The 121,896-nt window shown below is 42.8% G+C and overlaps 1 protein-coding gene and 1 long non-coding RNA gene across 3 annotated transcripts; one reads left to right on the top strand and one right to left on the bottom strand.

The window, feature by feature from the left end:
• Nucleotides 1-729: 729 nt before the first annotated feature.
• TAPT1 (transmembrane anterior posterior transformation 1) lies at nucleotides 730-69,615 on the bottom strand. 2 transcript variants are annotated; one of them, XM_053901665.1, is made up of 14 exons: nucleotides 68,106-69,608; nucleotides 56,505-56,635; nucleotides 41,799-41,917; nucleotides 30,590-30,752; nucleotides 28,026-28,161; nucleotides 26,625-26,722; nucleotides 26,376-26,445; nucleotides 25,043-25,123; nucleotides 16,559-16,668; nucleotides 15,122-15,181; nucleotides 14,680-14,748; nucleotides 9,454-9,530; nucleotides 5,819-5,979; nucleotides 730-2,872 (listed from the first exon to the last, which is right to left on the bottom strand). In XM_053901665.1, exons 1-14 carry the CDS (start codon nucleotides 68,962-68,964, stop codon nucleotides 2,655-2,657), a joined length of 2,352 nt encoding a protein of 783 aa, XP_053757640.1. In that variant the 5' UTR covers nucleotides 68,965-69,608; the 3' UTR covers nucleotides 730-2,654. The 2 variants fall into 2 exon arrangements, 1 of the variants encoding a protein (XP_053757640.1); XR_008421831.1 differs by lacking the exons at nucleotides 730-2,872; nucleotides 5,819-5,979 and adding an exon at nucleotides 13,735-13,840 and having other exon boundaries at nucleotides 9,464-9,530; nucleotides 68,106-69,615.
• An 11,918-nt stretch (nucleotides 69,616-81,533) lies between these two features.
• Nucleotides 81,534-89,596, top strand: LOC109269627 (uncharacterized). Its single transcript, XR_002081176.2, has 3 exons — nucleotides 81,534-81,624; nucleotides 82,118-82,255; nucleotides 88,923-89,596. It is a non-coding gene; the product is annotated as an uncharacterized LOC109269627 (long non-coding RNA).
• Nucleotides 89,597-121,896: the final 32,300 nt, after the last annotated feature.

Below are 121,896 nucleotides of genomic sequence, written 5' to 3'. Positions count from 1 at the left end.
CGTTATCCCGCTGACGCGTTTGCTCTCACCCTTTCCCAGAAGAGCAAGAGCTTTGCTCAGGGCTGATCCCAGCATCTAGAACAGTCCCTGATACATAGAAGGTGTGGATAAATCTCTGTTGAAAGAATAGATAAATGAACCTGAAACATATCAAAATGTTGCCATTTTAAATTATTTTGTGAATCTATAGCCTCCTCTGCTGAGTTACCAGGGGTGCCAGAAACATTTTGGAGGATCTAATGAGAAGACATTTCTTCCAAGTACATGGATAATGGGTATGAGGTCTAAATGCTAGCCAAAGGACAGAGGTGCAAGGCACAAAGAAAATTTGGACAAGCTCCTGAATGTCCCTTGGTTGTTCCACTTCTGTTCTAAAGGTAAAGCTCATTAGAGTGACCTATGTTGTGTCTTAATTAAAAAAAAAAAAAAAAAAGTACTGTCTTGAACTTTACTCCCAGATGTGAAAAACACATTGTGTGACATTCAAAACACCTGCAAAATGCAAGTATCTCCATCGGCTGAGAGATATTAAACAATCTATGATCCAGTACCAGCCTTTTTTTTTTTTTCAGCATAAAAATCAAACATTTTGCCACCATTAAGACCAAAAGAAGAATTCAAATTAGACAGTCCTGTCACTTGTCAATTAGAAGTAAATTCTTATTAGAGTGGGAAATTTATGCCAGCAAATATAGCAACAAACCTCATTAAAAAATAAATTCAGTGACCTTTTTAAAAAAGATTACAAAATTGAATTTATTGAGTTTCACACAAGATGCACTTATAAAATTAGTATTGAATGCCATTTTAGCAGAAGAAATGAACATCATTCCCAACTCCCAATATATCCTGCAAAGGAAATGAAATCTTCCGAAAATGACAGCACAATAATAACAGGCTAATTCAAGCTGAGTGGAAGGATATACCCAAATCATATTCTTGCACGGATCAGGGCTACATTTGGCAAAGTTCCCCCCCAAACTATTCCATTCACATGGACACTGTTCCTTTTGGTGGCGAAGAGGGGATAGAAAAAAAGTATAATTCTAAAATGGGGCTTCACTGAAACATAATACAAAAGTCTTTTCATTTTTAACTTAAAATACTTCCTGGTTTCACCGAAGTATTTCAGTAGGACTTTCTTTTCTACCCTATGTGAACATTAACCTTCAGATTTCCTTAGCTGATGCAAGACATTAAAATCCACTTCCATATTTCTCATGAAGAAGCCAAACGTTAAAGCTTGCTTTATATTTCACCCAGGAAATAGAGAAATCCCCTAAAATTACTTTCTGCAGGTCACATGCCTGAAATATCAGCACAACAGCTGAACTTCAAAATGAAAACGTCAAAGGAAATGATAGTGAACGGTAGAACATGTGGACATTTTGAAATGAGACGCTGTAAAATTTTTATAAAAATGCAGAAAGGTTCCTCGAGCTAAAACTGGTGGGGAATAACTTGTCCTCTGCTGTAGGCCACAAACCGGCAGCTAAACAGAAATGGAATCTTGATCTCAAACAAAACCAAGAAGCACCTTTGGCTGCTGTTCCCAGCGTCCAGACACAAAGGTCTCCCCACACAGACAGTGGCCCACAGGCCCCGAGCCCATGGGCACCCCCAGCTCGGGCACCCCCACGGACACTCCAGTCAGAAAGACTGACGCGTTTTTTAAGCCCAAGCAAGATGCTGCCCAAACCGCTTAGAATGTTTACTTTAAAACTGTCACTTTAAAAACTCAGTTCAAGTGGACACCTTAAAAACCTTCGGGTTTTATACAATGACAGTCCTGCAGCCCACTCGACATCCGATCCTTTTAACTGTAACAATTTGTGAAGCAATTAGTTTTAAAGCGAAACCGGTTAACTATACACGAAAGTTAACACTGCTCTGCTTTTTCAGTATAAAAAGTGCCTTTTCGTAAGGGTATTTCTATTCTCTCCATTGCAATTGAACAACACACAGCTCACATTTTGCTTTAAAGAGTAAACTGAAAAATCATGAAACGTTTTCTCTGTGATGCATAACTTTCATTAATGAATATTTTGTAAATAAACAAACTGGCTTAGGGTTTCTTCCTATAAAATGCTACTATTCACCATGAATTATTTTAGGTAGCCTTTTATTCTGATTAATTCAGATACATCTTCAAGGATTATTCTGGTGGTAAGAACATTTATCTTGACTTAAGTTTTAATCTTTTTTTTTTTTTTTTTAATGCTTTGGCAGATGAAGTCAAGTCTGAAACCTGTTTGTGAAAACAGTATGAGCTGGAAAGGTAATGTCATGGTAGAAGCTTCACAGTTTTCCAGGTGTATCCTTGTATGGAAGAGGCCTCGAGGGAGAATTCGAGGTTCTGGAAGCGTGGACGGATACGGCGAAGTGATTGGGAGGTGGCCCCCGTGAGGCCCAGAAGTGACTGCCCTCTGCCAAGCCGGGGGCTCCTCCTCACCCGTCAGGTTCCAGAGTCCAGGCTGGAGGTCGCTGCTGTTCTGTGACCTGACCTTCAGCCAGACCACGTCACCGGAAGAAAGATATTAAGATTCGCTTTCCATTAATAATTTAAGTTTTTAAATAAATATTTAAGTGCCAGTTTTCGCATCTGTCCATCCCAGTAGCAGAGCGTCTCCCGCCCCAGGACTTGGCCGCAGAGCTCAGTCGATTCGGTTTCCACAGATTGTGAACCTGTCTACCTCCAGCAAATCTTTCTTTGACGATCTGTGCTTTAATTCCGAGCTTTCCTGCGTTATGTCTTTCTCATCACCATCTGGAGTCGTCAGAAACTGATCAGAACTGCTTGTGACAAGTAAGGGTATGACGTTTTCTTTCGGATGAACAGGCTGGCTGGTGACCGAAGCAGACAAGTTTTCTTCTGTGGAAAAACAGATGCCGTTGGTTAGAAAAGGATTTCCCCTCAATTTATAATAAATACAAGCATACCAACAGAGCGGCAATGAGAAAAGGTGGCCCCGTTCATCTTCTAGGTAGAGCGAGTGACAACCGAATAGCACGTGGCATGTCAGCGGCCGTGGTTCATTACGAAACTCAGCGGCTATGCCATTTCTGTCTGCTCAATAAAATTCTACAGAAGGGCTATTATGTGGATCCTGAGAAACTCAACAGAAGACTAGCGGGGAGGAGAAGAGGGGGAAAAAAAGTTACAGAGAGGGAAGGAGGCAAACCCTAAGAGACTCTTAAATACTGAGAATAAACTGAGGGTTGATGGAGGGGTGGGGGGAGGGAAAGTGGGTGAGGGGCACTGAGGAGGGCACCTGTTGGGAGGAGCACTGGGTGTTGTATGGAAATCAATTTGACAATAAGTTCCCTATTAAAAAAAAATTCCACAGAGGGACATTATGTGGATAGCATCACACAAATAATACCACCACCTGACTTTGGTATCAGAGCTCCTCTCTGACAAACTCCCTCCTGCATAACCAGGTCCTAATATGATTGTTGCCTCAACAGTTACCACTGGCTCCTACGCTCAAGACGTCAAGGAGAAGCAGACTCTAACACATCCTACCTCTCCTGGGTACCGGCACCAGCCCCTTTTTTGTCCCCCCTGCCCAGGACAAAGATCAAACATTTTGCCACCATTAAGACCCAAAGAAGAATTCAAATTAGTCCTGTCACTTGTCAATTAGAAGTCAGTTCTTATTACAGAGTGGGCAATTTGCGGAATGAGGCGCTGTAAAATTTCGCTCGACTCAGCAGTCCACCTGCGGGAAGTCCAAAACAGGGAGAAACAGACCGACCGACAAGACCCAAATGTGTACTCTGGGTCACGGGAGTCCTGGAACCCGGCTTGTGGGACGGCTCGGTCAGGGCCTGCAGCCACCGATCTCTGCGTCACACATTCAGTCCTTAGGAGAGCAGCTTCATCAAGGTAAGAATGACAGCACGTGAGCTGAACATACTTAAGATGAATAATCTGATGGGTGTGGACACACGCATACACCTGTAGAAACCACCGCCACGATCGACCGTGAACACGGAGTCTATTTTCTTGCCCTCCCTGCCGCCCCCACCCCCACTGCTGTCCTTTGCTTCTTTAAGAACATGACGAACACGACGCTTGTTTCGAGAGCTGCCCCTCTTTTCATCCTTGAATTGAACCTGAGCCACCTGACTTACAACACCTTCCTCAACAGTGTCTGTCTGGCCTGTGGTCTCCTGACCTCCAAAAACACCCTACATGGACACTCACACTCTCGTCCCAAATGCACTTCTTAGTACGTGGCTCTGGAGCCAATGGCCTCGAACTGAGGTGTGCACTTAAAGGTTTCACCTCCTGCGTCCCCCATCAGACTGGAGTCCCGACTGCATGACCGACACTCATCTGTCAATGTGCGGAAGGTGCCTAGCAGGCACTGACCCGGTCGAAACACACGCAATCCCATGTTACTAAGAGTATTTACATGCTCTCTGTTATGACGAACATTATTTTCCGGTTGTTGGACAAGATTTCACTTTCCTCCTGGCTCCCTAGAAAGCACGCATGAGCACGGCACTCCGTTCAGCCTGGACTTGGCCCCTTCCCACAGCAAACGTCGCACCCGGAACACTGAGCTGCTAGTTCCTGGCTGCTTTTCAGGCCTCTAGACTCGGCTCAGGCCGGTAGGTTTCTGAAGTGCCCTCTCCACCCATCTTCGCCTGGGCCCACTTCTCATCCTTCGAAACTCAGCCCAGGCTTCACCACCTCCAGGAAGGGACCCCGTCCTGTCCCTTCCACACCTGTCTCCGACCCGCTCACGTGTCTGGATTATCCACTCTTACCATCTCCTCTGTCTGTGAGGCCCTGCGGCACGATTTATTTACCTGTGTATCTCCAGGATCCCATATCACCCGCACACAGTGGCTCCGTATATTTAAAGGTAAGTCAATGAACGCAAAGTCCTATGAACAGGTACCACGAGAACCGGGAACTGCCATCTAACAACAAATCTGACGGCAGGGCCCCGCTTCTTCCTCCAAACATTCCAGGCCAGCAGCCCTGCAATCCTCCACTTCTCTCCCACACTGTAAAACTCATCAGCAAATCCTGTGCTCTTCCAGACCTTTCCAGAATCTGGCCAGCTTTCCTGGCTCACACCACTCACCCCAGCTCTGAGCCAAGCAGTCTCCCTGCTGACCTCCGCCTCTGGGCTCACTCTTCCCGAGTCTACTTTCCACAAAGCTCACAGCTGGATCACGTCCCTCCTCTGCTCCAAACCCTGGAACGGCCCCTTCCCCACAGTAAAAGCCACGCTCTTCACAACAGGCAGCAGGGTGGCCTCTCTGATGCCTTCTCCAGTCCCTCACTCATGGCAGGGGTCCACTCCAGCCACCTGGCCTTTGCTGTCCCTCCACACGCCCGGCAGGTTCCTGCCCGGGGCCCTCACACGCACCGGCTGCTGGCACTGAGCCCGGGAAGGCTCTGTCTCCTTGGCTGGGGGAGCTCCTGACTCCCGCTCACACTCCCCTCGGTGGACCCGCTGGAGTTTTCTCTGTAGCACTACCGCCCCTTGGCTCTCTCTGTCTCCCGGTCAGAACCAGTTCTGTCTTCCCCACCAATGTATCCCCTGAGCCTGTCATGTACCAGGTGCTCAAAAATCATCTACCGAATGATGAACACATGGAAAAACAGAGCACGGCATGGGGGTGTATCCGCGACGAGATCTAAAATAGAAGCATTGAAGACAACTCAGCAAAGTGAAATCAAATCTTGAAAGCAATGTCAAACATCAACTGAATAGGGATTTCTTCACTAGGGAGAATTCAGACCATTAACTCTGTAGAAAACGATTCACACAGTGATGAAAGGAACAGAACGTACCTTGAGAGGGTTTACATTTGTTCTGTGACTTATGGGGTGGTTTGCCTGATGTGCTGGCCGGAGGAGGATTGAACAACTTTTCTTCCATTTTGGCCTCCTTCACATACTGACATGACTTCCCCAACAGCACGATGCTATTAAGGACTTTCAGGGAGATCAACCTAGAACCAGAAAGAAAGAAACAACCACAGCTGGAATTCATCTCAATGACCACAAACGCCATATCCCGCCACAGCTGCCGAGGAGGTGTGGGGCCTGGGTAGGAGCGTGGCCTGGGGGTCGGAGGCTCACATCTGGGGTGGACGAGGTTCCCGTGAAAGCCCGAATTCCTGAGGCTGTTTTCCCATAAGGGAAAACACTTGGTGAATTCCTTAGTCCTCAGTACAAGAGAAAAACTGTACCACTTACAAGTTTTACCTGGTCCCGAGTTATTTAGCATTTACTCTCTTATGCAAAACCAGTACGTGTAGTAAATACAGATGAACCAAAAAGAACTTAGAATCCCATGCCCCAGGGCTACTCACTGGGACATTTGGTATATTATGTCCTGGTAGCGTTTGCTATGACTTTATACTAATTTTACCTTCCCACTGTTCAGAAATTGGGGCTATTTTACAAGGCAGAAGCAGATGGAGTTGGAGGCTGAGCTGATTCTGGGCATCAAGCGCTTGAGTTCAAACCTGATGCGCTGCTTAGAACCCGTGTGGACCTGAGTGAGTTTCTTACCCAGTAGTAAGAGATGATTCTAGTTAAGTGCTCAGAACAGTACTTGGCACACCGAAATGTCAACCAATGTTATTTCATTAGATGCTGGTGTTGTTTTACATAACAATATTCTTAGTATTATTATGAATATTTTCCCTACCAGTTAATGTTCCTCAGTGACATTATTTTAATGGCCTTAAAATATCACTGTTTAGGTTATCGTGTAACAAAGCCCCCAAAAGCCCTTAACTTTTGGATATTTGGATTATTTCCAATATTTTGTTTCTATTTAAAAGTTTCTAATTAGGAAAACTTAGGTGAAATCTGTATTTCCTTAAGATAAATTCCTAGATAGCTATAATTATTGAAGCGGAATTTCTGGGCCAAAAAACGTACATGGCACTTTCAGGTACTTGATACAAATCTGACAAAAAAAATCTGAAAACCTGCTCTTCGCGCTGATATGTGCTCACGTGACGTTCTTCAAATGACAAAGAAGCACAGATGTCACTGCCAGCGAGTGAAGAGGCAGCTGCTGTCTCTTATGGCTGAGGGGAGGTCGTGGCAATGACAGGAAGTGGCGAGTCAGTGGGGGTGACGCCAAGAAGGGGCCTGGCAGGGGGTCAGAGCAAGGGGCAGACAGGTTTCCTTCTCCGTCCGCAGCCTCTCCAGTCCAGGAGCTCAGAATGCCACCACGAGGGAGGGCCTCACACAGATCCTTGGCCCCGAGGACTTACACGTGCGGAACACTCCCCAGCTCAGCCCCAGGCCCAACTTTGTCAGGAACTCCTTACTCCTACCTTCCCTGACACTGCCTTGGGGAAGTCTAACCGGATTCCAAACTTACTAAAGCCAAGCCAGAATTCTTGATTCCGATCCAACCCTCCAAAAAAACAAAGGAAAACAAAACAAAATCACACCCCCGTGTATCTCTTACAGGCTCCCTCGTCACGGTAATTCTACTACCCTGACTGCTGGGCCCCAAACTCTGGAATCACATCGGATTCCTTTTATTCCCTTACACCTCACGTCCCATTACCGCTCAGCAAGTTCTGTCTGGCTCCACCGTCAAAACAAACACACGCCAGCGGACAAATCGTTACCACTCCGCCGCGACCACCTCAGTGGCAGCAGCCACGGTCACCTTGGGCCTAAGGTCTGCCTCTCCTGCCACGCACGCTCCAGCCCATTCCCCACGTGGCAGCCGGATCTGGCACGCTCTTCTGCTTGGCAGCCTTCGGGGTCCCTCCCTCCCTCAGCTGGAAGCCCGGTGGGGCTGCCGGGTCCGCCGCTCAGTGCCCTGTCGGGACCGCCACACTCCCGGCCGCTGCTGTCAGACTTGTCCCGCGTCCCCTCTGTGAGTCTGCCATCCTCCCGGGCATCTGCACGGCTCTTTCCCTCACTCCGGCTCTCTCTCCCTCTGTCTGGTCTCCACTGAAAAACACCAGCTCACCCCCCGCCTGCTCGTAGGCAGCCGTGTCCCTCATTCCGCATCTCCTCACGCTGCTCTTTCGTACTTCCTGATGCTGACCACCAACTGTCGTCTTACGGTGGTTTGCTTTTCTGGGTGCTATTTTTCCACTAGAGTTTCAGTGCCATGAAGGCAGGGCACCGGTCCCACCCCAGGACCAGTACCTGGTGCCTAGAGGGCTCTGACTGAGGCGTGCTGCCCAGATGAGGAGGGCAGAGGCTGCGAGCCTTCCCTCTGCAGCTTGGCCATAGCAAGCCTGGAGGGAAAGAGGCTGAAACTGAGGGGGTGGGGGTGGGGACACAGCACCGTGTGCCAGGAGGGTCAACTGAATTCTGACTGGTCTGTGCTCAAGGGAGAGTCCTGGGCTTGGTGGAGTTAAGGAATAAAGAAGGCTTCACGGACAAGGTGGTTTGGGAAAGACTTTGGAGGAGGAGAGGGTCATCCGGGCACTACCCTGATCCAAGGCGAATCAGGACACATCAGTCGAGGGGAAAGATCAGTGAGCAGGTATGCCTCTCTGGGCTATCGGGGGGAACAGTGACAAGACGGGGGAGAAACATGGGGGAAGGTCGTCACTTTTCAGTCATGTGGATTGAAGCGCGTCCACTTTGGTGAATTACGCACACACAACAGTCACTAAACGAAGGCTTTTAGGTGTAGTGTACACATGCTTCACTTCCTGGGTTGTGTCACAAGAAAAATACAAGAATATTCTGTTAAACAAACATGGGAGCAATGACAGCAACACCACTCGAGGAACGAGGCACAATGCCAAGAACTCTGGAGGGCTGCGTGAGCATCTGGACCAGAGGAGGAGCTCAGGGTTTTAATGTCAAAAAACTGAGAGAGGGGTGTGGTCCCCTGAGCTTCAGACTCTGGGAGTCAGTCCCTGCAGTATGAAGAAGGGGCAGGACCTGAGGGGAAATCCAGACCCCGGACCCCTTGCCTCAACGCAGTTTCTTACGTGCCTCGTGTCAGAGCAAAGCCACGAATCAAGGTGCTGACGATATGGCTTGGGACAATGCGGGGACAGAGGCCTGACAACCACGCGGAGGCGTCCGCCTCCTAGAACCTGAGCAAAGCCACGGTGCGGGGAGCCCCAGGGATTAACGGAGTTAAAGATGTTTTAACACAGGAGAATGTCTGACTGTGATGGCAGATTTTATCGTAAGAGGAAATACGTGTACAACTGAAATCCTAAGCAGAAAGAGCTTTAACAGACTCCTTTCGCTAAAGATTAAAATAAAATCTAAAGTGCTGTTCATACTAGCACCAAATAGCAGCGCATTTAACTGAGTCTCACTCAGCAAGTCACAGACACACCTGGAGGCAGGTGCTGCTAAGGGGACCCCGGGACAGTGAGAATGGCTACAGTGTGAGGTGGTTGATACTACTGTCCATTACATCCTGTATTTGTACTTTATAACCAAAAAACATGTTCCAGAACAGTTAATCTTACCCAAAATAGAAGAGTATGACGCAGGCATACGACAGGATTCCTTGCACTTTAATGGAGCTTGTGACGACTCTGATGAGCTAGTGAGAAACAAACCGAAACAACACACACACACACACACACACACACACACACAAAACACACAATCACAGAGTTATTAGTTAATATTTAAAGACCTGTTCACGCTGATTTTAACACTTTAGGTGCACCCCTGTGGCCCCTGTCTGAACCCAAGTATGTCGTTCCAGCTTTGACAATTCCTATACAATCTGGCTGCCTGTGACAACTCCTGCAGCTGATTTGGGTCTGTTCAGGCAAACCTAAGGTGCCACGTTCAGCCGCTGGTGAGTGCCAAGTCGGGCACTACGTCCAGGTTCATGAGTGACACATTTAGTTGTACCTCACAGAGATGCAAATCAGGTGATCTTTAAATGAAAAATCACTCTGGGAAATGCAAATGGGTTCATCCTACTGCATGTATCCCCCCGACCAGAGCTAGAACCACTTGGTGGGCATTTCCCTTGTTCTTGCTTTGTCTCTCATGGACTCTTTTTAGGAACCCAAAGGGACCTACAGGGAGGAGAGAGAAAAGGGAGCCTTAGGAGTTTTGTACTGTTACCAAAAAAACTGAATAGTATTACAAAATTAATTATAAAGGATGGACATTTTCTGTCTCTTTTGGATAGTTATGGTTAAACACATGTTTTCTTCCTTATCTCAGAGAAATACGGGCTAAACAGCACTGTCCTTGGAAACGTGTAGAATAAATCTGGTGGGATCTGTCACCAAAAAATATTTACACATTCCAGGTCAGGCTTCATAATGTACCCACATATCAGGGTCTAGGGGGACTGCTACGTGGAAATGGAAAAGTCAGGGAAAATAACTGATATCCGCAATGTGAAGTTATCATCAAGTCTACTAGAGCGTCTTAAACAAGTATCCTAAGACACAGTTTAAACACTATTTACAAATGCTTTCAGTAAAAGAACAGCTGGGTGCAGACAGAAGGGACTGTAGTATGCCCACTGAAGGTCCCTTAGGAGAAAACAGATATGGAAGTCTCCATCTCTCACACAGGCTGTGACGGGGAGACAACCCCTGGACACACACTTGGGATGGAAGTTAAGATGGCTCTAGGATTTGACTCATGAATACGGAAGGCAAGCCATCTGCCCCATTCAAGGCTTAAGTAATTTCATTTTTATTTAATATATTCTTAGGTAATTTTAAGATACATAGGTCTTACGTTTAATTTCCATAAGACCTTAATATAATATTACTTTGTCTATTTGGGGTCTTTTGTGGTTCCATACAAATTTTAGGATTGCTTGTTCTAGCTTCGAGAAGAATGCTGGTGCAATTGTGATTGGGATTGCATTGAATGTGTAGATAGCTTCGGGCAGTATTGACATTTGAACAATATTTATTCTTCCAGTCCATGAGCATGGGATGTTTTTCTGTTTCTTCACATCTTTTTCAATTTCCTTCATAAGCTTTCTATAGTTTCAGCATACAGATCTTTTACATGTTTGGTTAGGTTTATTCCTAGGTATTTTATGCTTCTTGGTGCAATTGTGAATGGGATCAGTTTCTTTGCCTTTCTGTTGCTTCATTATTAGTGTATAAGAATGCAACTGATTTCTGTACATTGATTTTGTATCCTGCGACTTTGCTGAATTCACATAACAGTTCTAGCAGACTTTTGGTGTGGAGTATCGGGTTTTCCACGTATGTCATCTGCAAAAAGTGAAAGCTTGACTTCATCTTTGCCAATTTTGATGCCTTTGATTTCCTTTTGTTGTCTGATTTCTGATGCTAGAACTTCCAACACTATGTTAAACAACAGTGGTGAGAGTGGACATCCCTGTCATGTTCCTGATCTCAGGGGGAAAGCTCTCAGTTTTTCCCCACTGTGATATTATCACAATCCCAGACTTTAGCCTCTACTACAAAGCTGTAATCATCAAGACAGAATGGTATTGGCACAAAACAGACACATAGACCAATGGAATAGAATAGAGACTCCAGAACCGGACCCACAAAAGTATGGCCAACTAATCTTTGACAAAGCAGGAAAGAATATCCAATGGAAAAAAGACAGGCTCTTTAACAAATGGTGCTGGGAGAACTGGACAGCAACATGCAGAAGGATGAAACTAGACCACTTTCTTACACCATTCACAAAAAAAACCCCTCAAAATGGAAAAAGGACCTGAATGTGAAACAGGAAACCATCAAAACCCTAGAGGAGAAAGCAGGAAAAAACCTCTCTGACCTCAGCCTCAGCAATTTCTTACTTGACACATCCCAAAGGCAAGGGAATTAAAAGCAAAAGTGAACTATTGGGACCTCATGAAGATAAACAGCTTCTGCACAGCAAAGGGAACAATCAACAACACTAAAAGGCCACCAACGGAATGGGAAAAGATATTTGCAAATGACATATCGGACAAAGGGCTAGTATCCAAAATCTATAAAGAGCTCACCAAACTCCACACCCGAAAAACAAATAACCCAGTGAAGAAATGGGCAGAAAACATGAATAGATACTTCTCTAAAGAAGACATCCAGATGGCCAACAGGCACATGAAAAGATGCTCAACGTCGCTCCTCATCAGGGACATACAAATCAAAACCACACTCAGATACCACCTCACGCCAGTCAGAGTGGCCAAAATGAACAAATCAGGAGACTATAGATGCTGGCGGGGATGCGGAGAAATGGGAACCCTCTTGCACTGTTGGTGGGAATGCAGACTGGTGCAGCTGCTCTGGAAAACACTGTGGAAGTTCCTCAAAAAATTAAGGATAGATCTACCCGATGACCCAGCAGTAGCACTGCTAGGAATTTACCCAAGGGATACCGGAGTGCTAATGCATAGCGGCACTCGTACCCCAATGTTTATAGCAGCACTTTCAACAATAGCCAAATTAGGGAAAGAGCCTCAATGTCCATCAGCTGATGAATGGATAAAGAAATTGTGGTTCATATACACAATGGAATACTACGTGGCAATGAGAAAGAATGAAGTATGGCCTTTTGTAGCAACGTGGATGGAACTGGAGGGTGTTATGCTAAGTGAAATAAGTCATACAGAGAAAGATACCATATGTTTTCACTCTTATGTGGATCCTGAGAAACTTAACAGAAACCCATGGGGGAGGGGAAGGGAAAAAAAAAGGGAGGAAGGCAAACCATAAGAGACTCTTAAAAACTGAGAACAAGCTGAGGGTTGATGGGGCGTGGGAGGGAGGGGAGGGTGGGTGATGGGCATGGAGGAGGGCACCTGTTGGGATGAGCACTGGGTGTTGTGTGGAAACCAATTTGACAATAAATTTCATATTAAAAAAAAATAATATGCACGAAGCCACACAGTGCCTAAATGAGACTTCAAAAGCAGTTACTATAAATAAAGAAATTTACTTGCAAAAAAAAAAAAGACGTTAATAAATAATTTCTTTTACTTCTCCTGGACACAAATGCATTTTAGGACATAAGGTAGCATTTAGAGAGAAATTTTGTCACTCGTGGGCCTCAGTTAAAGAATGTGTGGGATTGCTGAGGCCCTGGAATATTCCTCAAGGCTCCTAGCTATCTGCCAAAGCTACTGGCTCACTCTGGAGCTCTGTGAGAAAAGCGCTGGAGGAGAAAACCCTCTGGATTCCTGCATAACAGCATAACCCCGTCTGAAAATACCCCCCCCAAGCATTTCGTTGATCAATTATTAGTTAAACTTAAATCTTTTGGTATAACAACCATAAAAACTCATTTAAGGAATAAAATAAAGGCTGGAGAAAAATTTAAAAATACTAAATTAAAAAAATCTATATTAATTATGAATAGAGTTTTCTGGCAAATAAGTTACTAGATAGTCAATTATTATTTACAAAGAAGGGCCACATTTAAATCCAATCACTTAACCAATCCTTAAAAGAAACAAAAAAATCAGGCAACCTAGGTTTACCCTTATACTACATGTATCATGATTCCAGTTGTAGGAAATAAATGTAGAAAAATTTAGTATTTTATCAATCTCTTATACTTTAAAGAATTTTACTCTTTAAAATATCCTGTTTTTCCAAAATTCTAGGAGTTTCTCTTCCCAAACAAAATAAAGCTATATTATTATATAATAAACAAGTTACTAACAGAATTGAAAACATTTAGGATGTGGCTGTCTGGATAGTTACAATGAAATATACATAACATTAAATTTATCAGTCTCCCGTCCTCTAAAAAAAGGTCAGGCAAACTGGTCTAAAATAGTTGGTATCACTTACAATTGCTTTTTACATCTCTTAGCTGACTTCCATGACACTTTGCATCTACAGGAGAATTCTAGATGTCCTTTGGCAAAAAGATGGCTGCATTTGTTTTGATGTGAGACTAGGTAGCCAACAAGGAATATAATCAAATACAGGTGCAGCCAGCAAATCTTCTTAATTAATATTATTACAGCCCGATGTGGCTAGTAACTTTCTACAAGGCTGTTCTGAGCAATTCATTAAATTATTCAAGGTTGGTGACGTTATCTTGGATTGATCTAATACATTTCAGTGCTATTACTTAAAAAAAAAAGAAGAATTATATATATATATATATATATATGATATTTTCTGGGTATAACAGTAAAAATTTTCATTGTAAAAACTTTGGAAAAATTTTAAAAAGTAATGACTATAATGGATAAAGACTACTTCTTCATTTGAGCATACCATAATTTATTTAACCTATTTCATTTCTTTCCAAAATTTTACTACTATAAATGCCACTGCAATGCATAATCTTGCCTATAAACCATCATGTGCCTTTTATAACTACTTTCTTAGGATAGATTCCTAGAACTGGAATTGCTGCATCAAAGCATTATACTGTTAAACTGCCTTTTAGAAATGTTGGATCGACTTCTTATACTTCCGCTAATACGTGCTACAGTGGCCATGCCAATGCCTACCACTAGGCATCTCCATTCAAAACGAAAAATCTTTGCCAAATGAGTAAGTGAAAATGAGTACTCCCATTGCTAGCAAAGCCATTACATAAAATGGTTTGTTAAAATTATCTACTGGACAGTTCAAAATCCAAAAACATAATGCCACAACTTAAAATTTCCTTCCCATTTTATATCATGTCCTTCTGAAATAAACCTAGTGATAATCCACTTATTAGTATCCTGTAATGGTGGCTCTCTCATCCTAAAAAAAGGGAAAAAAGTATGAACTTACTAAAACAGCTAGTGGGAGAGGAATGAACCCCATCCTCCGTGCCACAGAGTCACTGTAATCAGTATACGCCTGGACAGAGAAAACAGAGAAGGATTATGGCATTTAAAAAGTTCGCTTCCACTCATCAACAGCAAATGTTCTCAACGGGCAAGACTATGCACAAAAACAGAAGCCGGCACCTATTATTGAGTAATTGAGTAAAATACTATGAACATTATCTAAATGTTCATAAGAAGTTTTAAATCCAAAGTTGTATAACGATTACAATACTACAGAAATCTTACCCTGCTTAATATTAAGGACTATTATTATTTTACTAAACACGGTGTAGAGAACAGAGATTAAGAGGAAGTTGAAATTTATGGACCTTTCCCTTAACCAATATTCCATGCTAAATTAAACCACTGTTAATTTCAGACTATGTCTCTGTTATAATGCTCACATTTTTCTGTCGGCTGCTAACAAGGTCAAAAGCAAGGCTGGCTCTATATTCACTGTAGACCTAAAGACAAATAAAAGTGATATATTAAGTAATATAGTGCAAATATACAATGTGCACAGATTCAGACTTTGTAGATGAAAATGTTTAATAATTAACCGGGAAAAAGGTACTGATCACCAAGCAGACATCTGGGTAGTGTTTCTCTATCTTCCTAGAGTAAGGGTAAAATAGTCCTAATTCCCCCATCTGTTATGTTTACGAGCCTTTCAAAGATTTCCCTTCAAAGAGCAATAGTCAATGATTATGACACTGAGAGTTTAGAATTGGGGGAAGAGGGCTATTTTAAGTAGTATAATACATATATATAAAATTTGACATTTTAAATGAAAAGTTTAAAAAATTATTGACTGTCTATATATATATATATATACACACATACATAGACTGTCTGTATATAACGATAATGATGCCTTCTTCAAAAAATGGATGCTCTGCAAGATATAAAACTGAGAGAACACAGAAGTTATGAAGGGACTGTAAACTGTCATTTCACTAAAAACTGCACTGAATCAAGTTTATTAATTTTGACCTCAGATGCTGAGAAGATGATTCCATTCTGTACTGAGGAAGCCAAGAGAGTAAACAGTGAAATGACTCGATCACTGCTTTACAAAAGAATACAAAATCTTATTTAAATATATATCAAATCATCACACAGTAGCAGTTGCAACCACATTAGATTTCTGAAATAGTACCTTCTGAGACAGTACTATAACAAGACAAAGTATAAACCAAATAAAATGTAGGAAACTGATGAAATTAATGTTTATTTTGGGCCTGAGGCAGGAATGGGGAAGATGCTAGGAACTCCCATGGTTTTGTACCCTGAGCCTACAGCACATGTCTATTTCTGGAAACTCCACAGAACAGCTGGCTGAAACACAAAACAAATCTCTCGAATGCTTTCACCAAAAAGTATAAGGCTCTTGTTTTCTAGAACTTTTCAGAAATCCATAATCACAGAAAAAAAATCTATTTTTAAATATAAAATACTTAAAAAAAAACCTAGCCAGAGGGAACAGTTTTGATAGTCTAATGCTTAAATAGAAACAATGGGATTTGTATAAGTTTAAGTAAACAAATTATGATGCTATTAACAGTTTATAATGATTCTGAGTCAGTGACACTCTACTCTGACCTGAACTATTGGCCGAACTATAGTCCCACCCAAAAGTATGGAACAGGACTGTTCAACATTGAAATAGTATACTTTCTGTACTATAATTTTTAGAAATTGAAAATTGTAATTCTAAATTTAAAGTAGTAGTACTCTTATCTTTATAAACACAGTAAACCTGGACTCGTCATTTTACAACTTCATAATATTAAGCAGCAGCAGTCAACATTAAACACTGAATTGCTTATTAAAATACATACATCTGCAGTAATGTCATTGAACTTGGTGATAAAAGCATGTTTTACAATATCCACAGCAGTTTCTGATGCAATCACCATACAGACATCTGGAAACAACACCCAGAGGTGATCTAGAAAGTGCAGGGAAAGAGACAGTTGAATGTCTTCATAGGAAAGGGGTATCATGTACCATAATAGTATCACACAGGCAGCTACAGAAATCTGCAATCTCCACATGGCTCAACTATAATGCTGCCAATAAATGACAACCGAGGCAAAACTAGCATTCAATTAATTATCAAAAAACCTCTATTTTATCAAGTTAAAGGATAATACACTCAATAGATAACCTATTTTGTATTTTCTCTGTGCCAAGCCCTTGACGGGCAGGTCACAGAGGTGAGTGGAGCCCTTGAATTCCTTCACACAGCTAACACACTGGAAGGACGACTAATTGAGCAGGCTTGTTATAAAACCCTTTAATTCTATAGCTGCTTAGTATGCTAGTAAATAGCTAGTTGGGACATGTGCTGGAGTCAATGGAACGATCTTCCTCTCTTTGCTCCCTAAGATGCAAAGATTTTGATCATTTATTTCAGTATCCCACAGATGCAGTCTGTCAAGTTTGCGCACCTTTACCATTATTTGTTAAGATGTCAATTCAGTACCAAGCACCTGATAAAAAAAAAATGCAAACAAATAACCTCCTAAGACCCTGAAGAAGGATGTGAGAGTGTGACAGAGCAAGAAAAAGGTTAGAAATGTCAACAAGGTCCTAGGCCGTTTGGGATCTGGGCACTGGAGGGCAGGGTGGAGAGAATACAGCTCAGGCCATCCGAGCTGACGGTTTTAGTGGGTCTGGCATTGCGTTGAGGTTTTGGGAATCAGGAAACTTTTTTCCACGTCAAATTCTGCCACTAACTAGCTACATGACTTTTGGCAAGTTTCTTCATGACCTAAGTTTCAGTTTCCTAATCCACAAAATAAAAAGCATCTGTATTTCACCACTATGAGAATAAAGACGGACAGCGCAAAGTGCCTGGCACACAAAACAGCTAGCATTACTCTTATGTTATTCGTGATCTTGCAGGCTTACAGGAAGCTTCCGTAAATGGCATTTTTTAAGAAAAGAAATTAAAAAAAAGAAACTAAAGAGAGTGAAGGAATGATGACTCACCAACATTAAGTGCTCCTTTCATCACACCGCCATAGCAGTAATAAAGAAGACCCAAGCAATTTGCTGAAAGTCCCAGGACAAATGAGAATAGGACTTCAAACCTCCAGCTGTCAGCAGGCTTAGGACTACTGTCCTTTGGCACAACAGCTTGCCTCAAGACTTCTGATCCCATGTGGGCTCCGCTGAGACCAGCCACAGATGCCCTCTACCCAGCCTCATGCAGACACCATATTAGCTGCCGTAGCTGTAAACCAAGAACGCAGCTACACAGAGAAAATCCCAGTGTGTGGAGCACGGCTTTGCTGCCACAACTCAGGCAGACTTTGGATCTATTCAGACAGGAACGCAAGCCACTGTAAGATATATTTCATCTTATGCTTTCCACAAGAAAATTACTTCTGGAAATGTATTTCCAAGATCATATATCTCACTTAACATCTGTTTCTGGTTTCTCACAGGTACCCAAAGACTAGACTAGCAATGAATCAAAATAAATTAACAAGAAGTTATTAAAAGCCTGGAAAGTGTATCGCATTGAAGGTAATGAATAAAATGCAAAAAATAAGCTTGTTCCTTAAGAACAAGGTTGTATAAAAATGTCAGAAATAAAAAAAACAAAAAACTCTTAATTACTTGAGACACCTGAGCACATGATCCTTTCCCCACCAAGCTCACTTCAGCATTACCAGACTGTGTTTAACTACCTATTTTCACTATTAGCCTGAGAGTCCTACACATATCTCAGTACTGTCTATGCGGGCCACAGTGCCCAGCCTTATGTAAATGTCTGCTTTATGAATGGATGATGAAAATCCATAGAATCTTATTTTATTTTAGAGAGACAGAGGGTGCATGTTAGTGGGGGGAAAGGAGCAGAGGGAGAGAGTGAGGGAGAATTTTTTTAATTTATTTTTTTAAATTTACATCCAGGATAGTTAGCATATAGTGCAACAACGATTTCAGGAATAGATTCCTTAATGCCCGTTACCCATTTAGCCCATCGCCTCTCCCACAACGCCTCTAGTAATGCTCTATTTGTTCTCCATATTTAAGAGTCTCTTATGTTTTGTCCCCCTCCCTGTTTTTTATATTATTTTTGCTTCCCTTCCCTTATGTTCATCTGTTTTGTATCCTAAAGTCCTCGTATGAGTGAAGTCATATATTTGTCTTTCTCTAACTTCACTTAGCATGATACCCTCCAGTTCCACCCACGTAGTTGCAAATGGCAAGATTTCATTCTTTTTGATTGCTAATACTTCACTGTATATGTATACCACATCTTCTTTATCCATTCATCCATCGATGGACATTTGAGCTCTTTCCATACTTTGGCTATTGTTGATAGTGCTGCTATAAACATGGGGGTGCATGTGTCCCTTCGAAACAGCACACCTGTACCCCTTGGATGAATTACCTAGTAGTGCAATTGCTGGGTCGTAGGGTAGTTCTATTTTTCATTTTTTGAGGGACCTCCACACAGTTTTCCAGAGTGGCTGCAACAGTTTGCATTCCCACCAACAAGGGAAAAGAGATCCTCTTTCTCCACATCCTCGCCAACATCTGTTGTTGCCTGAGTTGTAAATGTTAGCCATTCTGACAGGTGTGAGGTGGTATCTCACTGTGGTTTTGATTTGTTTTTCCCTGATGATGAGTGATGTAGAGCATTTTTTCATGTGTCGGTTGGCCATCTGGATGTCTTCTTTGGAGAAGTGTCTATTCATGTCTTTTACCTATTTCTTGACTGGATTATTTGTTTTTTGGATGTTGAGTTTGATAAGTTCTTTAAAGAGTCTGGATACTAGCCCTTTATCTGATATGTCGTTTGCAAATATCTTCTCCCACTTCGTCGGTTGCCTTTTATTTTTCCTGATTATTTCCTTCGCTGTGCAGAAGCTTTTTATTTTGAGGAGGTCCCAATAGTTCATTTTTGCTTTTGTTTCCCTTGCCTCTGGAGATGTGTTGAGGAAGAAATTGCTGCGGCCAAGATCAAAGAGGTTTTTGCCTGCTTTCTCCTCGAGGATCTTGATGGCTTCCTGTCTTACATTGAGGTCTTTCATCCATTTTGAGTTTATTTTTGGGTATGGTGTAAGAAAGTGGTCCAGGTTCATTCTTCTGCATGTCGCTGTCCAGTTTTCCCAGAACCACTTGCTGAAGACACTGTCTTTATTCCATTGGATATTCTTTCCTGCTTTGTCAAAGACTAGTTGGCCATATGTTTGTGGGTCCATTTCTGGTTCTCTATTCTGTTCCATTGATCTGAGTGTCTGTTCTTGTGCCAGTACCATACTGTCTTGATGATTACAACTTTGTAGTACAGCTTGAAGTCCGGGTTGTGATGCCTCCTGCTCTGGTTTTCTTTTCCAAGCTTGCTTTGGCTATTTGGGGTCTTTTCTGGTTCCATACAAATTTTAGGATTGTTTGTTCTAGTTCTGTGAAGAATGCTGGTGTTATTTTGATAGGGATTGCATTGAATATGTAGATTGCTTTGGGTGGTATTGACATTTTCACAATATTTGTTCTTTCTATCCAGGAGCATGGAATATTTTTCCTGTGTGTGTGTGTGTGTGTGCGCGCGCGCGTGTGTGAGTGTGTGACTTATTTCTTTCATAAGCTTTCTATAATTTCAGAATAGATTTTTCACCTCTTTGGTTAGATTTATTCCTAGGTATTTTATAGTTTTTGGTGCAATTGTAAATGGGATCGATTCCTTGATTTCTCTTTCTGTTGCTTCATTATTGGTATATAGGAATGCAACTGACTTCTGTGCATTGATTTTATATCCTGCAACTTTGCTGAATTCATGGATCAGTTCTAGCAGGTTTTTGGTGGAATCTTTTGGGTTTTCCATATAGAGTATCACGTCATCTGCGAAGAGTGAAAGTTTGACCTCCTCCTGGCCGATTTGAATGCCTTTTATTTCTTTGTGTTGTCTGATCGCAGAGGCTAAGACTTCCAATACTATGTTGAATAACAGTGGCAAGAGTGGACATCCCTGTCTTGTTCCTGATCTTAGCGGGAAAGCTCACAGTTTTTCCCCATTGAGGATGATTTTAGCATTAGGTCATTCATATATGGCTTTTATGATCTCGAGGTATGATTCTTCTATCCCTACTTTCTTGAGGGTATTTATCAAGAAAGGATGCTGTGTTTTGTCAAATGCTTTCTCTGCATCTATTGAGAGTATCATGTGGTTCTTGTCCTTTCTTTTATTGATGTGATGAATCATGTTAATTGTTTTGTGGATATTGAACCAGCCCTGTATCCCAGGTATAAATCCCACTTGCTGGTGGTGAATAATTTTTTAATGCATTGTTGGATCCGGTTGGCTAATATCTTGTTGAGGATTTTTGCATCTATGTTCATCCCGCAAATTGGTCTGTAGTTCTCCTTTTTAGTGTGGTCTCTGTCTGGTTTTGAAATCAAGGTAATGCTGGCTTCATAGTAAGAGTTTGGATGTTTTCCTTCCATTTCTATTTTTTGGAACAGTTTCAAGAGAATAGGTGCTAACTCTTGCTAAAATGTTTGGTAGAATTCCCCTGGAAAACCATGTGGCCCTGGACTCTTGTCTTTTGGGAGATTTTTGATTACTGATTTGATTTCTTTACTGGTTGTGGGTCTGTTCAAATTTTCTATTTCTTCCTGTTTCAGTTTTGATAGTGTATATGTTTCTACGAATTTGTCCATTTCTTCCAGATTGCCCATTTTATTGGCATATAATTGTTCATAATATTCTATTATTGTTTGTATTTTTGCTGTGTTGGTTGTGATCCCTCCTCTTTCATTCTTGATTTTATTTATTTGGGTCCTTTCCTTTTTCTTTTTGATAAAACTGGCTAGGGGTTTATCAATTTTGTTAACTCTTTCCAAGAACCAGATTCTGGTTTCCTTGATCTGTTCTACTGTTTGTTTGGTTTCGATAGTACTGATTTCTGCTCTAATCTTTATTATTTCCTGTCTTCTGCTGGTTTCAGGTTTTAATTGCTGTTCCTTTTCCAGTTCTTTAAGGTGTAAGGTAAGGTTGTGTATCTGAGATCTTTCTTCCTTCTTTAGGAAGGCCTGGATTGCATATACTTCCCTCTTATGACCTCTTATGCTGTGTCTCCGAGGTTTTGGGCTGTGGTGTTATCATTTTCATTGGCGTCCATGTACTTTTCAATTTCCTCTTCACTTCTTGGTTAGCCCATTCATTCTTCAGTAGGATGTTTTTTAGTCTACAAATATTTGTTATCTTTCCAAATTTTTTCTTGTGGTTGATTTTGAGTTTCATAGCATTGTGGTCTAAAACTATGCACGGTATGATCTTGATCTTTTTGTACTTGTTGAAGGCTGATTTGTGCCCCAGAATGTGACCTACTCTGGAGAATGTTCCAAGTGCACTGGAGAAGAATGTGAATTCTGCTGCTTTAGGATGAAATGTTCTCAATATATCTTGTTAAGTCCATCTGGTCCAGTGTGCCATTCAAAGCCATTGATTTCTTGTTGATTTTCTTTCCAGATGATCTGTCCATTACTGTGAGTGGGGTGTTGAAGTCCCCTACTATTATGGTATTACTATTGATGAGTTTCTTTATGTTTGTGATTAACTGATTTATATATTTGGGTGCTCTCACATTTGAAGCATAAGTGCTTACAATTGTTAGGTCTTCTTGGTGGATAGACCTCTTAGTTATGATATAATGCCCTTCATCTCTTGATACAGTCTTTATTTTAAAGCCTGGATTGTCTCATATAACTATGGCTACTCCGGCTTTCTTTCATTGACCATTAGCATGATGGCTCTCCATCCCCTTATTATCAATCTGAAGGTGTATTTAGGTCTAAAGTGGGTCTCTTGTAAACAGCATATTGATGGATCTTGTTTTCTTATCCATTCTGTTACCCTATGTCTTTTGATTGGAGCATTTAGTCTACTGATGTTTAGAGTGAGTACCGAAAGATATGAATTTACTGCCATAATGTTGCCTGTAGAACGGAGTTTCTGGTAGAGTTCATTGGTCCTTTCTAGTCTTTGTTGCTTTTGGTCTTTTTTCTTTCTCTCTTTTTTTCGTCTCTTCTCCTCTCAGAGAGTCCCCCTTAAAATTTCTGGTAGGGCGGTTCAGTGGTAACAAACTCCTTTAATTTTTGTTTGTCTGGGAAACTTTTTATCTCTCCTTCTATTTTGAAAGACAGCCTTGCTGGATAAAGAATTCTTGGCCGATTTTTCTGATTCAGCACATTGAATATATCCTGCCACTCCTTTCTGGCCTGCCAAGTTTCTGTGGATAGGTCTGCTGCAAACCTGATCTGTCTTCCCTTGCATGATAAGGACTTTTTTTCCCTTGCTGCTTTCATGATTCTCTCCCTGCCTGAGTATTTTGTGAATTTGACTATGGTACGCCTTATTGATGGTCAGTTTTTGTTGAATCTAATGGGAGTCCTCTGTGCTTCCTGAGTTTTGATGTCTGTGTCTTTCCCCAGGTTAGGAAAGTTTTCCGCTATGATTTGCTCACATAACCGTTCTGCCCCTATTGCTCTCTCTTCCTCTTCTGGGACCCCTATGATTCTGATGTTGTTCCTTTTTAATGAGTCACTGATTTCTCTAATTCTTAAATTGTGCTCTTTTGCCTTAGTCTCCCTCTTTTTTTCTGCTTCATTTTTGTCCATAAATTTGTCCTCTATATTGCTGAGTCTCTGCTCTGCTTCATCCATCCTTGCCGCCACGGAATCCATTCAAGATTGCCGCTCATTACAACATTTTTTATTTCATCCTGACTAGGTTTTACTTCTTTTATCTCCTCAGGAAGGGATTCTTATCTATTTTCAACCCCAGCTAGTATTCTTATTATCGTGATTCTAAATTCTGGTTCAGACATCTTGCTTATATCTGTGTTGATTAAGTCCCTGGTGGTCATTTCTTCCTGCTATTTCTTTCAGGGTGAATTCCTTCATTTTGTCATTTTGGAGAAAGAAAAGGAATTAAGAAGGTAAAAAAAATTAAAATAAAAAAATTTAAAACAACCACAAAAAATCAAATAAATGATGCTAGATCCTAGGTGTGTTTTGGTCTGGTTGTTGAAAAGAGCTTGATAGATTAAAGAAAAAAGGTAACAAAAAAAAAAAAAAAAAGAAAGAAAAAAGGAAAACGTTTGAAAATTTGAAAAATGCATACAGTGAAACAGAATAAAATGAAATGATGGAAGTAAAATAGAATTTGAAAAATTTATAAATAATAAAAAATATAGAAAAAATTAAAAATATTTTAAAAACTTGAAAATAAATTTTTTCTCTCTGTATTCAAGAAGCAACAAAAAAGAAAAAAAGTAAATTGAATACTAGTGAACAGACTGCAATACGACTGAAATTACAACATTTTCCCCTAGAAGTCAAACTCTGAAGCACTTTATAGTCCATAAACTAAGCAGGTGGAGAGACTAATGGTGTTCCTGAAGAGCAAGGGTGGCTCAGTTGGGTGGGGCTTAGTGTAACGGCGCTGTAGATGGCGCTGCTTAGCCTACTGAGGTGGATGTCGTGGCACTTGTAGGTGTGTATGCGCATGTGCAGATGGGGTGAAAATGGCGTCACCCAGCTACCCAGTCTCTAGTATCGAAAGTCTGTTCTCCCCAATCAGCAATCGCGCACCACTCCTCTGTCTCTGGCTTCTATCCACTCCCCGCTGAGAGTGAGAATTTTAGGCAGGCTCCACACCCAGTGCAGAGCCTGACATGAGGCTCCATCCACAACCCTGGGATCACGACCTGAGCCGAAATCAAGAGTCGGATGCTCAACCGACCGAGATACGCAGGTACCCCCCAAATTCATAGAATTTTCACAACTTCCTGTTAACCCTAATTTAAGGTGTGTAAGTAACCAAATTTACTGCCTTACATTATATTTCTTCAATTTATCCTTATTCAAAATGCCGATTAATAGGCAGTGAACGAGTAAGAGACAAATGTTAATAAAGAACAAAAGTTTTTCTGGTGAACCCTGTAAATGGAAAAGAGCTATGTTTAGATAACGCCAGCACGTTAAATAAATAAACAAAGAGGCTGCAGTGCCCAGCAGGGTCCGCCCAGCAGGGTCTGCTCACCACCGAGTCCACCGCTCTAGAGACGCCGTGAGATTCACAGGGAATGCCGGCCGAAGACTGCTTCCCATGACGCGGCATCCTGGCACACCTCAGAGAACATACTCAATCCCTCCTATTGAAACAGGTATTTTCAATACCCGAGGAGTTGAACGGCTGATGTTTTTGAAGCTCTCTGCAATATTCATCTTATTTCACGTAAAAGAATGATTTTTGGTTCAAGAGTAAAATTCGAAGGCACTATATTTGTTGAGTTACATACCTGGATTCCAAGAAAACTGCTCCATGTTTCTTAGACACACAATTAGCAAAAGCACATAATTCGTGAATCGTTCCTTAATATCTGAAAAAAATTAACATAAATACTGCACTGCATATAAATAATAGTAATATAGTGCATGTATAATTTTCTTTTAGTTGGAACATAATCAAAGTATTATTATGTACAAATGTCTGCAAAATAAATACACTATTTTATATATAGGATGATGCTACATTGGTAAGGCATTTACATCTTTCACTGACTTAATTCTAGTATGGAAATTCCAGTTTTGTATATGGTTGAACAGATCAGTGGCTTTTTTTCTTTTTAATACCTGAGGAAGGTTTCACAGAATGGCTCAACTACCGTTTGTTTATCTGCTTTCTTGCTGATGGACATTTGGGTTGTTTCCAGTCTCTGGCTGCTATGAATAAAGCTGCCATATTTCTGGTACAAGTCTTTTGTGAAAATGTGTTCTCACTGCTGAGTTGCACGACAGGCAAATACTTCAACGTGTCAGAAACTGCCAGAAGTTTTTGCAGAGCAATTGTAACGTCTTCTACTCACACTACCAAATCCTGAGAATGCCCATCACTCCATGTCCTGCCGACATTTGGCACTGTCACACCACAGGAGCAGCCACTCTGGGGTGTGTGCAGTGGCATCTCCTTAGGGCTTTTTCAACTCCATTTTTTACCACAGTGAAAATGTCAATGTGGTGAGAGATAAATCATATGTTCATATTTTGACGAGACAGTCTCGACTTGTGAACTCTCTTCCAGGGTCTCAGGAATACCCCTCCAGGGTTCCCTGGGCTATACTTTCATATCCAAGCCACTATGCTCCTTTGATTTTCATAACTATGAAAGATAATTCCAGGGATAGATGTTGTGCCTTCAGGCTTCTCAAGGCAGTAAGGAGGCAGTAAGGCATAACTGAAAAAGCTGAGAACAGAGAGACAATCTGAGGGCTACGTCGTAACTCTGCTCTTAGCGTCCGTGTGGGTGACCTTGGGGAAGTCAAATTACTTTCTGTGTTAGTTTCCACATCTATAAAAGGGAATATCATCTGTTACAAAGAAATTTCTGGATGAAGAGGAAACTCTGAAAGTATGGTAAGGTGCTATGCCATTCTTTACCCTTTATCATGTTAAATATCTTCAGATTACAATAACCTAGAAAATAGAAAACTCGGTGCAGATGTTGAGGGAGTAAGAGAAAGCAGAGCTTAAGTATAGGAAACCGTAACCTGGAGGCAATGTGACACCCCAGTTTCAGAATGAATTGCGAAACAATACTGCATACAGCTGCCTGTAGAAGCCAAGAGTACGTACCGCTATTAGACATTTGAAAAAGATTGTTCTTTTCAAACTTCTTGAAAACACTTCCTTTAATTTCAACAAACTGCAATAGTAAACAAAAACATGACTTTTATCATGATAATAGATGAAAAAATGGACATGCTACATATAAAACTTCCTGGAGAGTAGATAACGTGAAAAAAAATAACTTTGTCCCACCCAGAATATTACCACTAAAGTGCCGTATGACCTCAAAAATGTAAAATGAAACCTCATACTTACATTATTAGACATCATGATGGTGAGCAGTGACTTGTTGTGTGAGTTAAAAGCCACGTTGAGAGTGGTTGCTTGAACCATGATGAGAATTGCATGCAAAACTAGTGGGCAGTGACATCAAGGAAAAAGCCCGTTTTCATATCGTATCAATAGATACAACTATACAGTTTTGAAAGTGAACAATGTGGGAGGGGCGCATGGTTATGCTTTCTAAACCCAGTCTTGCGTTCATGCTTTGTTTTCTTATTAGCTATAGGTGATACGAATTTGACAGGTAAGACGTACGGGACCCATGTGAAACGAAAGCAGAAATGAGCCTCTGCGCATCCATTCACTTGGACCGTTGAGTCCTGGAAGATGGTTGTCTGGTTCTTTCTGGATTTCTGGTATTTGGCACAAGGCCTGGCAAACAGGCCTTGAGAACAGTTTGTTAAATATATGGAATAAATTATGATACATACTGAGAAAAGAGACTTAGCTAATTTGCCTTCTAAACAGAAAAGCACACAAAGTAAAAGTCTGGAAGCAACTCACCTCTGTAGTTCTGCAGGGGATGGGGACTGTAAGATAATAAGAAATGTCTAATAATGAAGTTTCTTTACATGTCATTTTTGAAAACATCCACAAGTTGCAGGCATGATATCTGTATGACACTTGGACTAGTTCGTTTACATGAAAAGAGGAGCTGTTTGACTTCCTATACTTGGAACAAACTTTTATGCTTACAGAAATCTTCCCACTTAGTCCCTACATTTTCCAAGTGTTAATCCAATCCTTTCAAGTCTCACTCTTTCAGAGACAGTACAACTCCCGCGAAGGAGCCCTGACCCCACGTGGAACTGAAGTGCAGCTGCTCACGAGTGTGTACAAATGTACGTATGGGTAAACACGCACGCGCACACAAAGTTTATCTAGTAAAGCCTTTGCTCCTCAAAAGAAAAGCTTTAAGATGGGGTGTGGGGAACAGAGGAGATAAAACCTCCAAAATTCCTCTCAACCAATTTCAAATTCTACCTCTAGATGAGCCGTATACATTTTAAGCCCTAGGATTTAACAAAGAATTCACAGGCTTAAAGATAACTTCCACACAATTCCAGTGTGGGTATGAAAGTTATACAGATCACATAAAGTATGTATAAATATAAACCCTTCATTCTCAAGTTCTTCCATATAATCAGTTACACTGAGACGAGAGCTGCTTTTTCCCAGTTATAGGGAGCAAGCATACACAAGTCTCTTTAATTTATAATCACTACTACAGCCAATTTACCAAAAGAAAGCAGACATTTCACACTAATCTTCAGGATACACACTCCTCCCCCTTTAAATGTGAGAAGCAGCTAACCAAATAAAATGATGTACAATATGCACTGACTTGAAATTCCCAGTAAGTTTAAAGGATACAGACATAGAGAACGGCCATGAAAAAGTGAGGAATCACTCCGATATGGGCTCTTTTTCTTTCTTTAGGCTCTGTTGCTGTCCAGTAGAGAGCATCTAATATATCTTGTCCAAATGATGAAAACAGACGATCTGCTACCTGAGGAGAAAAATTATTGGCAAGGCGTTTCCTTTCCTTTTTTTTTTTTTTTCCCTGCAACGTGTTTCTTAATATTCCACCGAAGTATGTTACCACAACTCAGATGCAACTCAATCCCAACTGAGTTGGGATTTTTAAATACCGCTGGAAGGCAAGCTATAAAAGAACAGAGATCTTTGTTTACTTATGCAGGGGTGTTTCTTTATTCTCTCACATACAGTGAGTGCTCAAATTCTTGTACACTTAGACTCATTATATTTATAACAAGGAGTGTCTTACATGGGGGCAAAGATAAAAGGGAGAGGCACATGAAAATCATGGGTCCTCCAGTTTTAATTCTCTAAGTTCGGATTCAGGGTCTGAACTTAAATCCTTTAGGCCAAATATATAATTTGACAAATATAATATTTGTAAACAATGGTAGCTGTAATTTGTTTTGGATTAATTACATAGTTTATAATATGCAGATTTACTTCCTAAAAACATTTTCAGGGACTGATCTCCATGAATATAGTATGATAAATAACCGGAAGCACGCTGAAATTAAAAACAAAAGAAACAAAAAAAGGAGGGCATAGGTCATTCAGGCTTCAGCTATCATGTGCATCCACACCCAGATCATCAGCCTTGGGCTCCCACAGTCTCTAACCCATCACTCTGTTCTTTTTCACCATGGTATTTATCATTTCCTAATATCTTCTTGTTTATGGTCTTTTTTCCACCTGCAGAATATAAGCTCCATGAGAACAGGCTTTGCTCACCTCTGGATTTTTAGAGTCTAAAGGCAGTGCCTGGCATGCAGAAATTGTTGATTAAATATTTGCTAAAGGAAGACATAAGAGCTACCCACCGTTCGGGGAGCCTCAACGCACGTGTGGCACCGTGCTAAGCCCTACGTACTGCCTCACTGAACGTTCCTAATTCCGCTAGCACCCGCGGTTCACTGGTGAGACAGTAAGAGTTACAGACACTCGGCAACCTGCAGCCAAGTTCAGGACAGCAAGGCAGTAAGTGAAGAAGCAGGGTTCGGTCAGAGACGGTTTATCTCTAGATGAGAGTCTGGACTCCTGTCCACTGTGCTGAAGCCACATCGTCAACCGTAGTCTGCAAAGCGAGTATGTGTTTCAGCCGTTCCGATCAGCAATTTACGGACCCTTTTCCTTAAGGCCCATTCGCGAATAATAGTACTGAGGCCACCCCGTAGAGGGCTTCGTATACTAGGGGGCGCATTGCGTTTGGGGGTAGGTAGAAGCCCTCGGCACCTACAATCCCCTATGAGGGAAGGCAGGGAAGGGAACTAGTAGGCTACTGGCAGGAAGAGCCACTCACGCGGCAGAAGGAAGGAGATGAGCCCGCGCTTTTCTGTAGGTGAGAGGGAGGGGAGAGTGGGGCGGCTACTCTGCCTCAAAAACCCACTCCCACCATCTGCATCCTGCTTGGTGGGGCCGAAACGAGAGCACAGGCAACGAGCCTAGAATCAGGAAGCTGGGTGTGGTTTTAAGTCATGTTGGTCAATGAACTGAGGAGTAACCAGGACCGGCCAGAGTTCCATGGCTTCCGTGACGATACGGAGAACCCTCCTCCACCACAGCAATGCAGTCTCAGAGCAGACAGGCCGGCAGTCCCCACACCACTCCACTGCCCCACTCAGTAGGGAAAGTCCTTTCTTGGCTCATTTAAAAGGTAACGAGACTTTACTTGTGTCCCTGAAAAGTAGTATAGGAAAATGCATTTGAACCTCAAAAGTTTTACTGTATCACCTAGGGTAGCTTACTTACTATTTTAAGAATTTATGAAAGCAAAGCCTTTTTTTTTTTTTTTGCTTTGTGTAGCTGCTTATTTTTGTACGAAAGCAGATTTTCATATGTTGACTGCTTTAAAGTGAAATATATTGTATTACAAATATTAAGTACTTGGAGGAATTGGGAGACTTCTGTTTGCTTGCTCTATGAAAAACTTCCAAAGCACTTTAAAATATACATCTATTATAGCAAACACATATAATCCTATCATTTTTCCATAATTTTTAAAGGTCCAGTGAAAAGTATACGTGGGTTTCCAATGAATTTGCAAACAAATTTCCCTAACAACTGACAACCTATATTCTCCCGGGGGTTCTGACTAAACTCCAGGCAGCAGGCACCCTTCTCTCCCACCTGAGGACAATACACGCCCTGGGGACCCAGGACCAGCAGTGGGCACCATCTCGCCAGGATGAGATTCTCCAGCCTCAGACCAGAACCACTTAATCAGAATCTGTATTTTTAACAAGGTCTCTAAGTGACTCCATAAACATCAAGGCCAACAACAGTCCTAATACTAGAGTCGGCGGGCAAGTATTCCATATCAGAAGGCCCCAAGTCTGTGCATCAGCCAAGCGTGTCACGGTCTGGGAAGCTAGACCGACCGTGCGAGTGCCCTAACTCACCTCGAGCATATTGTAGATGATGTACAGCTTGATGACTGACTGCCCCCTTATCAGGTGATACATCATGGAGTAGTCAACGTAGTGCATCATGAAATAGCAGATTACCAAAATGACACCCTTCAGGATGTCACACACCTGAGCAGGCTGAAGCAAACGTCTGTCCCTGAAATGCAGAAGAAGTAATAAAAACAGGAGTTTTATTTTATGTGTTCTCGAAATGATCTTTACCGAACATGCACTGGCATACAAAAATAAAAATGAGAATTACGTTGGTATTTTAAGAACTAACGAATTCTACTGACTATTCAGCAGTGTGAAGTTTTCTGTCGAGTACAAAATATAAAGATGTGAAACCAGAATTACTATTAGAAGTGGGCCCTCTTAACAAGCAAACGCAGAGGGCGGGCATCTGCTGATAAAGGACTTTGAAGCAATGGATTTCCATGATTTCGACACAAGACTTTCACCTCAAAGCCCTGCGGCCCGCTGGCTCAGCCCCTGCGGTACAACGGTAGCCCTCGGCACTTTTTATTTATAGCATAGAAGGTTTCTCCTTGTCTCTTCACAAGGAGTTCATACTTCCATGATGGCGTCCTGGTCCACTGTGTGGATGTGCCGTAATTTACCGGACACCACTGGCAAATGTCCAGTCTTCTGCAACCACAAACCGTGACGCCATGTACATGTCACGTCTCATATATTAACGTATATCTGCAGGATAAATTCCTAAAATTGGACTTGAAGGGCATGTTGCCTGGACAGAAGCAGCAGAACTGCCCTCTCTGATGGCTGTACCAATTTTCATATCCACTAGTGGCTTATGAGGAAGCCTGTAGCCCAAGCGCATCAATCCAGATATAGATCAACTTCCGGATCTCTGCCAATCCCACTGCTGAAAAATGGCATCTAGCGTAGTGGCCATTGATTTTTCCCAATGGAAAAGTGCATTTCTTTATATATTTATTTACATTTCTGTGAATTCTCCGCTCGTATCTTTTTCTTACTCGCTTGACCCAAGTTGCAAATTGTTTTACTGATTAATATGGGCGGAATCATTGTTTACTTCAGATGGGGTTCAAGGCAATCCACCCCCAAGTATGCCAATGTGGCATATTATTTTGAATTAAAGTGACTGAGGAAACAGCTGATACAAGGACACTCTGACCTCTTCTGTCCCCTTGAAAACAGGAGATAAATTCCCCCATGAATGGCACCCTCCCTGCACCCGGAGTGACGTAGAAGGCATCCTGATCACCAGACATAAGAAATCCAGTGCTGAGAAGGCTGTATAAGCAACCCTTGTCACTTCTTCATTAACTTGCTACCCCAAGCCCGAACACCTGGATCTTGTTAATTCTTCACAAATTTACTCTTTCTTTGTCTTAAAGGCATAAAAGCTTCCTGCTTGGTCACTTCTTTGAGTCTCAAATATTTTTATAAGCTCCTGTACATATGAAATCAAATTTTTCTCCTGTTAGTCTGTTTTATGGCAGGTTAATTATTGGATCAGCCAAAGAGTCTAGAAAGGAAAAAAGAAAAAGTTTCCTCCCCTACACTTCTGAGATCACAGCATAAAGAGCTAAACCTAAATTGTGCATGGAATCATCTCACTAAATCACAAGGGAAAACACACACACATGCACACACACGCACATGCACACGCACACACACACACACACACACATACAGAAAAGAGGAAATTTAAGATTTCTTTCAGTGGCTATGAAATTCCCGTGACAGGAACGGAAGCGGCTCTGTGTCCACAGGCAAATTCCTCACGACAGGAAATGCTCCCCCTCCCGTTCGCACAGCTGTTCTGCCCAGTGTCATCAACAAAAGCCCTGAGTACTTTCTTCAGGAGTTACAGAATCTCTTCATTTCCGCCCCAGTGACAACATTCTAGCACCAGCCTAAGGGGTCGGCTCCTTTTCCAGCTGGCCCTCGACCTTCTAAGGTCTCCGTATATTCGGTGTTGTCTGCTGACCTATTCTGAGGCTCTTTCCCAACCACTGTCCCCACTCGGATCAGGGGCTCTTTTCTTTCACAGTCTTGCAGAGATCAGCAAGGAATCTGCAAGCCTTCCCAACTGTTACCCGAAACGCTGTTTTACACAAACAGCGAAACATCATTTTACAAACGAGGTTTGCGGTATCAGCTCCACGAGCAGTTGATACAGGACCTCATTCTTATTTCCTATAATGCACACCACACGTGTTTTCAGCCAGATATGAATTCGATCTGTTCATAGAACACAGGATACTGCAAAAGTCCTGAAAAGAGGCAAATTCTATGAGAACTAGGTCTACAAAGGTTTCCAAGTAGATGGGAAGACACCAAACTGAAGCAGGGAGTCTAACTGGGGAGACAGGTCAGAATGTGTCTGTGTCAGACCGTAGGTCTTGAGACCAGCGCTACCAACTGACACGCCAAGGGAAATTATTCTTAGCAGCTGAAGTTTGGGGCAAAATTGCTTCAAGGACAAAGCTGATGAAGATCTATCATTATTTCCCTCTCCCCCTGACTCTTTTCTCCAGTGCCGTTCCTCTCTCCCACGTGGAGTCTGGCTGTTTCTCACCGCGGCCCATCTCCCAAGCACCCAGCCCAGAACACAGGTCTCTGTCAAGGCCTATTCGATTATCAAGGCAATTCCCTGCCCCTACTTCCACAAGATTAAAAACAGAAGAGGCATTACATTTGTTGAGAGGTGGCACTAAACATATTTTTAATTCAAGCAATGAGAAGAGGAGAGTTTGAACAGGTGGCCTATGTGTGACTGCCTCCCCTGCGACAGCCAGGGGACAAACCGGCAATGGTACGGAGTTCACTTCCCAACGCTTCCCCAGAAGCGCAGGTGCAGCTCTGCATACGCTATCACAAATCGCCAAGAGCCGTGGGTCTCTGTATTTAGAAACTACAGGTCATGTTTTATGAATTAAAGAAAATGATAGATACCAAAAGTAGGGTAGTATTAATTAATTTGCATTAATTACCAAGGTGATTTTGATTACTAATTAAACGAAGAAAACTATACTTAGAGCTTTCGGTAATAGATTGACATCTACTTAGTTAAGTGATCTCAGCCAAAGTAATTTTAAGAGACAAAGGGCTTTTACACACACACACACACACACACACACACACACACACACACACACACCCAATTATGTGTCTTCATAAACATTTACAACAAAGGACCAATGTGTTGCTATATCTATGAAGGAATACTATCACTAATTACAAGTCATTGTCGGGAATCAGAGCTACCAAACATGGGAAAAATATATCCCAAAATAACACAATATGACACATTTTGAACAAAGATGATAATAACTCACAATTAAGCATAAACAACTTTAATTTAGCTTTATCTTGCCTAGGATTAAACCAGGTTGTAAAAACGACAGAAAAGTTGTAGAAACACCTTATATGACAGTTCCGTTACTATGCGCCAGGCACTGCTCTAGGCACTTGGAATATACTCATTCTCGTGTTCACAATAATCCTATGGGCAACGTACTATCACCATCTCAGTCTTACAAATGAGGCAAAGTACAGTCGAGAATGTGCCCACAGCTGGACAGTTACTACTAGTCAAGCAATGGAGGAGCAGGGATTTGAACCTTGGCAGTCTGGCTCCAGAAGGCGTGTTCTTTACTACCATGGTAGTCTCTATTACCATTCCAGACTTTTCTTTAAAAGAACTTATAAATCAACAAAATGGTACCCTTTCTCTTTCAGCATAATAATTTAATTCCATATTACTTGTCACTGTACTGACATCTCATTTGGAAAAATTTTGTGCTAAATAGCAAATATAGCCATCATTTTTGTTATTTCTAAAAAGAGAAAAAAAACAGGACCATATTTTCCCGGACCCACTGCTTTCTGTGTGCTCTCTGCTCTGGTGAAAACATCCACTGCTAATATCATAAGTGGTTGCTCCAGAGAGAACTTTGATTTTCAAAATGAAGGAGTATCATTTAAATAAAGAATAAAAGTAACAGACCTCCTAAGAAACAGACTCTTATTTTCAGATAAATAATCCCTGTTAGTAAAAAAGGAAAGTTGCAAAAATTAAAATTATTTCTAAGGTGGCATCTTAAAAGGTATCTTTATCTATCACAGCATCTCTGAGTAAGCAAAGACCTAACCTCAAAATAAGTTCACAGTATTAAAAGAACTTGAACCAGTCCCAATATAGGTTTCCTTCTCCATCAAGATATTTTTAGATGACTATCTGATAAGCATTTCCAACTCCAAAAGCAGCTTATCCATAGCCTTGCCAATCAACTTGGAATGGGCTTTCAAACAATACTTTCAGGTTCATGTTCTCCCTTATAAATGTCTGTGAAGTGGTAGTTACTGGCAATTCATTTGGCAAATGCTAAAAATCCTACACGGACACATAAATAAGCGGAGGAAGCTGCTGGACAAAGTGAAAAACCCACTAAAGTCTAGGCTTGGTTGTGAGTTACTGCAAGACGGGTAACATTAAACAACATACTCAACAGAACTTAAAATATTTTTAAAATTTTCATGTGAAGCCACTCATACAGAAACCACATTTTCTCATTTCTAAATTTCACCTTTTACTCATTCAGACGCTTCCCCTGGACATGCGCAATTGTCTATGGAAGCACTGCCGTTGTTTCAAAGGGCTCAGAGATTCATGGGAACCCAACAAGGTAGTGGACAAAGATGCTCTAGGCAGGCTTCTTCCTTCCGCTCCATGGCAGAAGGGAACGTGCTGAGACTAAAGTAAAAACTGGTAGCATACAGAAAGATCAAGAAAAAAGAAAAGGTAACACAAATGAGCAAGAAAAATGGGATAATCCCTGCCTGGTTGATTTTCAAATTGGTGTAGAAAGGTGTCGAGCTATCAGCACGAGATATTTCATTATAAAATACATAGACTGAATCTTTCTTTCTTTCTCTCTGAACGCTTTAACTGTTTGTAGTATAACTAAAAGAATGCAAAATTTTTAAAAAATGTAAAATGTTATATGGTTCCCATTTTTAAAAAAGAAGTCCCTTTATAATTTAGAAGTAAATTCAAACAAAGTATTGCGATTAAGATATTTTCCTTGGGGCGCCTGGGTGGCTCAGTTGGTTAAGCCTCCGACTTTGGTTCAGGTCATGATCTTGCAGTTCGTGGGTTCAAGCCTCACTTCGGGCTCTGTGCTGACAGCTCAGAGCCTGGAGCCTGCTTCGGATTCTGTGTTTCCCTCTCTCTCTCTCTCTGCCCCTCCCCTGCTCGCGTTCCGTGTCTCTCTCTCAAAAATAAATAAATATTAAAAAATTTTCTTGTATTTAAAAAAGATATTTTCCTTAATTAGGAAACAGTATTTTAAATCTTAAGTTCTGTTGACATACAGTAGGAAAATAATGACTAAATGCTGAAATTGAATGATTATAAGTCTTTCCTTGGGTTTCAAAATACTTTTTCAAACTCCCCTAGGAGAAAACCCAACTCGTTTAATAAAGCTATGCTCACTATCTGGAATAACGCAAAATAAAAACTGTTTGGATGGCAGTGGCTAAGCAGCTCAGCTGACTCTGCTGTGGCATCGAGGAGAAAGTATTGCTGTCAAGTCTGAACAAGTGTAATTAAAGATCATTTTACTGGTGATTTTTCTATGTTGGCTGAGATCATGGTCAAAGCCTGCAAAAACGTGGACAGAGCTTTAGGACCAACAAAGGACAGGGAACCATGTTTTCTTCAGGTGGCCATCTTCAAACGTTTACGTCTGCCTATGCCGTTTTTGTCGTTTCCGTTATAATTAATATTCGTTTGCACTGATGTCAATTTGGCCAAGAGTAGAGAAGGAAAAATCAGGGTTTACTCACCACAAGGAGTCCCTGTGACACCACATTCCATTCTATAAAGGAAGTGAAAGTGCTCCTCCCTTGGGTCTGATTTACGAGAGAGAAAGAGAGAGAGAAGGTTGTCATGTCGCTACACTACTCAGAGTGCCATGGTGAGGAGACGGGACAACAAACCCGATTTAAGAGGACTCTCTAATTAAACAAGTACACTGCTCTCGACACATCAGCCACGCAGCTCAACCCTGATAAGAGGAAATCACAAACATACTTGTTTCCCCAGACAGAGCTACCAAGAGCTCTCCCTCCATGTGCTGTAGGGGGTAGATTAACCATTCAGGGCAAAATGGAGGCTCAGGCCTAAGAAGAGAAAAGTCGTGTGTGTGTGTGTGTGTGTGTGTGTGTGTGTGTGTGTGCAGTGAATTTGGGGTGAATTATCTTGAAGGAGGTAAGGCTTATAGAGGAAACCCAACAGCTGAAGAAACCCTCAAGCATTTGATATTCGTAATTCTTCTGAGAGACGAATGCCTTCCTAGGGGATAAACTTTCCGAGGAAAAAGACACTATTGCCTCTTAAAAACAAAAAGGTCCATGAAACCTCAAGTAAGAGTTCTGTCTAAAACCGAGGTGAGGCCGGGAAATTTGCTTGCACATATTTTATTAGCTCTGATAATACAAGAAAAACACTCTGGCATTTATCACCTAAGCCTACTCTATACTTACTGCCGTCTAAAATGGTTCAGCAAAGTTTTCAAAAATACCAATCAGTTCTTGGCACCAGAGAGCATGGTTTTTCTCTATCATCTCCCTCAACTTTAGCTCAAGTGTTATGGAGAATTCTAAAACACAAAATGAAGTCACAAGTTTGAGAAGGAAAGAGCATTCACAAAAATGTCAGGTAAATTAAAAACACTCCCACAATTGGTTATTCTATATTTACTCTAGAAGTAAATTTGGAAAAATGACGTCTGATACCTCTTTCGCACAATATAGAGCAGTCCACTTTTCTAAAAAATGAAATACTTCCATTCTTCCAAGAAACACAGATAGTTCACATAATCAATCAAAAGGGAAGAAACCTAGGAATCTGCTTTTAAATAATCTGGATGTCTGGGGCACCTGGGTGGCTCAGTCGGTTAACCTTCTGCCTCTGGCTCAGGTCACGATCTCATGCACGATTCAGGAGTTTGAGCCCCGCGTCGGGCTCTGTGCTGACAGCTCAGAGCCTGGAGCCTGCTTGGGATTCTGTGTCTCCCTCTCTCTCTGCCCCTCCCCAGCTTGTGCTCTTTCTCTCTCGCTCAAAAATAAATAAACATTAAAAAAATTTTTAAAAATAATCTAGATGTCTTTCTTTTATTTTAGTCTCCAACAAAACATTTGGGGGCAAAAAATTTTCAAGACTGTTAATTCATTAGCAAAAAGTTGTCAAGTAAGTATTCCTGAGATCACTATACTTTTTATGGAAGCAGTGCCTCCTTTGTAGGCAACACAAACACACCCACCACGTCAAGATAATTACCCTGCCAACTTCTCAAAATGAACAATGTTTAAACAGGGTCAAAAGCTGGCAAAATGCCAGCCAGTGGGGCCATCGCAATGAAGGCTGGGTTTTCTTGAGGGCGTGGAGAATGGCCTTGGCCCTCAGCCGGAGTGAAGGGCAGAGTCCTCGTGTACTGAGATGTCAGTAGAGGCAAAAAGCAAACCCAAACCAAAAACCATGGGAGGTTTACAGAATATTTAGGACTCGGTTCAAAGAATAAATTTCTAAAGCAGAAAATCCGGGAGGCTGTCAGCTTTCAAAAGCATCTCACAAACGCTGCCGGAGATAAGCTCTGCAAGCGGAGGAGGCAAACACACTGATCTCCAATATGGAAAGAAGGCAACAACGTTACACAACTACTGACGTGATCTGGAAACAGTACTGGAGACCACAAAGTCACTGTGTTCATGTCAGCATCCTGATTACCCTGACAAATATCCTTCTCCCCGCTTTGTGGGGGAAGAATTCAACAGAACTAAGAGACTAGGAAGACAGCAACTTTCTTAGAGAAAAGAGACTGACATATAGGAATATAAGAATAAGGGAACAGAAAAAAAACCCCACAATCGAATTCTTTATTGGTCTTTTGAATTTCCTTTTATCCCTTTGAAAAATAAAGTCAGACTGAAGGAAAGAGCACTTTTTGCTTGCTGAAAAAGTTGGAACATAACACAGCTACTGGTGAAGACAAATCAACCTTTAATGGAAGTAGAGAATGTTGGAAGAAAAGGTATGAGAAGGCAGAATTTGGCTATTTCTAAATCGTAATTCTGTAAAAACAAATGTGTTTTTCTATTCTTCAAAAATTAAAGAGGTCTTAGGCATAATATTAACAATAGCTTTGTTAATATACTTTTCTTATCCTAGTTCAAGTTTTAAACACTTCAACTTTGGTGCTTTTAAAAATAATGCCCCAAAAGACACTGTTTTCTAAATTGTTCCAAGAAAATATAAATTGGAATGCATGCTAATGGAAGTACAAACTACTCAATTTGGATATGGCATACTTAAGGTACTAAGACAAAGTAAGGCAGTATTTTCATATTCTGTGTAATCTGGCCTACATTCACACAGAACACTGAAAGTTGCTGAAGTTCTATTACACAATTTTAACTGCATTTCACATTAGATACATATATATGTATACATGTATATAATATTTATTAGAGAGAGCATAAAATGTAATTTTTTAGTTGGTCCACATTGCAGAAATGGCAAGGGTTTGCGCTGGGAAACTTAACGGAGTCCTGCATGTAGGGTAACGCGCTGCCCTCTAGTGTCATTTTAGCTCTAAAACCTTGAAAACAGAACACTTTTTATTTGATTTTGAAATGTTACTCAAATTAATTTACACTGAAAGTATGTTAAAGTAATATACAAAAGCAATCATCTCTACTTTATGTGCTAAGAAAAATCTTCAAATATCTTGTAAAGGTCGGCTCCAGGGACCATCAGCCACTCACAACAAAGCCAACGGGAGGAGAGGAACGAAAATGTGCCGGCTCTCTGCAACACCTCTTTTAGTTTTCAGAACACACACTGAAAGACTACTCTCATGCTATTTTGGTGTCCTGCTTCCCCCAAGTGACAAGAAACACTAGAAATGACACAGTTCTAGATGCCCGCACAATAACAAGATGGGTCTTCAAACAGAACCTAAAAAAGGCCTTCGGGAAAACACTGACCAATCTCCACTGCCACTCATTCTGTGAGCCTCCACTGTGTGCTAACATACCCGAGGAAGGACCCACTCTAGAAGGAAGAGAGTTTTTAAGTTGTATTTCCCTCTACTGTTTTATCTCATCACATGCCAACAGCCACACGGAACACACTATGTCTTTGAAAGCCATTCACTTAAAGATGGCTGGAACACGAACTTCCCTCACATTGCTGATCAGAGAAAAACTAAAAGGCTAATTCAGCTCACAGTGTAGACGTGAACATCTCTACACGGCATTAGTTATTTTATGTCAGGTAGCTTCACCTGGCTCTATCTGAATTTCTATGTGTCCATCCTGGCTATGCGGTCCATATGAAGACTTATATTCAGTAATGTTTCATTAGATACTTTTTTCTGGTCTTCTGAAAACTAAAATAACCATAATTTTACTGAGCCCCCAATAGTGATAAAAGGAAAAAAGCTATATGAGATTAGGCTTTGCTGATGTTAAAATACCATGCTATAAATGTCTTCAAAAAGGTTTGCTAATAAGAACGAAGCATTAAAAGTTCTCCCAAAGGTGTAAAGAATGAACCTGAATTCTGAAAGCTGATGATCAAATTTCTAAAAAGAATCTTCCATTTGTAACACAATTCTCTCGTTCTGGTAGGTAGGGTTACAGAATGTCAAGCATCACATATAACAGTGATGCGATCTTAATTTTTATCATTGTTTTACTCCATGTAATGTGGCAAAGAATTTTTACTCTTTCCACAACATGGTCATCATGACCAATAAATTCTTCCCATTTGTACTGGAATGATTTCTTCCTTATTGAAACTGACTAAGGTTCATTTCTAAACGGACTACATGTGTTATTCAGTGCTTACTAAGTATGAAGTATATGCCCATTTACTACTTTAAAAGAGAATCTTCCATGACTTTAGACATTAAAAAAAAAAAAAATCAACACGTAATTCTGTATATTGACCATTAATTTTGTACCTCAGCTTCCATGGTTAAGTTGCTGATAATTTTATTAATCATATTTTTATATATCATGGAATCACTACCTAATTTATAGTTAAATGAAGTTTATTATTATTGTCCATTTCAGTGTCTTAAAACTTTTTCAGAATGAAATGTGTTTAGAAAAGGGATCCATGTGAGAAACGTCACTTGGGCAACTCTACTAAGAACCGTAAAATGATGTCATAGAGAATGACTCCATAGAGTGGAGACATGTTGGTGTATCTGTACAAAAAGAGAAACCTGTAAAACCCAAACATCTAACCTCAATAAAGCATTAAGATCCATGTAAGCTTAACGTTTTCATCTGACTGTTCCTAGTTTTGGTAAAGAAGAAAGGAAGGAAACTAGTATTTGTTCTGATCTACTATGAACCAGGCATCGTGCTGGGTATTCTCTGTATGCCTCCCAATCTTTGTGGTAAAAGATGCTGGGCTCTCAACATCCCCTTTCTACCGTGATGTGGAAACAGGCTTAGAGAACAGAGAAGTTAGTTCCCCACATCTCACCAATTAATCAACGTTGGGCTGGGCTGCGCTTTCCCACTAGGACAATGCTCTCCGAGAGTTCCCCCCTCTCACAAATTGGAGGGAGAATCAACAGGAGTCAGTAACTAAGGCTCCACAGCCACTAAGACAGTGATCCTTAAACGAGAGGATGAGGAACCCCTGAAGTAAGAGCTCCTGAGGAGATCCTGGTAACTGCCAGCCCAGAACCCAGTTCTCACCCTACAAATGATGCCCAGGAGGTCAAGGGACTTCAAGAACCCAAAGGTACTGGGCAAGGTGGCAACAGTGGCCACAAGGTCCTTGGCTCTCAGCCCCCAGGCCTTCCCACTCTCCTACGTAGCCGTCTGCATTATTATTACTGCACGAGCCGAAGCAAACGTCTAGTTCAAAACCATTTGGAAAAAAAGCGTGCACGAAAAAAGTACAAATATTATATAAACACATTATATAATATTCATTAATAAGACAAACAGAATTAGTTAATGCATTAAGGGCCCAAGTATAAATGAAAACTGTATGAATTATCCCTATTCTGCAAAATCTATCCAAGTGATTATTTACTTTAACAACTACAAGTAGTAAAATACCACTTTTATAAGTAGCAAAAATAATTTAAACATTTAAAATAGCTCACAATCTTAAACTTACCTTAAGCCATAGCAAGGCAGAGTGAAGAGCCTGAATAGTGCCAGGAAAACTCTTAAAGGAAGCAGGGTGAACACATACAGAAATGCATCCAGGCACAGAAAGATTCCAAAAACCATGAGCTGGATTTTAAAAGGAGAGAAGAAAACAAAACAAAACAAAAAAAACAAAAAACAAAAACAAAACATAAATATTCTCTAAACAACTGTAGATGAAAATTTCAAATGAGGACTTTCTAAACTTGGTCGGAGATTCGGTACTCATAACTCAGCTACGCGAATAACAAGTTAATCATTGTACATGTGCCACATTTAATGATGAATCCCTTTTCAAAGTGCAGGTTTGTCGTTCTCCCCACAGAACCTTTGGTGTACCACCTGGAGAAGTCAATTACTCAAAAGACAATCTGCTCCGACCATGACTATGAAACACCTGATGTGCACCTCCTCACACTTTAAAGATACTGTTGAAAAGCTTTCAGATAAAGTCTTTAACTTTACTCTTTCTGATTTTGCTGTCTCCTGTTTATCAGAGTGCTTCGTGGACAGGGAAAGACTAGGACATATACTGGGCTCAAACACTGTCCTTTTTTTTTTTTAATGTTTATTTTTGAGGGAGATTGAGTGCAAGTGGGAGCAGGGCAGAGAGAGGGTGGGGACACAGGATCCGAGGTGGGCTCCATGCTGACAGCTCAAACTCACGGACTGTGAGATTATGACCTGAGCCGAAGTAGGACACTTCACCAACTGAGCCACCCAGGTGCCCCTAAAATACTGTCCTTACGTCACAAATGTGTAAAGGGATTACTAATTCTAACACAATTTCACATGCACTCAAACTTGTTGTACTTAGAAGGCATTATATTTTTAAGTTTTTTTAATTTATTTTGAGAGAGAGGGACTAACAGCACAAGAGGGGGAGGGGCACAGAGGTGGGGAGACAAAATCCCAAGCAGGCACCTCGATGCCAGCATAGAGCCCCACGTGGGGCTCGATCCCATGAACTGTAAGATCATGCCCTGAGCCTAGATCAAGAGTCAGATGCTTAACTGACTGAGCCACCACGTGTCCCAGAAGGCACTATTCTTTTTTTTTTTTTTTTTAACATTTATTTATTTTGAGAGACAGAGATAGAGCACGAGTGGGGGGAGGGGCAGAGAGAGAGAGGGAGACACAGAATCCGAAGCAGACTCCAGGCTCCGAGCTGTCAGCACGGAGCCCGACACAGGGCTCGAATTCACGAACCACAAGATCACGACCTGAGCCGAAGTTGGACACAACTGACTGAACCACCCAGGCGCCCTAGAAGGCATTATTCTTAACTGGAGGAGTAGCTGCTAACCTTTGCACCTCTTCCTCTTTCTTGTTCTCTTGCCACATCCTTCCTATTTTTTAGTAATGTTATGCATTTGTCCTGTTAAATGCATGACATATTTTGTAGGAAGGTGGAGTTTTTTGATGGCTTGGAGAAGTAGCCACACCTAGGAGACCAAACTCTGCTCTTGTAGGAGCGGTGACTTTCTGGGTCTGACACACAAGCACGGTGAGATCCCAGTGTCCTCACACGTTAACACTCCATGAAACCTGAGGTAATGAACTATCCTACGTAAATACATTAAGTAGTTTAAAATTCACAATGTTATGGGCAGAACTGTGTCCTCCCCAAATGCCTATGTTGAACCCCTAACGCCCAGGACCTCAGAGGGTGACCATGTTTGGAGGCAGGTTCTTTATATTTAAAGAGGTAATTCAGTTAACATAAAGTCATTACAGTGAGTCCTGATCCAGTATGACTGGTGTCCTTATTAGATGCGGAAATGTGGACACAGACACAGACAGAGGAAAGATGATACAAATATACAGGGAGAAGACATCATCTTGTAAGCCAAGGACAGAGGCCTCAGAAGAAATGAGGCCTCAGGAGAAATGCACCCTGCGGACACACACCCTGATCTCGACTTCTAGCTTCTAGAATTGTGGGGAAATAAAATTCCTGTTGTTTAAGCTCCGCCCCCCCCCCCCGCCCCACCCCGGTCTGTGGTGCTCTCGTAAAGAAGCCCTAGCAAACCTTTAAAAGAAGAAAGGATACATTAATGTTTTGCAAAATGTCTCAAAAGAATATATACATATACGGACGAGGTTTCTTAATCAGAATACAGACACCCTAACAGCTGTTCTGTTTTTTTAAAACAACGTAGGCTCACTACGAACACCAAGGGGAGGACCGAGTCATGTGCTGCGAACCACGTTCCAGGGTTCCCTCCGTGGCAGCTGGTCAGTCAGGTGTCCTGTCTGCCAGCACAGACCTGCATCTGCTTCCTTGTTTCGCGTGCAAAGGAGTGTTGTAGGAGACTGAGCATGGTCCACGTAAAGCTCGTGGCCCTAATATTTACTGCTCTCTCGTCGCCGAGAAGCCTTCCTCTGTTTCCTGGTGGACCGTTGGTTGCCCTCCAAAGGCAGAAACTACTAGAAGCCTGCATATCCCAGAAGGTAATTTCGGTGTGCATGCCAACTCAGGAGACGGCACACTGGGCAGGAGACTAAGTGGTCGTCTTTCTCGTGACCTTAAACTGGGGAGGAGCACGTTACTCATTCATCCAACACCCCCTAAGCTGTGAATATGGGCCACCTAACGAGCTCAGCCCGCCAGGCGTGACACCAGGATACGATTTCTGCCCTCACTACACTTATTCAATTTTAGCACGCAGACACCCACAGAGACTGCTGCTACAACAGAACCAAGTTTACTAGGAACAGGGGAGCCCTGGAGAGAGAATGGCGGAACCAACTTGGGGAGATGTAGGAAACACTCCAGGGGAGACCCTTAAAGATGTGTGAGAAGATGAGGGCTACTGCCACACGGAGAGGATACACTGGGCAGAAGTCAGGGAGGGGAGGGGAGGGAAAGAAGTTTCCACAGGGAGGAAGCAGAGCAAGGGCACAGAGGAGGAAAGAAATTATGAAGACTGTAACTTTCTCTTAAAGAATAAAAGTGCAGTCACCTAGGGGCGCCTGGGTGGCTCAGTCGGCTGAGTGACCGACTTCAGCTCAGGTCTTGATCTCACAGTCTGTGAGTTCGGGCCCCACCTCGGGCTCTGTGCTGCCAGCTCAGGGCCTGGAGCCTGCTTCGGATTCTGTGTCTCCCTCTCTCTCTGCCCCTCCCCCACATGCGCTCTCTCTCCCTCAGCGTCTCAAAAATAAAGAAAACTAATAAAAAAAAATTAAAAAATAAAAAAAGTGCAGCCACCTATCTCTGGCTTAGAGGAATTAGTATTCGTAATCGTTCACGGTGAACAAGAGTAACAGATGTCTACTGGCCTTTCTCTTTGGACTTTATTTTGTTTTGTTTGTTTATATATTTTAATGTTTATTTATTTTTGAGAGAGAGAGCACGAGCAGAAGAGGGGCAGACAGAGAGGGAACACAGCATGTGAAGCAGGGTCCAGGCTCTGAGCTGTCAGCACAGAGCCTGACGTGGGGCTTGAACCCAGGAACTGCGAGATCGTGACCTGAGCTGAAGTCGGACCTTTAACCGGCTGAGCCACCCAGGTGCCCCTCTCTTTGCATTTTAAACCAGCCCAGCAAACCAAGCGGGCAAGCAATAATCTCACACAGTATGCTAACCGTGGACTGTCCAGAGCTGCCGACATAAACAGACTGCAACAGAAAAATGGAAGGAGGGCAAGTGGCTGCAGTCTAAGGAAATTTCAGCTGGGTGGGGAGAAAGCACTCATGTGGTGAGAACACACAATGCACAAGAAAAACAACACAAATGCCTTTCAGGGTTTGGAAATGTGGGAGAGGGGACTCAACTACTGTCCCTGCTGTTTGGAGGTTGCACTTTCTCAGAGAGCAAAGGTTCTTTTAAATTCCTTACGAGAAAACTTCCTAATAAACAGGATGTGATCCTAAAACCATTCATCCTCGAAGGAGGTAAAGCCAGCATGCGAGGCGCAGCGTGAGCCTGGAGCCCCGCGGGACACTCACCGCGTGGGTATTTCTCAGCTAATTCGCGCGGCCACTCCGGAGTTTGGGGGGGCTGGACAGCAACGTCACCCGTGCTCACACCGGCCAGCCACAGTGGTAAGAGCCTGCTACTTCATCCTCCTGACAGCTCTTTGAGGTAGTTATTACCATCCCTACTGGACACTTGAGGAAACCCCAGTTCTGGAAGCTGAATGCTCGCCCACGGCTGCGGGTCAGAGTAAAGGAACTGGCGTTCAAGCCCGAGTCGTCCTGACCCAAGGCCCTACACGCTCGGTTCGAAGCAGTTTGAGCAGAGCCAAAAGAACTTCCGCCCTGTTTTTACTAGACCTACGGATTAACACGGTTTTCTCTGTGCTAACTTTTCTTCTGCTAATTTACCTAGTGTCATTAAAAAATGCAAATAAGACATTTAATGAATCGAACTTATAAAAGGCAAATAAATTTCACATATTGAGATTTATAGCTAACTTTGAAAACACGTTACTAAGAATTAAAAGCTGTGGGTGTGGTATATATTAGGAAGGGAATGATGTGTACTTTCACACCTTCAGTTACTTTGCATGGCATCTTGGTAAAATAGGCCCTTACGATTTCCTTTCTCTTTGGACCCAGAGTGATCAAGCAGTCTGAAGCAACGCCTAACGAAAATCCCTCCGAAATATCCAAGGTATGACTGTAATGGAATCGGTGTCATATACCACGCTCTGTTTCCCTTTTGAGAAACACAAAAGCCTCCTGCCCTCCTTTAAATGCCACTTGCAGACTCAAAACAAAACAAAACAAAACAAAACAAAACAAAACAAAACAAAACAAAAAAACCCCCACTAGGTTCTAACTGAAATTAAACAGCACAAGGCTTTCTGACTGTGCCTCTTTTTACAGCCCGGGTGCAAATCTGTCTCATCAGCTAGCAGTCATGCCTTGTGCACTGGACCCTCGCTGGGCTCACCCATTTCTCCATCGTCCTCACCCGCTGCAGCACCGCCATCCCAGGCTCAGCACGCTTTACGTTCTTGTGGATTTGGATCTCATTTCATACCCATCTCACCTTTACAGGCCAGCCCTTAGAATGAATACATCACCTCTTCACGCTGACCACCACATAAATAACAAAGAGCAGAAAATGAAAATACGGCAAAGAACCAAAGCATGATGAAAATATTCCGAGAAGAAATCAGACACTGGAATTTTTTTTTTTTTTTTTTTTTTTTTTGGCTTTTGCTTTTCCATTCTGTGCATTTGCCCAGGGAAAGAAGACAAAACGCTATACACGGTCTTGTGTGAAACATTCTCAGGGCTAACATTCTTTGAGTTATTCCTCCTTTCCTCTTAATCAAACAAATATTGAACAGCTCTCATGTGGCAGAGACTGTGATAGCTGAATCAAATATATGACCACTATTTTAAGGTCGGTCTTAAAAAAAAAGTCAAGTCTTGGGGCGCCTGGGTGGCTCAGTCGGTTGGGCGTCCGACTTCGGCTCAGGTCATGATCTCACGGTCCGTGGGTTTGAGCCCCGCGTCGGGCTCTGTGTTGACAACTCAGAGCCTGGAGCCTGCTTCCGATTCTGTGTCTCCCTCCCTCTCTGGCCCTCTCCCATTCATGCTCTGTCTCTCTCTGTCTCAAAAATAAATAAACATTATAGAAAAAAAAAAAGTCAAGTCTTGTAAAGGAGCAAATTGCCCAAAGAAGAGCAATCAAACTCTGACCAGGATCCACCAATAGAAACACTGTTATGATTCACTACACACATATTCATATAACGCAAAAACCCAAAAGAAAAGTTTTGCCAAAGTAAGATTCACTTTTATTCCATAAGATACAGGTTGATATCTTCTACTTCCCTTTTATAATGCAGTACTGGTCTCCCTGAATTCCCAACCCGCTGAAGGATGGTAATGCACTCTCTGAAACACAGGTACCTACAGGGATAGGCTGGTTGGAACTCAGTTCCCTTCATGGACAGACACAGGGGCAGTGAAGACAGTTCAAAGTGGCTACAGGTAGTTTGGCAGAGAGTTTCGGGGTAAGCTGGGAAGCTCTTTGTACAAAAATGAATGAAAAGCACTGAGACAAATTGCAGATATTCACTTTGAAAAGATCTTTTTTTTAAAAAGCTTACTTATTTGAGAGAGGCAGACAGAGCAAGCAGGGGAAGGACAGAGAGAGAGAAGGAGAGAATCCCAAGCAGGCTCCGTGCTGTCAGCACGGAGCCTAACGTGGGGCTAGCACTCACAAACCGTGAGATCATGACCTGAGCGGAAACCAAGAGTCAGACACTGAACCGACTGAGCCACCCAGGTGCCCCAATTTGAAAATGTCTCTTAAAATTCATTCTCAAAGTAGAGACTTATTAAAATTTACATGGAAATAGATTTTGAAATAATCTGCTTGATTATTTCAACCTACTACTATTGCCCTTCGTCGTTTGAAAAATACTCACCTCAAAAGAAGTAAATAGAAGTGCCAATCTCCATGGAGAATGCAGCACGGTTTCTTAACCTTTTTAGAATCTGTCCCCTTTTGACAAAAATCTCCTGCCTTCCTTTTTAAATTGCAAAGTAAATAAACTTCTATGGCTAAAACTAAAATAGCACATTCTGGAATACGCCTCTCTGAATGACACAAACCACCCTGTGGCAATTCGGAACACCATCTCCTCCACCACAACCACCGCTCGGCACCCGCAGGTGGAGGGTGGCTGGCCTGGAGTGTTAGCTGGAAAGGAGGAAAATGGGAAGCGGTGTTTCCCTTTTCTTCCCTGGTCTCACAATTTATAGAGCTCTGGGTCTCCTCCTGTAAGAGCGGAGACCGTATCTGGCTCAATTCTACACTGGGGATAGAAGGTCATTAGGAAGGACACGTTCCTCAGGGAATTCACAATCGAGTGAGCCGGACGCAGGCCAGGTAGTAAGTGCTGGTGAATGATGTGCTCTGGGAACACTGCAAAGAGATTAGGTCTGTGCAGGGTGGGCACGTGTGGGAGTGGCGCTGGGGAATGTACACCCAGGGGAGGGAGGAACAGAGTCAGCAAGGATCTCCCACAGGGGAGACACGATGGGCACTAGATTTTGGCAGGCACGGCAGGAAGGAACAGAATTTTGGAGAAAGAGAAGGGCACGCCCGGGTGCAGTGTGAGTAGGAGCCTGCATGGCCAGGATGTAATCACTCTACAAGAGGGACAGAACTCATCTCCAGTAATCACTAAGGAACACATACCTTTATCCTACATTCCAGAAGTTCTCAACGAACCCACATGCAGGGATCCATTATGAGAAGAGTGGATTATCATTCTTATGAGAATGAGTTGTCAATTGAAAAAGTTTACAAATGACTGACTTTGAAAGCAATTACTGCTCCAAGGTCATCCCTATAATAACTTTTATTCACCTGAATTAAAAAATTCACACCCCCCGGGAAGTCTGCACTCCAGGGGAAGGCCGACAATGGGATTACCACCATGAACCTGGGACCTTCATGTGAAGCAGCATTACATATACATATGTAACCATGGACAAAGTAATTTTGATGAAAGCCTTCATAATAATCAGAATCTACACCTGACATATATTTTAACACGAGGAATACATTTCTTAAGAGGTAAATGAACTGAAGGTTTTCATTTGTAAAAAGACTCTCTACGTGGAAAGGGTCTTGGATTTTCTTGCCTCTCTTTAAGTCACGTTGAATATTGTTACATTCTAAGCCCTCGACCCACATTAACTTGTTTACTCCTCGCAACAGCCCTTGAGGCGGGGACCATGACTTGGCATCTGCAAAAACAAACAAGGCTGCAACGCACAAGGGAGAGTCATGGTAAGGAAAGGTCTTAGCAGCTGCTGCCGGCTGGTGGTAACACCGTACCACTTCCTGGCTCCAATCTACTTTCTTAGGGAGGGATCGGCAGCGTTGCCGCAGGCTGAGAGAAGCCGAGGGGACAGGTAAGGAGAATAACAGTCTCAATGAGAGATCACAAGGCGTGATAAAACCCAATGGAAAGAGACAGGAAGGGAGAGATTTCAAATTGTTTCCAGAAATAAGTTACTGATTCGAAAAGATCAACAGAGCCCCGCGGTGCCAACTTCACAAGTTGTCTTTTAACTACATCAGTGAACAGGGCAGAAGCGTGAAGTCTTTGGCTGGTTATCTAGAACTCTCGGATGCGTCCCCTATGCCCAATAGGTAGCAGGGCCTGAGAGGCCCTGGATGCCCGGTGCTCCCCCGCCTCCGAGCCCCACTTCTGGAGGGGCTGCTGGCTGTCCTCAAAGAGAGTCAAAAAAGGTAAGACCGTTGCAGAAGGAGTGAGGGACTGCCGTCACCACCACCCCAATCAGGGGCAACAAGCCTCAGAATGAACCAGAGGGGCACCAGCCTAGGCTGCTGAGGTGCTGGATTCTGACAACTGTGGATCCCGCGGCTTTCCTGCTTCTTAGCAGTCTCGTGGTGGGGCGTCTGAGTCAGGTCGTGTCACAAACGAGAGCTGCATCACGAGAAGAACTTAACTTAGCGGGGTGATTCCCCAAACACACTTCCATGAAATTAGAAACTGAGCAGGACGTCCAAGAAATCGCTGCCATAAACATGGGTCTGGGTAAGTACTCTCTATTCGTTTCACCATGAAACCCCAGGACTGTTCTGTTGACATAAAGGTGACACAAATGGCTGTGACATTTTCTTAATGTTTCTGAACACTCACACTGAGAAACAACGAAAAGGTTTTATGTGATATTTTGAGTAAGTTCGTAGTTTTGAAAACAACGTGTTAAATTATTTTTTCTAAATGTTACACCCCTGGACCCTCCAAAAAGCAGAACTAAGTTCCTCCATTAGATTAGTAAAATTTCCTTTTCTGCGAATCTTTCCATTCGCTCCTGTTTCCTCTGTTCCTCATATGCAAACCCATTCAGAGTCACGGACTCTCGGGACGCCCTAGTCCAACCCCCTGATCTTTGACAAAGAAAGTCAAAGTCAAAGGAGGTTCAACACCTTGATCAGGCCACTCGGCTGTCACCTGCAGATCTGAGAAGAAAAGTTAACATTACTGAATTCTGACCCCAAATTATCCCGTGTGACACTACTTTTTCTCACTTTCAATCACAGCAATAGCCTATGTGGAAAAACAACAATATTCTGTACCCACAGCTGACAAATTTAAAGCCTAGAAGAATTTACTAGATTCTTAAGACAACTAAGTAGTTCCATTCAAGACCAAGCAGTTGAGTTCTATTTTTTTTTAAAAAATGTTATTAAATAACTGTAACGTACAAAGGATGGTAACAATGAAATAAAGGACTGCCAAAAAGCATAGAATGGTCAAAAATACACTTTTATTTTAGTTCTACTTTTCATGACAGGCAAAGTCGCATAAACATACGTAGCCACAGGAGGAAGTAATTTTGGTAAAAGACTTTGTAATCATCACAACCTACACCTGAGGTGTATTCAACACAAGGACTACACTCCTTAAGAGGGAACACAAATAAATCAATCTATTTGGCTCTGAAGTAAGATGATGTACGTGGATCTTGGGCTCCTTTCGCTTCTCTCATTGCCAATCCACGTTGAACACCGCTCTCCGGTTTTCAGCCGCAGAGCTCTGGCCGGTGGCCACCCCAACCGCCATTCTCCATCCGCCTCTCCCTTCCTTGGAAGACTGTCGCCCCCCTCTCCTTTCGGAGGGTAATACAGAGGCAACGCCTGAGGCTGCGCTGCCATCTTTCTATTAAAAGGCAACAAGCACGAGGACCAGAAGCCAATTTGCCAACGATGGCAGAATGGAGACAGAGAAAGGACCCGGGCTGGCTTCATTAGTCGGCTGGAGCCATTGAGATCTCTTTCCTCCAGACTCCTCAAAAGTTTTTTTAAAATGTGTCCAAGCCTCTGTTAGGTGGTCTACCACACATATAGGTAAAAGTATTCCTGGGAAACCCTCCCAAAGCTAGCTTCCACTGCTGAGTCTGACCACTCACAGTTTCCCGGGTCCGGCCTACCCTCCCACTGTCCCTCCTGTCCCTAATGACTTCCCACCTCTGGATCTTCCTACATACCCACCCATACCCCCCAGCCCTAAAACGCAGGTGCGAAATCCACCTCCTTTTCTCATCACCTTGCCATTACCTTCACAGGTCTGGGGTGGAGGGCTGTGCTTCTGCCGTCCGTGTGCCCCAACACAGCACTCAAAACACACTGAGAAAACCGATAAATCAGTGAACAAGTGACCTGTATCTCTTTAAATTAGCATTTAAATACTATTAAGGAATCTTAAAGAATACTTTCGTGAGCATTTCCTTATTCCTGCAGTTTGGGATTCACACAGATGAATCCTTGTCCCAGGGCTAATTTTGTATGTGGTACAGGATAAATTGTTCCCAGGGGGTCCAAGTGCAGCACAGACACCAGCAAGATCGTCATGTCAGGGCACACGAAGAAAATGGGACTTTATGAGAACATGTATCAAATGTGGCTGTGGGGGAGATTTAATGCTAATTCACTTAAAGTGCCTAGGACAGTACCTGGCACCCAATTCTTATTTGATAACCACTATCTGCTTTATTATTTTAATTTTTTTTTAACGTTTATTTATTTTTGAGACAGAGAGAGACAGAGCATGAACAGGGGAGGGGCAGAGAGAGAGGGAGACACAGAATCTGAAACAGGCTCCAGGCTCTGAGCTGTCAGCACAGAGCCCGACGCGGGGCTCGAACTCACGGACAGCGAGATCATGACCTGAGCCGAAGTCGGACGCCTAACCGACCGAGCCACCCAGGCGCCCCTATCTGCTTTATTATTAACACAGAAACAGCTGCCAGAGGTGGGATGTAAGTGGCCAAGTCAAGGGGGGCTATGGAGCAGTGAGCACTTACCCACTAGGAATTTTCTAAGAAACTGGTGACGCTGCCCTGATTTCACAAGGCTTCTGGTTAAAGCGGTGTGGTCCGACCTAACCATAAACTCTAGTCATGTGCCTGCTGAGGCCAGACTCTAGAGGGCCTGACAGAAAATGTCAGGGTGATGGGATGTGTTACCTCTTTTGGCCATCAGCTAAATCCCTCATGAAAAAGACATGCTTTACTCTAAGACAGCCTGGTTACAAAGACAGAGGGAAGGAAACAGTTCTCTCCCACAGGCTCCTTCTGCCTGTGGTCAGCAATCCAAGAAGGCAGAGAGTCAGAAAATCATGCCTTTGCTGGGTCAGAAAAGTCAAATTTAGCAGCAAATGAAGTAGGAAGATTAAAAGTATCATATAAGATCAGAGTGGGACATGGGGAAACCATGGACACCAGACATCTCCCGGTATCTATATATACCCTACTGTACAGGGGGCCCCAAGTAGACAGCTACCCCTACTATGAGGCAACATCCATTGGAATGCAACCTGAAGACAAGAAAACTTTCAAAATGTCTCTTGTTCTCCTAAGGCAGGGCATTCCCCAACTTGCTGAAGTGAGGGCTGTAAACCAGTTTAAAACACTTACATAGGGGATACCACACAATTAATATACAGATGAGAAAACGGAGGCAAATGGACAGAAGTAAATTGGCCTCACAGCTAATAAATGGTGGAGTCAAGATGCAAATCCAGGCAGGCTGGCTTTAGAGTTCATGCCCTTGACCACTGCACTATCCTGCCTCTCAGTTCAGAACGCAGACGAAGTGTAGTTCAGTGTCCCCCACTGTAGAAAGAGAAAAACGCAGCCCCCACACAGACGTGCCTGTGGTAACAAAACCAGGACAAGAACCCAAGGGGTGTGTGGGCACAGGGGGAAGGAGTTTGTGGCAGAAAAAAAAAGAAACACTCCCCAAAGCCAACGAAACACTCTAAAATTTTATCCCCTTACATCAGAATGAGAAGTTCAAATGTGAAAAAAGTGCCAACCACTAGAAATACGATTTTACATATATAAGCGATTCACCTTTTCTGAATATCAAGTGTAACGGGTTTATCCACTGATAAGATTACACAAAAATTCTGGGATTTTTTTTTTTTTATATTAAGTAAAAAGGTTCAGTAAGAGATATTGAGTTGACCTTTCTCTTGACTTGAAAGTATAAACATTAATTAAGTGTTTTATAGCATGTGCAACCCTTGTAGAAGCAAAATGCTCTTTAATTATCAAGTTTCTCATCCTGAAAAGGTTGGTGAAAATATCACAGCATTTACCAGAAAACAAGAAAAAAAAATGTATAAAGTGTTAACTATCAGAAGTGTTCTATATCAGGGAAAGGTATTACATATTAGGTAGCACATATCAGACAATGAATTTATTGACATGAATGTCTAGAAAGCCCCCCCCCCCAACTCTTGTAATAAAAGCCTGAAGTGAAACCCTACCTATAAAATAAAGGCCTCTGAGACACCAGAGGGAACTCGCACTGTTACGAGAGATATTTATGCCGATGATTAAACTGAAATCGAATTCTGCTTCCCTCTACATTTCACTTACTCTGAGATGTTAAGAAACTTCTCTAAACCGAAAAACGCACATCCTTTTGTACATCTGAGGCAATAAAGCTTCTGAAGTGTTGTTCTAAGAGACTAAATCAAATTTTCCTAAATAGACCTCAAGCAAAAGTCTCTGTGATGGGAAACGGCTAGAAAATTTCTACAGTCGTGCATGAGCAGTGTTAATTCAACTTTCCAGGCGTTACACATCCTACGTGCACACAAATAAAACCAAAGTTTCATGAGAAAACTCCTATAGGCAACACACACTGATGCTTTTCTATCTTTTCTTTAGAAACAAGTCCTAATTGATTGCAACCTACCACGTGGGTTAGCCAACCTGTCAGTGGTCCCTTCATGCACCATGGTGTGAAAAACACTGGTTTATACTGAAGTCCTACCAAGACCTGCGGGCATTTGCCCCGGAAGACAATAGTCACAATAACAAACGTGAAATGCTTGCAAGTTTCTGCGAGAAATCTACTGAGAAACTGCTTGGCATTTCAACAGAGCTGGTAAAGGAGAGAGAAGGACGTGTGCATTGAACCTGCCTCTGATGAGCTAATAATCATGAGGGCTGTTACTGCTGCTCACCGTTTCTGCTACAAGAGGGGTAATAAAAGGGGTCAGACACACACTTCTTGCTTTGAAGCGACCCCCTGGGCGTGTCTACAGTTTGGCTGCGGATTGCAGGCAAATCTCTCCCCAGAGAAAAATGGGAATTCACAACCATTCAGACAGGTGGAAGAAGAACTTTCCCTCGAAGAGACCAGGTAGATAAACCTTGACCAGGGCCGGCACTGTCCTGGACGAGGAAACAGGCACAGGCTGACCATCTCTCCAACTGCCTCTGCGGTGTCCTCACACTCCCCTGCCTTGGCTTATCGTTGGAAGGAAAAAGTGAGCTCAGAAAACAAAGACATAATAATAATGCCTACAATTATAATTATTATAAATATAATAGATATTTATATGTTTACATTTAATAATAAGAATTACTAGTATTATTATTGGCAAGCAGAAGAAACATTACCCCCCATCCCTGGCCAAAATCTTAAATTCCAATGTCCAAAATCAAGGTGCCGTTGCCCTGGGGACGCAGTGGTGCACAGCACGCCCCACCCTCCTCCGTCTCACCCACCGGGCCCTATGACTCCCTGGAAAAGCAGCCACACTATCATAACTGGGCATCAGGATCCCGACCACAGGCAACAACCGTCTCACTGTCTCGACTGCTCTCTCTCCGGTCTGCGCTCGCTCCCACCGCTCCCCGCCCGCACACAGAACTCCCTAAAACGTCAGCCTGCCACGCGCCACCAAGAACCCAGGTGAAGCGACGCTTCTCAAGCTGTCACGCGACATCTGACTCCCTTCCCCCTACCACACTGATGGACTGTCAAAAATAAAAGACCATCAGCCAAGCCAGCGGGGTCCTCACTTCTCACCGTCGACCGCACCCCATTATAGAACACTCTGGTCAAGCTAACCAACAAAACTCTTCTGAAAGCCACTCCGCCAGAAAATATGATTCCAAGGAAGTGATCAGACCATTGGTAAGTTCTACGTTACGATGAAAGTATGAAACTGTATTCCAATATAGCTGAAGCTGACTTATTTCTTAATCCTTTCTTTCTAGCAAGAAATCTTGGAAGTGCCCAGACTTACCAACTGAAGCAACACAGAGGAAAAAGAGCGGCCTTCCTGTCACATCTGACTGGTCTTCAGGGACTCGAGACACAATCAAGGGAAGGCGGTGTGCACGCATTCAGTGCTGTTGTGGCTGTGCCCACCCCAGGATGTGAGGTTTTGTGTGGCAATGATGAAATGAATCGTCTTTTTCTTTGAGGAGACTGGCATATGTGTTTTTAGATATGAGGGCTTTCTGAGAAACCGAAACCTTTAAAAGGGCTGAAATTAAGTAATTTCCCATGCCCAATGGGAAAAATACTGCTCCTACTACAATAAAACTGATGGGAGCTAAGGAGTGGGTGGAAATGAATTCCCCAGAAGTGATCTGGATGGGACACAAGTGGAAATATGGTTAAGTTGAATATGTAGCAAAGTAAAGAAACACTGGATCTTACTTACACTAAAAATATAAGTTTTAAAGCCCCTTCCTACATGGGAATTCCTACTCCCCAATATATTTAATTACCTATGATCGCATTATTCCCAATATTTAAAAAACTCAACTCAAGGTATTCACGGTTTATTTTCATATAATTAACATGTTGACATAACTTTCAAAATGATGTCTAGTAAAAGAAAAAAAAAAATAGTACCTTTTCCAATTCTCTTGGTATTCGCATACAAGTGTATACTCTTTCTCTTCTTTCTGTATACTTGGCCTCATTATGTTCAAGGAAGTAACCTCTTGTTAGTTCAGCACTGAGGAACCTCAACAATGAAAGCTCTACAGGAAAAGAAAATGACACAAAATAAAAAGAACAGTATTTATCAAGAAACTTATATGCTCGCTGGGGTCACAGATAATACATATATAAAACAAAAAGAGAATTAAAAAAATCTATAATTCTGTGCCCAGAACTGAACAGCTACATACAAACGATCAGTAAAAATTGTTGACAATTGCTACTCTGTGTGGTACAAAGGGAAAACGCCACAGACATATATAAGGAATGATTACTGTTAATCAGAATAGTTAGAAAAGTGTCTGTAAGAGCCCAGTCCTGGGTCTTATAGGTGATATAGGACCTGGACTGATGGACAGAAGGGAGGTAAAATGAGTCGAGAGCAAGTATATATAAAATGAATACTATATACATATATAGACGTGTGTATGTATGTATGCACACACATACACACATATATGACTCTACATACGCTATAAGGGAGTCAAGTCACCTAAACAGGCATGGATCCAGTGCAAAAACCATCCCCGGGGGAACTACACTGATATCAGTGCACCTTCTTCCTTCTTCTTCAGCCCTGGAGATCATGCAAAAGTATCTACATAACGCCGTTTCCCTAGGTGAAGGCTTACTAACAGGATAATAATCACAGCAAGTCATACAAAGTAGAACCTCAAGCAGATGGGAACGACTTCCCTTTCTTTGATTGGTCCACCTGCTCCCTCTGTTCCTCCAAAAGAGATTCACCCAGAGTCATCCCGTCTCACGTGAAAGTAAGGCCAAAGGAGGTGGAGTCTTTCCCCTTGGCTGTGCCTGGAGACTTTGAGATGAGAAGCTAAGGTTCCAACCCCTTCCAACATGTTCCGCTTCCCTGACAACCCATCACCTCAATGACTTTTCAGTACCCCAACTCACATCACCTTCCTATTCTTACTCACCAGGAGGCCAAGCCCTCTGCCGGAAGTCAGGATAACAAAGATTTCAAATTGTCCTCTTTGCTCTGAACTGGCCCTTGTGGTCCTTTTACCAGACACAGTATTGGTGCCTCCAAAAAACAACGGAGAGGGAATGTGCATTTCATTTATGAGTACTGACTTAAGGAACTGCATCTTTTGTGAGGGCTAGGATTGAAAGTCTGGAGGTATGGGGAAGAGTATACAGTCACAAAACACCGCTGCAAGGCCCTGAGAAAACCCAGAAGCAGTGGGTCTTCCCAGTGAGCCTAAAACAACTTACTTCCTCCAGGACTGAACGGATGGCTAGTTCTCAGCATCAGGTCAATGGCCTATTCACGTAAAGAAGTTATATTACACACAAAGGTATACACATGCGTGCACACACTTCTGTAAATTCCAGATTCGTCATCTCTCTGGAGAGGTGGTGATACCATGAGAGGTATCTGGGGACTGAAACAGACGGAGAGAAAAGCAGACTTCCGCCCACTCCAGCCCCACGCAGGGCAGGCCAAGTCATCAAATGTGCTGCGAGCCTCACGCTTTCAGTACACGTACAATGAGCCACGGACACCGGAGGTGAACAGTACTGTTCACGCATTAACAGGTGTTCAGATCAGAAGGCCTTAGTATCACCAAATCCATGTAGAGCACAACTTTTGATTAGGGACTTTCCAATATGTTGTAGGCTGGGTACATCCAGAACAAGATCGGCTGTTTGAAGGGGAGAAAAAGAAAGCCTTCTGAAGCGCACACAAGAACTGTCAAACCAGTGAAGGACAAAATTTGTACTCTTACTCAGTTCAGTTTTCCAATGAGAGAGCAGAGGATGTTTTGATTAGCTGATACTTACCAATAAACATACCATAACTATCAATCTTTTTGTGTGAACACTGAGAAGCAGCAGGCCTCTCGGAAGGCAGGAGAGACTGAACTTAACACGACTTTCCTCCGACACCAGCGAGCCCCAGAGGTCACTGCCCCAGGATCCCTGTCCCCATTCCGCCTGCCACCCTCCACACAGGTTCTCCTCTCTATGATCGCCCGACTCTTCTGACCTGGGCATCTTTGGCAGCTCGTCCTCCTCCTGACCCGTACAGGTCTGCCGTTCCGCGTTCTAGTCCCTGTGTCCTAACAAAGCACCAGCTACAGTAACAGTAATGCAAGGCTGTATTCCCTGACATGCCCTCGATCACCCTCTCTTCGCTCCTTTATTCCCTATATATACTCTCCTTGCACAGTCTAAGGTTAAAACCACCACCTGAGTCCTAAAGTCACCACATCTGATTCCCAGCTGCCTCCCGGTCAACTGCACCTGGAACCACTCTCCGCCCACCCCCACCACTTTAATCTGCAAACAGAGCTCAGGATCTCCCCGCTCAGCTCAGCCCGCCCTCCCCTGCAGCCCTGACTCTAGTTCCCGCACCACCAGTGACACACTCATACGTTACAAGCTGGGGGCCAGCCCTCCCCCTCTCCAGGTCCCACTGATTCCTCCCCTGGAACATTTATGAACTTTCCCCTCTCTCTGTGTCACCTTCCTCTGGTCCTCCTCTCCCCCTCCAGTTCCCGCACAAGCTTCCTGACTGGCGCCCTCCCTCCAGTCTTGGCTCTCTTGCGTCCTAACCCCTGGCAGCCAGGCCCTGCGGGTCGCGTCCTACACCTCAGGAGTGGTGACACAGCTCCCTTAGGATGTGGCCCCCTGCTGTTTTCAGTTGTGCCTCACACCCACCTCCCCTGAATCTCTGGGCCCCTAGTTACTAGGCTGCTTCTCCCTTCTCGAAAACGGGAGGTGGGCTGGCGAAGATTCCCTTCCAGTGTCCCACAGGCAAGTGCACAGAGGCACAGACGCCCTCTCCGTGGGGACGGCTCCAGGTCCCTGAACACAAGGCAGCCTCTCCCCCCTCGGTTTGCACCCTTTCCTGCGCTTCCCGTGCCACACTGTGCACTTTCTTGCCCAGGTCCCTCCCTCACCTTGCATCCCCCGTGCCGGATGGGACACACACCAGAGGTGCTCAGCAGGCGTGGATCGGAGGAGGAGGGGGCAAAATCACGGAGAGGAGCGTGGCAGAGAGAGGACAAAAACAGAATCAGAAACAGAAGTGGCAAAGGCAGAGAACACCAGATTCTCAAGAAAACAGCCCGTGACTGGAAAGAATTTTCTGAGGCTGGGAGGGTGAGCAGAGGAAGGGTGACAGGCCCCAGCACCCCGCTGGACGCAGCAGAACCAAAGATAAGGAGCCTCTATGCCGTGTGCGTGTCTAAGCGACTGTCAAAGGTCACCCACCAGGTATCAGAACCTCTACCCCAAAGGACGGGGTGCCATGGCGGCGGGCACAGCCAGCATGTGCCCTGGGGTCTGGGGTCTGGCAAGGATCTCACATCATCCACAGCAGGGGCAGGGAGGGCAGCTGGGCAGCCTGCCGGCATGTCGGCCGTGGTAAGGAAATACAGAAACAGGTCATTACAGAATCTTACATTTAAAACAGCAAATTAAAAGATTGAGACAGCTGTACCCTGTTTACTGAGAAAATTATCCTCCGCAGTGGCGTCTTCCCTGATGACTGCAGATGACCAAGTTTTACCATAATAAGAGTTTTGTTCAGATCCATGAGAAAAGCAGGGATTGGCGATCAGAAGAAGGGGGTTCCGGCATCCTCTCTATCACATGTTAGTCCTGTGACCCTGCTCAAGTCATAGATGTAGTTTCACAGAAGAGAAAACCGAGGCCTGCAGCAGTTTTAGACCATCTGCTACCTGCGTCATCCACACAGGACGGCCAAGGGGCCCAGTCAGGGTTTGCATGAAAGCACGTGACAGTGCGAAGCAGGACACGAGGTCTCGAGCTCCTTCTTACTGAAGGACCTGAGAGGTATTACTCAGTTCTGGTTTGGGGTTCCCTAGCGTTTACTGATGCTACTTCTGCAAGCTTGTTTTCATGGATAAAGGGCAATGCGGCAAATAGACATATTCAATGAACTATAGAACCTAATAACTAATTTTTTGTAAACAAGTCATATAATATAAACCCACAAGTGTCTTAACTATATTCTAAATATAAAACAGTGGTGTGTCAGGATTCTACTTCTAGAAATGCAGGAATTTTAAACACTAATTTAAATTCCACAATGCACTTAAAAAAAATCAAATGATAAAAACGTGTTTTTAGTGCACAGCTCTCAAAACTATGGAGCACAGTCTACTGTTACGTCCATTTTGCAGATGAAGAAACCAAGGGACAGAGAGGGTAAGGAGGTCTCCAAGATCACACAGGAAGCCAGAATTCAAAATCAAGCAGTCTATCCCCACAGTGTGGGCTTTGGGGCACTAGACTATTCTGCCTATCATTGTCTCAAGTGCATATGTACTTTCTGGAAAACTGGGAGCCGTCCATTCTCTCCTTTTTCTGTCTGCACATACAGCACCCTGGGTTCACCTCTACGATGTTACACTGTTAACTGGTCGGCTCCCTAACCAGCTCACGAGCTGTTTGGAAGCAGGCACCGTGTACCCTGATCTTCCCGATGTCTAGCCCCTAGTGAGTCCTGAATCTAAAGGAAGTGTCTGCTTACAATGACTGATGGCCTAGGGAATGGTTTTTAAAGATGCGTTAAAGCAATATTAACAAAGGAACCAAGCTTCATGGGGTGAAATATTCTGGAAGCTTTGTCTTACCTTCTCCCTCACTGCTCATAAACTGGCTCGGCTTAAGGGATTAGGATCCTCCCACTCTGCCAAGAGGCAGTTTGCAAAGGTCTTGCACACGGTACTTCATAAAATTCTCACAACAAGCCTGAGAGCTACAGAGAGCAGATAATGTTCATGTTTTACAAATGAAGAAACAGAGGGTCGCGGAAGTTAAGAGACTTGTCCGAAGTCACTGAAAGGGTAAGAGGCAAATAGGGAATAGAATCTACATCTCTGACCTCCAAGTCCAACGTGCTCTCTCCCTTACAGCACAATTAGCATCCACCTATCTGTCAATCACACAAGATAACCTCACCCTAACCTGGCTTCAGCTGGCCAGAAAGAGCCCTTTGATTCCTACCGAAGGAGAAGAGGCTTACGCTGGCCTGCAGCTGGGCAATTAAGTTAGGCTCCTGGTTTTGTGAGTCTGCTCCCGCCTTTCCGTAGCCATAGACATACTCAGCAGGATGCTCCCTAGTCTTCTGTTCCCAAGTATAGCTGCGTTTCACTGTTTTTCTTCTTGCTCTTTTAAATATTGTTCTCTAGCATTCTACAGATTTGCCTGAGCTTACTTGTCCCTTTCGAGTGGGCACAGCTGCCTGGCTAATTCCTTAAGAAGCCTCTTGTTTCACCTGTGGGTGCCACCCCTCAAGAATTCTAAGTATACCTTAACTTTTTCCATACTGTGGTGGCATTTCATTCCTTCTTAGCCAACGTCGCTCTCGTTCGTTATGCCAAACATCTGTCTTTATAGTTTAAGAGCCAATTATTTTCCAAAATAAAATAATCCAAATGTTTATTTTCTGAACAGTGACTTAACTTTTTAGATGGCAACCAATTTTAGTTCATTTACCCAGTTCTCACCAAGAAGAAATTAATATACACAACCGCTTCTACATTGGAAAACTAAGTTTTGCCATTTGAAATATATGAATATTTCATATAAGGAGAATAATACCCATCATAAATGCAAATAAGTTCCTCCAGAGTATTTTTAATCAATATTCATCTTTCACGACAGAAATGTTCTGTGATCAGTATTTAATTTTTTTTTTATTACGTTTATTTACTTTTGAAAGGCAGAGACAGACAGAGTGTGAGTCAGGGAGGGGCAGAGAGAGAGGGAGACACAGAATGTGAAGCAAGCTCCAGGCTTTGAGCTGTCAGCACAGAGGTCGAGGTGGGGCTTGAACTCAGGAACTGCGAACCTCAAGATCATGACCTGAGCTTAACCGACTGAGACACCCAGGCGCCCCTGTGATCCAGTATTTAAAAAAAAAAAAAAAAAAAAAATTAATGTTTATTTTTGAGCGAGAGAGAAAGACAGAGCACGAGCTGGGGAGGGGCAGAGAGAGAGGGAGCCACAGAATCCCAAGCAGACTCCAGGCTCTGAACTGTCAGCACAGAGCCCAATGCAGGGCTCGAACTCACAGACCGTGAGATCATGACCTGAGCAGAAGCCAGACGCTTAATTGACTGAGCCACCCAGGCACCCTGATCTAGTATCTTAAATTGAGGAAAAGTATAGTATAAATTGCTCTCCTCATCCCTCAAAGATGACTATGTTTAATTATTTTCTGAGATAGCTTGTTTTAGAAATAAGAACCCAGAATACAAAAGTATTAATTAAAAGTAATGAGTAATCTTAAATATATTTATATGTTAAGTAATATGTCCAAATATATCTTTCTTAAAATAGCACTGACCCCTAAAAAATTGGAAAGTAATATTGGTTAACTGTTAGGAAAATACTACAAAACATACAAATCTCCACAGTCTTAAATAATGTAAAACCATAATAAACTTTACTAAGGTTATGTGAAAATATTATAGGTAATTTTATTACACAAATACAGAGTTACATCTTTGTACAAGGCCAACTAGAAATCAATACAACAGCAATTCTGTCTTCCTAAGTCAAATAGTAGTAAAAGTATCATTCAAGTTTTTAAGACCCTCATACTACTCATAAATAGTCTCATTTAGGAACGTTAAGAATAGGTAGAATTCTCATAAATTTATACATTTATAGATGGAAAATAGGGACACAGAGAAAAAAGGTCACAAGGTTACAGGGTTAAGGACTAAAAATGTCATTAATCTGACAGTCAATACTACTGTCTTTCCAAAGACCTGTTTCATGCAAACATTCCTCAAACCCGGCCACAAATAAGCAGCCAGGGCTGCATTTTGGAGGGTAAACTAGGATGAAATTAAACAGTTTAAAAAGCGGGGATACTGAACTGGTCAAAGACCAAAATGAGTAATTTTTCATTGCTTGTTTAGTTGACACGTACTAGTTAAATAAAGCAAGTGAGAGTTTTAAAAGCAGAGGAGTAGCTTGCCAGAGTGAAGAAGCTAATTTTATCTTACCTATCTCAGGGTTGTGGTTACTCCAAGTTACTTCCCAGTTTTACAGTTATTAATACTTCCTTTTGTAAATGAGAAATTAATTGCCCAGAGTACAATATCAGAATAACCGCCTTTAATCATCCGTGGAAGATGAGGTCCGGTTAAATGAAAAGGTATTTATTTATTTTTTTAATGTTTCTTTATTTTGAAAGAGCGTGTGAGTGTGCACACACGAGAGTGGGGGAGGGGAGGGGCCGAGAGGGAGGGAGAGAATCCCAAGCAGGCCCCACGCTCAGCTAGGAGCCCAGTGTGGGACTCAGTATCACAACTGTGAGATCATGACCTGAGCCGGAATCAAGAGTCTGACACTTAACCCAGTAAGCCGCTCAGGCATCCCATGAAAAGATATTTTAATAAAAATAAATTATTTGTAATAATTTACACAAATAATAGGGCGTAAAAAATATGAACAGTTAAAACCTTTGCCCCACTCGAACGCCTCTTCGGGAACTGTGAAAAGGAGTTCAGCTGGCCTTTCTGGGTTGAGGCTTTCTTCCTGCCTCTGCTCATTCCCTCATGGAGGGAAAGCAAGAGGTCTAAAATGGGCAAAAGAAAGAGAAACACAGCAAAACAGATGGATAACAAGTGTGAGCTCTAGAAGTGGAGAGTCACCATTTGAACAAAAGGACGAACATGGGCCCCACGGCACTGTTGAAATCAGACACGATACTATTCAACCATAACCTTGCTTGCAGCTCTTCTGTTTTCCAGACAACACCCATCCCTGTGCATATTCCAGCACCTGCACTATATAGGTACTGTTTCCTCCTCACCAGTAGGTGAGGCTTATTTTACATCAAGTCTTCTACTGTTAAGTCTCCACGGGCACTAGAGCCAACTTAGGTGCTGCAGATACTAAACTATTTAGTAGTGGAGTCATGACACAGAGCCAAAGAATTAGGCAAACGGTCTAAGCAAGCACAGAGTCTACAAAGCAACTCAACAGCCAGAGCCAGCCAAGAACAGATTGCCTAATTCTTAGTCCAAAGTTGACTTGCTGGACCTAGATTCCTAAATGGGAACATGGCTGATACAGAAACTCTCCCGCCTAGAACTTCTACAGATGAGAGGCACCTGGGTGGCTCTGTCGGCGAAGCATCCGACTCTCGGTTTTGGCTCAGGTCATGATCTCGCGGTTCGTGGGATTGAACCCCACATCGGGCTCTGTGCTGATAATGGGGAGCCTGCTTGGGATTCTCTCTCTCCTCTCTCTCTCAAAATAAATAAATAAACTTAAAAAAAAAAAACAAAAAACTTTTACGGATGAGTCAAGTGGGGAATGAGTACAAAACTATGGTAACATGTACTTATTATCTGAGCTTATATCAGAAAGGACAATAGAAGTTGGTAGTATTTTTAAGAGTAGGAACAAAAGACAAAAGAGATGAATCTGCAGCTCCACACTATACCCGGAGTCTAAGAACAGTGACCACATAAGGCAATAGGGGAACATACGATGCACGTTTGAGAGAGAAACAGAGAACAGGTATGGTGAGTGGCATATCCCTTGCACACTACATTACGGTAGAAGTTCTAGGACCAAAGAAAAGTTTCAGCCCACTGCCACGCCACGTATAAGTCAATGAAGGCATTCAGAAAATCAAGTGATTCCAAGAGTTTGAAATGAGGGAAAAAAAAAAAAAGAAAGCTTACACTTGATGTAGATACCTGTATGTGGTACAAATAACTGCTCATACACAAACTAATATTCGTATATATTTTCTAAAGATATAAGTGAACCAAGACAGGTATAAAGCAAAAATATTAACCTCAAACACTAGGTTTGGAATTATTTTACTTGGATGGGGAGAGTGTGGATAAGCACCTCGTCTGTGTATTCATTCAGAAAATCCTAGGCTGTTAGGACAGGTCAACAAACATTGTAAGAGCTCTAAATTCCTTGGGAAAATAGTAAAAAGAATTTTGGGACTAACTGATGGTTGGGCCACCAGGACATTAAGATTGTGCCTTTCCGAAGGCAAAACAAAGATTGCCCTCCACTGGGGAGGAGGACGAGAGGATCAGAGGCAGAATCAGAATTCAAAAACAAAAACAAAGGCACAAAACAAAACAAAAAAGGATATGGTGACAGACAGCAGCTATACTTGCGGCCAGCACAGCATAACCTATAGAGATGCTGAATCGCTATGCCGTCCACCTGAAACGAATGCAACCTTGTGTGTCAACTACACTCAAGAACAATTTTTTTCCAAAGGATGAGGAACACCTTAAGGGCAAGCAGCAAGACATCGAAGACATGTGATTCAGGGAGAAACGCTTCCCACATGACACCAGGTGGTGCCGCTCAAAGGCCCTCTGGCCCAGACCAGCCCCTGGGGAACAGGTCTCTAAGTTCTAGAGGAGACACAGGGAAAGGTTACAGAGCAGCAGAAAAGGGCGATGCTAGAAAAGCCAGGTGAAGCAGAAGCCGCTTCGCAGCCTGGCTGTCTAAGAATGGCTGTAAGTGTGCTAATCTCCAGAGAGTGGCTCCAAACAAAGTGGCATCCGACTCAGAGGGTGGACACCAGCAGGGCAAGAGCTGTATGACTGGCAGAGAAGGGACAGACACCTGGGGGAAAAAATAAGGGGTCCACATGGTACAACGCTGGCTGGTGACCCCTGTTGAAATATTCCTGGGATTCTTACCGAAGTCTTGATCCCCACGGGTTTCCACCGTCTATCTCCCCTCACAACAAGACTGATGGAATTAGGGGGACAAGGAGGACTACCCCCACAGCTAAAGCTGGAAGTGTCTCTCAGATAGACTTTCTGCAACTATGGGTTAAAAGTCCAGCTTCCAACGTGTTAAGTAAGCCAGGCTCAGAAACTCATGCCGATGAAGAATACGTGTGTCGGGTGTGAAGTCTCTGCAAGTTCATGGTACCAGGTATTCAGACCCGTCTTGGGAAGGGCTAAGGAAGGGATGCTAGGGGTTATTCCAAGAGCCTAATACATCTGTGCTCATCAAAAGGCTCCCGACAACCTCATTTTCCGTGTATGCAAACAATACCAAAAAAGGCTTTCATAATATCGGCTTGCCTGAAACTCCGAAATATTTCAAAGACATCGTAGTGAAACCTGGCCACACTCGCTGCCATTGGCACCAGAGTGTCTTTAAGGTTCAAGTCTTAAGTCAGTAAACAGACAACTGAGACTTAATACTTTGTCTTACTTAGAGCCTGCCAATTCAGAAAGCAAATACTCTTGAAAGCAAGTATTTAACTGACAACTAAACCAAACACAGTGGAGAATTTTTAAGTGGTTAATTAAAAAAGACTGAACAAGGCACAGTCTGTACTTCATTTTTCAAAGACACGGATCTCTTCAAAACCTAACCTACGTCTAGTTCAGAGAATTAACAAATCAAACAGGATCTCACCTGATCAGCCTTCTGATATTTGAGTATTCCTACATTTTCAATATCCAAATACAGTCAGTGATGCCGTAAGCCTGAAGACTGAACATTTATTTGCAGGAATTGCAGGAAATGATGGCTAATGCAGCCCCTACTGCCCATGAGAAGCAATTTGGGGGGAAGAAATTCAATGGAGTTACGATTCAGTTGCCGTTCAAAACTTAAAATTACAAAAATAATTAAATGTTGTGATCACTGTATTCAGTGAAACATATACCTCAAAATTTTCTTCTTTTAAGCCTAATATACAACTACGCTATGAACACAAACGCAATTTAAAATTAAAAAAAAGAATCCTACAGTTTACAAAATATTATAACAATATGCTTGAAATTGGTCGTTCAAAGTAGGATTTACAAAGTCATCTTTTCCTATAGAGTCTTTTTTTTTTTTTTTTTTTTTTTTTTTTAAGAGGCTTAAGTTTCGATTTGGGAAAAGTTCACAGGTAACATTTTCAAGACAGCTAAATATTTCTGTTCTGGGGAAAAGTACTGAACTTCACGGTCATTGGTCACTACCACATTGCTAGCTGTGGCTGAGGAACACATATTTGGAGGGCAAGTTAACAGGTTTCTATGGCTCAAGTTCGCTTAAAATACACAACGAAAAAGTCACCTTGGCAGGAAAAGGATGAAGAAATCAGCCTTGAGCTGCTCAGTTTTGAGCTCCCTGAGACGTGGGAGACGCTCTCCAACGAGAACTGGGCGTGAGGATACCCCGGGGGTCTTTCTGAAAGACCCTGCAAAAGCGGCCAAGGCCCCCGGGACGGAACTTCCCGGGCCGCAGCGCGGTCTCTCGGCCACACCTGGCCGGGCGTGTGCCGCGGAGACCCCGGTGCCGCGCGCGCGGACCCCGCCCGACGAGCTGTCAGCGGCCGCGGAGCCCCGGCAGCCGCGGCGGCTCGCGCGCCCACAGCCCGGGCGGCCCCGGAGGCGGCGGCGGCCGCGGGACAAGGACCCGGGGTCGCACGACGCCCCCACCCCCACCCCGCGCCGCCCTCGGAGCCCTAGCCGCGGCCTAGCGCCGCCCGCCCGGCCGCCTCACCTGCGCGGCTGCGGCGCCGCTCCCGCCGCCGGTCGCTCTCGTAGAAGCCCAGCGTCTCCGTGTGCTGAGGCGCCGGCGGGGGCCCGTGGCCGCCGCCGCCGCCGCCGCCTCCGGGCTGCTCCGCCTCGCCGCGGCCGTCCCGCTGCGGGCCGTCCGCGCCGCCACCGCCGCCTTCTCCCGGGGCGGCCGCATCGCCGACGCCCGCCATGTTCCGAGCACAACAAACTGTCCCCGCCGCTTCCCTCCAGCCTCCGGCCCGGCCTCCGCCTCCGGCCGGCCCCCTCCCGGCCTCGCCCCGCCCCTCGCCGGAGCCCGGGCCGCCGCCGCCGCCGCCGCCGCCGCCGCCGCCATCCGCGGCTCGCCGGCCGGCGCGCGCCATTGGCGTCAGCGGCGCGTGGGAGGCCGCCGCCGCCGCCGCCGTCGCCGCCGCCACCGCCGCCGCCATCTTCTTCCTGCCCTCGGCGTGGCGCGCGGTGGCTTCTCGCGCCGCGGTGGGCTCGGCCGTCCGGGACCCCGCGCCAGGCTCCATGCAGCCGGGCCGCGCGGCCGGGGACAGCGGCCGCCTCCGAGGCTCGGGTCGGGCGCCCGGCGGCAGCGGGCCGAGCGCGGCGGCGGACGGAGGGTCGGCGGAGGAGCCCCGGGGCGGCGGTCTCTGCGACCGCTGCCCGCCGTCTGCGAGGTGTGCGGCGGCCCGCCCGGGGCCCCTTTTGCAGGCTCGGTGACCGGAGTGCGCCGGCGCCGCCTGCCCGGTCTTGGCACCGCCTGCGCGGCCGCGGCAGCGAGGGCCCGGCTCCAGATCCCCGACCCCCGCGAGCCCTGGCTCCATACGTCCGCTATTTGGGCTCCATCTCCTCTGCATATTTATGATCTCCCGTCACATTGTCTGGCCTCTGGGTTTCCGTTGACAGTTTCCAAAACACTCGAGCAAGAAGGAGCTCGGGGTTGCTGGCCTACAGGTGGGGGCGCGGAGGGGAAGCCCGAGGAGCCGGGTGCCGTGTGCGTTTCAAGCGCCCGCGGGCGTACTGCACTGTTTTTCGGGATGAGGGTTGGGGTACGGCTTTTGGCCGCCGCGGTGCCCTTGCTCCGTCACCTGGGCGTCCACTTTGCTTAAACGCACCGTCCTTGGCCGCTCTGGGGTGTGACTCCGCACCGAGCGCGGCGTCAAGACCACCAGGCTCAGGAATGGTGCAAGTGACGATGCTCCGTGAAGGGACCTAGGGAGGGCCTTTGCCACCTGCCTCCCACGTGGTTGCTGCGTGCTCCATTTAGGGTGACTGTGGCGAGTCCATTTGCCAACTTCAGAACTGACCTGTGTCTGTTGCCCTTTTGATTAGCACAAGGGAAACTGTGATTTTTCCCCTAACATTAACCTGTCTGGAATTTTCCCTAGATCTAAACTTGACAGCCAGCTATAAACAGGTATGAATAGAGCAAAATCGGGCTCATGTTGATTCATCAGAGAACCTTGAGGGTCCTGTTGTCACTAGCGAGGACCTGGTTCCAGACTCTGAGCAAATTTAACAGTGTACGGTCTGGGGCAGCATGCCGAGAGTAGCCACCTGCCAGTCTGACAGCAGGGTAAGAGCCCAGATGAGGGAACAAGATGGACTAAAAAGGCTCCAGAGCTGGCACCTGACCCTGCTTGGCCTCGGAAAAGGAGGAACCGATGCCTTTGGAACATCCTTACCCTTTTTCATAGAACAGTTCGCAGGTACACAATTCTAAATATTGCTGTGACCATTTTCATGAAATTCTGTTGTGTTATACTTCGTCAAAGCTGAGCCTTAATCAAAAACAAACGGTCTGGTCAAAACTTCAGAGTCCTTTTGAAAATCAAAAGGTAATGAAATGTTATGCCCTCTAAGATTCCTTATAGCTTAAATTCTATCATTCTCTGATCTTTTATAGTGTAAGAACATCCCTATTCCATTGTTTACTGATCGTCAAGAAGGAGGTAGACTTGTATTGCTTGTTTGTGTCAGCTCTCATTTATTGCCTCACCACAATTAGTGGCGTATTGCCCCTGCCTTTAACTCAACAGGAGCTGGAAGGGAAGGAATCTGAAATCCTGTTTTCTAAGGCAGCCAGTTGTAGGGATGGATTTCTCTCATTTTCTGTATCAGGCCGGAGGAGAAACACTGTTCCAAAGTCTGTGCCTATCATTTAAAATAGTCAGCAGAGAGGAAAGGAGCGCTGTGTCCAGACTAGGTATGAAGGTGTCACATGCTGAGGAGCAAAGTGAAGACGGGAAAACAGAGACTTGCAGCTTCTCATCAGCTGGGTCTTCCCTGGAGCTGGTTATTTTATTTAATGCTCTGTGAAACTGCCCAATTTCAAACCCATTATGAAGTCATACTAGAAAAACATTTTTAAACAGTATAAAACTTTCATTTCACACTATTCTTCCCTTGTATAGGTTTTGGTCATTAGACAATCAAATACCTTATTGCATACAAAAACTCGTTTTCTTTGGGTTAATTCAACTTACTGCAACTGAATCAGAATCCAGGAAAGGGTGTTTTCAAATACATATGCTAAGTCTTGGTAAGAAATAGTTACACAACATTGAAGCACCAGGTCTCTGAGGAAAATAATTAGGAGTTCAGAAACAACGTTTTTTATATCAGGTGTAAAAAGATACAGGCCTAGATTTATAATAGCACCATTAGGAAACAATAGGAATGTTTCAAAAACATGACAACTCTCACCATTAAAGAGACGTCAGATGGCATTCTGAGTTAAACTGTAAGAGAAAAACGATTTTGGGGTGCCTGGGTGGCTCAGCCGGTTGAGGGTCCGACTTCGGCTCAGGTCATGATCTCACGGTTTGTGAGTTCGAGCCCCGTGTCCGGCTCTGTGCTGAAAGCACGGAGCCTGGAACCTGCTTCGGATTCTGTGTCTCCTTCTCTCTCTGCCCCTCTCCTGCTCACAGTCTCTCTCTCTCTCTTTCTCTCTCTCTCTTACAAAATTAATTAAACATTAAAAAAAATTTTTAAAGAAAAACGATTTGGATGACAGTCAGCTACAGCAATTTAACTTAGTTCAACGAAGAGTGAGCTGGTGTGCTATTAATATGTCACTGTCCTAGCTGCTGATGTAAGAAATAACATTATTGATGGGAAATAGTTTTAATAGAGGAAAGTGAAGAGTAAGAACAAGAAGTTGGGAAGAATCTTATATGTAAACAGCAGAAAAGAGAAAAACTCAAGCTGAAAAACCTTTCTTAAGAAAGGGAATTCTATATTCAAAGTTACATTTTAATATACATGTGTAACAACTTTGATGATATAAATTTAATTAAGAGTTTGTAAAATTGTTGCATGTATTTTTAATTGTGTATTCTTGTACCTTCTAATTGTAATGTCTATCATGTGGCTATTGTATTTTGAAAATAGCAAAGCACAAAATATCATTTTTTAAAATAATGGAAATTTGGAAAGAAGTATACACAGTTTAAAAAAATAAATTGTATAACTTCATATTTTAGTAATTAAAGATTTAACAGTTGTGATTTTATGGCTAAACAAAATAAATTGAATGCATTGTGCATGAATCATGGATTCAAGCTCCTGAAAACTGTCATGAAGTCTATAAACTGGTTCTCTGTGCCTTTTCATTGGTAAATGGGCAAAACCTATTCTACAATAGGAGCTGAAAAAAATACTATTTCTACTTTTCTTTCTCTTTTACAGATAATTTTGAATGTTTCCTTTCATTTAAACTTATAGTAGGTTTTACTTTTCAACTACAAAGCATTTTATCTCAATGGCACTTTATATATGTGCCGCTAAAATATGTTTGAAATTCGTTCTGTATACTTTTCCTGAGTAACAAAAACATCAAATACTTTATTTTTTTTTTTTTAATGTTTATTTATTTTTGAGAGAGACAGAGCATGAACAGGGGAGGGGCAGAGAGAAAGGTAGACACAGAATCCGAAGCAGGCTCCAGGCTCCGAGCTGTCAGCACAGAGCCCAACATGGGGCTTGAACTCACAGACTGTGAGATCATGACCTGAGCTGAAGTCGGACACTCAACTGACTGAGCCACCCAGGCACCCAAACTTCAAATACTTTAATGGCCTGTGAGGACTCTAAATCAAGAGAAGGCCTGGACGCTCTCTGACTCCAGTTAAAGAGTCTTTTGACCTAAGGTAACACATGTGACCACTCTATGCTTCATTTTCCTTTTCCCCCTATAACATATTGGACTAGATTACCCTCATGGCCTCTTCCAAAATTTGAGGATAAAATCCTTGCAAACCCTTTTTCAGATTCTTGGACTCGGGTTAAAAATAGCTCGCTATGCCTATATGATGAAGATGTGTAGAAAAGTATGAAATCCTTTTTTATAGAATGACTTTGTAATTTGGTCTAAAGTCTGCATGCAGGGTATTAAAATGTGGTTACTTTATTGCCAAAGCATCAAAGACATGTAAGTCTTTAAAGTACCTCCTTTTTGGGGCGCCTGGGTGGCTCGGTCGGTTAAGCGTCCGACTTCGGCTCAGGTCACGATCTCACGGTTCGTGAGTTCGAGCCCCGCGTCGGGCTCTGTGCTGACAGCTCAGAACCTGGAGCCTGTTTCAGATTCTGTGTCTCCCTCTCTCTCTGACCCTCCCCCGTTCATGCTCTGTCTCTCTCTGTCTCAAAAATAAATAAACGTTAAAAAAAATTAAAATAAAATAAAATAAAGTACCTCCTTTCTGATCTATGGGTTAGTTTATCATCCCTTTATGAGAACTGATGGGCCCTTGGTGACCTTTCCAGGCCTCACCATAGGCCTCAGGGTTTATGCATTTTATTTTATTTTATTTTAATGTTTATTTCTGAGACAGAGAGAGACAGAACATGAATGGGGGAGGAGCAGGGAGAGAGGGAGACACAGAATCCGAAGCAGGCTCCAAGCTCTGTGCTGGGAGCACAGAGCCCGACGTGGGGCTTGAACCCACAGACCGCGAGATCATGACCTAAGCCGAAGCCAGTTGCTCAACCGACTGAGCCACCCAGGCGCCCCAAGGTTTATGCATTTTAAACAACTTTCCCATATTGTACCCAGGCATACCTAAGTCTGAGAACACTGCTCTAAGGTGGCATTTAAGAGCAACTGAAATGGTATTTGAGACGATTACTGTTGTACAGTTACTTTTGGTAGTATAGCTTCAAGCACCGGACAGATCTGCAGTTTTAATTCTGTATTTCTTAGTCAAAAATTTACTTCAGTAATGCGTGGCTTTTTCTAAACCATAAATGCCACCTGTCGAATTTGTAAAATGTGTTGCTGAATTTAATTCGTCATTTTGTCTTCAAAGGGAAAAAAGTAAGAGTTGGTATTTTTTTAAAAATTGGGACAGCTTTGCAACTGATGTTCTAAAGAAATAAAATATAGTGCCGGGCCCAGAGCAAACCTTGCAGCAAACTAATGTGAGTTTATTGTATCTCTGAGTTTGAGTACTAATATTTTTTATCTTCGGTAGTCACTTTTGGACTGATACTCATTAAGTTTTATCCTGTCTGGGCTTTATTCCATGCATTTCTAAAGGATACCAGTGCAGTTTGTTTCTGGTAGATATAGCACAAATTGAATAATGTACCTCTGATTCCAATGTACCTGTTACAAGTTAACCAGAATAGTCATAAGCCAAATCTTATTTCTCAAAGCATTTCTGTGGCACGAGAATATAGGACTGAAACCATTTGTTTCAGACCCTACTGAAAAGTGTATTTTGTTAAAAGGGATATGCCATTAAAAATGCTCTGTTCTGACAACCTAAAGTAGGTTATGTTTATGTAATCAAAGCATATGAACACAAATCCGTATTTAGTAGGCAATAGGGCATTTTGTTCATGATTAGATAAAAGGTTTAGATTTTAAATTTCTGGAAAATTGCACAGTACTAGTGAAAGGGACCACGGTGATGACTTAGCAAGCTTTCCATTCCAGATTTCTCTCTTTGAAGAGAAAGAACATTGTTCATTTTTCATTATACCCATAAAAAAAAAGACATGCCATGTTAGAATGGTTTTAATCATTCAGTTAGCTAATTAACGAGCATCTGCAGAGTGAACTCAGACTTCCCAGTAAATTTTTTGATAACTGTCAAAATCCTTCTTTATAATTCCATCTAGCAAAGGCTTTAACTTCAGAATTCACCCAACACAGGGGATTTTAGCATTGAGTTCATGTTGGCTAGCCCTTTTGGATTTTGCCTTTCAGATTTTTTAAGGTCTTGTTTTCATTGTTCCCTGGTGGTGAGTTATTTATTGCTTCTTTTGGCCACTTATCAAATAGTCATTGGTAATCAGAGGATTTTACAAGATGTTTAGGATACATTTTTAATTCTCATGGATCAAGATAACAGAGTAATTTTTCTCTTTACTTCCATGCCCATTAAGTTCTTTTGGGCTGTGATCCCGCCCTTGTGATTTGCTCTCATTCTGCTCATTCATCACTGTTTCCATCTTAATTTTTTTTTTTCTATTCCCTTATTTTTGTTTCTAAGATAGTGAAAAGTAAATGGACTTTCTGGGTTTTATAAACATCTATTTTGTCTCTTTGTACACAAACCTAAGTATTTATCCTTCTTTTTTGTCTTTGTTAGCAAAATGTATTACAAATGCATAGTAGATTTTCAGACTCTCAGAAAAGTCTCCTTTTAGGGTTTCTGTTTTCCAAATTTTAGAAATGTGTTTATCTGAGTTCAAGGCCTTGGATTTTCAATGTTCTAAGTTTATGTTTATGGGTAAAATCCTTCTGTTGTTTCTGACATTTTCTAATTAGGCATCAATTTCAAATAATGAACAACTTTTACCTCTTATAACTTAGTGAACAGTTATGTGGCTAATTTTTCAAAATAGCAATAAAAAGAAAACATGTATTGTGGCTTTAGCAACGATTATTTTCTTGGGACAGTTCTGTCTTCCTAATTATCTTTTGCCTAAGCTGACACTCACATTAATTCACATTCTCGTAAGCATATGCCCACTGATGACAGGTATATATGCTGCAGTTAAAAATCTGGCATGTATAATTCATACATAAATATTTGATTGCTAAGAAAACTGATCATTATTTGTCATCTCTTTATTTTCACTCTGATCTTTCATCCATATACTTAAGTATGTCATAATACCAATTGTATAAATAAAAATTCACTTCTGGTGCTGTGAACCATTTTGAAATAATCAATTTTAATGTTCATGATGCTGGAATTTATGATACGATGTGGTTAGATACCCTTTTTCTAAACAATATTGAGTTTCATGCCATTTGATTTTGTTTTTACAAGATTTGTATGCTCTTTCACAGTTTCTAGTTTATCCTAATGCAGACAATAAAATCAATCTCGTATTAAGTAATTAAAGGTACAAAAATAAACCGATGCCATTGACTTTGGGCAACTTAATGTTCACTCTAAATATTCTACTTTTGTTTACCTCTAACATTTTAATAATGTTTTACAGAGAAAGCCTGATTGGTATGATATGATCTTTTCACTGATGTTTTATAGACAGTGTTCTGTTTTATATATAGAGTATAAGTGGCTTCACCCAGCAAAGCAAATAAATTTCTTTGTATTAAAGGTATAGTTTTTAAAGTGACATATCAACAAGGATTTTTCTTCGGAGCCTAAAATTTTTTAAACCGAATTTTGAGATAGGCAGTGTCTGTTAATCCTTCAGGGGCCTATAGAAACACACAGGTGGATTCACCCATGCAAACATTTGTTTCTAGCTAACGGATGGTTTTCTCAAAATAATCTGGTGTGTGTGTGTGTGTGTGTGTGTGTGTGTGTGTGTGTGTGTGTCTGCACCAAAGTAGGTAGAACTTTTGTTTGAGACTAGACCCTAGAATTTAGTCTCCACTAAATTCTCAACTAAAGACTCACAAAGGTCTTTCAATGGAAACAGCAGAGTAAACAGGAAAAAACTACTAACTTGGAGTCCAGAGCCCTGAGTTAGGATTCTGTGCTGCTGCTCACTAGCATGAAACCTGGGATGAGATTCAGGTCTCAGTCTTTTGATCCATATAGCAGAGGGTGGGTGAGATGGTGTCGAAGTTCCCTCTCAGGTCTAAGATGATAAGATTTTAGGTACCTCGTTATTTTAAGCTGAAGTTAAATGTTGATTTGGCATTAATTTGTAATATTTTCTTCTGATGAACTCAAGCACCCATGCTAAATTGTAATGTTCACCCTAAATCGCTTAACCTTTAATCAACACACTTTATTATTGCTTATCCAACCAACATTTGTTGAATATTTTTTATGGGCCAGGGATGTGCAAAGCCCTAGAGTAGCAAAGATAAATGAGATGTGTTTCCTGCGCACAAGTAATGATGTTGTAGGGTAATAAGGACCACAGTAGACGATTGAAATGCCATGGTAGTCCAAAGAAGCGACCGAGTAATCCTGCCTTGCGGAGAGCCGGGAGAGCTTAGAAAGCAGTGGCAACAAATGGGTCTTGGAAGATGTGTTTGCCAAGTGGGAGATGGGGCCGAGGGAGGTAACAAAAGGGCCTTACAGACCAATGGAAGAGCATATACAGAGGGAAGAGGGAGGCCTGGTGTTTGAGTGGAACTTCTAGGTTGATTCCATTTCCAGGGCTAAATCCTGGGGAACAAATGGTGGGGGAGGCAGGGCACTGAATAGACAGAAGAACAGGCAAGGATGGTTGAAGGGGAATGAGGCGATAGGGGATTAGCAGGTTGATAACAGCACCTCTGGGCCTTCTTCCCCAGTTGAAGATTAACTCAAATCTTTTTGGAGCCTGAGATGTACTGAGATTTGCTTGTGCTACTCATAATTGTTGTCAGAATGTTAGCCCGAGCCTGGGGAGCATTTCCCATGCATTAAGTCTTATTCTCCAAGTCCCAACTCCAACATCTAGTTAAGAAATACCACAAACAACTTTTTTGTCCTGAAAAATTTATCTTTGTGTGATATTTGTAGAGCAAACATTTTTTAAAAATTTGTTTGGCTGGGGCACCTGGGCAGCTCATTCGATTAAGCGTCTGGCTCTTGGTTTCGGCTCAGGTCACAATCCCACGGTTGTGAGTTTGAGCCCCGTGTCAAGCTCCATGCTGGGCATGGAACCTGCTTAAGATTCTCTCTCTCTCTCCCTCTCTCTGCTCCTCTCCCCGCTTGCTATAAATAAGTAAATAAGTAAATAAATAAGTAAATAAATAAATAAATAAATAAATAAATATTTGGCTATCGGGCAAAGGAAACTATTTTCTTTTTACAAAGAATTACAGGTACATTATAATGATAAGGAATGTATTCTTCACATAGAGACTATCACATTTCACCTCAACATTCCAGATTAAGTCATTTCGTGTATTGAAGGGATAAAATGGGATGAGGGCTTGGAAGCTACTTTTCATAGACTTTAAATTGTAGGTTGTTTGAATAATTATAAAGGTCACAAAGAATGCACTATTCATTAAATCTTATGTCTTGACTCTAATTCTTCTCCTCCCTTCCCCAACTATTACGGAGTAAGAACTGTATGTCAACTTGGAATCAGACTCTGTTTTGAGCCATTTAATTTAGACACTTATTATTTTAATGTAAGCGCTTTTACTTTGGCAGGCAGCATACAATTTTAATTAGCACTTGGAACACAGCAGAATAGGTTGATGAGGTATAAGACATGGAGAAATACGTTCATAATGGCCTGCCTGAGGACTCTGGCAGAGCCCAGAAGAGACACAGCATCCTGCTCGGTACTTCTGAGAAATCACCTCACTGGCACTTAGACTCTTACACATTCAATCACTTCAGTGTGTTTTGAAACGTTGAAATATTGGCATTAACAGCTTTGTCATCTACACTACACGCAGAGAGAATATTAATTTCTTAAGCTTATTCGATGCAGCAACTGATGTAGAAGAAAACTGAACTCATTTTCTACGTCTGCCGAGAAATCACTTCCCAGCTTTGCCAGTTAAGCTCTGACTCATCCTTTAAACCCTGGTTCTAATTCCCTCTCAGTCTTTCCTAGTCTCCTCTTCCCCACGGCCATTCTCTTTTTCTTTATATACATAAAAAGCCCATGTGTCTAAAATGGCATGGACACGCTGTGTTCCAGTGATTTTTTCAATGCATTATTCTCTCCTATTGACTCAATGCTGTGTGTGTAGGAACTGTGTCCCCATATCTCTATTTTGGTTGCATGCAATTAAAAAGCACCGCATTGTGGAATAAAAAGAACATGCACTCGATAGCTAAAGCCCTAGGTTAAATCTTGACTGCTTCTTTCTTGCTATAGGAACTTGGACAAGCTATTTAACTTCTTTGAGCTTCTTTAAATAAGGGGAGTAAGGCCTGCCATGCAGGATTGTCGTGAAGATTAAATAAGATCCATCCATCACTCTAGCAGATGCATAGAGAGATCCTATCAGACGTGAGCCACTGTACTTGGTACTAAGAATATAATGATGAATAAGGCATGATCCTGCCCCGAGAACTTTATAATTTAGTGGGAGAGACAGACACGAAAACAGATGATTGAAATTTAATTCTTAAAGGATGAATAGAAGTTCACTAGCACAGGGGTTCTAGGGGTTGTGGTGAAGGTAGCAAGATTGGGAGCGAAAGGGGAAACAGGCGTGTTGGGTTTGCGCCAGAGGGTGGTGCAATATAGTAGCGACTGAGGGGTTGAGGCTGGAGACATAAATACCATGAGGAGCCTTGCAAGCCAGGCACCTGGCAGAGAAACTGCAAAGAACGTCTACTCAGATTTGCCTTTCAGAAAGACCTCCTTCCTTGGCAGTGTGTGGTGTGGTTTGAGATGGTCAAGCAATTGACATGACCCCTTAAGAGGCTGTTGCCTAGCCGTGAAGATGGCCTCCACTGCGGGAATTAAAGGGGGATAGGGAGGTGAGAGTATGTTGGGAGACATTCAGGAGCCAGAAGAGGCAGGATGTGGTCAGATGTGGTGGGAGACAGGTGGTAAGAAAGGGAGAGAAAACAAGAGAACTGATGGGGGGGCGTATGGGGAAGGGAAAGCGACTCCAGTCTGGAAACTGGACTTTGAGTACCCATTTTGACTTCATCATTATGAGCTCCTATATATTTCTGACGCTGCTGGTTTTTTATTCTTGAGCATAAACATCTATGTTAGGATGATATCAACACTGATGAATTTTATGGCAAAGATTTATTCCAGAGTGAATTCCATTAAGGCAATTTAATTCCTTGGTCCATTATATCATATTTAAACTGTTCCCATTTTTTTCCACTTTGATTTTTATTTTACCATGAGGATAAAATCTTACTTGTGTACATTTTACAAGGAAGTTTATTGATTTTTCACCTTCTTTTTCTTGCTCTTTGTGAAATTTGTACAGATTATAGCTTTTCCGTGATAGGTTTTCTTTTATTTCTAGTATTTTTACCATGTCAAATTTTACACATGCAAGCTTTTTTAAATTTAATTTATTTTTTAAATTTACATCCAAATTAGTTAGCATATAGTGCCACAATGATTTTAGGAGTAGATTCCTTAATGCCCCTTGCCCATTTAGCTCATCCCCGCCTCCCACAACCCCTCCAGTAACCGTCTGTTTGTTCTCCATTTTAAGAGTCTCTTACGTTTTGTCCCCCTCCCTGTTTTTATATTATTTTTGCTTCCTTCCCTTATGTTCATCTGTTTTGTATCTTAAAGTCCTCATACGAGTGAGGTCATATGATATTTGTCTTTCTCTGACTAATTTCGCTTAGCATAATATCCTCCAGTTCCATCCACATAGTTGCAAATGGCAAGATTTCATTTGTTTTGATTGCCGAGTAATACGCCATTGTATGTGTGTGTGTGTGTGTGTGTGTGTGTGTGTGTGTGTGTCTGTGTGTGTGTGTGTGTGTATCTATATATATATCTATATATATGTCTATATATGTATATATATAGATATATATCTATATATATGTCTATATATATGTATATATATAGATATATATCTATATATATGTCTATATATATGTATATATATAGATATATATCTATATATATGTCTATATATATGTATATATATAGATATATATCTTCTTTATCCATTCATCCATCCATCGATGGACATTTGGGCTCTTTCCATACTTTGGCTATTGTTGATAGTGCTGCTATAAACATTGGGGTGCATGTGCCCCTTTGAAACAGCACACCTGTATCCCGTGGATAAGTCCCTAGTAGTGCAATTGCTGGGTCATAGGGTAGTTCTATTTTTAATTTTTTGAGGAACCTCCATACTGTTTTCCAGAGTGGCTGCACCAGCTTGCATTCCCACCAGCAGTCAAAAGAGATCCTCTTTCTCCCCATCCTCACCAACACCTGTTGTTGCATGAGTTGTTAATGTTAGCCATTCTGACAGGTGTCAGGTGGTATCTCATTGTGGTTTTGATTTGTATTTCCCTGACGGTGAGCGATGTTGAGCATCTTTTCATGTGTCGGTTGGCCATCTGGATGTCTTCTTTGGAGAAGTGTCTATCCATGTCTCTTTCCCATTTCTTCGCTGGATTCTTTGTTTTTTGGGTGTTGAGTTTGATAAGTTCTTTACAGATTTTTGGATACTAACCCTTTATCTGATATATCGTATGCAAGTATCTTCTCCCATTCCATCGATTGCCTTTTAGTTTTGCTAACTGTTTCCTTCGCTGTGCAGAAGGTTTTTATTTTGAGGAGGTCCCAATAGTTCATTTTTGCTCTTGTTTCCCTTGCCTCTAGAGACGTGTTGAGTAAGAAGCTGCTGCAGCCAAGGTCAAAGAGGTTTTTGTCTGCTTTCTCCTCGAGGATTTTGATAGCTTCCTGTCTTACATTTAGGTCTTTCATCCATTTTGATTTTTTGTGTCTGGTGTAAGAAAGTGGTCCAGGTTCATTGTTCTGCATGTCGCTGTCCAGTTTTTCCAGCACCACTTGCTGAAGAGACTGTCTTTTTTCCATTGGATATTCTTTCCTGCTTTGTCAGAGATTAGTTGGCCATACGTTTGTGGGTCCATTTCTGGGTTCTCTATTCTGTTCCATTGATCTGAGTGTCTGTTCTTGTGCCAGTACCATACTGTCTTGATGATTACAGCTTTGTAGCACAGCTTGAAGTCTGGGATTGTGATGCCTCTTGCTTTGGTTTTCTTTTTCAAGACTGCTTTGGCTATTCGGGGTCTTTTCTGGTTCCATACAAATTTTAGGATTATTTGTTGTAGCTCTGTGAAGAATGCTGGTGTTATTTTGATAGGGATTGCATTGAATATGTAGATTGCTTTGGGTACTATCGACATTTTAACAATATTTGTTCTTCCTATCCAGGTGCATGGAATGTTTTTCCTTTTCTTTTTTACACATGTAAGCTTTTATAAAATATTTATAATTGTTCATTTGTGAGCAATAATAATTTTTACCATTTTCTGGGTTTGCTCTTCTTGGCTATAGTTTACTTTTTTTTTTTTTTTTTTTTTTTTTTTAGCAAGCCCAGTATTTTCCCGAAGTAAATTTTGCGGTTTTCAGATTTACCAACAATATGTGATTCTCAAGTAAGCTTTTTATCTATAACCAATTTTACTGTGTATCATTTTGGCCCTTGTCAGTTTCATTTTGGTGCTTAAGATCAAATTGACTCAAAATGACAGAATAGAAATGGCACGCTTCAGCCCATGGATAGCCAAGGGGAGGTGTCCAGGGCACAGGATATTTCTGGACAGCTAGGGGGAGTGTGGAGAGAAACTTGGGATCAAAAATAAATTTGAAAGTCATTTTCATCTGGGTGTTGAGGCCAAGGGAAGAGGTGATACCTCACAAGAGTGTGTGTAGACCATGAGAGAAGAGCACCCAGGAACATTAAGAGGAGCACCAACATTTGGGAAAGAAATGGCTAGAAGAGGAGAAAATGAGGGAGAGGCAGGAGGTAGGAAGAAGCCCGCAGGAGGCATTATCATGGAAGCCAGGTCAAGGAACGGAATGGTGGGTGACGATGGATGCTGCAGAGGTCATGTAGGACCCATACTGAAACGCGTCCTTTGGATTTAGCAACAACATCATCACTGTGCTCAGTGAGAGACATCTCAGGAGTGGAGAAAGAAATACCCAGCTGGATATATTCGTCAGAGGAGTGAAAAGGAACTGAAGGACGGAGACCATCGTACAGCCATTGTTGGCTGTAAGAAGGTAAGTATGTTTATTTATTAACTAGTTTATTTATTTCCTTTTAGTAGGAGAGAGCCTTGAGTGTGGTTATGCACTGATTGTTGGAGGGAGAGGATGAACATACATGAGAATTGGAATGGGATCCCCAAAAGAGTGCGATGGAACTCTCCTGCTGTCTGGGGGTGGGATCTGACATCAGTCTTGCTGCCTTAAAGCTCCATATCCAGTGAGGCATCAGCGGCCATGTGCCCCAGAAGACATAACCATCATAAACCAGCCCATCCAACTGGGCTCCTAGTTTGGTGTCTCCCAAATAATCCTGAATCCTGACTGGACTCGGAGCTCTACCCTGAACTATTACCATTTGCTCGGCACTCACACACCTCCGTCGAGGGGATCTTAAGTATTGTCCTTAAACCCACGATACTATCAACTGCCCTGACCCTTGAAAATTACTGCTTCGAAAATGCCCTGTCACCACATTCTGCCCACGGCATCAGATAATGCTGCAATATCCTCGCTCGACGGTTGTGAGCTGGGCATTTTACCACATCTACTCAGATCCACCACTCACAGGGCAGATAAAACAGAAAACAACACCACTTTGCCATGACCCCGCCCGTTCCCTGCTCCTTCCATTTGTCGTGGGACTACACAAGTTACGGCAAAACCTGGGTTGCCTCCCACATAATGGGGCAGTTGCCAAGGCACATGCCATCTGTCCATCTAGGAGCGCCCACCTAGCCATTCATCTGTCTCTTCACTTCATAATTGTTGGGCACTTAACAGCACCAGGCACGGTGGTAAGCCGTGGCGGTTAAACTATGAAGGGACGATGTCTCTGTGCTCTCAGAGCTCATGTCCTGGCAGGTGAGCAAATCTCTGTTGCAATATCGTGTGACAGACGGGCAAGGGAAAGAACCAGTTCGTCTAGGTAAGCAGCGACTGGGAGGTTGCCTTAACTTAATTTTATTTTTTTTTAAATCTATAACAATTTTATGAGGTCAATTGAACATATGAAGTGTGGGCTTCTTATCCCAATGTAATTATTTCATGTGCCAGTTCACACAGTTCCAAAGGTTAACTTTATTTATGGAGGTGGATAGGTTCCAAGATGGTGATTCCCATAAAGAAAACCTGTCTCCATAGGTCATGACCAAGATCAGCTCCTGAACTTGCAGGACTCCAAAGAAAGGGCATTCTCTTTGAATATTTTTAGCTAGTATCCCCTTTCAGCCTGTCCCTGTTCTCCTGTTATTGTCGATGTTAACCTTCGGGATGAAGTGCAGGACAATCCTGTTGGCTGTTCTGGAGTGAAGTGTGTTTGTTTGACCTCTGTGGAATTTAGTTGTGGGCACATGAATAAAATAAAGGTGGACTGAGGGGTCAATCTGCATCTCTCCCTGACAAGTTCTCCAAGCTTCTGCCTTTGCGTGCTTTGCCGTTTCCTGACCCCAACTGACATGCCACTGCCTCCGGGTCCGAGCACTTGGCACCCTGCATGTGGATGGGACACTGAGGCAGGACAGCAAGGGGTTGGGGGAGCCCTGAGAAAGCCAGAGACACCCTGCTTGGTTTCTGTGCACCAAGCTGCTATTCCCCTGGGGGTCTAAGCATGTCTGATGAGGTGGAGAAAAAAATCAGAGGTCTTGGGCACACATTTCATTCCCCAGATGGAGATGTGTAATGAACACTACAGTAAAATCATCTCTAAACCAATTTAATACGAACTTTACACTCACATTAGAACAGAGCGTTGGAGAAAGAAAAGGGGAGGAAACCCTCACTCCGTCCGGGGTTTTTCTGCACTTTCTCTCTGACACATGTCACAGTTCCTGGATCTTGCGGCCTACCAAACAATGGGTGGGGACCCATTTAATCTTTGTTTCCAGTCCCCAAAGTTCCCTGTGCACAATGCTTTATATCTAATGGGTCTCGCCGTGTTTCCCTGTCTTGCCTGGAGCACAGGACTCTGGCTAGGCTGCCCCTGGAGCCCTCTGCCCAGAGGCTTCTGGGCCTATAACCATTTCTTCTTTTTTTTTCTAATGTTTACTTTTGAAAGAGAGAGAGCATGAGTGGGGGAGGGGCAGAGAGAGAGGGGGACAGAGGATCCTCAGTGGGCTCTCTGCGCTGACAGTCTGATGTAGGGCTCCAACTCACAAACTGTGAGATTGCCACCTGAGCCAAAGTCAGACGCTTAACCGACTGAACCGCGGAGGTGCCCCATGTAACCATTTCTGGCACGAGTGTTTCCCTCCCTGCCTGGAATGATAGATCGTGTTCTCAGAACCCCAGATGTCATTTCCCCCTTCTTCCTCATGGGTTCCTAGGGTGGGGGGTGGGGCAGTGAACGTTAGTCAGGCAGGCCCTTATCTTCTACCCTCCACATCTGCTCCTCGAGGCAGTGAACCCACAGCTGCCTCCTGCTTCAGTCCAGCAGGGAGCTGGGAGAGAAGGAGGAACTCACCGGGAGAGGAAAGTCACCTATTAGTGTCATAAAACAGCACCCTGCCCCACAAGCACAACTGCTAATAGAGAGTCTTCTCTAAATATTTAGAAAAAAGTATTTTTAACTTAAAAAAAAGTAGCGGTGAGTGACAAAGATTTCAGGCAAGGCTGAGGGAGAGTTTGCAAACTGGTGGAGAGAAGGTTTGGCGAAGTGCTGTCTTGTCCCTGCTGTTCCTCCCTTCCTGTCCTCTTGTCCCTTCGTCTTGGCCGTTCTCTTCCTGAGCCATACTGTCTTTCTCTGTCCATTCCCCATCGTCTTTCTGCCACAGTCCTTCACTCTCATCTGACACCGATCCTAGGAAAGCCATGCAGAGGCTTGACCAGGCACTCGTGGGTTCCCCTACTTTGGGAATCTATTCAGGGGGCCGAACGCCACGGTTTGACTTCTCCATGGGAATCGCTTCTGTAAAATAGTCCTAATTTCTGCATGAAGTATTTTCATTGCTTTTTTTTTTTCTTTACATTTAATTTTGCCTTTTGAGTATTTGTAACATTTATGTAACTCCAAAGTCAAAATCATGTAGTTAGACACAGGGCACTCTAGTTTCCGTCCTTTATACCCTCCACCCTGTTTGCTGCAGCTGTCTACAGGGAATTAATTTTGCTACTGCTTTATTCTTCCAGCGTCTCTTTTTGTGAATGTAAGAATATATATATGAAAGGTGGCATATGACTTAGCAGTTTGGACCTTGCTTTTTGTGCATAACAATTTATCTTTCTATCCACAGATAGGTAGATAGGGAACTTCATTTTTCTTTAAGGCTCAATATACAGAGAATCGTGGGAACATATCATAGTTTATAAGTCCTCTATTGATGAACGTTTGGATTATTTCTAACCTGCTATGATAAATAATGGCACAATGCATAGTCTTCTGTATCTGTCACTAACTTTATTTTAATAAAAAAGAAAAATAGGAGGAGAGGTGGGAAGGTAGGAGGAGGTGAGAGGTAGACATGAAAAGAGAAGGAAAGAGATGCTTGAGTTTTTAAAAAGATAGTCCCCTGAATAAGAATATGTTTTTAAATGTTTGTTTTTGAGAGAGAGTGAAAGAGAGAGAGAGAGAAGAAGAGGGGCAGAGAGAGAGAGAGACAGAAGATCTGAAGGAGACTCTGCATGACAGCAGAAAGCCCGATGTGGGGCTCCAACTCACAAACCATGAGATCATGACCTGAGCCGAAGTCGGATGCTTAAGCAACTGAGCCACCCAGGAGCTCCAAGAATATTTTTGAAAGAAGTCCTGGATGTCCTTTAGGGAGTTAACTGACATTCCAAAGTGTTCCCTATTCCTTATGCTTTTGTGCCCCATGAGAGGACTCCAAGAAATACCCCTGTTGGTCTACAGCCATTGGCTTACTTAATGGGAGACCCTGATCTGTGTGGCCATTTAGGTTTGTCTTGGTAGGTAGGGTTGACTTGCCCACGTAAGCAGGGTAGAGTCTCAAGATACCAGGAAGCCTCCTCTCCAGCATATTCTCTTGATTGTTACTGATTCCTTTGACAGAGGTAAGCCTTTCACTCAGAGCCACCAGTAGGAGAGCACGTGCTGACCTCAGTGTGTAAATGGCATCTTAGGATTTTGGGGTGTCAATTCCAATGTGTGGGTTCCCCCCCACCGCATATCAAGCAAACTTCTGACGCCAGCTGGGTGTTCTACAAATCACCTCAATTCTGACACTGTCTACCCAGAGATGGAATCAGATTCCATAGGTTAAGGACTCAGTCCCATAGGGCTGTCCCCACTTCAGATGCCAGTTGTAAGTCCAGGCTGTCACCTGTGCTTCTGGCTGACTGGCTATAAATCAGAGGTTCCCAAGACTTCCTCTTGGGTTTGACTAAATTGCTAGGGCGGTTCACAGAGCCTAGGAAAGCAGTTTATTCACTAATCTACCAATTTATGAAAAGGCTGTTAAAGGTTTCAAATCAATAGCCAGATGAAGGGATACATAGGACAAAGTCATTAACAAAGGAGCATCTGTTCCTGTAGAGTTTGGGGCCTGGTACAGTGACTCATGGAAGCCTTCTAGTTCCCCAATCTCAAAGCTCTCTGAACCCTGTCCCTTCGGGTTTTTATGGAGGCTTAGTTACATAGACATTGTTGATTAAACCATTGGCCATTCGCGACCGACTCAACCTTTAGCCCCTCTCCCCTCCCTGGAAGTCAGAGGATGGGACTGAAAGTTCCAACCCTCTAATTATATGGTCTGTTCCCCTCCCAGCCAGCTCCCATCCTTAGCTACTTTCCAAAGACACCTCTTTTACATATAAAAGGCACCTTTGATATTCCCAACCCTTAGGAAATTCCAAGGGTTTTGGGAACTCTGCCAGGAACCAGGATGAAGAACAAATACATTTTTTCTTATACAATCACAATATTGCACACCTCTAGTGGGCACTTCCTTTCGAAGACATTTTGACAGAGCAGAGGACAGAGCAAGTGTGATGATGTCCAGTCGTGGAAGACGGAGAGGGTATCTTCGGACAGAGGAAGGAGAGACTGGGAGTATATCACACATTTCCCAGGGGTTCACCGGAAAGTCTCCCACGCTTTTCAAATGTAGCGCGCCTCATGCAATGATAGTATTTTCACCCCCGAAGCTGTTGCACCTTCTCGTGTGAATTCCGATCCCCTTTCCTTGGTTCACTGAAAACTAGAAACGTCAGTTATTTGTATTTACTTCTTTGCCTCACCTGTATCCACCCTGCAGACATTCTTGTTCTGTCCCCAGCTCTTCCATCCTCTGTTGCCCTAGGACACTTTTTCCATGGGTCTTGCCTGGACAATTTCAGCCGAGTGGAGCAGAAAGGCCTTCGGACTCTGGAGTCAGACTCCCTGGGTTTAATTCATCGCTCTGTATTCACTAGCGTTAACCCCCTGGCAACTCACTTAACCCCCCTGTGCTTCACTTTCCCCCTGTTATTTGCGCACAACAGCATTTGTCACATTCAGTCATGGCGAGGATTAAGTGAAATCAAATGTGGAAAATGCTTGGAACAGTGCCTAGCGTGTCATAAATACCCAATAAGCTCTAGAGACATTTCAAAAGCCTCCTAACTGGTTTCACTACCTTCTCATTTCTCTTTCTCAATTTCTCTCTATCTCCAACATGCTAGGCAGATTGGCCTCTATAACATATATGAGCCAGGCACCACCCACAATTTCCAGGGAACAATTTCCGGGATGCTTTGGACCCTCGCAAGCTGGTTCTGCCCAGGGTCGTCTCCTGCCATGTCTCTGCAGGACTCTGTGCTCACCTGGTCCCAGCACCGCCATCTGCGTTCACATCTCTGTACCTTGTGGGCTCTCTTGCTGGGATTTCCCTCTTGCTCCTTTCCTCCTTGGTAATCCACCTCATCTTTCCAGGCACAGAGCAGATGTCATATACTCTGTAAAAATGCTTCTGACCTCTCCCTCCTCCTCTTCAAGTAATGTTGGTTGCTTCCTTGTCTATGGGCCCCGGGGCAATTTATACATCCCACCAACTTAACCCAGCTGCCCTCGAAATGTGCGTGTTCACCCCACACCACCGGTGCCCCATGAAGGAGGAAATCACCCCATCCTGTGTATCTCAGTTCTCACAGGATTTCCTCATGATCAGATCCCTGTACACCCGTTAAAGAAAGAGACAGGGGCACGTGATGACTCAGTCGGTTCAGCCTCTGACTCTTGATTTCCACTCAGTTCATGATTTCATGGTTCAAGGGATCCAGCCCCACGTTGGGCTCTGTGCTGACAGTGTGGAGCCTACTTGGGAATCCTCTCTCTCTCTCTCTCTCTCTCTCTGTCTCTGTCTCTCAAAAATAAATAAATAAACTTAAAAAAAAAAAAAAGAGGGGCACCTGGGTGGCTCAGTCGGTTAAGCGTCCGACTTCAGCTCAGGTCAAGATCTCGAGGTCCGTGAGTCTGTGAGTTCGAGCCCCGCATCGGGCTCTGGGCTGATGGCTCGGAGCCTGGAGCCTGCCTCTGATTCTGTGTCTCCCTCTCTCTCTCTGCCCCTCCCCTGTTCATGCTCTGTCTCTCTCTGTCTCAAAAATGAATAAACGTTAAAAAAAAAAAAATTTAAAAAAAAAAAAAAAGAAAAGAAAGAAAGAAAGAAAAGAGACAACAGGCCCCAAAAGGAGTTACTTAGGCTAAGCCCAACGTCAACAAACCAAGACTTAATACCTCCCCAATTTGCAGTTTCAGCTTCTCCCGGGAATGTGATGTTTACCCAGTCAACCTGGAATTACCCGATCAGCCCTAGTGAGGTGATCTGCATGATAGACCCCCGCCCTTCCCCCAAAAGAAGCCTGGCCGAAACAGTCCACTCTACTAAAACTTCCTTTTCTACCCCCATCTACCTGTAAAAGCTTTCCATTTTGTACACTTCCTCAGAGTTCCTTTTTACTTGCTAGAGGGGATGCTGCGTGATTTGTGAATTGTTGAATAAAGCCAATTCGATCTTCAAATTCACTCAGCATTTTGTTGTCGTTGTTGTTGTTATTTTTTTTAACACGCCTTCCCTCACAGCGTCACACATTCCACTTTGCAACACTTGCCACGGTCCCTAAACGCATTGAGGGAAAGGTTCTTTACTTTGTGGATAAAAGTGGCTGGGGAAGAAAATGGGAGAAATGAGTTTGGAGAAAGGCAGATTTTCAGGGGTCTAATGATCTCATCCCTGTGTTTTGTCTTTACTTCAAGAGCTTTTAGAGCGGCGCCTGGGTGGCTCAGTCAGTTAAGCATCCGACTTTGGCGCAGGTCATGATCTCACTGTTTATGAGAGTTTGAACCCCACATTGGGCTCTGTGCTGACAGCTCAGAGCCTGGAGCCTACTTCAGATTCCATGTCTCCCTCTCTCCCTACCCCTGTCTTGCTCATGCTCTGTCTCTCTCTCTCTCTCTCTCTCAAAAATGAATACATGTTAAAAACAAATTAAAAAAAAAAAGCTTTTAGAAACATTTAAAATAATGCACCTGTCAAACTCTGGGAGGGCCCTGCACCAACGATTTTCTGTCCCTTTCTTTGAGTGCTCATTTCCTTCCCCAGGAAGCAGTTAAGAGAGGACAGAATAAAAGCCCCTCAAACTACAAAAGAGATATGATATCATCCTATTGTCCTACACAGAGAAGAGGGGGGCATGCCCTGTGGTTGTGAATTCAAATCTAAACATTGCTGTTCTATGTTGGATCATCATCCTCCTTCAGGAAAAAATCTACTGAACACAACTGTGTCAGGTCGGGTTGCCCAGAAGCAGAGCCTGAGACAGGAATTGCCATGAACGTGATGTAGGGAAGGAATGGAGGTATTGAGTCCTCAGGAGAGAGGGATGAGAGAAGAAAGCCTGGCAGGGATATGGCTTCATCAGGGACTAACTTGGGGCCGATTCCACAGGGACGCTCCGGAGCGTGAATTGCACCATAGAGCCGGTCCCCACTTGAGGCAAGAGTTGTGGTTTTCTAAAACTTGTGTCTGTGAGTCATTGTCCCCTTCTCTGAAGGGGGGATGGGAGAAACTTAATCTCCTGGATGAAGTATCTCCCTTTTGATTGAGCACCCATAACATCCATGACACCAACAATCTTAGAGCAGAGGAGCAGGGAAAGGGGTAAGTCAGAGGTTACGCTGAGCACTAGAAGCAAGCTCCCTGGGGTACCTTGGGGAGAGTGACGCAGGGATGGGAAAAGCGTGTGCCTGTGGTGCCTGTATGTGTGTGCCTGTGTCAGGGGAAGATGGCCGCAGGGTTTCCTGAAGTATATGGTACTGGGGCCCAGACAATGTTATTAGGATATTTAAGGAAACGATGACCTCAGAAGACACAAGTAAAGCAGCAGACATTCACTTTTGATAACCCAGGGACTATTTAAAAGGCCAGAGCTATTCTGTGTTTGTACCTTGATCTGGCAGCAATTGACTGAGGCTGCGTGTTATGCTTTCTGCCTCATTTGTCCACCTTACTTGGGATTTCCACCTGGTTTTGTAAAGTTTACTCCACATAAATAAGGCCATTCCAAAAGGGCAGTGGGGAGTTACTACAGGAAGCTCTGACTTGAGCTCTGCCCGCCCTGAGAGCTAGACAAAAATGGGGTGAGTGTTGGCCTATAAAGTTCTTATTATTTGAAAAAGAAAAAAAATGAACTATGATGTGAAGAAAGACACAAGGCTTTAATAACCCCTCCCAGTAATCTCAAGCCAAGTGGGCGGGACTCCTTGTGTAACGGGGAGCATTGTCCTTAGATGGCTCCAAACGTGACTCTTTGGTCCTCCTAGAGGTTCTAGAGCTGCCTAACGTCCTTAAGTAAGTTCCTTTTAAGAATGAATGGCCCTAGAAAGCTGGGGGACTTGAAGACATACGTGTACCAACTTTGTAGTTTTATTTTGTTATTATTTTTTAATTTTTTAATGTTTAGTTATTTTTGAGACAGAGAAAGACAGAGCATGAATGGGGGAGGGGCAGAGAGACAGGGAGACACAGAATCGGAAGCAGGCTCCAGGCTCTGAGCCATCAGCCCAGAGCCTGACGCGGGGCTCAAACTCACGGACCGCGAGATCGTGACCTGAGCTGAAGTCGGACGCTTAACTGACTGAGACACCCAGGCGCCCCCCAACTTTGTAGTTTTATATATTTAAGGGTTTTTCAAATACCCTAGCTTGTTAGTTGACTGGATATCTGTGGGTCCTATAGATATTTTTACAGCCATCAGAAGGGCCAGCATTATGTTTCTAAGGTGTTCTTTATCTGGTCTTCAGTGGAAATTCTTATCTCTGCAGTCACCATTTTCTAGATGCCTGAGTAAGATCTTGCAAGAGGAGGGTTACACCTGGTGAAAGGGCCTACATGAGCCAAGTGGAGTCTTTAGATCTTAAGAACTAGATATTGTATTTTTATGTGTACACGTGTGGTTGAGGCCTATAGATTCAGAAGGTGTTTCAACAGCTCCTTAAAATAATCTCCCACAAGTCTGTAATTAGTAGCTTCTCTCCTTTTTTCTTTTAGAAGTCTGGTGCAGAAGAAATAACGGACAGTCACTTGTAGGGGTTCAGTCATTTGGGTTCTGGCTAAAGTCATAGAAGGCTCTAATGTTAGTTAGGAAATGATCTGTTAGGCCACCCAGAACACAGTAATAATATTATTTGAAAGTATTTCCAGAAAGATATTATTTCGAGCAGAGATCTATTTAACATACATATGCGTGTGCTTCTATCTATAGTGAGGTGAATTTTACACAAATCCGATTATATGCATGTGATAGGGTGCCTGGTGTGGTAGAACTTTTTATTTAAGAGTGAACGTTGAAAGCCATACTGGAGCTGCATCCCTTCATACAAATATAAGAGTTGAGGCATGTCTTGACTTTGGAAAATGGTATACAATAAACTTTAAAAAAAAAATCTGCTGCAAAACCCTTCTTAGTTCATAGAGGTTTGGGAAGAGAACGGATGTATCTGCATAGGATCCTAAAAGCCCACTGGATGGGAAGAAAGGAAGTCAACAACATATTCAACCGGGGTTAAAATTAGGTAAACCTGCCACAGTGGACTGTGGTCATCCTCACCTGGGTACAGTGACAAAAGAGGACACTAAGTTTTCCCAAAGGGGAATGCGTCACAGAGAAAGTGGGGTCTGGCAGTGATCTGAGTTCCACACAATAACCCCAAGTCAAAAGTAAAAGCTCAATCTGGCATACTGTGAAACTGAATTCAGAACATCCACAGGTGGAAACCAGGAAACCACTGATCTTGCGTGCTGTGACAATGAGCTGAAACATTCCATGTTGCTCTAAGGGCCACCGAAGAGTTTTAAGCAAGACAATGGCTTGGTTTTTGTATGAGAGAGCTCATTTCAGTGACCGATGTGGAGGACATATTTAAGAAAAGCAAGAATAGAGTTTGGGAGGCTGTTGACATGTTTCAGAGCAAAAGAACAGGGCCTGGGTGAACCAGTGATAAAAGGAAAAGATTCCAGCCGGAAGAGGTAAAGCTATCATGACTTGGTAATTGATTGGCTCAGGGGGACCAGTGCCTAATTTGTTTGCTATTTATGCTCTTTATTATTATTAGAAAAAGCGTGGATTGGAATAAATGGCCAATTATTCCCTTCCTGATCATTTGTTTCAGTTGTCGGTCTCTAAAAAGAAAATGATGAAGATGGGGCTTTGATTAGCTACACTTACTTTCATAATGACTGTGGTTATCATTTCCAGTTTATTGAATGGAGTCATTGTTTTAATTTGCATAAGTGGCGTTTGGATATGCAAAAATCCAATTACGTTAAAAGCTAGGTATCAATTGATGTAGGAGAACAATTATCTAGATATGGTCGTGACATCAAAGGGAACAAATGTCTGACTCGAGAGTTTGCCAACATTTCCATTGAGTTAATGCTGGCTGCCAAAGATTGTTGGGAGGAAAACATAAAGAAAGTATAGATGATCTTAGCCAAGTAGTACCTCTGCAGATTAGAAGAATGAAGGGTATGCCTTTTTAAAAAAAAATGTTTAAATTAGAAAACCAACAAACTTTTTGTTGGAAAACGACAACAATGATAATAACCTAAAATAATATAATGGTGTATATTGCAAAAATTCAAAAGCATCCTCTCCCACAGCTTCCTACTGGCCAGGACTTGGGTGGGTAACTATTGTTAATAGGTAGGTGGCATTCTTCCTAGTAGAAAGTGTCCTTAAAGAGATTCTGGAGCCAAGAATATACAATGGAGAAAGAACAATCTCTGTAATAAATGGCGTTGGGAAAAGTGAACAAACACATGCAAAGGAATGAAACTAGACTACGGTCCTATACTACACACAAAAACTCAAAGTGGCTTAAAGACATGAATTAAGTCCTAAAACCGTAAAACTTAGAAGAACACACAGGTGGTAAGCTCCTTGCCATCAGTCTTGGTGACGATTTTTTGGCTCTGACTCCAAAAACAAAGGCAACAAAAGCAAAAATAAACATCCAACTAAAAAGCTTCTGCACAACGAAGGAGGTCATCAACAAAATGAAAAGTAACCTACTGAATGGAAGAAAATATTTGCAAATATCATATATATGATAAGGGGTCAATATCAAAAATATATTTTTTTAAAAAAATCATACAATTCAATAGCAAAAACCAAACAATTCAATTGAAAAGTGGGAAGAGGATCTGAATGGACATTTTTTTCAAAGAAGGCATACAGATGACCAACAGGTACATGACAAGATGCTCAACATCACTCATCATCAGGGAAATGCAAATCAAAACCATGAGATGTCACCTCACGCATGCGAAATGACTATCAAGAAGAGAAGAGATCACAACAGCTGTTGACAATGTGGAGACAGGGCAGCCTTGTGCATGGCTGTGGCTATGTAAATTTGTGCAGCCATGTACTTGTGGAAAATGGCATGGAGGTTTCTCAAAGAATTAAAAATAGAACTATGATATGTTCCAGCAATTCCACTTGTGAGTATTTATCCAAAGAAAATGAAAACACTAATTTGAAAAGATAAACTCACTTCATGTTCATGTTAGCATTATTTACAATAGCCAAGATTTGGAAACAACCTACATGTCTATCAGTGGATAAATGGATAAAAAATGGGGGGATATGCACGCACACATGCACACACACACACACACACACACACACACACACACACACACGCTGGAATATATCCAACCATAAAAAAGAGTGAAATCTTGCCATTTGCAAAAACATGAACGGACCTTGAGGGCATTACACTGAGTGAAATGAGGAAGATAGAGAAAGACAAATACAGTATCATCTCATTTATAGGCAGAAATAAACAACACCAACAAAAACCCAAGCTCATAGATACAGAGAGCAGGGTGTGGTTGCTAGAGGCCAGAGTAGGGGGTGGGCAAAATGGGTCAAAAGGTATAGATTTCTAGTTCAGCATGGTGACTATAGTTAATAATACTGTTCATATTTGAAAACTGCTAAAAGAGTAGATCTTAAAAGTCTTCATTACAAGAAAAAAATATATTGGTAACTATATATAGTGATGAATGCTAACTAGACTTAAAATAGTTTTTAACCTGTATTGTTTTTGAGAGAGAGAGAGAGAGAGAGAGAGAGAAAATCTGAAGCAGACACCAGGCTCGCAGTTGTCAGCACAGAGCCTGACATGGGGCTCGAACTCACGGACCGCGAGATCATGACCTGAGCCCAAGTCTGACGCTTAACCGACTCAACTACCCATGCTCCCCTTAACTAGACTTTTTGTACTCATTTCACAATATACACAAATATGGAACCATTGTGTTGTACACCTGACATTAATATAAGGTTATAGGTTAATTATACCTCAATTTAAAATTTTTTAAGTAAATAAAAATCAAAAATTTAAATTGAGCAAATAAAGGGAAAAAATCACACAGTCATTCCAGTAGATTCAGAAAAATCAGTGGACAACATCCATCACCCGCTCAGAACAAACAAGCAAACAAAAAGGGAAGAGAAATTCTGTTGGTTTTACAGAATCTATGACAGCATGTCTTTCATCAAGGTAACCTTTGACCTATTTCCTTATCTGATAAAGTGTATTTGATGATTCAGGTCATGGCTTGCCGGATGGCCGAAAGCTAGAACTGCCTCTGGCAAGAGGTGCCGTCACATTGGGACAGTTGACAGTGAGAATAACAGAGACAGGACAGAGAGCCAGGAGAAAAGGGTCAAGTGAAGGTTGAGTACAAAAGACAGATGCCAGGCATAAAAATAGGACAAGCTTGGGAACAGAGGTTTGCAAGTCTGCCTTTTCTGCCTTCATTCTTGCTGGGATCCTAGTCACCCTAAACCCCTGCTGCCAAGTTTTACCCCCAGCCTTCTATGTATTCTCCCAAAGGTCACCAAGGGACCATTTGGTCACCTCGTTTGATGACCTTCCCTCCAATTTCACCCTCCTTAACCTTGCTCAGCGTGTGACACTGCGAACCGCAGGGAACCTTCATGAACCTTCCCCCTTTCCTTGGCTACCATGACAATGTGTTCTTCCAGTTCTGAAACGTCCCTGACCTTTCTTGTCCTACCTTTCATCCTCACACCTCCTCCTCTTCCAGTCCTCAAACTGTGGGTTTTACCTACAACTTTTCTTCTCCTGCTTTTCCTTTTTCTTCATTTAAAAAAAATATTTATTTTTGAGAGAGAGGGAGCATGAGCAGTGAGATGCAGAGAGCGAGAGAGGGGAACGGAGGATCCAAAGTGGGCTCTGCCCTGAGAGCAGAGAGTCCCATGTGGGCTTTGAGCTCAGGAACTGTGACATCATGACCTGAGCTGAGTTGGATGCTCAACCAACTGAGCCACCCAGACACCCCTCTTTCTCTGCATTTTCTATTTCATGACTATTGAATCTGCATTTAGGGCTTCAATGATAACCCCCATGAAGGAGACTCTGAGATTTTATAGATATCTATATCCATATTTGTGTCTATATCTATCTATATCCATATCTCTGTTTTACATAAATAGATGTAAGAATATGAATCTGGCCCTGACCTTCCCTGGAGTTCCCATCTTCTGTTTTCTGTTACCCTCTAGACACACACCATTAGCATTTCAAGCTTGGCATCTCCAAAACAGAACTTGTCCTCTTTTCATCCAACCAGCCCCCTTAACATGGCCTAAAGGGGTCTTCAAGACCTGTCCCTGCCTACCTTTCCAGTCCATCTCCTGCCACTCTCCCACAAGCCCCCTCTTTTCTGGTCCTACCTACCTAAATGTTGTTGCACAGACGTGTTGTGCTCCCACGCATCTCTATGCTATTAACTATGCTCCGCCCACCTGAGATGCCCTTCTCCCCCAGTCTGATTTTTTCTCCCCAGACAACCCTTCTGCAACCCTCAAAACTTCTCTGAGGTGTCACCTTCTTTAGGAAAACCTGCTTGAATTCTTGGATCCAGTGCCCCACCACCAATCTCCCACAGTACCCCCTGGAAGCTGCTGCTATAGAACTCTTCCCACCACGGTGTATTTGGTTGTTTCCTTGCTTGTAAATGATGAGCCCTCTGAAGAGGAGAACTATGACTTTGGTATCCGCACCCATTAGGGCCCGAAAAAGCATTTCACACATACTAAGTACTTAGTAAGTACTGGGTAAGCGTAAGAACCAGTTTCTCCCTCCTGGCTTTTGTATTTTTGATGACAGCAAAGCCCTCTCAAATGTATATCTCTAACCCTGACCCCTCCTCCTAACTCCAGAATTATATCTTTGCAACGTCTCTGGGTTTATCACAGACAAAGGCTCTAAGCAAAGCTCCTGTTTCCTTTGTCCATGATTCCCTATCTCAGTAGGGACACAGCTATTTATCAAACTGCTCAAGGCAAAAACCTTGGAAGCATTCTTAATTTTTTTTTTCTTCCACTCCAGATCAAATCCAATAAAGAATCTTATAAGCCTTGTCTTACCTACTGTAAACAGATTCTGGCTGTTTTTCATCTTCTCTAACAATATCACATTAGTCCAATGATCGTCAATCATCGGCATGTTCACACTTGCCCCTCTACCAATGACTCTCCACCATGGCCAGAGGTCCTTAGCCTGGCTTACAAAACCCTTTAGGATTTGACCTACCCCTCATTTGTCATTTATCACTCTATTATGATAGACTCATTTCCTACCACCCCCACCTTGTGGACTCTGCTTTGCCTGCACAGGCCTCCTGGGTGCTTCTTGAACATGCCAGACCATTGCCTGCTTTGAGGATTTCCCTTTACCGTTCTGACTGCCTCAAATACGCTTCTCTCAGAACTTTGTGTGGATCTCTGACTCCCTCCCGTCTGGTCTTTGCTCAGAAGTCACTTCCAGAAAAAGGACTTCTCTGATAGCATTATCTTAAAAAGCACCTGCCTGACCCTGAATTCACTTACTCTGATGTTCATCCCTTTCCTCCCAGGTATTTTAATTTTATGTTTCTTTACATATCTATGGATGATTTCTTTTCCCTAGTACATAAGCTCCCTGAGGATAAACGATTTGTCTATCAGGCTCTTTGTTATAGCCCAGCATCTGGAAGGATTCCTGGCATTGTAGTAGAAGCTCAATAAATATTTGACGATCGATTCACTTATCCTAGTTCTTGAGGGCTGTGGGTCATCTTTAATGCCCACTTGCCCTCCTTCCTGTTTATAGTCACCGAGTCCTTTCGAGTGTCCCTTGCTCTTATTCAATTAACAGTTATTGATAACTCAGGGTATGTCTATCCTTGAGTTACTTACTTTTCGCAGCTACCACATCACATGAGGTAATTAATGCAACAAGAACTGTAAACTCTAAAGCACGACGCAAGCCATTTGCCTTCCCATCACACTGTGATGATACGAATTAGCGTTCCTTCCACTTCCAACCTGTACGGGAGCCTCTGACTGATCTTCCTGCTTCCAAATGCTCTCTAGATAATACATTCTGAACCCTGCTGCCCACTTAATCTTCTTAAAGCATTGCTATAATTATGTTCCTCTCTTACTCAAAAACTTTGACTGCTTTCCAATTCCTGACCAAATAAAATACAAACTCCTTGGCCTGTAACCAAGATCCTCTCCAACCTGGCTCCACATGGCCTCTTCACTGTCTGCCTCCGGTCCCCATCGAAGCCTTGGTTTTCACGTCAGTCTAGACCACCTACTTTCCCTAAGCACCCTTGCCTGTGCCCCCCGTCTTCACTCATGCTCTGCCTCTGACAGGAACGCTGCCTGTACCCCTTCCCCTGAAAAATGCACACCTTGTGGCCCCAGAGCAAAGGAACATCATGACGTCCTCCTTGGGTGTCTCCATTTCCAGGTGATCTTTCTCTACTCTCTGCATGTGCACAGCATTTAGCTCTTTCATTTGCCTATTGAAGGGCCCTTCTTATCCCTCATCCTACCTTTCCTTCACGAAAGGAAAAAGGAAGGAACGAAAGGAAAAGACACAAGGAACGCTGTGGTATCTCTCTCCTCTCTTACCGTCCTGATTTGGAAGGCAGGGGAGTCCGATGTCTGCTTGTGCAAGCATCTGTGATTGTGTGTCCCTGCCTTCAAAAGAGGCCACCTGTTTGCCTCTCAGGGCTCTGCTGGCCAATGACAGGCGTGCAGTTCTGGCCCCTGACTGCATATGGTAGGGTTCTGAAGACAGGCTCTCATCTTGCCTTGCCGAATTGGGTGGGGTGGGGGGGAGTTGGGGAGCCTACATTTGCTATAGGATAAGCAACATTCTCCAATAGTCTTTCTGAATGATAAGGCTTATGTTTGGGTCTCCATGCATATGACTCCATTTCTTAATTAGTTCTGAACTCTGAGGAGAAGGAGCAATTAATTACCACCCTTCTTTAAAATCAAACATCACCCAGATGACCCTTTCTATGAACTGCTCTGTAGTACAGATATTTATAATGTCTTATGCAGATTTGTAACCAGTATCACAAACATAAGAAAAGAAGAGACAATAATATATATACTGTTATTCTTCCTAAATCTTTCTCGGACTTTCAGGCCAGTATTTATTTGCCTGGAGGTCATAATGAGCTAATAAATCCGATCCTAAGAAAAAACTAAAAATAAAGTATAAATGATGAGAAATGGGATGTTTTCTGTTGGAATTTTGGCTGATGACCAAACTAGTTACATTGTATGACAAATTCATTATAAAGAGCAACGTTGGACACATTTGTGGGGGACTTTGAAATGAACAAACGGGTCCTCTGACTATCAATTCCATTAACCACCTTCAACTATGTAGGGAAAAGCTTGAGAAGATGCTTTAAATGGGATTCACGGATGTAAGAGCATAATGGCATTTCTCTGATCTTCCCAACTCTGGGGGAAGAGAGGAGGGCTTATTCCTGAAGCCAAGTTAGGATGGTCCTCAAAGCAAACCTAAAAAAGGGGACTCTCTGCCAGGAGGGAATATTGACACCTCACCCCCGAGACTGATGCCTTCTTATTGCTTAAAGAATTATGAACACGTGGGGGTGGCCAAAGCTGCCTGAGATGGCAGATGAAGATTAAGGGCAGCAAGGGCACTGACCGAGACTGCTAGAATTTGGTAGAGCAAGCATGTCCAAGTGACCCCATTGAAGGCATTCAGACTTGAGTTGTCTTAACGCAGTCATACCAAGAGCAAGTGTGAAGTCAGTTGTGGGAGAAAAATTACATTAACACTCATGGAGTGCTTATCCAGGACTAGGGAGGAAACATGGATTATTTTATTCATCTTCACAATGCCCCTAACAGTGGTACTTTCATTTCTGTTTTACAGATGAGAAATGGAGGCATGAAGAAGTCGTGTGTTTGCTCAGGATCATGGGATTAGCATTGTTTGTAACTGGTGTTTAAAGAGACAAATCCTTGTACATATCACTTTGGTTTTAATACCATCTATCTATTGGCGATACCCAAATTTATTACTTCCAGCTCTAATCTCTCTCTCTCCCTGGAACTCAAGTCTTGTATATCCAACTCCTTACTTGATAGCCCCATCTGGGTCTTTAATAGGTGAAGGAAAGCTCATATGTACAAAGCAAAAATTCTTGATTGTAACCTATTCCTAGTCCACTCTTTCCTATCTCAGTTGCTTAGGCCAGATTGTCCTTATCCAATACACCCAGTTCATGCTGGCCTTGAACCCATCAACCTCTTTCCATTTCTACTGCTAAGGCACCATCACTTCCCTCTCTTTATTTTCCCCTCTTCAGTCCTCTCTGCAGTAGACATAAAATTCTTTTCATTCCCCTCCATTGGCCTTTCATTTCTCTGAGAATAAAAGGCAAACTCAGTACCATGAAGTCTTGCAAGGTCTGCCTTCTCCTTCCTGCCCCTCCCCATTTCTCACTGGACTGGAGCAGCATCAGCCTCCTTTCTGTTTCTCAAGAGCCCAAGCACCTGTACGACTCTTCTCTCTGCCCACAATGCTCTTTCCCACCATTTTGCACGGTGACATAATCTTCATCCTTTAGATAGCCCAAGGTCATCTTCTCATTGCTACTCCTAGTTTCTCCATCTCTCCCCCTCATTTATTTTATTTTTCATAGCCCTTCATACAATTGATAAGTATATTGCGTATTACTTTTGGAGTTGTTTTCTGAATGCATTCATTTCCACCTCCTTCCCCCAACTAGAACATATGCTGCCTGAGGAAGTGACCTTGCTTACCTTCTCATGCGTCACTGTATTCCCAGAATTGAGCACGTTGCCTAGTGTATAACGGGTGCTCAACAAACACTTGTTAGATAAATGAATGATTATTTCAGTAAATGCTTGTTGAAATGAAAGAATGAAGAGAGAACCAGGTGTCAGATGTCGTATACTGGATATGGTGACTTTTTAACCCAAGGGACTTAGAAAATATATTGTAGGAAGTACGATAATTGTCATGACTGAAGGCACACCCTCTTTTGGAGACATTGATGTTATTTAAAATGTTTTTAAGTTTATTTATTTTGAGAGAGAGAGAGAGGGCAGGGGGAGGGGGAGAGAGAGAGAGAGAGAGGGAGAGAGAGAATCTCAAGCACCAGAGATTAGAGAGAATCTCTGTGCTGCTAGCACAAAGCCCAGCACAGGGCTCAACCTCATGAACTGTGAGATCATGACCTAAGCCAAAATCAAGATTCAGACACTTAACCCACAGAGCCACCCAGGCATCCCTATCATCTGTACTTATTCCTGTATTAAAACAACGTTTTCTATTTTCTCATGTTCTAGGCACTAGATTCGTGGCTGGGGATCCAATGAAATAGGCATAGGTCCTGTCCCAGAGCTTGTGGTGAAGCATTCCCGTCTGGATAGGAATAGGGAAAAGTGGGGTGGGGGCATGAATCAGAGAAAATCTCCAGCAACTCCTCTGCTCTGCGATAGCCCCAGGAAGTCAAAGCCACAGTTTTTTTCACCTTAAATACGACGTATAATAAAAACACAGAAAGAGTCACTATGGTAAAATGCCCATCCTTTGGAGATTAGAATTGCCAATGAGCAACAGGAGCACAGTTGCATCTAGAGATCAGTTAGCTGTTGGAATGCTAACCTTTCTGCTGTGAAATGTAGAAGTTGCCGATGCTAAAGCTGAAAGTGAGAGCTTAATCCACTTTTAAGCCATTTAGACATTGCGGTAGCCCTGTTACTCAATACTTCTGCCAACATCAACTTGTAAGGCAAGAACGGAGAATGCAGTGGGTGGGAAAACCTTGGTGAGTGCTCTTGCTCTGTTCCTAGCGGCTCTTTAGTGTTGAGGATGTTACTTAATTTTTTTGGTGCTAGTTGACTCATCTAGATATTGGGGATAAAAAAGAAAAGCCTATATCTCATGACATCGTTGTAGATTAAATTAGCGAATCCATGTAGAGTGCCCAGCATAGGGCCTGTCATCCAGCACAAAGAATGTTAGCTAATATTAATATGATTTTGAGGGGGGTGGGGGGATTATTATGGTACCACCTACATCACAAGGTTGTCATGAGGAGTAAAGGATGTGTGTGTGTGTGTGTGTGTGTGTGAGAGAGAGAGAGAGAGAGAGAGAGAGAGAGAGAAGATTGATCGTGGTGCTTGGAATGACAGGAGCCAATATAGGTTAGTTAAAAACCTTTGTATGGGGAAAAAAAAATAAAAAGAATGTTCAGAACATTCCCTACCAGCCAGGTATAACACGTCACATGTTTACAGATCAGTAGCGCATGGATACTGGCCAATCAGAATACATGCCAGCGATGGCTCCAAAATGGGCTTCCGAGGACCTCCACTCTGCCAAGCATGATCTTTTGGCTTGGAAATTGTGGGAAGGTCTTGGCGCAGTCCCAAGCAGGGACTAGAGGAGAGGAAGAGATGGTATGGGGCTGGGGGGGTTTGCATAGGGTAGCAGGTGTTTTCCAGCAAGGACAAGCAATTTTGTGATTTCAGAATCTGGGTTGACTGTGTTGGTGCCTATGATCGGAGGCAGCTCTGTCCCCCAAACTAAGCCCTCCATAAAGTAGATTCGAAAGGAGAGAGAATACAGCTTAGCTATGCTGTTCTCCATTTACTTCTCATCCTAACCCAGGGTTGTTTGCCTGAAAGTAAAGCTCTGTCAGTGAACTGGGTCAAAGAGAAGACCCAGAGAGTTCTCCATCAGAAGGCTGCTAGTATTACATCATGGATCTCAACGAGGCGGTCTGTTTTTGGAACTACGTGGGTGAGTTGCCAATTGCACCAGCCTTAGCTGCTGCTGCTCTTGATAATACATCATTAGTCATCTTTATTCCAACAGAATCCTCATCATTCTCTCTAGATGTGCTGCTGAATTTCAAATCCACTTTGTAATAATATTTATAACTGATAAGTTAGAAACCCTGCATTATTTGAAGAAAAGCAGCTTATTCGAAGATCAGAGGGGAAGTCGGGGAATAAACAAGCTCGTGGTCATTAATTATTGTGTGTTTGTTTGTTTTTTTTACAAGTGCTACTAATGAATTGAGGCTTAGCCTACCTCTGTGTAACTCATATCAGATATGAGCATTCAGTAGCTGCTGTGGGCTTTGGCGTTTGAAAATTAGCAAAGAGAAATGGAGAAGGGATCACAAAAGTTTATATACCTTTTCACATGAAAGAATTTTGAAAAGCCCGTATAAGCTGATTGGCACAAATAACTTTCATAATGCACCTGCTGGGTAGCTGATGTGAAAACACTTTTCATAAAGTGTATTAGCCAGGACTCTGAAGAAATAGAACTGACATGATGTGTCTGTCTCTATCTCTATCATTTGTATGTCTCTAATCTTCATATCTAACTGCATGTCTATCTAATCATGTATCTATAGATATATTTTAAGGATTGGCTCATGTAATTACGGAGGCTTGGCAAGCCCCAAGTCTGATGGGGTGGGCCAGCAGTCCGAAGACCCAGTGAACAGTTGCAATTAGAATCCAAGGGCATTCTTCTGACAGAATTCCTTCTTGCATGGGTGAAGTCAGTCCTTTTCTATTCAGGCCTTCAACGGCTTGGATGTGGCCCACCCACATTATGGAGAGCAAACTGCTTTACCCAGAGTCCGCTGATGTAAATGTTAAACTTTCCCCCCAAAACACCTCCCAGAAACATCAAGAATAACGTTTGACCAAATATCTGGGCACTGTGGCCCAGCCAAGATGACACAAACTTAACCATCCCACAAGGTAACCTGAAGATGTACCAGTTCTCGTCGTGAGTTATCTTATTTCCAAGAGAAGGCTGCCAAGATGGCAGAATGAGTGTTAGTTGAGGAGCGGCTGCAGGTTGAGATGCTAAACTAGAGAGGAGAAGAGTTAGAGGCACAGAGTAACACAAAGTAACAATTCCCGGTCCTCACCACCTGCAGATCTAAAATGTGTGTGTAAGATACACATCTTCCCAATGCTAGTATGTCTGCATATGAAAGGTGGAGAGCAGAACCAAGACTCTCAGAGGAGACAGATCTTGCCTCCAGACCCATCGGGAACGTCAGGAACTGATGACTTCTCCCCACAGCTGGCCCTGAGCCGACTTAGGACTGACTGCCATTCCGTGGTGAGCTGGTTTCCAATCCCTCACCATGGCCCACTGCAAAGTTTTTTCTCTCCCCTCAAGCCCCAACCCCACCCTGTCCCCTTGACCTCCTGCTCTGCAGGGACAATAGGCCAGTTCTGCAGCACCCCCTTCAAAACACCTCTCTTTTTAGCCCTTCTTCCTCCCTATTTCTGTGAATTGGTTTCCTGGATTTTTCCTAAGGCCAGTTTCCCCGCTTCCACGCTTGGCCCTATGCTTTCCACCTTCTCCAGGTCCTTGTTCATCTGGTGAAAATAAATAGGAGATGTCCCCTGCACTTAACTATTTTATGGCAATCGGCTTTTAAGTCCCAGTGTCTGCTATGCTAAGCTTATGGCTTACAGCATTTTTATGTAAATCAGATGATTGGTATCAATGTATTTATGAAAGCTATATTGGTACGTTTGGACTAGTGCAGCCATGAGGGTGGCAGGAAGATAAACAGATGAACAAAACTGAGAACAAAAGATTAAAATGTGAAGCATTTGTAAGGTGGAGGGACTGAGGATTCTTTGCTATTTGTGTTGAATCCATATATGTCATATATATTTTATTTATTATATATTCATATTTATTATGTATATTATATTTACTTACATGTAAAAATATATTTATAATTATATATACTTATTTATAGATACAAATTATTCTTATGTCTCTGGTACATGTATGTGTTAATATATATTATATATATATGCATATATAATATATTGTATAATATATAAAAATATAATATAAATATAATATTTCCATCAACTCTGTTCCCGGTATTCAATTGTTTCTGTATGGAAGAGTGGGTTTTCTTCCCCTGCTGAGCCCTCACCAGTACAGCATATTTGAAAGAGGCTTTTTGAAGGACGTTGGTTAGAGACTATGCCAATATCACCTTAAAAAAATTGATGTGTGTGTATAATTAATCCTGGAAGAGAATTTTACAATTTGTAAAGTACTAATACAAATTATATTGTGTAACCATCTCTCCCTATTTTCTCCCAGTGAGCCGCAGATTATAATACTGCATTTCAATGAAGACAGTGAACCTCAGAGAAGTTAAATAATTTGGCCCATGTCATGTATCTAGGAGACAGAGGAGTTGTAGTTTGAGCTCTAGTTTCTGGTACAATTTCTAACAACCCTTGTGGCCACTCGAGTGGCCACAGAGCATGGTATTTGAGAACAGACTGTGCGAATGCGGCCAAGTTATTTACATTATCTGTGCCTGGTTTGCATACCTATAAAATAACAGAATTCACTCATCAGCAGATTTTGAGGACCAAAGGAGATAATGTGAATAAAGTACGAGAAAAATACTTGACAGAGGCACATAATAATTCCACAAGAAAAGTTAGCTATCACAGCCATAGCGATATATGTAATTAGATACTACACAGGATTTGCACTGAAAATTTCTTTGATGAAAGTTCATCGTGAGCTTTGCGTGGTCAGTGCAGTGGTAGCTGTCCATGAGCCGTGGCTTACCAGCCTTTAGTGAGATAAAGTTTAGAAACTTTAATATCAATCTAATATTGCTCGAACATCCAAGAACATAAGCAGTAAGCGCATTCTATTTTCACCGCATTATTTCGATTTACAAAAGCATCCGTCTATGGTGGGTTGGGGGAAGAAAGTTCCTTTGCCGGAAGACAGTTTGAGAAGGACTGGAATAGGGAAACTCTCCATCTTGGTGAACCCGGGAGACTTAAGACACCAACGTCAAGAGGAAAGGGAGAAGTAGGAGCGAGGGGCCAAGAGTCCCATGGGGTGTGTTTTGAGAGGGACTCAGAGGGTTTTAGTGGCGATGGATGTCAGGAGATGCTTTAAATTAGAGGTCCCAGGCGGAAACCCCCAAAGCAACCGGATGGTCCCGTAAATGAAACACGAGGCCTCAGTCTACAAATAGTCCTTTTTATTTTCATTAGAAACACGTAAGAATCTTTTCCTTGTTTTCTTGTGGAACTATGTGGCCTTTCCACTCATCATTTTCTCTTTCTTATCATTTAATAGAAATGTTTGCGTAGAAATAGTTCCATTTCCTTTAAACTCTATTCTGAAAAAGGAAGAGTGTATGTTTCACAATAAATGACAAACTGACTCTTCGCCAAGTGCAGTAAATCGGATTCTGAGATCTGCCTCATGTCACAGTGGCATGTTCCATTATAATCTCTGTACAATCTCTGGAACTGTGATTGAGGGAGGACATCACTCTTATGACTAGCTTGTGTCCTCTAGCACACTGACTTTCGGTAAGGGAGAGAAACCTGGGTGGGCCTGAACTAACTAGCTGAGTTCTTAAAGGGGACCGGGCTACTTCTGCAGAGAGATTGGAGGCCTGAATGGGATTTAGTGCGTGGTGAGTTCTCCCTTGCTGGCTTTGAAGAGGGAGGCGATCACATGGTGAGGGACGCAGGCAGCTGATAGGAATTGCTGAGAACCAGGAAGGAAATGGGGAGCTCAGGCCCACGACCGCAAAGAACCGAATTCTGCCACAACCATAGGCTTGGAAGAGGATTCTAAGTTCCAGATGGGGTTGCAGTCTGGCCAACACACTGATGTTGGCTTTGCAAGCCCCTGGGCAGAAAACGCAGGCCTGGATTTCTGATCCACGGGACCTGTGAGCTAACGCGTGGGTGTCGTTTTAAGCTTCTAAGTTTGTGGCGATTTGTTACATAACAATAGAAAGCAAATATAGCTGGGGCACCCGGGCGGCTCAGTCGGTCAAGCTTCCGACTTCAGCTCAGGTCACGAATCTTGCAGTTCACGAGTTCGAGCCCCACGCTGAGCTCTGTGCTGACAGCTCAGAGCTTGGAGCCTGCCTCAGACTCTGTGTCTCCCTGTCTCTCTCTCTGCCCTTCCTGCACCTGCACTCTGTCTCTCTCAAAAATAAATAAACATTAAAAAAAATAGCTAGGAAATAGATAATAGAGCCAGAGGAAATGAGAAAAACTTAAGGGCTCTTGCTTGGTCAAAAAGGAGCAGCCACTGTTTGATTCCAGCCTCTTGTTGCGTGTGAAAATATGGGATCTTCTGTATGTTCCAGATAACCCAGGGATCTGGAGTTTTGTATGAAAGCGTGTGAATTCGAATATGGACTCTTCTTTTTTTTTTTTTTATTATTTTTGTTTAACGTTTATTTATTTTTGAGACAGAGAGAGACAGAGCATGAACAGGGGAGGGGCAGAGAGAGAGGGAGACAGAGAATCCGAAACAGGCTCCAGGCTCTGAGCTGTCAGCACAGAGCCTGACACGGGGCTCGAACTCACAGACCGCGAGATCATGACCTGAGCCAAAGTCGGACACTTAACCGACCGAGCCACCCAGGCGCCCCTATGGACTCTTCTTAAAACACACACACACACACACACACACACACACACACTTCAGGCCGAGCAAAACATGTTCATGCCCCGAATTTGTAGAATGACCTTTGGCCTTAAACTTCTCAGTTGGATTGGTATGTTTCCCTGAAATCTTGAGTTTCTTTTCTAGATCATTAATTGCCAAATAAAATTCAAGATCTGACTTTGAGAAAGGCTTTATTATAGCTGAGTCTTTAAATTTTTCTTTTAACGTTTTTATTTATTTTTGAGACAGAGAAAGACAGAGCATGAACGGGGGAGGGGCAGAGAGAGAGGGAGACACAGAATCTGAAGCAGGCTCCAGGCTCCGAGCTGTCAGCACAGAGCCCGACGCGGGGCTCGAACTCACGGACAGAGAGATCATGACCTGAGCCGAAGTCGGACGCCTGACCGACCGAGCCACCCAGGCGCCCCTATCTGCTTTACTATTAACACAGAAACAGCTGCCAGAGGTGGGATGTAAGTGGCCAAGTCAAGGGGGGCTATGGAGCAGTGAGCACTTACCCACTAGGAAATTTCTAAGAAACTGGTGACCCTGCCCTGATTTCACAAGGCTTCTGGTTAAAGCGGTGTGGTCCGACCTAACCATAAACTCTAGTCATATGCCTGCTGAGGCCAGACTCTAGAACTCACGGACCGGGAGATCATGACCTGAGCTGAAGTCGGACGCTTAACCGACTGAGCCACTCAGGCACCCCAGCTGATTCTTGGTATCTGTTGAAAGCTGTCTTGGCTAGGAGATCGGTTTTCATTTCCTTTAGTTTAAATGTAAATGAAGAAAAGACGTGTCAGAGAATCCAACCCTTCTACCCATATCATACTTCAGTCTCAAGAGTTTGTACTTAAACTAGAAAGTGTGAACGTGTGGAGTAAAATAACGCCTCTAATAGATCCACAGGACTCTAAAGTTAAGCTGAAAGTTACTCAAGTTCTTTTATATTCTTTCAGAGTCTTTGTGGGACTGACATTTGTTATGAAAGTAGCTTTTCGCTTCATGCCCTTGTAGTACCATTATTCGTTATTATATGCTGCCCCCTAGTGGAACAGCCACGGAGCTGTGCTGGTGATTTAAGATTTTGTGCTTTCTGCACCTGAATTCTGGTTAAGTATTAGGATTCTCCTAAGTTTTATAAAGCTGGTATAGGAAAGATTTCCTACAAATAGAGGGTCTATATAACACATATCTTTCAGTCTTTTTTTTAAACAGATGAAGAGTTACTTTGTTAGATTTTTGGAGGACTAAAATAAAATTCGAAAGCATGTTGTATATTTTAAAATGTTTTATACTTACACAGAGCTTGCTTTGTCTTGAAAATTGCTATGTTTCATTTGCCAGAGAGGTGGAAGTTCAGAAAAAAGGGGAATTTTCTGGGGAAAAAAAACGTCGTCATTGGTTTGAGCGTTTGAAGAAAAGTGTTCCTGCTCTGCCAAGCTCCACCTTAGAATTTCCTAATATCCATCCCCCTGCCATCATTTCCCTTCACTGCAACCTTCTTGTGTTCAGTTCTGAGGATTTGTTTGTTTAGTTTCTCAGCATAATTATAAGTTAATTTCTCAGCATAATTCGGATTTGAAATTCCCCGTACGAAGAGCAGGTCACCTATTGCAATAAGCATTTTCCTCAACTAGAAATGACCTCAGACTTTTAAAAAATGTACCTCCCTCACGTTATAGCGTAAATATACACCCAAATGGGTGCCGTGGTTTCCCCTGGTCTCAGGCTTTCTTCCAGACTGAGCTGAGCTGAGGTTGAAGTGCCTTGATGGCCATCAAGCATCCTGGACACTAGGACGTGCTCCTTGTCCTTGATAAGGCTGAGCTGGGATGGGGAAGAGATGGAATGCTGACCCTGGTCAGAAGAAGGACCCTCAGCTCTTGCAGTGTCTGGAATGGTCTTTAGCCAATGAAGGTGTGTTTGTTAGCAATGTCTTATCCACCCAGCCTGTGGGCCCTGCCCTCGTCTCCACCTGGGCATGCAGGGAAGAAGAGAAATGACTGCAATTATAGGGCATGCATCCACTGTCCCTCACCAGAGTGGGTGGCCTAAGCAGGGGGATGCCGAGCTCATGGGCTGGCAGCTGGCTTGAACGGGGGTGAGCCCAAACCACCCTCCTTGGCTCCTGTAACACTCTTCTATACAAGCTAAAATTTTTTTTAAAAAGTAGTCATAGCAATATCAATATGAGCCCAGTCATTAGTAATTAGGAATTATTAATATTGTCTTAAAATACATTAATAATTAATATTAGCTTTTTCACGGCAATAAAATCATTGTAAGAGATAAAGTCATCACCGAACAATAAATTAAGCAATTCTCTGGGAAACTAAAATAGGTCTGAACTCGTCTGCATCTACCAGCTTTATTTTCAAAATATTTAAACCAACACTGAGAGAATTTCAGGGAGAAATGGGAATATTCTTACCAATCCTGGAGAGTCTAACATATCTTTTTAAGAATCTGATAAATAAGGCAGACAGCATCTTTAAAGAGTTTAGGAGGTTTGGACAATATAATAAAATAGGCATAATAAAACCACCCTGATCCCATTAATTAAAGAATAAACATGTATAAATCCACAAAAAGTCTTAGCAAACACCTGAAAACAAATACGCTATAGACTATGTTGTTCTACTAAAAGGCAATCAAACTAGCAATCAATACTATAGACAGTCCCCATAGTTTTAAAAATGAAAAAAAACACCACAGTAATCAATAATGTATATCGCAAGACCAAATTGTAATAAATATTATAAAATATTTAGAAAAACAGTACAAATAAGGGATAATGGGGTTTAGTGATTATAATACTTTACATTTATGGAGTTAATACATTTATTTGACAAAAAAAAGATTTAAAAATTACAAATAAAGCTAGAAAACAAGTGGCAGAATAAACCCAAAACAAGAGAAAGGGGTAATATTAAAGATAAGAACAGAAAATAATTAAATATGAGACAAAAAATTATAGACAACCAATAAACATTAATTAAAACAACTTCTTTGAAAACACTAGCAGAATAAACTTCCAGCAATATTGATTGGCATTAATATCAGTGGTAAATGATAATTGCTGTTAAGAGGAAAAAGGAATCATGACTGCAGATACAGAAGGGATTACAAACAAATAAAGATACAAAGAGAGTATAGGAGAATATCATGAACAGCTTTATGCCAATAAAGTTCTTTAAGCTTGAGAAATGACTCAAGAGGACATAGAAAATCTGAAGAGTCCTATTAACATCAAAGAAATTGAATCAAGTTTCAAAAATAAACACACACACACACACACACACATGCTCCCTCACTCCCATGTATCAGACAATTTTCAAGATTCAGTCTATCACATCATGAAGGAAGTTTTACTTATGCAGACTGTTCCAGTAATAGAGAAAGAAAGAAAGCTCTTAAATTCATTTTATGAGGATGGTATCCCTTCAAAACCAAAACAAGGAGAAAAAGAGAAACTCTAAACTTCTATAAGAATATATACTTTAAAATTTTGAAATAAAATTTTCATACATGTAATTCAGCATGTATTTAGGAATTAAGGAAGGAGACAGTGTCAAAAACTGGGAAACAAACATTGTTAATTTATACCAGCTTAAATTTAGCAACATTGCTGAAAACATGATCACTAAGACTATTTGTTGTACTTTTTTCTTTTCCTTCCTCTCTTCTTACATTAAAAAAATTTTTTTAATGTTTATTTATTTTTGATTTTTTTTTGTTTTAAAATTTTTTTTAACGTTTATTTATTTTTGAGACAGAGAGAGACAGAGTATGAACGGGGGAGGGGCAGAGAGAGAGGGAGACACAGAATCGGAAGCAGGCTCCAGGCTCTGAACCATCAGCCCAGAGCCCGACGCGGGGCTCAAACTCACAGACCATGAGATCGTGACCTGAGCTGAAGTCAGAGGCTCAACCAACTGAGCCACCCAGGTGCCCCTCTCCTCTTACATTGTTTAGGAAAATTTTTATTCATAAATTTTATTAATCCTGAATTTATCTCAATCCATTACTTGGTTACCACAGAGGATAAATCTCTCATTCATTCATTCATTCATTCATTTCACAAACATACCTTTTCTCCTAAGTGTCAGATAGCATGCCAGTTTCAAATAGCTTTCCCTATCCTCCCTACCTGTTAAAACCTATCCATGCTTTAAGGTTCTACTCAATCTCAAATTTTACCAGTTCTGAAGTAGATCAAAAGTGAATAAGATGCATTATTTTCCTTCCATGAACTTCCAAATTGTGGGAGGGAAGTCAAATTAAAAAAAAAAAAATTACAGTAAAAAGGGAAAGCAAAGAAATCCTATAAGAGAAACACAAACAGTCCTTGAGGGCTGAGGGAATTTTTAGTTTTTACTCTATACATTTCTATACTGCTTTTATTTTTTTATATTGTTAAAAAAACCCAAAGCTAAAGCAGAAAGCAAACAAACAAACAAACCCAAAACAACTAAACCAAACTGTACCATGGAGATTTGATGAGTCAGATAAGAGGTAGATTTGGGGATGAAGAGGTGTAGGGAAAGGCTTGGCATTGGTCTTGTTTGAGATGGGCCTTTTTAAGTTGGGTACAGTGAAAATGGATGGAGAACCACCCTGGCCACATATTCTTGTTTACCTCTGGGCACAGCCATGTTTCTTTTCCACGGAGCTCACTGGACATTTAATTATGTTCTATTTGGTGTTGTTAGTTTTTAAACTACATTTTATCTCCTTGAAAAGATTAGAAAAAAATTAGGGGAAAAATGAAGGAGAAAAGGGATCATGACTGTCACTGTTTCAATTCAGAAGTAGATCGGGACTAGCAGGACTGAAAGAAGATGTCTTTCTATCTCTTAGAATCTCTCACTGAAGGCCTGGAAATTGTTTTTACAGAGAGGGACTGGTCCTGAACAAATATTTATTCAGCTCCTACTGGATGAGAGACACTGCCTTGGGTGCCGGAACTAATATGCTTAGTTAGAGACATTGCTCCTGTCTTAAAAGGAAAGGATAGTAGGTTGGCACTTTGCAACATCTAAATGTTCTCCTACTGCAGCCCCAAATTAAGCTCTGTCCCATCCTTACCCTATTTTCACGTGAATGTGTGGTTGGAGGTGGTGTTGGTGCTCATTCTGCTGAAGTGACCCTCTCTCAGTGAGTACTTTATGGAGATAAAGATAATTGCTCCCGACATCTGGCTCCCAACTTAGAACTCAGAATGGCAGTTACTTGGCACCTTTTACTAGCCTGGTGTTAGGTGCTTTCTATAGGAGAGCCCCAACCATAGCCCCGCTTCTGAGTGGCTCTGGCTTTCGCAGAGAGGTTCAACCATGACTCTATTCCCAAGCCTCTTCTCACTCAGTGAGCCATACTTGTCACTGATGGCAGCTATTGTCGGAGACAACTTGTGCCTGAGGCTGTAGGGAACCAGTCTTCTAAGAGACTGGCCAGTGGAACTCAGAACCTTCCCAGGGACTGCAGCGCTGGTGAGCCAGCTGCTCACCACCAAGATGAGTTATCCTAGAAGATGATACCAACCGCTTGTGTCCTCTGCAGGGCTTGGTGACTAGACCACCACGTGGGATCAGAACATGACTGGGTGAGCTTCCGGTCGGCCACCACTGTTTCTCTGAATCAAACATGCATTGAAAGACGCCAGAGCCTTGACTATATCCTCCACTACCACACCTGACCCAAGACACCTGTGGGCACCGGGGAGTCCTGAATGCAAAGCACTGTGTGTGGTGGAGTCCAGGGGGGAGACCTGGGGACTCATTTTCTGCTGTTTTTGGCAGCTGGGAGGTCAAGTGTCTCACTCGGAGTACCGAGAGGGGCATTATCTTCAAATTGAGAACTGGGTAGAGGATTAAATTTCCCAAGATGCCAGTGAGCTCTCAAATTTTAGACCCATGGATCTGACTCTTGGGAAGTGTTCAAGTTAACATGCATCAAACTCTGGCTACCTCTGGAGAGCCTGATAAGTGTTTTGGACAGGGCTAGGAGTGAAGGACCAAGAGGTAGCAGCAGCAGAAGCAGGTACTGATTGGTGCCTTCTAGGAGCAGGGGAGGCAGGAGTATGTCCCAGGCCCGGGCTTCCTTGCTAGTCATCTGAGACCCCATAAGGGGCAGCGAGGACACTTAAGGTTCTGGATTAGTGACTTTGCTGTCCGACGAGCAAATGCCTGCAGTTTTACCAAAAGACTTGGGTTCCCTGAGCCAGTAGGGCCCATGGGAGCAAAGAGGCATGTATCCTCACTTTTGCAATTTCGGTTTTTGGCAGGGCTTGGGCGACCTTGGGAGTAGTGGTCACACACCGCCTACCTGCTCTAATAGTAACTTTCTCCTGGTATTTAGTAACTGAATCCTCTTCCAACTGGAAAAAGTGCACTACAATCTATGTACAGCAGCTGTAAACAAAGTTCTAAAAAAGAAATTTTGGAACCGGCAAATAAAACCAAAAACCAAAAAACCCCCCCCAACTCCCCCCAAACTTGAATAATGGCAGTATCATGGGATATCAGTAGCCCCAGGGGAACTACTATGGAAGCGGCATAAATCCTTGTACACAGATGTCAAGTAAGTGTATTGAGTCATTATGCTTTAAATCTTATTTTGCCTGCCCACATAGGCTATTTTTCGGAAATCTTAATAATCACATTTTACATGCTTACAATGCTTGCCAGTATCAGGCTCTGCTCTAGGAAATCCGCATGTATAACTCATTCATTCTCCCAGCAATCCTTGGAGGAATGTATTCTTGCTCTCTCCAGTTTCCTTGTAAGCAACTTGCCCAAGGCCACACAAGCTCTCAACTGGAGGAAGTGAGGTTCAAACCCACATGGTCTATGCTGAGAGCTTGGTTCTCAACCACTGCTTCCACTGCTTCTGATGGTATCATGTACTCACAGGATGTTTCCAAATGTCAAATGACCACAAGCAATCTCTAGAAACAGCACCAATTTACAAGATGATCATGACCTTCTTCTCATGCCCATCCACTGAATGCCATGTAGATCTAGCTTAAATTTCTCAGGAGAAGCGTATCAGTTATGGTTCCTTTTTGGAAATCCACAGAAACCAGTGCTGGTTAGGATCATCTAGAAGGGGAATTTGTTAGAAGGACGCTATGTGCATCAGGGAATGGGAGTGAAGCTAAAACACCTGGCCCAAAAATAGGATGAGAGGAGCCACAAACAGATGTCATGTTTGCTGTGGAGGCAGGGTCGGGGGAAGCTGCTGGATGGGCTCAAAATTTGGGCACTGCTGCTGGGATAATGGGCTCCATTTTGTAAGAGTCTTGGGGGAATGACTCTGATTATCCAAGCTCAGGTTCTGTGCCCTTCTGGTGGCTGTGCAGAATGGGGAGAGAAAAGTTTGATGAAGGAGGCTTTGGGTACTTCCCTCAGAGGTAAAATGTGTGGGACTCAGCAGTGGAAGGGAAGGACCTCATGAGCTGCCATAGCATGGCATGGTGGAGAGGTGAGCATGAATGGGGAGGAGCAGGGACTCAGAAGAAACTGATTTGAAAGTGATCATAACAGAACAAGTGGGTGGTGATGTAGGACTTATACTTGGGTAACAGAAAAGAGACTGGGGGAAAAAAAAGGTTTCAAGTGGATGGCTGATCAGCAGTTTCCTTTTTCTTTGTCCTCCCCTGTTCTTCAGATTGAGCATCACCTCTTGCCCCAGGTCTATTTGGGCAACTCTGAGAATGAAAGCTTGTCTATTTCCATTCAGATCTTCTGGCCCAAAGACCCTCAACGGCTGACCCCCCTCTCAAATGCTAAATCTCATCTCGGTATCATTTTGTTCCCAGTGTCTCAACCCAAAGTCGTTTTACTTCTGAGGGAAGTAAAATGCCTACAGCAAGTATGGTTTATCTTTTTAATATACATGTAATTTCAGAAGCCAGACCATGCCCCTTGATTATAGGCAAAATCAAACCTAATATTAGTTTGGATTTATTTTACTGTTAATATTATTTACCTTCTCAAAACACACTAACCCCAATTAGCATTGTGAATTGTCTGCCCTGTAATGACCAGATATCCCATTCTATTACATTACTGAAATCATTTGCATAGTAATTATGGTTTCACTTTATGCATAATTGGAATTGTTTCCCTCCTGGTAATGTTGTGCAATGGTCTCTCATTAATCACATGGAAAACCTTGCCAGATGGCAGAATTAAGGAAGTACTCTCATACACTCCCAGCTAAAGTCATGGTCATTGTAGGTTGTAAACCAATGATTCAGTTTGCTTCATTGTCTTCCTTCTCATGTTTTTTTTTTGGAGGGGGGTGGTTAAACCACTCATGCAACAGAAAAACAATTTAAACTGCAAATATGATACGTCTAAGGAAATTTTATTTAAAAGTTTGAGTGTGAATTACCCATCTTGTTCCTCCCCTCTTCCAGATTTCTCCCTCCTCCAATATGACAGATGAAGCCTGAAAGCAAATATCATAGGCTATTAAGGCAATTGAGACATATTTATCCATTTGTGCGTGTGTGTGTGTGTGTGTGTGTGTGTGTGCCTGTGATCTGTGTTAAGTAAGCTAAATGTAGTATAGGAAAACCCAAGCTTGAATAACAGAACAAAACTGGGGATGTGGCCTTCACTTCATAAAAGAATTCTTTTAAAAAATATCTTTGAAAAAAAATACCTTTGAATCCTAAGTGCCTTTGGTGCAATTAAAATATTATTTAATTGGTAACCTTTAATTTTTTTTAGAAATAGGAATTTAATAACACAATCTAAATTCATATATGTTCTTATACACGCCTATATGGCACACACTCTCCCCTGTGCATATACCTCCCCTAAACATGATCTGAGGCAAGATGGCGTCATGGGAAGAACACAGGCGTGGAGCCAGGCAGGGCTGGTCCATCCATGGCCATGAGTGCATGTAAGGCATTCTGTCTGTCTGAGCACTAGTTTCCTCATCTGTGGAACAGCAAGAATAATAATCAATCTATCAGTGTTAGTTGGGATATGGTTTGACACTTGTAACGAAGAACTCAAAAAATTTTGTCTTAGGCAAGACAGAGGGTTGTCACGCCCCACACAAACAGCCTAAGTCAGAAGCTCACACTCTCTCTACCTTATTCCCTGTCTCTGGGTGGGGGCAGGAGGGTATTCTTGTTCACAAGATCCAAGATAGGCCACCACCACATCCACATTCCAGCCTGTAGGAAAGAGAAGGTAAGGGTGCACCCCTGGCTGTGAACAGCCTGCCTGGAAACTGCACGGACCACTTCTCTTCACAGCCATTGGAGAGAACTTGGTGAGGTAGTTACCTCCGGCTGCAAGGGGAGCTTAGCATCAGCAGCTTTCCTTTGTTGTCTCTCGTTTACTTTCTGCCCATTTGCTTTGTGCTGATTTAAAACTAGAGGCCCCCGGAAGGCTCGGTCGGTTGGCATCGACTCTTGATGTCAGCTCAGGTCTTGATCTCAAGGCTGTGAATTCGAGCCCTGCATTGGGCTCTACGCTGGGTGTGGAACCTCCTTAAAAATGATAAAAATTTTTAAAAAAGCTAGAGAGGGTTCTACTACTAAGGAAGAAGGGGGAAATGGACGCTGGGGGATGCCTAACGGTCTGCCACCCCATGCTACATGATGGTTGGGAGAACTAAATGAGATAATGATACCTGGCACAGCCTACGTTCAAAATAAGTCCCTTTCCACACCTATATTCATCACAGCACTATTCTCAATAGCCAACAGGTGAGAGTAACCCAAATGTCCATCGGTGGGTGAATGGACAAACAGAATGTGATAGGTACATAAGAGGGACTCATTCAGCCTTAAGACGGAAGGACCTTCTGACACAGGCTGCAATAGGAAGGAATATTTAGGACAGAATGCCAAGCCAAGTACGCCAGTCACAAAAAGACAACTAGAATATGATTCCGCTTGTGCGAGGCAGGTCGAGGAGCCAAAGTCACAGAGGCAGAACATAGAATGGTGGGTTTTGGGTGCCGGGGGAAGGTGAATGGGGAGTCAGCTATTGCTTAATGGGGACAGAATTTTAATTTTGCGAGAGTCTGCAGGTGGATGATGGAGATGCTTGCACGACAGTGCCAAGGGCCTCAGAACCTCTGAGTTATACACGTAAAGATGGGTATGATGCCAAATTTTATGTTATGCGTTTTTGACCACAATTTAAAAGAAACAAAGCCACAAGAGATAAATCCCGCTGGACACTGTGTCCCGCCCAGATCCCCTTGTGTCCATTTTACTGCGTCTGGGAGCCCCTCTCCCGATTTCAGAGCATTTTATTCCCAAACGCTATGCTTGGGACTCTTTTCTGAGCACTGCCCTTGGGCTCCTGGGGCCAGCCCGTGCTGAGTCCAGAGTGCATGCGGCTTGAACCTCCATGGAGCAGGGCTTAGATGATGACTGAAAGCCCAGATCCCAGATGTCCCAGCTGTCAGCTCTAACACCTAATCATCTGTCTCCATGATATTTCAGTTGGTACTTATAGTATATATATGGAACTTCTTAGTGGCCTTTAAACGTATCACTTGGTTTCTTTGAACCTCAGTTTTCTGCCTTAAAAAAGGAAGTAAAATACTACTTCCAACCTAGGGTCCCATAGGAAAGAGCTGTTGCCCAGGCATCCGGAGACCTTCCGCTCTAGGTTCGAGATGAGGCCTCTTCTCTCCTTCAGAATTCTCATCTTATGGAGGAATTCGATCTTGGGGGCAGTTGGGAAGAAACATGGCTCTCAAACACATCTGGATCCTCAAGGGGCTCCGCTGAGGACTAAGTTGGGGATGCTCTTTGGATTGGTGGCTCTGCCCTGGGTGTTGTGCTGCTGGGAGTAGCCATGCATGCAGGGCCTGTGAGGTCTGCAGTCCTTACGGCCCCTGGCCTTCTCCTCTGTGGCCTGGTCAGGGGCCACCGCTTTTTCTCAGCCCACTTGGCCTCGTCTCAGTTTTCATTTGCACCATAGAACTCTTGGGCCCCTGTCACGTCCATATGTAGCCTTTGGCCACGGGGGATCCATGGCAGGCAATTAGTTCTCAACCCAGCTCCCTACTGTGTCTTCTTACCCCATTCTTTCCACGTGGAAACTGAGGGCCTCTCCGTCTCAGCAGCATCAAATCTATCCCCTTTGCTCCTCCTCCATATCTCGACTTTGATGACTGCCAAACATTTCGGTCCTTAACATGGACACCTGATCTGCCCCCCCACCCCCCACCCAGAGCGTCTCTGTTCGCATCTTTTCCACCTCGGGCACTGTCAGCTCCACCTTCCAGTTGCCTATGGCCAAGGACACTGGTGCCATCTATGCCTCTCCTATTTTTCTCCCATGTCCAAGTCCAGTGGGACAGGAACTCATGCCAGCTCCATCTTGAAATGTTTCCCAAATTCAATGACTTCTCCCCACATTACTGCAACACTCTGTTGGAGCCACTGGCATCTTTTGCCTTAATTACCATGGTAGTTGTCAACACTTAGGCCCCCTTAGAGTCCATTCCTCCCATAGCAGCCAGAGTCATATTTCAAAACCCCGACTAAAGACAGTTCTCTATAATTCACTTAGGAATCACATTTACTATTTGTCTCTCTCCACTGGAACATAAGCCTCATGAGAGGAGGGAATGTGATTTTGTTCCCGATGTATTGGATCAGTGTCTCATGTGCCAGACGCACCCAGGGAATATTTTCTCAGCGGTGTTGCTGGGACATTCCGGGAGGTGATTGCTTTCCAGAGCCCCAAATGTAAGTGTGGCGTGCACCCTGTTCTTTTCTTATTCTCTCATTTCTTGGCTGCACCCTCTCCTCTCCCAGCCAGAGCCCAGGGAGGGTAAGTGAGGGCACATCTGTCTCTTTGGCTGCTGTTTACTGGACCAGAATGGGGAGGGGATATTCTATTCCTCTCTCTTCCTGTCTCTTGGGACATCCTTTCTCATGTCCAATCCAGACATGGCAGGTACGGATCCTTTAATCTTCCTACATCTTGTTCTCTTTCTTCTTAAGCTAGCCTCATGGCTAAATTTTAGTGATGAGCAGAATGAGTCACAAGCGTTCAGGCTTATGAAATTTGGGCTATTTACCTGGAATGGCATTGCTTTAAACTGGAAGAAATTTAGGGAACTTAACTTCATCCTACTTGGGTGAGGTTTTGTATCCATTTGGATGCAGAAGACCGGCATTAGACATAATAAAATTTTTTTTTCCTGCACATCGGAGTCCACACCAATGCCTGTGACCTCCCTTCACAGCCAGACAAGGAATGTAAATAAGCAAAGCAGGCAAAATATAAAGCAAAAGGCACTGATGACAGTATTTGGAAACTGGAAGACTCATGCCCCATCCACACCCAAGGGAAGAACCATTGTTCAAATCCAAAAAAATGTCCCATGTGAAAGGCAGAAATCTGGATTATTATGTAGAATTCTCCAGTAATTTAAAATACTGTCTGGACAACCCAAGAAGTAACCTTTGGGTTTCCAAATTTCACCCACTGCTGTAAACATTTTTAGAGGAACTTTGAGACCAGCTAATAACTCTTTATACAAAAGTCACAGACTGTGACTTTATTAATGAATTGTTGTAGAATCTCCTTGTCTTAGTCTTGTATCCCAGCATTTAGCACAGCGTCTGACCTAGAGCATGTGCTCAACAATATTTTCTTAATGAGTGACTAAATTAGTGAATATCTCAAGTACTCAAAAATCAAGACATTGCTTTTATTTGTTTTTTTTCCCATTATTATTTGTTTTTTTTTTTTTTTAGGGAGTTCGCAAAATAGCAGCATAGCAATATAACACCTAATATGTGTATGGTACTTTACTGTTTTCAACACTTCTGGATAATCTGTTTCAGTCAGAGGATGTGACTCTTGCAGGAAAAATTGTTTGCATCTTTTAAGCACAAAGGGAATAAGCATTAGGATGAAGAATTGGTTGCAATCTATAAAGTGGAGAGGTGCCAAGATCCCTGACCCTGAATGATGTCACTGAGTCTCCAAGTGTGCTATTGCAGAGGCCTTTGGCTGTCTGTGGGTTTCTGTGTATATTTCCTTCTTACTTAACACAGTTCTATTTAGTTCTATATTTCCTAATTATTTAAAGAAGTCCTCAGCTCCTTGACGCTAAACGCCTTCTAAGTGATGCAGCTATCATGTCTCAGAACTTTGTCAGGGGGACACTTTACCTCGGTGATTTACTGGAAGAAGCAGGGGATAGATGGTGAGCAGGTGAAAAGTTAGACCATCTCCTGGACACCGTTAGCAAAGAGTAAAAATGGTGTTAAGATCAATATATTCTGACTCCAGGTTCGAGTTCTTTCTACTGCCACAAGAATGGGCAAATGTTTGTTTCAAGTTCAAGAGGGTAAATATTTTAGGTGTTGCAGGCCTTAATATTTTGTGTCACAACTACTCAAGTCTGCTGTTGTAGTGACCGCAGCCACAATAATATGGAAATGAGTGTGTGGTAATCCCTACCTACGTTAAAAATGAAATAAGAATTCTGATTCTAAATCTCCCTGTTTTCTTTGGCCTATTATTCAATAATAATGTCGAAAATGATTTTTATATATTGGGAAACCATAACACTAGAAATTTAGAACCTTGGCTTCCTGTCCTGGATTTCTGGCAATCTGCCTGTGAGATGTTGGACAAGTCTTGTCACCTCTCAGGGCCTCATTTTCTTTACCTGCGAATTGAATGGATTGCAAGAGGAGATCTCAGATGCTCTTTGTGATTCCCAATACTGATTTATTTACATCTCTTCTTTGCTAGAGAGTAAGCTCATAGAGGGCAGACACCACATTTGTGTTGTTCACCATTTTTATCCCAACACTGATCAACAATGGAACATAGTAGGCTTCCAGCTCATTCTTGTAGGATGCATAAATGCACTTCAACTCTATCTGTTTAAGCTGCCATGTTTTCCTCCGTCACTTGTCTCTAAATTCCCTTCATTCTGTGATTTTCATGAGACAGCTATCAAATAATAATGGAGTGAGTTCTAGAACTGGTGTCAGGATTGACTCTTTCTACTTGTATCTTGAATAACTACTCTGAGCCTCAGTTTCCTTATCTCCAAATTGGTAAAACTATTCCCACCTCATGGAGTTGTCTTATTGAGTAAATTTCATAATAAATATGAAAATGTTTTGGTAAAAAGTTATACAAATATGAGTTATGGTTATAGTGGTCTTGACTATTGGAAAGTTCTTGGCATAAGCAGTAAGTTCTAGATTTAATTTAATTTTATATCTATTAATAATAAGCATCTTGAATTATTACTGAGAGATAATGATGACAACAGTCTTTCTTCCTTAAATAAAAAA

This window comes from Panthera pardus, unplaced genomic scaffold (genome assembly GCF_024362965.1).
Source record: "Panthera pardus isolate Hobbes unplaced genomic scaffold, ASM2436296v1 HiC_scaffold_13, whole genome shotgun sequence".
Taxonomy (NCBI): Eukaryota; Metazoa; Chordata; class Mammalia; order Carnivora; family Felidae; genus Panthera; species Panthera pardus.
Note: the sequence above shows the minus strand (reverse complement) of the source record. Positions and strands in the feature narration are given on the sequence as shown.

Coding starts and splice junctions, on each gene's coding strand:
- TAPT1 (XM_053901665.1), bottom strand. CDS start 68,964: ATGCAGAGGAGATGGAGCCCAAATAGCGGACGTATGGAGCCAGGGCTC. Junction 16,669..25,042: donor GCAGTTTTCTTGGAATCCAG/GTATGTAACTCA, acceptor TGCACTTTCTAG/ATCACCTCTGGGTGTTGTTT. Junction 2,873..5,818: donor CAAATGTAAACCCTCTCAAG/GTACGTTCTGTT, acceptor GTTTTTCCACAG/AAGAAAACTTGTCTGCTTCG.